The following is a 142,463-nucleotide window of genomic DNA, read 5'->3' on the forward strand; positions in this document are numbered from 1 at the left end:
GGTCTGATTAACTGAAGTGTTTCCTTGGCTTAAGACATTCTTGGGACTGTCTTAAATCATGAAGCATGGCTCTGATTTAAGAAGGGTTTTGAACTGGCTTAATGCAGTTTAATTATAGTTTTAAGACTGTACAACCTTGCTTAACACAATTTAAAGACTGACTTAAGCCAGATAAAACTTTAGCAAAACATGATGTTGGCGCCTCAACTATAGGTGTTATTTGCACCTTTGTTAATAGTACTTGTCTTGCCGTGTGCAGATGATGAAATAAAGAGATGGGAATTGGGGATGCATCAAACAGAATTGCATTTGCAAACTGTGCGAATCGCATTTTTCGGCCGTTTGCGAATGCAATTGACTAATTTGGAATGCATCATGCATTTCGCAATTTTAGGAATCGCAACCATGTTGCGATTTCTAAAATTGCGATTGCATTTAAGAAATCGCAATTAGAGATTTCTTAAATGCAATGCATGATTATTTTTAAATTGCGAATTCGCACTTTGGAAGGGGTAAAATAGCATGAAATTGAACTTCATGCTAATGTACCGAAAACTATCAAATATGCACAAATTGCATTTTTGAAAGTTTAAATTTACACACACACTTGCCCTTGGGGCATGTGTGTGTGTAAATTGCATTTAAAGTTACATTTCAGGGGTGCAGGGAGGGGTTCTTTGGACCCCCCTGCACCCTTGAAATTGCATTCACATTTTGCGAATTGCAATTTGAAATTAGCAAAATGTGATTGCCTTCCCATTCATTCCTATGGGCCTTTTGGCCCATAGGAATCAATGGGAAGGGTTTTCCTTAATTGTGATTCGCAAATTGTGAATCACAATTAAGGAAAAATACTGAATCGCAAAAATAAATGTGAATCATTTATGTATTGCCGTTTGCGATTTCTAAATTGCGATTTCTTAATTTTCGCAATTTAGGAATCGCAAACGGCAACAATGATGCATCTACCCATTAGTTCTTTGACTACAAGCCTCTGCTGTGTGTCCTCAACATGCTGGACATTATTTATTTATTGTTCCCTGCGCTTGATCCTAACTTAACACAGTATTAAAAGAGTATTTAGCCAAGAAAAAGTATCCCTGATTTATGAACTGTTTTGAACTGACTGAAGACAACATTAAAACATTCTTAATGCATTTTAAAATGTTCTTGTGTGACTTAATACATCCATAGGAGAAAGCCAAGACAAAACGTAGAAAATATAGTCTCAAACCAGGGGATGGTATTAGTGAATAAGACACATATGTCTTTCCTTTAGATAGTCTTAGGACTTTTTTAAACCAGGAAATAACTCCAGTAAAAAAGGCCTATTTTTTCTTCATTTACCACTGCTTTAAACAAGGAAATGACTTTAGCACGTTAGGCGCGCTGAGTTTGTTCTACTTGGTCTTACCAGTGCTGTATGACCCTTGAAGGCCCACTCCACACAAAAGAACCCCCATCCATGCATACCCTGCGGGGCTACTTCGGTGCCACACACTGCGCTGCTGGGTTTTACTAACAGCCATAACATAAGCACAAAAGATGAAACCCAGGCAGTGGCAGATAATCTCATTACTCAAACCTGCCCGTGGGCATGTTAAAGAGGACTTGTCACCCCCATAACATTCAACAACAAGCGTGGCAAACTCCCCAGGCTGCCGGGCGCTCGAGGGTGGCACGGCTCCAGCTGATATCACGTCCTGGAGGCAGGATGGGATGGGGTGGGTGGGGCGGAGTGAAGGGAAAGCTTCCCAGCCACATTTTAGTTGGAATAACTGCTAAACGCCACATTACTAGAAAAAAAGTGGTCGGTGTAAGGGCAGAGAGTCAGAGAGAAGAGAAGAGATCGGGCAGATCAAATCAGTAAATTCTGAACTAGGGACAGAGCATAAGAAAAATAGACCAGCAAAAACAGGAACGAAAGACAGGCCAAAGCAGGGTCAAGGAGTGGATCATGAAACAAAAGGCGAGTTTTTTATGTAGCGCTTTTCGGAGGTAAGGATGAAGGGTAGTCGAGATTAGATGTCTTGTCCCGGATCACTTCGTATGGTCACAGGGGATTAGAACTCCGTTTGGGTATAACGCCTGTTGTTTAATCGCCTGGAATACGCCTCAGAAAAGGGCGATGGCAGGTAGTGCCAATGTCATGCCATGGTGCCGGGCAGCGTGTTAAGGGCACTCACCAGGTTCACTGCCCGGCACCGCGGAGGTGTTCGCCCAGCACTGAGTAGGGAGCCCTGGGCCCGCCAGCGAGGAAACGGCAGAGGAAACAGCAAAGCACAACAGGAAAAGGGAAAAAGAGCGGCTCGTGGGCTGACGAGACGAGGGGCGTTCAGAACCTGCGCCGCTGGAGGACAGTATGGGGCCACGCTACCCCCATCGGACCCCGGGCTACGTAAGTTATTGTACATGATATGCTGTTTTATATCACACGTTTGTATACAGAGACCGCACTTAAATATATATTTTGCATTCTGAGGATTACGTCTGGGAAAATGTGTTGCTTTGTAGAGGCCACAAAAATCCAGGGTATTGAGCTAAATTCCAGAGGCCGCATCTCGAGTACTATGCAGAGACGTTTTAAGGCATGGCCAAAGTGGCGGTTGCCCAGGTCTCCTAACTGCCAGGGGCCTGGCTGGTAAAATATTTTGGATATGCAGATGAATCTCTCACGCGCCCTCTCTCTCTCTCTTTCGCTCACTTCCTCCATCTCCTCTCGTCCTGTCTCCACTGTCAGCCTCTGTCTACCCGTCCCCTGACTCACCGCTCTCTACTTTCCACCTACCGCTCTTTCTGTCCCTCACCTACCTCTCATTCTGTCACCTCTCTCCCTACATTGCTCACCCTTTTTGCCTCTCTCTGCTTCTCTGTCTTCCGCACTTTCAACCTTCATGCAACCCATCTCGTGCTGTCTTCCCTGCCTCTTTTTCTACCTCCCCCTTCTCTTTCTACCTCGCCTTTCTCTACTTCACCCCTCCTAACCTCACAAATCATTACATACCCTTTACACCAACTCTCTCAGACTCACCACTCATGAGGGCTTGAATTAGCTGAACATTAGTAATACGGGTGTAATGCTGTTCCGAACAGGGGGCCTGAACCGATAGATGTCTTGGCCAGGGCTCCACAAATCCTTAAAATGGCGCTGGGAGTATGGCCACAAGAGGAGCACAGCCCGGGGGTGGATGCGTGGACGTCCAGCAGATTAACAGGGAGAGCCGGGTCGAGCCATGGATCGGCTCGAAGAGCCCATGCACGAGCTAAGCCTTCAAAACATTTGGCATATATATCACGTAATAAATATCATGTGATAAAATGTATTCACATTAAAAATATTTTTTTTGTTTGACATTCGGAAGTGGTTCACCTTAGTACATGAGATTCTATGATTGTTTTGTGAGCCTTTGATTAAAAGTAATAGTTTTAAAAAAAAGAGCTTAGAAACATTCATGACCCCCCTCCTCCCTCCACCACGATGATAATGAACTAAGAGGCAAATCAGTTGTTACACTTGCCCTATATGTAGTCTAGATTATTATTATACATGGAACAGAATTCCAGACTATTAAATCAAACATAATAGTTTTTTTAACAGTGCACACCCTGAACTCAAATATTAGAAGGTGCTCATCACATGAGATAATGATGAAAAACGAGGTTCAATGAAATAAAATATTTGCCTAGGATCACACAATTTGGTCATGCAGGAGAACTGGCATTGATCCCAGGTTTTCTGGCTTCACAGTGTGCAATTCAGCCACTAAAGGAATATCTCTTTCTCTCTCATTTTTTTACATCAAAGTCACTGATATATGTCTTTAATTCTGTGTCCCTGAGATAAGGGCATATGTGATAGTAGACCCCACATGAAAGCTTGGCTCGTTTTGGGCTCAAAGGTCCAAGAGGACCTCGAGTTGAGCCAGAGCCCAGCAGCTGACTCAAGCAAAGCTCTAGCCTTCAGCAGCTTGCCACCTTTAATTTTATGTCTTGGGGTGTTTGTACAGCACACTGATGATAAAGCTTCCTAGCGCTACAAGGCCATATTAGGGTAAACAAGATCACAAAACATAGAGCCAGGGTTTTTACAGTCGGACATAGCTGTTTTCCTTTGCAGATCACGAGTTCCAGTCCTAGCAATATCGACACAACCTTACATCCATGATCCTTTAGAGGTCGGTATACCAAGTACCATTACATTGTGCGACAGCTGACAGAAATCACGATTATTACAGTTCCTAGAATGCCAGACATAAAAACTATATATGAAAACAACCATTTTGTTATTGTTGCGGTCGGTTCAGTTCTGAAGGCCACCTCTGTGGTCCTGTGGCTGTAACCTGAGTGCTGTCTTCAGTTATGGAAGCTACCTTTTTTGAAATGACAAAGACTGGCTGGAAACAGTCCAGGAACTGGCGATTAAAATTGTGCAGTGGTTAAACCACACACCACGAGAAGAAACGGAGGAATATGGTTTATGATTAAGAAAGTCCAAATTCTAAAGGAAGTTAGCACAATGGAAGACATACGCATTTTACAGCAAGGGCACAACAGAGACTAGAGGACAGAATATAAGATTAAATAGCGTGGTTCGGGATTAACATGAGAAGTCATGATAGGAGACTTGAGTGAGTGGCCACTGAAGGACATTAGAGGTTACAATATGAGGCTTGGGAGATTGGCCATTGGGAAACATTAGAGGTCCTGACATCAGACATGGGGATGTGGATGGGGTCACTGAGTATCATTGGAGCTCATAATATCAGACTTGGGAGTGTGGCCTATGAGTAATGTTTGAGGTCTCGATATGAGACTTCAAGGAGTGAACATTGATTAACATTTTGAGGTTGTGATATGAGACTTTAGGGAGCGGCCGTAATGTTAGCAGTTAGGTTGTGAGTTGAGGTAGTGACCATTGATTAACATAGGAAGTTGCAAGACCAGGCTTGAGGGAGGGGCCTTTGAGCAACATTAAAAGTCATGATATAAGAGTGCCATTAAGTGGCATCAGTGGCCCTGATGCTAGTCGTAAGGGATTAGCTATTGAGTAACATTAGCGATTATGATGTCAGATTTGAGGTAGTGTCTAGTGAATAATGTTAAGAGGGCAGGCATTGGAGGTAATTACGTGGCAGTTAAAAGGGTTATAGATCATGATGTGGCCTTTGAGTACCATTTTTGGTCACAATATGAGACATGAATGAGTAGTCTATCAGTATGATTAGAGGGTATGAGATCAGACTGAATAGAGGTCATTGGAGTTAATATTAGAATTCATGAGATAAGACTGAAAGGACAGACCCGGAAGCACCATAAGAGATCAAAGTATGAAACTAGAGGGATGCAGGACCAACATTAGAGATCATAAAACAAAATTGAAGGCTGAGGAGTAACAATAACAATCACATCCTGAGACTGGAGATGTGAGTCTCACAAGAAACAGCGACCGCTCTATGCGACTGAAGGGGTGAGACTCAGGAGTAACATTAAGCACACCATGTGAGTAAAGAGTGACATTTGATGTCTTGTTTTGAGTGTGGAGGGGTTTTAGGAATAACAACAGAGGTTGCAGTGAGACACTGGATTGGTGAGGTTTAGGAATAACATTAGCCGTCATGCTTTGAGCCTGGTTGGCCTCTTTTTAACTACCTCCTGCTCGCCCTGACCCCTCTTTGCCACTCTCTTGCTCGACCTTTCTGTTCTGTCCTCGTTCTGTTAGGAACTCGATATCTGTGTATTAGCTTTTTTCACTAAAGTAATAATTACCTATATTACTCTCTACACCTATTTGTGTACCTCTCTCCTTCCCAACTCCCATGTTTCGATTCTCTTGCTTTCTCTCTGTCCTTTTCTCTTTCTTTCTTTCAGTTCCTGGTCTCGTCCTTTTTTTCGCTACCCTTCAATTTCATTCCATCTCTCATTCTCTTCCTTCCTCTCTATATTTCTTGTTCCATTGCTCTCTCTCCCCTCCATTCTCTGGCTCTGTCTCGCTCTTTCCCCCCATCTTCCCTCCCTTTTGTTTGCTCTTTCTGCCTTCTATCTGTCTCACTCACTCCCTTGCTCTCATTTCATTTCAATAATGCTCTTTTGGCATTGTATGGCATGGCTGTGTTAGTGTCCCCAAAACTTTACAAACTCACGCATATTCAGTAAAGCTAAATGTGAGTTTTTGGAGAATCACAGTTGTGCAAGCTGACTTTTGGATCCTCTGAAGGCTTACTTTTTGAAGTTCAGGATCCCGTGAAGGGTTTCCCCATAGCAGGAGTTCTTTGTTTCCTCACAATTATGGCAGTTTATGAGGGATTTGAGGAGTTGAAGTTTCTGTGAGACTTGGGTGCTATTTTTGACAGATGTTGCCTTGTTCTACATGTGCTGTCCTTTTTCGACCTCCAGACAGTGATCACTTGCTCTGGGTTTCGCTATCAGTGGAATTTATGGGCGAGCCTCCGTTGTGTTTTGTGATAAGTAGTGTGTGATAGGATTTTTCAGTAGATTGTTATTGTTGTTTCTTTCCTAATTCCAATCGACAGGTATTGAATGATAGTTTTTGTACAACGCCAATGCTTGTTTTGTAGAACAGGAGGCACGTGTTTTCTGTTGGTCGGGATTTATACTAGGGGCCAGAGATCGCAAGTGATGCAGTAACTCCCTTATGGCCTTAAATTCCCATTTCCAGCAGAGACAGGAGTACAAAGGGCGTGATTGTGCACGCCTTGCATTAGCCATTGCGGTAAATGCTGGGTACACTTGCACCTTCCAAAAGCAGGTGGCATTTAAGCCTAGTTTAAGTTTAAAAAGTTTAAGTTTAAGTTTAAGTTCGGGCATTTATATAGCGCACTACTCACCCAGAGGGTCTCAAGGCGCTAGAGGGAGGGGTTCACTATTTGTCGAATAGCCAGGTTTTCAGTTCTTTCCTGAAGGAAATGTGGTTCTGAGTAAGGCGAAGGTGGGTGGGGAGTGAGTTCCAGGTCTTGGCAGCCAGGAAGGAGAATGATCTGCCACCCATGGTGGATTTACGGATGCGCGGGACTGCGGCGAGGGCTTGATTGGATGATCTTAGTTGGCGGGTGGGAATGTAGAAGGACAGTCGGGTGTTGAGGCATTCGGGTCCCTGATTATAAAGGGCCTTGTGTGCGTGGGTAAGAAGGCGGAAAGTAATTCTCTTGTTGACGGGAAGCCAGTGGAGGTTTTTTAGGTGTCCGGTGATGTGCTCTTGGCGCGGGATGTCTAATATGAGTCTCGCTGACGCGTTTTGGATACGCTGGAGCTTTTTCTGCAATTTTGTTGTAATTCCGGCGTAAAGTGTGTTGCCATAGTCTAGTCGACTCGTGACCAGTGCATGGGTGACCGTCTTTCTTGTCTTGAGGGGGATCCAGCGGAAGATTTTTTTGAGAATGCGAAGGACGTTGAAGCAAGAGGACGATACGGCGTTGACTTGTCTGGACATTGAGAGAGAGGAGTCTAGCATGAAGCCAAGGTTACGTGCATGGTCTGTGGGTGTGGGTGCTGATCCCAAAGCGGAAGGCCACCAAGAGTCGTCCCAAGCTGAGGGGGAGGATCCTAGAATGAGCACCTCCGTTTTGTCTGAGTTGAGTTTTAGGCGGCTCTGTTTCATCCATTCGGCTACTTCTTTCATACCTTCGTGAAGATTGGTTTTGGCGGTGTTGGGGTCTTTGGTGAGGGAAAGGATTAGCTGGGTGTCGTCGGCGTAGGAGATGATGTTGAGGTTGTGTTGACGTGCGATGGAGGCGAGAGGACTCATGTAGACGTTGAAGAGGGTGGGACTGAGTGAGGAACCTTGAGGTACGCCGCAGATGACTTCGGTGGGCTCTGAGTAGAAAGGGGGGAGTCGGACTTTTTGTGTTCTCCCGGCTAGGAACGAGATGATCCAGTCCAAGCCTTTTCCTTGTATGCCGATGTTGTTGAGGCGTTGTATGAGGGTGCTGTGACAGACAGTGTGGAAGGCGGCGGAGAGGTCGAGTAGGATGAGGGCAACTGTTTCTTCGTTGTCTAGGAGTGCTCGGATGTCGTCGGTCGCCGCAATGAGGGCGGTTTCGGTGCTGTGTTTGGCTCGAAAGCCGTTCTGTGAGGGATCCAAGGAGTTGTTGGATTCAAGGAAGGCGGCGAGTTGGCTGTTGACGGCTTTCTCGATGACTTTGGCCGGGAAAGGGAGGAGGGATATGGGTCGGTAGTTTTTCAGTTCTGAGGGGTCTGCTGTGGGTTTTTTCAGAAGGGCGCTGAGTTCGGCGTGTTTCCAGATTTCTGGAAAGGTGGCAGAGTTGAAAGAGCAGTTGATGACATCGCGGAGTTGGGGAGCAATGATGGAGTCAGCTTTGTTGAAGATGTAGTGGGGACAGGGGTCAGAGGGCGAGCCGGAGTGGATTGAGTTCATGAGGCGAATGGTGTCTTCAATGGTGATTGGGTTCCAGGAGCTGAGGTTGTTAGTTGGAGGGGTGGGATCTGAAGGGGGTGGGGCGGGTTGGTCACTGGGAGTATTCTTGAAGCTGTTGTGGATGTCAGCAATTTTGTTGTAGAAGAAGGAGGATAGCGCATCGCAGAGGTCTTGGGAGTTAGTGATGTCGTTGGATGCTGCGGAAGGGTTGGTGAATTCTTTTACGATATTGAAGAGTTCCTTGCTGTTATGAGAATTGTTGTCGAGACGGTCCTTGAATGCTGATTTCTTGGCGGATCGAATCAGTTGGTGGTGTTTGCGGGTGGCTGTCTTGAGGGAGGCCATATTGTCGGGGGTTGGTTCTTTTCTCCAATTCTTCTCCAGGGTGCGGCATGTCTTCTTGGATTTTTTAAGGTCATCATTGAACCAGGGAGCCTTTTTGCTGGATGATTTCAACTGGTGTTTTTTCAGGGGTGCTAGTTCGTCCGCACTGTGGGTAATCCATTGCCTGAGGTTGGAGGCCGCTTGGTCTGGGTCCATTGCTAGGGTGGGAGGGTTTTGGTTGAGTGATGTGAGGAGTTGGTCGGTGGTAATTTTATTCCATTTTCTCCGGGGAATGGGTTGTGGGCGGTTGTTGGAAAGGGTGGTTTTGTAGTTGAAGTGAACACAGCTGTGGTCCGTCCAGTGGAGAGCTGTAGTGCGATCGAAGGAGATGTGCTTGCTGGAGGTGAAGATAGGGTCGAGCGTGTGTCCGGCTGTGTGAGTGGGGGAGTCAACAAGTTGTTTGAGTCCGAGATTGGACAGGTTGTCCAGAAGGGTGGTGGTGTTGTTGTCGAGTGTGTTTTCAAGGTGGTAGTTGAGGTCTCCTAGAAGAATGTAGTTCTCGGAAGCGAGGGCGTGCGGGCTGATGAAGTCTGTGATGTCGTCGCTGAATTGTGATCGGGTGCCTGGAGGCCTGTAGATGAGGGTGCCTCTAAGGGTGGTCCTGGGGTCGGTGTGGATCTGAAAGTGGAGGTGTTCGGCGGTTGCAAGATTGTCGTCGGAGCTGGTTGTGATTTTGATGGTGTTTCTGTGGACGATGGCGATGCCTCCTCCAGTTGTTTTATTGGTGCGGTCTTTTCGAATGATCTTGTAGGTGTCCGGTATGGCTATGGCGATGTCGGGGGCAGAAGATGCATTCATCCATGTTTCAGTAAGGAAGGCGATGTCAGGTGACGCAGTGTCGATTAGGTCCCAGAGTTCAGTTGCATGTCTGTGGACCGAGCGGGTGTTGAGCAGGATGCAGTTCAAGTTGTTGGGTTCGGGGCTGTGTGTGGAGGAAGTGTGTTTGGTGAGGGTCCTGGAGCAGTTGAACTTACAGGAGAGGCAGGAGAATGGGCCGTGGGTACGTCCTGGGGTAGCTTCGCAGCAAAGTGGGGTGCGTCCGGCGTTGAGGGCGAGGAGAGTAGAGGCATCATAAGTTATTCTGGGGGGTTGGGAGCGGCATAGAGCAGGGGGACGGGCGCTGGGCGCGGTCCAGGCGCAGACGGGCGTAGACGGGCTTACCTTTGGCGCACCTTCGGCGCGACTGGGGCGCGATCGCTGCGCGTGAACGCTGCGCGCGGGAACATCTGTCATATGCGGATGGTGGACGGGGAGGGGCGAGGGAGGGTCAGCTGGGAGGCGGGAGCGTGGTGGGGGGTCGGGCAGGGACACGACAACAAACAAGCAAACAAAATGGCTGCAAGCCAAACGCGAAAGAGGGTCGGGGCACACAAAGTTATAAAAGCGACGGAAATGCTAGTGGCACCGGCAGAGTCAGGCGCGAGTTGAAGCTACAGTTAAAATCACAGTTAAAAGCAATGCAGATCATTTCAAAGCGCACTTATTAAATATAGCGCGAATATGCTAATATGCGGGGCGATCAGGCGCTGGGAGTATTGCTAGGGAATTACGAGCAGGCACACAGCAAGATCAGCACAATCGGAAGTAAAGCGCTACAATACCACACCACGAGCGCTGGGAGCAGAGAGGAGCGACCGTCGCTGAAGGGATCAGGAAGGTCACAGCGTTTCTGATGGAGAGCGGATCTACAACACTCTGTGGGAGGGAGGGTCAGCTGGGAGGCGGGAGCGTGGTGGAGGATCGGGCAGGGACACGACAACAAACAAGCAAACAAAATGGCTGCAAGCCAAACGCGAAAGAGGGTCGGGGCACACAAAGTTATAAAAGCGACGGAAATGCTAGTGGCACCGGCAGAGTCAGGCGCGAGTTGAAGCTACAGTTAAAATCACAGTTAAAAGCAATGCAGATCGTTTCAAAGCGCACTTATTAAATATAGCGCGAATATGCTAATATGCGGGGCGATCAGGCGCTGGGAGTATTGCTAGGGAATTACGAGCAGGCACACAGCAAGATCAGCACAATCGGAAGTAAAGCGCTACAATACCACACCACGAGCGCTGGGAGCAGAGAGGAGCGACCGTCGCTGAAGGGATCAGGAAGGTCACAGCATTTCTGATGGAGAGCGGATCTACAACACTCTGTGGGAGGGAGGGTCAGCTGGGAGGCGGGAGCGTGGTGGGGGGTCGGGCAGGGACACGACAACAAACAAGCAAACAAAATGGCTGCAAGCCAAACGCGAAAGAGGGTCGGGGCACACAAAGTTATAAAAGCGACGGAAATGCTAGTGGCACCGGCAGAGTCAGGCGCGAGTTGAAGCTACAGTTAAAATCACAGTTAAAAGCAATGCAGATCGTTTCAAAGCGCACTTATTAAATATAGCGCGAATATGCTAATATGCGGGGCGATCAGGCGCTGGGAGTATTGCTAGGGAATTACGAGCAGGCACACAGCAAGATCAGCACAATCGGAAGTAAAGCGCTACAATACCACACCACGAGCGCTGGGAGCAGAGAGGAGCGACCGTCGCTGAAGGGATCAGGAAGGTCAGGAAGCCTAGAAAATGGGCAGGTGGTAATGAAACATGAGGGAACATGTTACCCAACATGTTATTCCTCATTAATAGGCCATAAACTAATCATTGCAGGTAATAGTCGGTTGATGCTGTAGGGGAACGGTAATTACGGGTGGAAAATGACCTCCCCACCACTACCGTCCAACTTGTGATCTGCCCTTTGGTGTAACAGCTGGTGTTTGTTTTTGGGGTCCTAGGCTTCACTGCCCAGAGGAGGGTTAGATTGACAGCTCTTTGCGATAGTTTCATCCATTGCTTCACAGCTTGGCCTTTATATCTTCTTTTGGAAGCATAGAAAGGCTGATGCGAAGTTTCCAGTGTGCTGAATGTTATTCCCCGACTGTTGTATTTGCTTCTTAGTCTTCCTCTTAACCATGTGCTTGTTTTAATTGGCTCTTACCTTTTTTCTCCTGAAAGATTATGACTTTGTTGTTCGTTTTCATCATTTTCAGGCACCAGAATTCACAGTTAGTTTTGTTTCTGTTGAGGCGCCTTTACAGGCTTTGTTTGCCCTATTGAGGATCTGTGTTCCTCAGGGGAATACTGCAGGGGCCGCTGATTCTCCTAAAGTAACTGACAAGTCATTCGTGCACTTATTGAATACTTAATTTTCTATGATGTACTTTTTATGATTATCAAAACGATTAATCGAATAAAAGATTTTGAACTGAACTGAACTGAACTGAACTGAACTGAATAGGATGGGTCTCCCCTTGTTCCTATGTGAAGGAGTCTGATTTTGTGATATTTTGCACGCTTATTGTTTGGAAGTCAATCCCTTTGTTTAAATGATTGCATGCCATTTTGAGTTCTTTAACTTTTGGGAAAATCAAGCATTCACATATTTCCCATTAGGTAATCTGTGAATATAATCTTAAGTGAATTTAATGATACTATGTGGGGGATTGTCCTGCTATCGGTGACACATCCTATATGCCCACTGTGTATGATCGCTTTGGTGTAACATGTGCTTGTTTTAATTTAAATTAGGGTAGGATGGCATTGAGGAATGTCCCAAGATCCTGCATCCCGGATTTTATGTTCATTGAAAAACATGTGCTGTCCATGGTCTGTACGTACTTTAAACCTGCCTGCCTGTCTCCTTGCCTGCCTGCCTGTCTCCTTGCCTGCCTTCCTTCCTTCCTCCTTCTTCCAGCCTGGCTAATGAGGGGTGATACCCCAAAACCGTCCCAGGATGTTTGTTTCCATTCCATGGAGGACCTGGCCTGGCAGAACGGGCGGGACTAATCCCCTGGTGATGGATTTAACCTAGATCTGCTTTAAGGGGTGAATGCTTGATTTGTTCAGCATCCCGCCCATCATCTGTTCTTTTCCCATAGCTGTTCAACGTGCTGTTGGATCCCAATATTTTATTTGTTATTTTATTTACTTGGAGCTTGCATGCAATCTTTATCTTTTGAGTTTGGCTTTAGGAATAGCTTGTATCCGATCAGGGGAACATTTCACTTATATTTGCGAATGCAGTAGTTTTCAAAAAGTATTCAGATTTACATATAGCATGGTGAGTCATAAGGTATGGCAGTGGTTTACCTATGAGCAGACAGGAACTGAGAGGTTCATGTTTGGGTGGATACAGAATGCGCAATAATATAGATGACACAGTGACATCATACACAGAAATGAGGTACGATGCAACCAGCAAACTATACTCTGCGTTGTAGAGTCAGTAGTGAGGTTACATGGAGGCACTCGCCAGGTGGCATTCACCAGGAGTGGATGCCGTGTGGCTGTTCGTGGCGCATGCATATTAGGTTGTTTGGTATACAGCGGATGTTCAGTTCCTTTTAGAACACCATAATGGAGGGCACAAACCAGACTGCGGAGGAAGGGGTGGAAGATGCAGGCATTGATCTCAGTTGTGAGGCTTCTTGACAATATCATCAACCACCTGGAGGCAGCCTGCCCCTATGCTGCAAAGGGGTTTGGGGTAGACAACTAGGCGTGGAGCAGTTCATGCCGGTCTTTGGGTAGCTGTGGCGGGCATGCCAACGCTTACTCGATTACCTTGATTGGGAAGGCCAGACTGGTAATAGGTAGGAGATTACTTAAGAGTACCCATTCTAAGGTAGGTTTTATAGCATTTGAAAGACGAGTTTGACCTTCATGTAGCTGGGGAAGGTTTCCAGGCCCCTGAGGAGTTGTGGACAGTATGCAGCAGAGATGGAGCAGTTTGATAGTGATAGATCTCTTTAATACATCTGGCAGGTGTCGTTGTCATCTTCTGTATTAGATGACCAGTGAGTGCTGCTGAGTAGAGAAAATGTCAAAGTCCTGTGCTCCTGATGGCATGGCTCGGGCTGTAAATAGGTTATGGAGAGAGAGGAAGGCTCTCAATATTTCTCCTAGGATCATGTTCATTTCATTCACAAAAGCATGGTTGAGGTTTGTTGATATTTCAATGGAGTGTAGGATGAGTGGATGGATAAGTTATTGTACGGCTTTGCCAGTGCACATATTCGGTTGGGGCCTTCATTCATTTGATAGACGTCGGGTACAAACATTCCTAATACAATTACGTCTCTGAGGGCATTTTTCAGGTGTATATAGAGCAACAAGATATAGCTGATTTGTATTCCGATGAGATGGCAGGCAGTGCACCTATAATTGACGAAGCACTATAGTGGCGAGGCAGTGGCAAGATTGCAAGAAGTTGTTGGAATTTGAGGGTAGTTGAGGATCTGCTGTTGGACTGCACTGGGAAGGCACAGATATGTAGAGGCAGTAGAGCATCTATGGTGAAAGGTAGTATGGGCTCAAAGGTAGTTTAGGAGCAGTTGTGAGAGAGTGTTGGAAAGTTGGGCTTATAGTTGTGGCTATCTATCTAAAAGTACACTTATACAGCCAAGAATTCAACCAAAGGAGCCTCTTAACAGTATAGAACATTGACTGGTATACCGCCAAAAGAGGGTAAAGAAAATCTAATGGTCAAAAGTGAGGCTTAACCCATCCTTCCAAACTTGATATGATTACAGTCAGTCTCAGTGTAAATGAGATATGGGGAGTGGAGCAGACGTGGTGGGGGTCAGTCGGGGAGTTGGATTGCATCCGAGGCAAGGGGTGGTGGAGGATTAACAAGTGTGGTAGTGGGTCAGTGCGGTGGCAAAAAAAGTGAACGCTGAGGTAGTGAGTTATAGTTGAATGATGTGGTTGTAAAAGACAGACAAGGTTGCGATACAGCATTGCATAAAGGGGACGTTTCCATAATATCCAAATATCATTTCCTCACTCAACTGTTCTTTATTGAACCATGTGACTAAGATCTGACAAGAACCACTGCAGGACTTAACACCCTAGTCTCCAGTAGAAGACCGGATTCTTACAACAGCAACCCTGCCTCTGATGTAGGGCAGGATTGGTCCCAACAACATTGATCTTACAAACACTCCACAGTGCTGATTTCAAACACTCCTCTGGTGCAGAGGTAGTCCCCCAATATTGACAGACATTCATCTGGTGAAGGTCAGAGCCCCACAATTGTCAACTGCTCCTCTGGTGAAGGCCTAATCGCGAGAACACCTAACCGAAACACTCTGTGGCGCAGGCCTTACCCCACGGCTGTGATCTCAGGAACACTCCTCTGGTGCAACCAGGCCCCTGAATTCATAACCAGCGCTTGGGGCAGAGCTGATATTCACAACATTGATTACAAACAAACCCTCTCTTGCAGGTTAGATTCCCACAGCTCTGATCTCATATACGTATCTCTGTGGCAGGGCGGATCACCACAACACTGAGCTAGCTAAGCACCCATCTTGGGAAGGGGAGACTCCATTATCCGAGCTCTGCTGCCAGGGGATTGCCCAATGCTGGTACTCGTTTCTCGCTACACGGAGTTCACACACAGGGGTGTATTGTTGGAACATCTTTGGTAATATGTAACCCAAGTGTCTGTCTTTAAAGTGAATTCATGGGAACCTTCGTATTGCTGTTTATTGCCTTCAACAACGTATGTCCTCATTCTGTGTACAATATGGCTCCGTAAGGGGTCTGCATCAGCTGCTTGTCTTTATATCCTACGCCCCCTCAAGGCAACCATATATTGCCTGTTCATTGTGCGGGCTGGGTTTACCCAAAAGTGAATGGAGGTCAAAGAGAGAAGCATCCTCGCCCCCAGGGCTTCAGGACAGAAGAGCCAATTACGTACACACTCCATAACCAATTACTTCAGGATAACTCCTTAAGTCTAAGGTGGTCGTGACAACTAACAGCCTCAAATATGCGTCTCACGAAGGAATCATCTTTGCAGGCTCGCATGTTCTGTTTGGGCTTTCTTCTTTTTTTTTTTTTTACACAAAACTACATTGAGAATCGACGTAAGATATGCAGACCTGGCACCCGTGGTGACGAGGCGGTTGGGAGACACAGCTGCACAGGGTCAGACCGGCCCGAAGGGCAATTCTGACAATTCAGTGGGTGGCCGGTTTCCGGCAGCGGGTGCGCCTGTATTGTAGTCTGAAGGACCGGTTTGCACGGTTGATTCCACTGATATTACCTCAAACATTCCCCGCAGCAATCACAAATGCATACCGTCTCCCATATCCTCCAAACAACGCCCACAACGTGTCTTTACAACTTCTAGCTGCCCGATCTGCGAAATGTGGGCTCCTCTGAATTCAAATTTTAATTTGATTCGTCTGTTCCTGTCCAACCCTGTTAAGGCGCCTAGACAGGTGTATGGGATGAAAAGGGCGGGGCGTCTGTGACAGGAAGATCAGACTGGGGCAGAAACGGGCACGTCAGTCTCACCTCATAAAAGCGTAAGGGCTGGGGCAGTGTCAGGCCCGTGCCTGCCCACATCCTCTTGATAGTCCGTGGTCAGAACTGGGTTACAATAGATGACGTTTCACGCGAGTGTCCCAAGGTCAGTCACACAAACCAGAGCCTCAAAGGCCGGTAGGGCTAGTCCAGAGATTCACAGACCAGTGCCCCTGAAAGGCTTGTAAGACTAGGACAGAGTCAGTCACGAACTAGTGCCTCTGAAAGGCTAGTAAGACAAGGACAGAGTCCTCCACAGACCAGTGCCTGGAGAGTCTGGAAGGCATAGGTCAGACTCAGTCACAGACCGGGGCCCTTGAAAGACCAGTAAGGCTAGGTGAGAGTAACCGCACTGGTCAGACTAGGACTGAGTCAAAACCAGTGCCTTTAAGAGGCCAGTAGGGCTAGGTCAGAGGCAACCATATGGCAGGTTTAACTCTGAAAATCCAGTAGTGATGGAGTGGAGTCTGTACTATGACCCATGATAGCCATGTGGAAAGTGTTATTTTTTACATATTTTACATGAAGGAAGGACCCTTAATTTTGTCAGTAAAAAGAGTGTGGGGGGAGGGGGGGCTGGACATTATCAATAATATGCAAGAATCCTCTTCTTGACTCATACCCCATATGAGTAAACCGCCCTCACGTATTTTAGAAGCACATGCTTCAAATACAGGGAAAGTTTCCAATAACCTGGAGTATTCAGAATACCTTCTCTCTTAACCTGTTCTTTGCAATGAAGAAGTCTAGTAAAGAGTGTATGAAATGCAGGGTTTCTTCGTACATGAAAAGCATAGACATTTCTAATTCACTCCTGGAGCTTCTTGGTTTTGGGAGGGCTAGTAAAAGAAATTAAATGAACATAGAGGAGGGAAATCGGCGGGCCTTGAAAGGGTCAGACAGGGACAAAAAAATAGGCCCAGCATTAAATAAAAGTGGCCCCCATCTACGAAGCAGATAGCTAAAAAAAAAAGTGGTAATATCAGGAAAATCAACAGTAAACACCGTCCCACCCAGCCATACAACTGGTCCCTATGCTGATCCGTCAGACCAGCCCATCGGGCACTACCTGGTTGCCCTTTAGGCCAGTCCGCAGGCGCGGAGGCCAGTGAAGGGGGGGGGCAGGGTGTTTGGAAGTGGAACAGAGCCGGAGGCCGCCAAATCCCTGCCAGGGGCCGCCACGCAAATATGTATCCATCCTCAGAGGATTATTACATTAAAGATATATATTGGCGTGGCAGCCCCTGGGGTTTGGCGGAACTGTGCAGGTGCACAGCTTGCACATGCCTAAGGCCGCCCCTGGTCAGGGGAGTGTTTCAGTTAGAGGAAGGTTTGAGTGCATGTGAATGGCATGGTAAGGGAAATTTGTGGGGTACAGAAAGGATGGTATTATGGATTCGAGAGAATCCGCTGTGGGCCGTCTTTGTCGGACATATTCTCGAAGCACGTGTGTCAGCAGCTTATCAAGGACTGCACATACGTCGCTTCACGTACAGTGTACCTAGGATACTAATATTTACCCTGCGGGATAATCTTTTTATGAAATCTGTGTGAACTACTCGACGGCCCTTCATGCTTTGTGACATCTTTATTCCCACCTTGGAATATCTGCACTAGTATCTGTACCATTACATTGGCCATATTCTCTTTATTCAACTTGACCGCACTACTGAAAGACTAACCGCCCATTACAATTGCCCTGACGAAGCTCCCGTGGTTGGGGAGCGAAACGCGTTGGCTGTCTTGTGCACTTTGAGAATAAGAAAATAAAAAGAAAAATATATTTTTGAACAAACTTTGGTTCCGTTGATTGACTTTGAACTTGGTGCTGCCTCCATTTAAAAAAAAAAATTTTTTGTCTGGAATTCCAGTGGGACCGAACCACAGCAGGTCCTGGAGGTTGACAGCACAACTATATAAAATACTTTAAGGGACTTTGGAAATCTGAGGTGCTTGCCGGCTGATCCGCTGTGGGACATCTTTCTTTGGTATTATGGATTAGGTGGCGCAAAAAAGGCTAGAATTGAAGATATTGGAGCTCTCAATTTTCATAGCTCCCTGCATAAGTATGTCATGGGACCTGTAGTCCAGTATATCCCATTATTAAATCAGTACCTAAAGTCCCAAAATGAAAAGCAGAAAAACTGAAACAGATGACATACTCATATTTGGATTTGTGAAACAAGAGCTCTGACGTGTGAAAGGATTTTGTAAGAAAGAAAAGTACGAGAGAAGATACAGAGATGAGAGTCAGGAAGAGTGAGTATCTGTGTGTCTGGTGAACTATTCAAAAGTGAGAGGGAGGAAGATGGAGAGAAATGAGAATTCCCAATGAAATGTGTGCGTTTGGAGACTGAGAGAAAAAGGGTCTTGGAAATAGAAAACGGGAGCGGAGGTGGTGAGAAATGGAATGTGTTAAGAACACACGTTTAAGAAGAAATAGGAGGATACATGAGAGAAAGAGACAAGGAGAGGAGTTCTTGAAAAAGAGAGAACAATGTGATACACAAGAGAGAATTGTTCTATTTTTTGGAAAGCGAATATTAGGTGGATTCCTAGGCAGTCACCAGGAGAGAGTAATAGTCAGCAGCAAATGTGGAACCACTGGGAGAGTCAGTGGTACGGAAAGATGTGCCTCCACCCTTGGTGGTGAAAAAATCCTTGCACTGGTCCAAAAAGTGGTCAGGGGTAGAAGAAGGACATAAGAGAAAACAATAGAGGGGGTAGGTGAGTGATAGAGGGTGAGGAAAATGAAAAGAGTTACCAAACTATATGTAAAAGGTTGGTTGAGAGAAAAGAAGACAAGCACAGGTAGAAGTGTGAATACACACCCATCATGGTGTATATTAAAAGTTAAGGTTAAGAGAAGAGAATAGGGTGAAAATACAAATGAAAGTGAAACAAGAGCACTAGTTACACATTCACTCACTCACTCGTGACCTATACACTCATCTCAGTGGATTAAGCGCCTGCTCTAGAGACCTGTGTGTAAGGTACATGCATCTCATACCTTAATTGGACATGCTCTATGAGTGAGGAAGCTTACACTACTGCACTACATACCATCACAGTACCAGCTGGCGGTGACACTGAGTGGAGACCCGGAAGTGGAGGCCCCCAGATTCCGAGCTGGACTTGTGGCAGTAGCTAGTTGGCTACGTACCAATTGTTTACAATTGAATGCCACTAAAACTGAAGTGTTGGTTTTAGGGAAACATGCTGAGCTATGGGGAGACCAGTGGTGGCCTCCAGAGCTGGGCATGACTCCCATTCCAGCGTCCGAAGTGAAAAACTTAGGGATCTGGCTGGATCCTGCGCTCACTTTTACAGGTCATATGAAGAAGGTTGCAGCCACTTGTTACGGTATTTTGCGAGGCATAAGGCCGGTTCTTAAATACTTCGACCCTCCCACCCGGCAGCTCGTGGTCCAAGCCTCGGTTTTATCTTGGCTGGATTACGGAAGTGCGTTGATGTTAGGGGTTAATCAGGCTGAGGCATCCAGGCTTCAGAGGGTACAAAACGCCGCGGGCCATTGTTGGACTTCCCAGACATTGCTCTGTTTCCGGCACTATCTCTGCCCTTCACTGGTTACCGGTCAGACAGAGGATTAAGTTTAAAGCGCTCTGTCTGGCTTTTAAAATTATGAAACTTTCCTCGCCGCCGGCTCTTGTTAACCTGCTCATTCCCTACATTCCTCCGAGATCTTTAAGATCGGAGGCTCTGCATCTGGCGGTCTGCCCCCGTTTCAAACTCAGCAGAATGGGTGGCCGCTCTTACCGGGTGCTTGCCGCGGGACTGTGGAACTCGCTCCCGGTGTACATCCGAGCTCTGAATGACCTGTCCACCTTCAGGCGTGCTATTAAAACTTTTTTGTTTCCTGTCTCCCACTGAGTAGCCGCTCCCCCCTGCGTGTTATGTTATAGTACCTGTCTGAGCGCCTGGACGCCCCTTTGCTGGGGCAGCAGTGCGCTATAAAAATATAATTAACATATCATAACATAACATCTCCTGCACAGCTACAAGGCTGGATTCAGATGGCACTGCAGCACAGAGACAGCTGCCTTACAAATTGTGGGCAATGTCCTCCTGACCACACATGAAGATGACCCCTACATACTGATATTTCTGAATACATCAGCTGCTTTTTGACCCCATCATCCATTCAACCCTCTTCCTTACCACAAAGTCCCAAGAGGATTTATTAGCAGCGTCCTTCAATTTCTTTCCTCCTACCTTTTCAAACAGCACCATTTTGCTTACTAAGGCACATCCAGGTCCCACAAGATCATAGTCACCTGTGGAGTCCTGCTGGGTTCCTTACTGTTACGTATCCTCTTCAGTGGGTACATGAACTCCATTGGAGCTCTACTCTTGGATCACAGCATCAGAAAATTCACTAATATGCATATATTATACAACTCTACCTTTTCCCCCCCAGGCACCCTGTGCCTCAAATACTACCTCCACTGCATCCGAACTGAGATGTCCAGTACCTACCCGAAACTTACCCGTCAGTGTCTTTTGCACTGAATATGGTTAATTCAATAGAGTAGGTAAGTATTTATCCAAATCTCTTCTCTGAGCAATACAACAGTTATAAATGTATTCACTAGAAAAGTCCATGTATTAGAAATAGAGTATTGCCTGAATTATGTAGACCATTATAGTGCCTAGACTAATGAAGTAAAGAGATTGCTTACTTTTAATTGGATGTATTTTAGTATAAAATTGAAATAGTAATTTTGTGTTTTGCATATTTACATGTATGAAATGATGTTTTATATTGTATCTTATGTGGAATTCCTCGGAATTCTAAATCATAATAAAATAAACTGAGTATTGCCGTAAAGATTACTACAGTCTTTGAATGTGTTACTTCAACAGTCTTAAAGGGTTCATATTCATATATGTCTGGTCTCTCTTCCCTTATCCGTTCAATCAGACCCAGATATTTCTCTTTATTTAATTTTTTTTCAAAGTTGGCAGGGAATTCTTTCACCTGAAACATAGATGGTTCCCAGTGGAACTCCACTGGTTCCTCTTGGTGGCCTGCACCATCTTCAAAACCAGCTGCTTTATCTACTATAGCCTTGTAGTCCACTGCCGAGGGCTATACCAGTTGGTAAAGGCGCTGAACAGGAGTTATAGGTCTGAGCTGCAGGTTAGAGCCCTGTAACAAGGGAGAGGGCCTTTAACAACTGCTCTAGCCCGAGGTAGAAGGGCTATAAGGCTATTAGAATGTTACACGCACTAAGGGTTGAATGTTCTAAACTAAAAAGGAAGAATAATGAAGACAAACATTGAAAACTTGCAACTCTGGCATTATACTAGCCATTATAAGCTCAGGACTACTCCATTGTCTTTAAAGGAGCTCTCAACATTCCAATGTTCTAATATGCCATCACAACCTGCACCCCTGGATATTTGGTTGACAACCATCACTCAGCTGTGATACCACCAATTGGAGACGAAGTGTGAAAAAGAAAAAAAGGAAACTAAACTTATCCATCTATGCACTCATGATCTGCAAGAACCCCACGTAATCCATCAGAATCACTCCACCCCATGTTCAAACTCAGGAAGGAGTTGAAAATACCAACTTTTTAAACAATAGCACAACATCACGATTCATTAACTTTCCACAAACCAGCTATCGCTCAAATCAGTAGATTGTATCCTTGCCTTTGACCCTGTAAGGTGTCCTGCTTTCTTGGCTAGGTTTGTGCTATTCAAATACCACATGCAGCCATATATATTGCCACTGGGCTGAATCTGTTCTGCAGGGAAGGGACGCTTGCATGCGGCTGCTTTCTGTGTGAGAGAGAAGCTAGTTTTGCTGTTGCCAAGCTGTACTGGTTCAGCAGGTAAACAAGGTTTTCACTGCTGCTTCCAGTGAGGGACAGAAGCTCTGTTACCCAAGCTCTGCCTGTTCTGTGGGAGAGGAAGCTTGCACTGATGATGCTCGACTGTACATGTTCTATGCAGATCATTTCCAATTATATTATCCCATCAATACATGTTCAAGAAGAGCATGCATTGTTGATGCTCCAGTTGGACGTAGTCTAAACTGTTGATGCGCCAGGTGTGCCCAGTCTATGAGTGGGGGAAGCTTGCTCTTTTGCTAGGTGGCTTGTACCTGTTCTGTGAGTGTGGCAGAATCTTGCGCAGCCCCTAATGCTGTTGCAGCCTGCGCTTACCTATCCTTAGTGTCAGTAAAAGTTGCACTAATAATGCCCAACCAGTTCACTATACAAAGCCAAAATGGCTGACACAGGCAAGCCTGTTTTAACACAATTATATTAACAAAAGCGTGAACGCTCACAGGATAAGTGAGTCAAGCTTTCTTTTGATTTTGCATCTGAAACACACTGTTTTTGAATGGGACTACACCTAAAAAATATAAACTCACCTGCCAAGTGTCACATGTCATGCATGTCTCCTTCAGCCAATTCTGACTTTTTAGCCAACATCACTTTGCATGATGACAGTGTTAAAAGCAAAGCTCTAGCACAAGAATACAACATGATGACATGGTGTTTGATGAGAAGGGAGAACGTATTAATAATATCACATGTTATTGAGCCACATGGTAGCGCTGAGAAGCAAAATACAATTCATTTATTTTCTGCTTTTATCCCCTGTAAGAATATAAGCGTTAAAACGGTCATTTTGGATGGCCTTTAACGCCTAATGGAAGCATCCCACTGCTAATGGCTAACATTAACACTCTTCTAACAACAAAGGAAGATGCAAAAATGACTTTTTCACCCCGACCAATGAAAGTCTACATAGCGTTTGGATATTCGAAATGGGACCACCTGCACCTATCACTCTTCATGGGATGAGCAGTTTATATCACCAGGAGTTAAAGTATTTGCAGAGATATTGGATAAGGAAAAAAACAATGTTCTTGCTCTCTTTTTCCATAACAGCACCTGCAACACCTGTGTGAAGGGCCCTACATTGAACTAGTCCAACACGTGTTTCAGGTGCTGGCACGCAGGGGCCACCTGTGATGCTGGCATCTCTGAATTTCTCTTTTAAAGCTCTTCTATCACGTCTGCCATTTATTAGTGCTGTAAATTACAAATGTTACTATTCCCCATTTAATGGCACTCAATCTACCGACCTTCCGAAGAATGGAAGGCTGAATTAACCTCGCCATAATTGGAATTGTGAGATGCGGAGTACTCAGGGCTCGAGTCGGGGTACCACGCGGGTGGACGGGGTCCCCCCACTTATTTTACCGGGGGGACGCCGTCCCCCCTGCCAAACAGCTGGACTTCACTCTTTGGCCTCTCTGGGACGAGGAGCTCAGCACCTTTCGTGACGTCACTTCCTGTTGTGACGTCACTTCCAGTGACAGCGTTTCCCCACTTCTTTTTTTACGACTTGTGCCCTGGGAGTACTGCATTGATCAGCTGCTAGTGTTAATCCAATGAGCCATCATGCTAGCTTGAAATGCAGAGCTGAAACTGTCACCACAGAGAACTTCCACTTTATGGCACAATGCCCCCTTCATTAGGTAGGCCCAATCTAGTAGTCAATCTACAAACAACCCTAAAAATAAGGGTTCACAAGGCTGTATCACGCTTTGAAGAAATCCTTTTATTAAAATGCATGTCATATAAGAGACTAACAAGTGTTTCACGACATACATCTCGCTTCTTCAGGGCCGAGGTGATATCAACATCAGTAATGTAGATTTAATATAGCATTCTATAAGTGTGACATTTTCCCAGCACACTAGTATACACAAGTATAATTGCCTAATGCCAGCTCACATCCATCCACGGTGTCAAGAATAGGGATTTCTTCCACTTTTGATCACCCTTGGCTGTCGACAAGCAAAATGCTCACTTTATCCCTGCAGCCATTTACCCCACGATACTAATAAGAGTCCATTTTAAGTCTTGATATACTGAACTCTACATAATTAACTACTAAATATGCTGGTTTGACCGACCTGGAAGAGCGGCTTTATTTTTAGATGGCAAGTTGTTAAACTTCTGGTCAGTGGTGTCGACTGTAATATTTATACTGTGGTATATAAATAAATAATACCGGATCTATTTTTGAATGAATGAATGAATAACAGATAGCTCAATAAATAAGAGTCAAAATTCGAGGTAGTAGGAGTTTTGCAGGTTTATTACAGCATAAGGACAGGAACAGGACAACCTGCACGGAATAGGATGGCAAGCCTGGCAGCGCTGCCGTGGTCAGGGTCTAGAATGGCTCACCAACAGGATCGGGACTGGGAACACTTTTTAATAACAATACATGAGCATATATACATAACGCCAACACATAGCATTACATTGCAATGGGCGTAGCAGTGGGTGGAGCAAGAGGCATGACGCGAAACAGTCGCGAAAGATAAGGGCTTAAAGAGGGTGTAACTGGGTGTGCACATAGACATGTGATGCAAATGTAACAGAATATGTCATGAATGGGCGGAAACATTGGAGGGGGCTACCTAAGGAGCCGGGACCTCTAACCTGATGGTGCGCGCAAACTGGCAATGACGTGTTACTAGGAAAAGCTGGGGGCTATGAACTCTGTGCTAGGAGCAGAGACTAAAGTCTGGAGGGTCGGAGCGACATGTACCTAAACCCTATCTGGTATCTAATGTTTAGGGAACATGTTGATATAAACTAGAAGTCATGAGGGGAAAAGCTAACAGACTCTAAGGCTAGAGCATGCATTTATTCTACATGTAGTGCGTGATGAAGAATATTAAATGACCATTAAATACAGTATTTCTCTTAACATGGGGCCGAATAGGCTAGACAATGACGGAAACTATTGATGCAGTTCAGTAGCTTGGGAATGCAGAGAAGGAGAACTAAACTGATAGCTGGAATCATAACATAGTCTTGGCAGACTCAGAGGCAGAGCCAAGCTGCACCGGGCACTGCGAGGCAGGAAGTAAGTGAAAGGTCGAGGATACAGGTGGGGGCTGGATCGCTCCTCAGCGAGGGTTCAGGAGACAGGAGCTGAATCTGATGTCCGGGCCCTGTTGAGGCCTAGAAACGGGGACTTTCAATGAATTAACGTGCACACTGAGAAACGTGGCAACATAACTTTACATAGGCCTGACACTCATATTACTCACGAGAACTGGGAAATGACATACCAGAGGTGGACACAACTATAATTGCGTCTTGAATCGGACATGGGGAATAACATATGCATATTGATCATGCACACATAACATATGATGGATGACACGTAGGGACATAGAACATGACAAAATTTACTTTTCCACATTCCCTCCTTGTCACTACGTTTCCATCAGGAAACATCAATATTCATGATACCATCTATCATTTCATACAGTACCATTTGTTCATCTCGAATTGTCTTGGAACGAGATTTAGAACGGGGCTTGGGACTAGGAATACAAGAGGTAGCACACATGCCGCAAATCGCAGGGCCACATTGTATACAGAGGCAGCAGCTGAATATGATCGCTACTGCGATACCTAGAAAGGACAAGACTTTCCATCCCCAGGCGGAAATTATATTCCAGAACCAACCGGACCATGTCCAGGTGCCTGGATCTTGGTGTAACAGATGGGCAATTTTATGAAGTCTGGTTATAGCTGAATAAACAGACGGCGCGTTATTTGGAATGAAAATGCAGCAACTGGATCCGATGAGTCTACAGGCCCCGCCCCTATCGGCCAGTATGACGTCAAGGACGAGACGATTCTGGAGCACAACAATTCTCATAAAGGATTGCTCTTCGGTTAAGTTACCTAGAGCGGAGGCAGTCTCATCTACTACAGCTTCAAGGGTTCTTGTTAACCTACGGATTAGCTTACTATTTACAACTGTACCTAAATAAGGGAAAACACCTTTATCAATATCAATGAATTGCTCTGCAGCAGTTTCAGTATAGTCGACAATCGGGAGATTTCTCTTGTGTCTAGTATGTAATAGGTAGGAATTCCTATGGTAGTCAGGTGGGGCTAAAAAAACAGGTGGCAGTAGGAAGGCAATGTAACAGGTTCCCTCCCAATCGAGGGGCAGACGAACATATGCAGTTTGACCACAAACAAAATAAGAATGACGTGAAGCTTTAAAAATAGATTTCCCACTGTCACTATACTTGACAATAGTAGTACAATCACTATGTCCTACATGTACAGAACCATAATTACGAACACATAATTCGCCTTTGACTGGTAGTACTGAAATAGCAGGTGAGTCTGGAGAAGTATCAGACTGAACATTCAGGACCATAAAATTCGACGAATAGTTACCTAAATTGTACACTTCATTTTCTAGATCTAAACCTGTTCTGTGGGGGAGACCTTGCTTGTCTGGGAAACATGTGCTGTTAAGAAAAAACATATCTGTTGAGGATGACGTTAACGTGGACCATGCTCCACACGAACCATTATGGGAAAAAGGATAAGGAAAGAGTGGCAGAACTCCCTTTGACGTCTGGAAAGGGGGGAGTCGACCACACACCCAACAATTAGTGGCATTGCTGGTCTGGTGTGAATAATGCAACATGCGGATAAAAGTATTGTTACGCATAGCGAGGCGGTATGAATATTCATGAGGAGGCAGATCACTAAACGTGTGCTCTACTGTAACATTAGAATGCTTATTTACATGAGGAACTGGAAAACACAGGTAAAATGCGTAACTAGTGCAGGAAGTCAAAAGGCTGAGAAATAATATGAAACTTAGAAAAACGATACATCGGATTGAGTTTTGACTAATTCTCTCACTATGGGGGTCTATTTTATACATGTCAGAAACAGTCTAACCGTTTCACCTAGGGGAGGACTTATACAATCAAACTGGCTGACTTATTTTACTAGACCGTAGCTTTTGCTTATACTCCTGCTGCGGAGTTTTCTCTAACAGGGGAGGGGTTGTGTCAATGTCATTTGCGGGACAGTCCTTAGGAACAATGTTTTGACAAGTTTTTAAATCCTGGGAAATGTTCTTGGAGACCGGCTTTAATCCGTAGAATTTCTTGACGTGCGAAAGGTGTACCCAGCCGCGGCGTCCTTCCAATTTCACGGCTGTACGGGTGGTGAGGAGGACCTGACGGGGCTCCTTCCAACGTGTCTCCAGCGGACTTGATCTGTCGAAGTTACGTACGAGGACCATTGAACCTGGAACGATTTCATGCGGGGCCACCTCGGTATTGTCTGGAAATGCGGCGGCAACCTGTGAACGACATGAGTTGAGGGCAGACATCAAGGAAGCTAGGTAATCTGTCAGCATATTACATGAAACATCAGTAATACTTCGGGGTCTAGGAGTACCCCACATGTTAGGGGGGCGGCCGAATACGACCTCATACGGGGACAGACCTGATCTGGAATGTGCGACCATGCGCATATAAAACAAAGCAACTGGCAGAGCTACTAGCCAGTCCACACCTTTCTCTTTACATATTTTGGCACTTCGGATTTTCAGAGTCTGATTATGTCTCTCGACCAGACCAGCTGCTTCAGGATGGCGTACACAATGAAACTTCCACTGGTACCCTAACAACAAGGAAACGTGCTTCATGAGTTCAGATGAGAAGGGCTGACCGTTATCAGAATATACGACTCTAGGGAGTCCATATCGAGGGAAAAATTCACGAACCAACTGCTTGGCAGTGGTCGCGGCTGTGTAATCTGGGACTGGATATGTTTCTGTCCATCTGGACAAAGCGCATACAACTACAAGAACATACTTGAAACCTCGACATCGCTCCATCTGAATATAATCCATCTGGAGGACCTCAAAAGGGTGGTCAGGAGGCTGGAATCCCCCTTGTTCCACCGGGACACTTTTACCTGGATTGAACTGACAACATATCATACAGGTACGGACTTTCTGCTTGGCTGCAGCTCGTAAATGCTTGTTGAACCAAATGTTCTGGATACTGTCTAACATTGCTTTTTCTCCTAAATGTGCTGGACTATGTGCGGTATTAATGATGACTTGAACCATAGAGTCGGGGAGAAACCATGTGGTTCTTCCCTTCGTCACCCATCCTTGATCTGTCTGGACCCCTCCTTGTTCAGACCATTTCTTGATTTCATCGGGAGTAGCATGTAACTGGATATCTATGACATCCTGGGTGGGGTCCTTAACTGTCATACATGTAGTCGGATCTGGAGTTTGTGTCTGTGTCGGATTAACTTGAATGTCTGGAGTCTGTGCTGTAAGCTTGGCTGTGCGATCTGCTAGATCATTACCTTGGGAAATAATGTCAGTAACTTTCGTATGTGCTTTGCATTTCATAATAGCAATGGATGTCGGTAAATGTATTGCATCTAACAGAGCTTGGATAAGGAAACCATGCTGAATTTTGGTTCCATGAGAAGTCATGAAACCTCTCTCCTGCCAGAGCACTCCAAAGTCGTGAACGACTCCAAATGCGTAGCGTGAATCTGTGTAAATATTAACTTTCTTTTCCTTGGCGTGTATACAGGCTTGTGTCAGAGCAACTAGCTCTGCTGCTTGAGCGGACAGAGTGTCAATGCGGTGTGTCTTAATAACTTCAGTGTCAGTAGTCACTGCATACGCGGCAACTAAATCTCCTGTACTAGTTCTCATACATGACCCATCCACATAAAGTGTCAGGTCGGGATCTAGTAACGGAATGTCTGTCAGGTCTTGTCTTGGCTTTGTCGTAATGTTGACTACTTCCACACAATTGTGTGCGGCAGAATTTGAACTAGCTGATGGCAACAGTGTAGCAGGGTTCAGGACGTTGCAGCGTCTGATTTCTATGTGTGGCTGAAACAGTGTCAATTCATAACCCGTTAAACGTGCAATTGTCAAGTGCTGAGTTTGTGTTCTATTTAAAAGAACTTCCACGGAGTGTGGAACTTGTACTGTCAGGGAGTGTCCTAAAACTATGGAATCACTTTGTCTGATAGCTAGTGCTGTGGCTGCAACTGACTTGAGGCACGCGGGCAAAGCCTGGGCGACTGGATCTAATGTGCTAGAAAAATAAGCACACGGCTTGTACTGTCCTGCTTGATCTTGTGTGAGAACAGATAATGCTGTACCTTCGCGTTCAGTGACGAAAAGTGTAAAAGGCTTACTGTAGTTCGGTGTAGCTAGAACTGGAGCTTGACATAAAGCTTTCTTTAACTCGTTGAAACTAAGTGTATGTTCAGATGTCCAAGGGAGGACAGTCGGTGCGGCTGCCTCCTGTGTCGTTAACTGTATCAGTGGTTTGGCTAGAAACGCATACTGAGGAATCCATTGTCTACAATAAGAAGTGAGGCCGATAAAGGCACGTACCTCCTTCTGGGTCCTGGGCTGAGGAAGACTCGCTATCAACTGGATGCGGTCTGGTGTCAACTGCCTACCCCTCTTGGACAGTAAGTGTCCTAAGTAAACCACTTGCTGGACACAGAATTGAAGCTTCGAAGGGGACACCTTGTGCCCCATCTCGGCTAGGTAATACAGAACCGTCAGTGACGCTCGCTCGCAGTCACGTTCAGAACGGGCTGTGATCAATAGATCATCAACATACTGGAGCAGGGCAGTGTCAGTTGGCATGTGAATATTGTCTAGTTGTCTCTTAAGTGCTTGACTGTAAATACTAGGGCTTTCTGTGAAACCTTGAGGAGCTCGTGTAAACATATAGCTCCTTCCATTTAAACAAAATCCGAAAAGAAACTGGCTGTCTGGATGGATGGGAACACTAAAAAATGCATTCTTAAGATCGATTACTGTAAACAACATGGCTTCGGAATCAATGGCTGTCAATAGGGAAGAGATATCTGGGACAACTGGGTACTGAGGAATAATACATTTGTTAAGTTCTCGTAAATCAATCACTAATCGATATACCGGGGGTGCATTTGGATCAGTACGTTTCATGACTGGAATGATCGGAGAGTTACATACATTGGAGTCAGTTTCTACAACTACTCCTTGAGCCATGAGCTCGTCTATAATTTTGGATAAGGCTGCTACAGCCTCAGGTGGCAATCTATACTGCCTGATTCGTGGTAACACTACACCTGGTTTGAGAGTCACACGATGGGGTGTGATTTGCATATAACCTACATCAGTTGGACCTTGCGCCCATAAATGCTGTGGAACATTAGACAGTCTTGAATCAAAATCTCGTAATACATAGTGACCCTTAAAGTCACGTAGGAACAAACGTATTCCCTCGGGGGAACAACATATAACTGCACCTAACTCTTTCAATGTCTTAATGCCTAACAGATTTTCTGGACATGACTTAGTAAGTAACAGATCAGTAGTGCGGGACAATGGACCTACTTCTAGAGTGACTGGCTTTGAAATCTCATTTACGATAGGCTTTCCTGAAAATCCAAGGGAAACATTTCTAGAGCCTGAGAGCGGAGCCCCTGGAACTTCGGCGTGACTAATTGTGGTCCTACTTGCCCCTGTATCAATCAAAAACTTTCTGTCTTTCCCTAATACTTGACTGTGAACATAGGGACCCTCTTGATCTACAGGTATCTCGATGAGAGGCAAGCCTACCTCCCTCTCTAGGCTGTTTCATGAATACTGCTGATACTCTGGATACTCAGACTGTGCATACTGGTACATCTGCGATGTAACATGCTGTGTTGCAGCAATAGGCTGCGGTGCTGTAACTGTCTGTGGTGCATTCTGTGACTGAGGAGTCTGTGAAACTAGTTCTTGTCTAGGCGGACGTGGTCTTTCTTTAGTCTTACCAGTAGCTATGTTATGTTTCAGAACTGTACACTCGTTTATGAAATGACCTGGCTGTTTACAATAATTGCAGTTCCCTTTAACGGGTGCTGCAGGATGACTGGCTTGATTCGGACCCCTCTTCTGACTGTCGTGAGGAACAGATTGTGCAACTAGCACTTTCATTTTCGTGTCTTTCATACGTTTTCTTTCGTGTTCTTGTTCTTCTCTGATTCTATTCTGGTGATACTGGAGCATCTGGAGCATCTGAGACGGAGTATTAGCTTGCCAGGTACTTTCGACTTTCAGAACTCGGTTTTTAATTGGTGGACTTGAATTCTCGACTAATTTAGTAACGAAAAGGTGAGGGTACGACTCACTACTTGTCTTGAGACCACTGTTGATACTAAAGCACTTTTCAAACCTAGAATAAAAATCACTAATATCTTCATCTTGTTTCTGTTTACAGGCTGAGATTGCATCCCAGTCTTCCTTTTTCGTTGTTAATAATCTGGGTAAAACTTGAATCAATAATTCTGGTAATTCTTTACATTTCTCTCCTAGACCAGTACCTGGTACACGTATCTTATCTTCTGCTTCTAGGACTGCCCAATCTATCTTTTTCTCTCCCACCTCCCATTCTTTCTCTTTGAGCTTTTCATACACCCCGGCGGGCAACAGAACCTTTAACATTTTAATTATATCCGGGTATGTGTATTCTCCCATACGGAGCATGTCTTTTAATTCTCTATGGTACCCTGCTGGATCTTTGTCATGACAGGGAATTAATTTCTTCATCTCTAGAAGTTCCATCTTTGTGATCGGAGTGTATACAAACACTCGCTGCATTTCGCCACCCGCTCCTCTGACTGGGTGGACTTCTCGTAACGGATTCTGTCTGTCTATGTAGAATGATTTACTTTCTGGGGGTGAGACATGAACGAAATGCGGGTTCAAGAACATTCTATATTTATGGCGTTGTTCTAGAATGACACTAATTAAATCGGTACCTAGACCTCTCCATCTGTACTGGAGTAACTCGTTCAGGATATCATGTAACGGGCCTGGATCAGAATGTTGACCCTCATACAGAGTAATGAGGTGCTGAATCATATACATACCCACCAGTCGCTGCTCGGCTGGGGGCATTTTCAGAAACATTTGTGCCACTATTTCGTCTGGAAAAGTGGTAGAATCAGTAATCCATCGGACTGCTGACCGAACTATTTCTTGTTCATGCATAGTACTTAACTCACTATAACCGATTCGTGATTTCAGAATGTGATCGGTAGCTTGGAATACTTGTTCTAGGGAACCTCGTTCTGGTGCTGAATGATGGGAAATTGGCTTGTGTTCTAGACGTAAATGGCGATCTGGAAATCTAGGTTTTCCTACATACGCTATTCTGGCGGTATTCTCATCGTCTTCCTCTTCAGGATCAGAGGTACTTTCTTTCTCGCTTACTTGTGCTGCTTTACGCTGTTCGTGTATCTTTATTATCTCTCTACGGATTTTCTTGTACATACTTTCCATGGCACCAATGGTATTGTGCTTTCCTTCGGCTATATTATCACTCCACTTTGTTAGAGTTTTCATTTCTTCCGGGTCTTTAGACGGATGATCCTGTTCTCTTATTAGACAGTTAATTAAGAACTTTAATATCATGCGCTGAATCTCGGCTTTCCTTTGAGACATGGCATCACTAATACTTTGTGGGTCATCCCCTGTACGGATGAAACGATATATCCTGTCTAGATCTTCTTTCATATTCGGCAGGGTGACTAGATACTCGGTCACTCTCCTTACGCGTACGGAATATAAAACCATATTAAACTCGCCTGGAACTGGGTCATAGACACATTCGCCAAGGGTTTGCCTGATCTCTGCAACAGACTTATTACTTTTAGGAGTACGCTGTGATGCTTGAGCATGTAATTCGAGTGCTGATAAACGCTTGTATGGCGGCGGGGTTTGAGGAAGACCTCCTCCTGCGGCCCCTAAACTAGAGTCATCAACTGATGCTTTTCGTCCTGGCAGGGTGGGTAATTGTAACGTGGGCTGGACTTGTATGACGGGCTGACCCGGGGGGGCTGTTAAGGGCACCCCGGTGTCTGGGGGAGTAGGAATTACCTGATTTACAGGGACTGGCGGAGCGCGGACAGGATTTACATATTCAGGGACTGTGTCGTCCAAATAGGACGAGATGAAAATATCAGCTGCGGTCGGTTTGTGACGTAGCTTGGTCGGAACTAACGGTGGCGGGAAATTACTGGATGCCTCCGGGGTCGCTCTTGGCAAGCCCTCGGCAAGAAGAGGATACATACCCTTAATGAGGGCATTCCTCTGTCTGTCTGATTGCTCAGTTCTAACTCGTTCACCTATCTCGATTAATTCTCTTTCTTGGGCTCGTTCTTGGGATTCTCTACTTAGTTCTGACTTTCTGATTTCTTTTTCGGTTCTTTTATGAGCTTCTTTGCGCCATAGCTCGATGGCATCTTTCTGTGATTGTCTGGCTTTCTTTTTCCATAATGCCTCCTCTACTCTCATGATGCACTCGGTATCCCACGTACCTGATACGGGCCATCTATACTTTTCTTCTAGCTCCTTTGTATACTCTACCCATAAATCTAAATATAATATGGCGCTTATGCCATGTTTCTGATACATAAAGTGACCTGGACTGTCCCTAGGCGGGACGGGAACTGCTGCTTCCAGCAGACCCTTTCTAGTCTTTAACTGACGTAATTTTGAGAAGAGCGGCATGACTGGACTATAATCTGGACATAATACAATACACAATAAACACGATACTTATTCCCCATTCATACCACGACATCAAAAAACATGAAGGACATGTAAAATAACAGTTCGAACAGAATACTACCTGGAAATACTGCGAACAGAACACTTGAAATTTCTCGAGAACAGAACTGACTAGAACAGAAACTAGATGCACTGCTGAAACAGTACGAAACTTACCGGTCTCTTAAAGAGACACGTCAGGACCCGTATCCACCGAAGTGAACACTTCGTTTGTGGGACTGTGTACCACCAACCCACAGACCAGAGTCAATTAAATTGACCCTGTCTAGATACCACCCCAGTAACGGTACTCACCGGGCAGCAAGAACGGAAGGCCTCGGACTGGACTGCACTGCTACGACGATGACGACGAACTTCGGACTTCAGTTACGGGTGGACCTCCGGATACCTCGGACCTTGTACTCTTGGCTTGGGCTCTGGTCGGGACTCGCCGCGTTCCTCCACCGTCTCGTTTGGATGCTGGACCGCCTCCTCCGTCTTCTCCGTGGGCCTGAGGGATACTTGAGCAGAAATATCTGCCACTGCGCAGAAGAGTTCCGTCACGACTGCAGAGGGTCAGGGGGTCGGCGTGGCTTCACCGACGCGTGGGGAAAGGGCAAGTCCCTATTCGGGCGCCATTATGTGGTATATAAATAAATAATACCGGATCTATTTTTGAATGAATGAATGAATAACAGATAGCTCAATAAATAAGAGTCAAAATTCGAGGTAGTAGGAGTTTTGCAGGTTTATTACAGCATAAGGACAGGAACAGGACAACCTGCACGGAATAGGATGGCAAGCCTGGCAGCGCTGCCGTGGTCAGGGTCTAGAATGGCTCACCAACAGGATCGGGACTGGGAACACTTTTTAATAACAATACATGAGCATATATACATAACGCCAACACATAGCATTACATTGCAATGGGCGTAGCAGTGGGTGGAGCAAGAGGCATGACGCGAAACAGTCGCGAAAGATAAGGGCTTAAAGAGGGTGTAACTGGGTGTGCACATAGACATGTGATGCAAATGTAACAGAATATGTCATGAATGGGCGGAAACATTGGAGGGGGCTACCTAAGGAGCCGGGACCTCTAACCTGATGGTGCGCGCAAACTGGCAATGACGTGTTACTAGGAAAAGCTGGGGGCTATGAACTCTGTGCTAGGAGCAGAGACTAAAGTCTGGAGGGTCGGAGCGACATGTACCTAAACCCTATCTGGTATCTAATGTTTAGGGAACATGTTGATATAAACTAGAAGTCATGAGGGGAAAAGCTAACAGACTCTAAGGCTAGAGCATGCATTTATTCTACATGTAGTGCGTGATGAAGAATATTAAATGACCATTAAATACAGTATTTCTCTTAACATGGGGCCGAATAGGCTAGACAATGACGGAAACTATTGATGCAGTTCAGTAGCTTGGGAATGCAGAGAAGGAGAACTAAACTGATAGCTGGAATCATAACATAGTCTTGGCAGACTCAGAGGCAGAGCCAAGCTGCACCGGGCACTGCGAGGCAGGAAGTAAGTGAAAGGTCGAGGATACAGGTGGGGGCTGGATCGCTCCTCAGCGAGGGTTCAGGAGACAGGAGCTGAATCTGATGTCCGGGCCCTGTTGAGGCCTAGAAACGGGGACTTTCAATGAATTAACGTGCACACTGAGAAACGTGGCAACATAACTTTACATAGGCCTGACACTCATATTACTCACGAGAACTGGGAAATGACATACCAGAGGTGGACACAACTATAATTGCGTCTTGAATCGGACATGGGGAATAACATATGCATATTGATCATGCACACATAACATATGATGGATGACACGTAGGGACATAGAACATGACAAAATTTACTTTTCCACAATACCTGGACTGATTTTTCAGTAATGTCACAGGAACACCATAGAGTGCTTGAGCAAGGGCCGTTTCCTTGCAAAGGGGAGACTTGCATAAACACCTTGCTGTAATAATTCTGAACAAATCTATAAAAGGTAACTGCACCGATTATTCGACGTCATGATAGAATGTAAATCACATGTTTGTACTTTGTGAAGGTGCCAGTCAGTCAGTCAGAATAACTTCATTTCACCAACATAATAAAGGCATACAAGTATGCTACCTATAATAAAGAAAAAAATAAGAGATAAAAACATTCCACATCATTACAGTACAATACATTTTAAAATACAATAGTTATACAAATTACAAAAGTTCATATTTGATTAAGGGCACATTGCAATAGATTGATTCAGCAGATTGAGCGTCTCTTTTTTAGAGCAGTTAAAAGAAAGAATGCCACAGATAAACAAGTAAAGGGGTCAGACAATACCTGCAAATAGTAAAAGGCCGCACAACATTGTTTAAAATTCATTTTTCGCATAATGGGGATAATAAAACATTTCCTTTCATTACGATAATGTTTACAAAAAAGCAAAAAATGCATATCATTCTTTATTGACTGGTTGTCACAAGTACACAATGGGAGATCAGCAGCAACATAGACATTGCCAGGGATACCCAACATTAAAGGAATATAATTTAAACGGAATCTCACCAGGATATACCTATGCTGTAGGTTAGTAACAAAAGTTAGGTACGTTGATTTTTTTACCATTTGGGAGATATTCGGTACTGTTAGATATATTTTAACTGTTGACAGCTTGACATTTTGAATCTCCCTTCCAGTCTTTATATTACATAGTAGCTGAGCTTTGTGAAGGTGCATATGTTAACAGGATTTAAGATGGCAATAATGACTAAACCTGCATTGTTTTTTTTGTCCTCAATCCCCTTACATTTTCCTATTTTGCCTAATTAGTATTTGCTCCAAATGTATCACCTTGTTCTTGCCCGCTCTTCCTTTCTCACTCCCTTATCCTCTCCCTTCTACTCTAGCTTCACAATGTTTGGTAATGGCATCAGTGTCCTCATGATTTTGCTGATTCCGCCCATCTTCATGAGCTCGAAAGTGAGTGTGAGCCACAGGGAAGCTGCTTCAGTTGAGAACGACAACAACATACCGCCTCCGCCTTCCTCCCTCTCGCCAGCGGTTCTTCAATCCATCCAGACAATCCTTCTTAGACGCTTGGGTCTGAGCGGTCCCCCGGAACAGAAACCTGGATTTGTGGTCCATCCATACCTATTGGACTTGTACAGTTTTCACTCCGGAGAGAGACGCCTCCACCTGGATTCCAAATACCGCTTTCCACTGAAGCATGCAGGGAAATCCAACACTGTGCGGGCATTCCACCATCTTGGTAAGGTCATTTTAACTGTGTTTGTCTTTGCATGATCATTTAAACAACAGTGACTCAGTAGTTATGACTGAAAAAGCATTTTTGATTACTAATCATGTTGGCCTCATTTGAAGAGACTGCAGGAAACATTTTATTTAAAACATGTACTTGAATTTCAAAGTGATGCTTACAACCTTCTATGGTCTCTGAGTCACTGGATCAAGTACTAACCCTTCAACACTTCACTCTCACTGGTAGCGCTGGTCGAGCAGTCCAAGGCTGTACAGGGAAAGGTAGGTGCAAAGTATGCTAGACTCACAGATCAAAATACCCACAGTGTCTCCAACAAGGTGATTGTCCAGTCTAATATGGGTTTTACCTATACATTAGGGTGGACTCTGTCCTCACTATATACACACCGGGGACAGCAAAAGTGTAGTCTGTTGCAGAACAATATTTTATGCTAACCTGCCTAGTTGACACACCTATAAGAGGAACCATTACTTATGACGGAAGTGTGGTTTCTAATACCACTGCTACCATTGTAAAGTTTCAGTACTATTGTAGTATAAAAGCAGTATTTACAATGAAGTCAAAACATGTCACATTATACAGATACACAGTCTACTTTTAAGGCAAGTGCTCTAGTGCTGAACCTGGCTGTATTCCATTCCTGCAGGTCTCCTTTCCTCACCCTTCAATCCATTCTTATTCGGCGCTGCAGGGTGAAACTTTGGAAATGACCCCAGATGTGCATTAAAGTCTTGCTTTGGCCTTAAAAGTCAGCTCTCAGGCGAAACCCCACCTAGCTAGCAGCAGTCTCTACTAGGGGCCTGGAGCCCTGCTTCAGTCTCACCTGATCACGAGCTCCAAGGTGTTTCCAGGAGCTGAGGCTCTTCTTATCTCCACACTACCACAATGAGCAGTATGTACATCGTTCTCCTGATTACAGAGGGGGCATCACTTATGAGGCTATCACAGATGGCAGCGGCCTCTGGGTGCAGCAGCTCCTATCTCACAGTCCTTCCAAGTAATTGGATGAAGTAGCAGCTTTCTGCATGGCTCCTTCTCATCTTCTTTCCGATTCCATCCACGGGTTGTGGGGACTCCTCCAATATGGCGACTGCTGCAACGCTCCCATTACCCCTCTTCTGACATCTGAGAGTCACAGTTATGAGTAGTAGTCCCTATCTGGTTGAATCCTCTGAGTAAAGACCTGTACAGTCTTCTGTGGTCCCCTACTAGCACACAGAAAGTCACAGACACAGGCCTGTTCACATTCCTGATTCTACTGAACACAAAAACAGGTATTCAGCCACCACTGTGCTCATGTCACTCAAGTCCAGGAAAGGACAGTACCCCTCTATCTTCATGAGGGAAGTGCTAGGAGCGGCAATCCTGGCCTAACCTGACCACATTACCATGAGACTAGACTGAGTCATGGGGCACATACATGATCCTTTTTCGCCCATGACCAAAAAATCAATACAAGGGATCCAGATATTGATGCAGCTGGGGCACTCATGCAGGGGACTTTTCCAATTCACCGTCATTAGTAAAACCTACTCATTCTCCAGCACAAAAAATGTGCAACAAAAAGCTGTCGAGTCAAGGGACCGAGCCGGAGTAGTCACCATCATTAACATGTTTTCGGTCTACCCACCTTTATTTCAGGCAGACGGACCATGAGTTTGGTGGAGAGGGTCCTCCATCACCATTGCAATGGAGTACCCTTTCCTCCAAATTCTAAGTCAGCCCCATAGACAAATAGTTACTTAGAAAGGCTGTTCGTGACTGACATTGTGAGCAACAATCATTGAGACTGCAAGTGAGATATGGTCTAGGCATTTCCTTGGGCTTTCATAGTTCTGGTGTTGTTATGAAACAATTCAATTGTATTGAATTTTGAAGAAAAATTCTCTTGTCTAGATCCAGATGCTGGAGAGACCCTGTTTATTTGGGTGACTAAGCCCTGTGTTAAACACAGAACTAACTATTTCCTACATAAACACTTCCTCTGCCTAGCCCAACACACATCCCATTTGCCCTCTGCAGTGACAATGTTTTCTTATTAGGAGATTTGCTGGTCTAAGGCTTGAGAAGGTATCTGCGATCCAACCTCTCAATTTAACTCAAACCAGTTTCCTTGGCTTTCCATTAGCCCTGTCTCTCTCAGCGGATGAAGAGTTGTTATCTGTGATGGATATCTTGCCATTCTGCAGGTGTGAAGACCCACCCTATCTCCTTCTGCTAACTCCTCTGCCCAGGTCAGTTATCTAGCAGTAGCTGATATATTTCACAAGAGGTCGACCACCACCATGGAGAGCAGTCACTTTTTGAATAGTTTCATAACTGATTGATCTGTGCAGCACCCATGGTTCGGATCTGGTAGTAATACATTCTCTCTCTTTCGGGTATACTGAGTGCACTTTTGACTTGTTCAAAACGTCTAATGCCTTTTGCACCAGAGAAAACATCTACGTGTTAGCAGCTCATTTCCCTCCAACTTCCATATTGCTGATTATATAGAGCTGAGGGAATGCTTGGTTTCCATGTATGGGTGTGATCTGAGAGGGAAAAGTTATCCGACCATTTTGCCTTGCAATCTTGTTCAAAACTACTAGTGTAGTTCTTGTCCCTGGTGAATTTTATATCTCCCACATTCAGCGCTTCGTAGGGAGCTAAGGTACTCTCCAAATATGGGTGCAAGCGATGAATTGGTCAATGAAGCGCCAGGGCTTCACTGCCTAGTCCCTCTCTTTACTGGCAGATTAGGCGAACGGGAACCATTCATCTGTACTGTCGCATTTGAGGATTGGTAGCTGCAATTAATCCATGTTCTAAATTTTGCCCCAATTCTAAATGTGGTTAATTCCTGATTGACAAAGTGCCAGCGGACATGATTGAGTGCCTTTGCAGCATTCTTATAGAAGAGCAATGCACTCCTACATGATCTGTTGATCTTGTCTATTATGTGTTGTGGTCTTTTGATGTTGTCAATACAGTTTCTATTTTTGTATACAACCTGATTGATCAGGGCCCACCAGGCCAAGAATAAGTGGTTTGCCAGAATCCCACTAAAGATTTTGCCATCCACATTGATCAAAGAGATGGGCCTGTATGAAGCTCTAAAACAGGGATCCTCTCCCGGTGTCCTTATGACCAAGCTAGAGACCTCCAACATGGATTTAGTGTAGGTGCCTGTCTCAGCGAAGGTATTATAAAGTTTGGTCAGGACAAGGGTTAAGTCGCAACAGAAACGTTTATAAAAGAGTGGTGTAAATCCATCTGGCTCTATTGCTTCACTTATTTTCAGATAGATTGCTAGATATCACCTCTTTAATTGTTATAATGTTAGTTATATAGTGTGTCCGTATAAAGTGTGTCCGGGTATCTGTACTGCTTGGTATAACTGAGCATAGAAGTCACAGTATGCTTGAGCTATGCCTGTGTCATGTTCTTAGATATCCCCTTTGTCGTCTTTAACTTCTGCGACTGTGTTTTGTGCAATCCTGACTCTTACCTGGCAGGCCAGGAGTTGACCTGCTGTGTTCCCCTGCATAGTATCTCTGTTTAGTAGGGAGAAGCACATATTCTCCTCTAGCTGTGTCTAACAACTTGACTTGCGATCTTGCAGCTAAAAGATTTTGCCATATCTTCTTAGAGCCTGTTTGTTTATGTAGAAGTTCTAGTTCTTTCAATTGTTTGGTTAGGTCCTCTCTTTTGTCCCTTCTAGTCTTGTTTATTCTTGCGGCTAGGGCAATACAGACCTCCTTTGCTCTACTCTTTAACGCTTCCCAAAATGTCCACTGTCCTCACTCTGTGTTATGTATTCTTGTATTATTTCCTGTTCTTTGATTTTGTACTATTGGGTGCAAATTAAGGAGTCTTGGCGTCTCCAAGTATTTTGTGGCCGCGTTATTTGAGTGCATGAAATGTTTAGACATACTGGTGCATGGTCTGAGATTGAGACCTCACCTATCTCAGATGTCATGGGCTTATGTACAAAAGAGGCAGTTACTACAAAATGGACCAGGCATATGCATTTGTGCTATGTTCTGCAGAATAATAGTTGTAATCCTTCAAATCCCTCAAGTACAGCTGCGGATCCACAAATGTCTATGAAACCGAGAGAATGCAACCAATCGCTCCCTGTCTGATTGTTCTCCCTTGACCTGACTGTGAGGCAGAGACATCAATTGTGTTATGCATCACCTAATTATGGTTTCCCCCAATGATGTGCATAGGTTTTCCAGAATGGTGCAGGGCAGGCATGTCTCCTGACCATCATTAGGCCTGTATATATTAGCCAATGTAAAACTGTGGGGGCCACAATTTAATCTAAGCACTAATACTCTGCCTTGTCTTCCCATATTAATGCTGTCACCTTCCCCTTAAAGGAGCTAGACAGCAGTATTACAATGTCCCCTTTCTTAAATTGGTTGGATGACAAGTGCTGCCTTGGGAACCAATGTGATCTAAGGGATAGCCATCTGTCCCCAGTAGTTGGGTTTCTTTGGTTAAGGCGATGTCACATTTCATCTCATTCAACAGAGAGAGAACTGCTGTGGTTTCTCTGGGACATCAGGCCTTGCACATTAAGACTGACAATGTTTAACGATTTAGCCATTCATTTTGGTAGGGTGATATGATCTCTAGTGATTTGTGTATCCCCTTTGTTGCTTCTCTCTGGTAATATGCTTGTTTGAGTAAACCTATCAGGTAGATGGATTGGTAAACAACAAAATAACCATCTTGGAAACAGTCTGAAATGAACTTACCATACTTATCTTTGTTACTACCCCCACTTGGACATTTCTTACAGTCTCTTCGGACCCTCTTCTCCTGGCTCATGATTGGTGTGACCCTCCTTGCTCTACTTCAACTCCCACACTCAAACTGGGCCCTAGTTCCAGGGCTGCAGCTGAGCTCCTGTAGCATTACCTAACAGTCTATGGCCCTTTGCCAATCACGGCTGATTGATGGGTGAACTGTTTGAAGGTGTATGTGAAGCCCTTGGGTCCTCTCTCAGGTTCTGCATGAGTGCCTGCCGCTCCTGTGCTATCTCTGTGGCACTGGGTATTGTTCTCCTTCCTGGATGTTGGACTGTGGTCCAGTGTCATGTGTCCACGGTACCACCTGGCCAAGGTTATTGTATTGCTCCGGTTCTTCTAGTTTTAGAATTCACTTGGCTTTGGAGAGAGATCTGAGCTGGAATGTGCATCTCTCCCATTGGAAGATTACATGGAAAGAGTGTCCCCGTTTGTATAGGATTGGGTTATCTTGCAGATTTGTTATGGTGATGTTAGTGGCTTCCATGTCCACTACCATTCCTGACCCAGCTCACTGATAACAATTTGGGCTGCAAAGCAGTCCGCAATTAAGAGGTGGATTTTCTTCTGACTTGTTCAGCATTCTTGTATTGGACTTCTCCCTGGTGCCATTCTCCTACTCATGTTTGATTCCACCAGGTTGGGTTTCTTAAAGAGATGGTTTCCTCCTCTCTGGAAGGAAGTAATCCAATCATTTGGCTGCCAGGTTGCTCCCAGATTCCTTTTTGCACATCAGTCTTCCTTCTCTTCTCAGTTTCTGGGTTCTCCCTTAGGTAGATCCTCCATTTGTGACATTGGTTCAGTTCTATTGACATGTTTATGGAGTCACTTTTCATAAGATTTGGTAATATGGTTCAATTAGGTTTAGTTCTTGCTGGTCCATGTTCTTTCTCTGAAGTTCCCATGGTGGGAATGTTCTTCTTCTGTAGCTTTGGTTTCCTCAACTGTCTCTTTTGGTAGGTCATATCGGTATTCAATTCTGTATTCCCCTCAATTGAGGACTGGGGCTTCTTTCTCTACCAGGCGAAGGACTTGCTCCGTGGTAGGTTCCTTGGTTTGTCTTCCTCCTGTTTTCTGGGACTTTTGCCAGACCATCATTCAAACTCTCTTGACCAGGCGTTTTTCAGGCTGTCAAGCTTGCGCCATCTCTAACTTTCATCTCTCATGTTTTGTGACTGATATTCTTGACTTATGGATGGAGTCTTGGTTGGCTTTTAGGCTATTCCCTTGTAGGTGTCCTCCTCTGAAAGGACACATTCTTGTGTCCTTTCATTTCAGAATGACTGGAGTCAAGTTGTCAGCTTGGTACATCCACACATACATAAAGACTGGAAGGAGGATGATGCAAGGTGGCAAAATTCTGCTTACTTATTGCAATCTTCATTATTCCAAGTACTAGTCTTTTTCGGCCCAAATGTTGTTACCTCCTTACCTTCCTTCTGGAATCATCCTATGTGTTTGGTATTGTGACATTTTTGGGGTGCTTGGCATTGGTATCTGCTATGTAGAGCTTTTGGGTGTAGGATTGTGCCATCTTATAGGTAGAGAGTGAGGGACAAAGGTATAGAATGGGAAGAAGAGATGTATATTTCAGGGATATGAGTATTCCTAGTTATGAAATAGAGGGTTATCTATCTCAGGGTGACAACTTGCCTCTTAAACGTTAGAACTGGGTTGCGGAATGGCAAGACTTGGAGTCACATATCACAGAATACCCTTCTCTCTAAACTCTAAAGTAGCCCCTTAGTTTCTACCTTGCCTCTTGTGCAACAGAAAAATAATTCATAATCATTAATATTCTGCCATTCTTATTATTAGCAATCCAAATGCCACTTGTTAAATGCCACTTTTGCCTTAATGCATAATCATATATACATCTTTAGAGTAAATAGTGTCTTGATGCAAAAATACATAAAGCTAAATGTTTGAATAGTTTAAATTTAGTTTTTCAACACAATTATATTTCCTTAATACTTCTCTTTATTCACAAGATGTTCTCCAACAAACTCTCAATGAAACGACCGTTCTCCAAAAGACAAATTGTGGATCCATGTAGCAAAGACCTGGCCGCATCAACTTTGAAGAACATTTGCCTAGCAAGGACGCTATGAATCAGTGATCCAAGATGGTTGCTGCAATCTCCAAACAATCTGAAGTATCGGGGATTCCTTGGAAATGTAATTTGTTGTTGTGCACCATCATGTATTGTGTTTGTCAGAGACACAACACCTTTTGTCAGATAGTGCCAATACGCTCTGCATTCAACCAATCTTCTGTTCCAAAAAATGAAATCAGAGCAAGCTAGTTTGGAGAATTCCGCCTCCTTGCCCACTGAGCCATAATCGGTAAGCCATAACTCCTAACATGTTTTCCAACTCTGAACAGTGATACCGGCTGCTCACTTCTTTTAGTTTGCCCACAATAGTTTTTAATTTACTGTTCCAAACTGGGATCAGACATTTTGAAATGGTAAATTAAACAAAAAATTGCAAAATGCCCACCATCAGTAAGCATGCACACATACTGGCAGCCATCTTGGAATACTTTTCTTTAAGATAAATATCATTTTAATACTTTGGAATGGTGTTTATCATAAACTAAAAGAAAAACATTACAAATGGCTGACACTGCATGCACATCCATCCTCAAACACAGGTTGATGCAAATCCATGTCTACGATTCTTTGCACATATGAATTTGTGTTAAAATTGATGGGTGGATGCACCCCATGCACTAGCCATGGAATGACCCCTTGATGCAAAGTTACACAAGGCAGCGCATTGTGCTGTGTCACACTACTTTTGGGTACAAACCAAAGCATGTCCTGATGCATGGTGATTTGTGAATAGAAACCTGGATTTTGCCTCTGGTCTGCCTTCAAAATGTAACGCAAGCCTGATACAAAATCTTTGTCAATCTGGGCCTTGATTAGTTTTATCCCAGAATAGTTCTCTGTATACACCAAGGGGTAGATGTATCAAGCTTTTTTCTTGTCGCAAACGCTGCGATTCGCAAAATAGCAGCGTTTGCGACAAGAAAAACGGGAAATGAGATGTATCATGCAAAAAGTTTGCAATATTAAGGAATCGCAAATTTTGCGATTCCTTAACATTGCGCAAGCATTTAAGAAATCGCAAATTGCGATTTCTTAAACGCTATGTATGAAACATTTCATTTTAGCGAATTTTGGCTAAGAAATCGCAAATTACCACCAACTTGTAGGGCATGTATGTGCGCCATATGCGCACACATGTCAATTTCAGGGGTGCAGCAGGGTGTCCTTAAGACACCCTTGGAATTATTCTCAATTTGCGATTAGCAAATTGCGAATCACAAATTGAGAATAATTTCACATTCATTCCTATGGGCCTACTGGCCCATAGAAATGAATGGGAAATTATTCCTTAATTGCGATTTAGGAATTTTAAGAAATCGCTAAAAAATAGCGAATTTCTACATACATCCCAATTTGCAATTCCCAAATAGCGATTCCTTAAAAATCGCTATTTGGGAATCGCAAATGATGGGGATGATACATCTGCCCCCAAGTCTTTGATGATAGCACGTTGACTTCCAAACTTTTGCAACAAGAGTCTAGCTGCAGGAACTAAGGGCCTGATTTAGAGGTTGGCAGGCAAGTTACTCCATCACAAACATGAAATATATCCTATCCACCTCATTAAAAGAGCATTATATTCTATGGCACTTAAAAGAAGGTAGATGGAATATCTTTCATGTGTAAGACAGTGTAAGCCTTTCGCCACACTCTAAATCAGTCAATATGTATTTTGATTGCCTAACAAAGAACACTCTGAAACACATGGAACCACTGCCAGTCTCTAGAGAGTTTTGTGTTGCTCTGGGACATGTAGCCTGTCTTGACTCCAATTGTGCATGACTCAAGCATGTAGGAAATTTAGAGTAGCATGTCTTTGAGCCTTCTTAGTGTAAACAGTTGAGAGTAGGCCATGGATAATGGCACCTATTAATTATTAGAACTAATTCAGAGGTATTAGAGGTATTAATTAGATCCTCTCTATGTTTTGATTTAACCTCAGCAGCTGTTTATTTTAGTTTTTAGGGTTCCTACATGCCACAGTGTCTCTGACACACACAGTACCCATGATGATCCTTTGTAAGTAACACATAGGGATAAAATATCAGCAATAAACAAACTCAGACTACTCGAGATTTAATAGCCCAAATCTCTGATAATAAATTCCTGATAGCCAATTGTGTTATTTTTAACAATATCATTTATTCACCTTCACTTTCTCAAGTTTGATACATCTGAGCACTCCACCGTCACATAGTTCTTGTCTTTATCACTTTATTTTGAGTTATTTTTCTTCAAATATTATAATAATTGTAATTGTATCTATATAGCACTTACTACACTTGATGAGGCGTGGAAGATCTTTTCGGGGAGTAGCACAATGATATGTTCACAGTGGGTCCCTTCTATCTTTTTCTATAGCACTTCTACACATATTTAAATTCCATCTTCAGGCACAGTTTATTTGACCTCTAAAAAAGAACTGTTCTATAAATGACCACGAATAAACCACTGTTCTATTTGCAGGTAGAAAGAAATATGGCAGCATTTGAATGTGCCCCATGTGTGGATGCTTTAGCTCGAATGACATATGCATATTGTCTTTGCACTTTGATACTAGGGTACTGCATCTACCAGAGGTTCATGCTTTAACCATGTCAGTATACAGACAGTATAAAATGTGTCTTATATGGAGTGAACTTGAAGTGAGTTACAGTTCTTTAGAAGAAAGGTGATTAGAAAGTCAAAGAAAACGGAGATAAAGGGTGACTGTGCAAAACTGTGATAAAGTTTGTCATTTAATGCACTTTGCATTAACCTGATTGGCTACACACTTGTACCTAATCAGTGGTGGCTGGTGACATTTAAAAGTTGTGAGGCATAAAAGTTGGGTATGAGTTTTATGTAACGAACAACGCGATCAAGCCCAGTGGACAAACGTGGGATCCATGGTGGGTCCTCCGCCCGAGAAAAATTTGAAAAAAGATTGGATAATAGTGCATTTTAATGGAAATGAATTTAGTGATAAAGCAAGGCTTATAAATCAATGGGAACGTATAGTCTTGAAATATTAAACACATAAAAAACTGCCCCTTATCTTAGTGTATTAATATGTTTAACAGTTACTGTAATGTGCATTTTACAGCGCAACAACTTCAGCCCTTTAAAGTGTGTGTTTGCCCAGTGTCTTGCATTGCATGCGGCATCAACTTTGGAAGTAAATGCACTAACCAGGCTTCAGAAAGCACCCACAGCTGCAGGCTGCAATCAGCGATATAGAAATATGTGCAGCCAGGTCTTTAAAAGGGACGAAAAAAGTAGGGGGTCTTGAGAAGGGAACAAGTAAAATAAATGTCTGATTCCCATAGTGTGCCATCAAACCAGTATTTTGGTTTCTCACTAAGGTGTAATCACATCCAGATAAATAACACAACTGGCATACACCTAAAACTCTCAGTACGATTGGCTTTGTCAATGGTTGTTAGCTTTTCAAGATAAGTATGTAACAGGGATTTGTTATAACAAAGGAAATGTTTCAATTCTGAAATGGTGAGTCTGTGAATTAAATAGTTTTGAGGCCTGTGGAAGGTGTTTTGGCCTTCAGTTATGTGCGCTTTATCTTAGATATGCATGCCCTTTTCCTCTGAACCTCTTGTCCATCTGTACATCTTCAACCACCTCTTCAGCACCCTCTTTTTAGTCTTCCCTAAATGCACTTCCACTCATCACCCTCAATTCACCACTTCCAAACATATACTGCGCTCACTTACATTTAAGCAATTTATTTTCTTTTGCAGTGTAAATATTTTGACATCTGTGTACCCTTTTCAAACACGTTTACACAGAATTTCAATTGCAACCAGAATACATAGCCATTGTTCTGTGTGCTCTGCAGAGAGGCCATCCCAATCAATCAATCAATCAATCACTGACACTTATAGAGCGCGCTACATACCCATAGGGTCTCAAGGCGCTTAGGGGAGGGGGGGGGGTGCCGCTACTGCTCGAACAGCCAGGTCTTCAGCTTCTTCCTGAAGGAGAGGTGGTCTTGGGTCAGGCGCAGGTCGGTCGGGAGGGAGTTCCAGGTCTTGGCGGCCAGGTAGGAGAAGGACCTTCCTCCTGTGGTTGCTCTTCGGATGCGGGGGACGGCGGCGAGGGCGTGGTTGGCTGAGCGGAGGTGGCGTTTGGGAGCGTAGAAGTTGATCCGGCTGTTGAGGTAGCCCGGGCCTTGGTCGTGTAGGGCTTTGTGTGCGTGGGTGAGGAGGCGGAAGGTGATTCTTTTGTTGACGGGGAGCCAGTGAAGGTCTCTCAGATGTCCGGAGATGTGGCTGTGTCGTGGGATGTCGAGGATGAGTCTGGCTGAGGCGTTCTGGATCCACTGGAGTCTCTTCTGAAGCTTGGCGGTGGTACCGGCGTAGAGGGCGTTGCCGTAGTCCAGTCGGCTAGTGACGAGGGCCTGGGTGACGGTCTTCCTGGTCTCGGTGGGGATCCACCAGAAGATCTTCCGTAGCATGCGTAGGATGTTGAAGCACGCTGAGGAGACGGCGTTGACTTGCCTGGTCATGGAGAGGGAGGAGTCCAGGATGAAGCCCAGGTTGCGTGCATGGTCTGTCGGTTTGGGTGCGGTGCCCAGGGCGGGAGGCCACCAGGAGTCGTCCCAGGCGGAGGGTGAAGAGCCCAGGATGAGGACCTCCGTCTTGTCCGAGTTCAGTTTCAGGCGGCTGGTCGTCATCCACTCGGCTACCTCTTTCATCCCTTCGTGTAGGTTGGCTCTGGCGGTGGCGGGGTCGTTGGTCAGGGAGAGGATCAGCTGGGTGTCGTCGGCGTAGGAGATTATGCTGAGGTTGTGTTGGCGTGCGATGGCCGCGAGGGGGCTCATGTAGACGTTGAAGAGGGTGGGGCTCAGAGAGGATCCTTGAGGGACGCCGCAGATGACTTCGGAGGCCTCTGACTTGTACGGTGGTAGGCGGACTCTCTGTGTTCTTCCGTCGAGGAAGGAGATGATCCATTCCAGCGCTTTGTCCTGGATTCCGACGTTGCTGAGGCGCTGTACTAGGGTGCAGTGGCAGACCGTGTCGAATGCCGCGGAGAGGTCTAGGAGGATGAGGGCCGCTGTTTCTCCGTTGTCCATCAGGGCTCGGATGTCATCGGTGGCGGCGATGAGGGCGGTCTCGGTGCTGTGATTGGCTCGGAAGCCGGACTGTGAGGGGTCGAGGGATCCATTCGTCTCGAGGAAGGCGGCCAGCTGCTTGTTGACGGTCTTCTCGATGACTTTGGCTGGGAACGGGAGGAGCGAGATGGGGCGGTAGTTCTTGAGTTCGGTGGGGTCCGCTGTTGGTTTCTTGAGTAGAGCGCTGAGTTCGGCGTGCTTCCAGCTCTCAGGGAAGGTGGCGGTGTTGAAGGATGTGTTGATGATGTCTCGCAGGTGGGGTGCGATGACAGCGTCGGCCTTGTTGAAGACGTGGTGAGGGCAGGGGTCGGTCGGTGATCCGGAGTGGATGGAGTTCATCGTGCGGATGGTGTCTTCGGTGCTGATCGGGGTCCAGGCGTGGAGGGTGATGGTGGGGGAGGTTGTTCGGTCATGGTGTGCGTTGGTTGTTTGTTGAAGCTGTTGTGTATGTCCGCGATCTTGTTGTGGAAGTAAGAAGCGAGGGAGTCGCAGAGGTCTTGCGATGGGGTGATGTCGTTGGTTCCTGCGCTGGGGTTGGATAGCTCTTTCATGATGTTGAAGAGTTCCTTGCTGTTGTGCGCGTTGTTGTCCAGCCGGTCCTTGAATGCAGTTTTCTTGGCGGCGCGGATCAGCTGGTGGTGCTTCCGAGTGGCCAGTTTGAGGGTGGTCCTGTTGTCCGGTGTAGGTTCCCTTCTCCAGACTTTCTCAAGGGCTCGGCAGTTCTTCTTGGAGCTCTTGAGTTCGTCGGTGAACCATGGGGCTTTCTTGCTGCCGGGTCTGCTGGGCGGGGTTCTCAGCGGGGCGAGCTCGTCCGCGCAGATGCTGATCCACTTCGTGAGGTTGTCGGCGGCCTGGCTGGGGTTCGCTGAGCTGGCAGGAGGGTGCTGGCTCAGGGAGGTGGCGAGCTGGTCTGCTGTGATCTTGTTCCAGCTTCTGCGGGCGGCCTGTTGCTGGTGGTGGTGAGTCGTTGTTCTCCTGAAGGTGAAGTGGACGCAGCTGTGGTCCGTCCAGTGGAGGGACCTTGCTTTGGCTTCAGCCTCAGCGCCAGAGCAGCTTTCTATCAAAGTTCCTCATAAACACTAGGAATGGCTCAATGCAAGAGTAATAAGATAAACGGAAAAAAACCAGAAACACAACATGAAGAGCTCATACTCTTGGGGAATGCAAGATTCAGTAAAGTATGCGAAATAAGAGAGGAACTAAATTTCTGAAATGCATTGCCTTAACGTTATTAACACTCAATCCAAGTTTTTGGCATTAATGTTAAAGGCATGAAGATAGGGCCAGTTTTAACGCCAGACAGCAGATAACTGTCTTTACTGTAAGCATATATAACTGTAAGCACCTATTTCTCACTTTGTGCTTGACTCGGATATTTAGATCAACTTTGCGAGGGAAAAAAAGTCCTGCTCATCTTTTGGATCAATTTTGCAGGGGAACAAATACAGCAGTATTACTTCTAAAGGGCCAGCGATGTGCAGCCAGGGTTCTCAGCACAATATACAGAACACAAGATTCACTTTTTAACACTTACCAGTACCGAGGACAAAGCACCAGATCACATATTTGTACATCTATTCCTACGTGTGATGAATGGGAAAGGGTGGGATCTATGCCTGTTAATGACAGATGTCTGGATTCGTGCGGAGATGGAGACTTCAACTACCAAAACTGTGAAGCTGAAACATCACTGGCCTACAGTGGATATTAGTAAGCGTTCCCCATCTAGGGTTCATCCCCTTCAGCACTGCCAAGTGCCCTCTTGAATGGGGGTTCTTTGTTCACAATAAATCCCAAAGACATCCAATTTTTGAATGTTATGTTTTTAAATTCATCAAATCAGTGGTATTCCTGTCTGTGACACCACCTTATTCAGAAAAATCATTCATTCTTTTTTGTTAATCAATAATGACATTCATTCTCATGTCATCCCATCCCGTCCCAATGCATTTTGGGTTTAGGGAAGCCCTTCATCAGGGGAAAATGTTCTGAAAATCAATTACATATACATGAGGAAATAACGAAGAAATATATCACTAAATTTCAACTAGAATACAACAAATATTTCCTGAAGCGACTGTACAAAAACATACTCATTCTTGACACCTTCTTAAAGAGCAATACGTCCTGTTATCATGCTTAAAATCAATGCAATATTAGAAAGATCACAGTGTCACCGTGAAATAGTCAAAAGAACAAGCAAGAACCGTACTTGAAAACCACGTGTCCCAAGTAACCCTCATCTCAAACATAAGAATCAAATGAAAATAATATAAACGTTGTAGTGCTCAAACTCAGCATGTTTGCAGTCAAGTGCCAACACAACTCTCATAGTTGAAATCAGTCACGAACATAACATGTTGTGCCTAGGACAACTGCATGCAATGTGTCTTGTGCAATCGAAATAGTCACTGTAATTAACCATCAATGTGCAAGCGCATGTTTTACTAGCTCTGTAGTGGTTACAACACAATCAACAAAGTGATCCAAAGAACGTTCCGTGTGAAGTAAGCTGTGAAAAAAACTTGGAGAAAACACCAACAATGAAAAACTCTACTTACTTCAGATGCCGCTCGTGAGCACACTGCCTTGCTTAACCACATTCCATGCTTATGATGAGCCCAGCTCATCATGAGGCACAGTGGAGCTGTGCTCATGACGAGCTGGGCCCGTCATAACAGGCGCGGCACTGCCACGCGCAATTGATTCCCCGCCTGTGTGGGAGAATCAATCAGTGGGCAGAGTCGTGACGAGCCCAGCTCGTCATGAGCACAGCTCCATTGTGTCTCATGACGAGCTGGACTCGTCACAAGTACCACTGCGTCGCTGCCCCACCCCTCCCCCACCAAGCCGTGGGGGAATCACAAATTTGCTAGCATTCGCAACAAGAATTTGCAATTCTATTAAGGACACGGAGGCGAGGATTATGCTTCTCAATCTTTATTGAAGCTCACAGCAGCCAATGAAAATGCTTGCTTTTCATTAATAAAACGTTAAACAACTACACATCCCTTCATGCTTAGCACCTAGGCACGCCCCCTTAGTCCATAAGAGGCCTCTGCCTGCCGCCATCTTCCTCTTTCTTTAAGGCGAACAGCTCCAACAACAACTTGGATAACTTGGTAACTCCTCCAACGTGGAAGAACATAAACTTTTCAGGCGTAATATCCTGGCAGTCGTCGACGTTCAGTCATTTTTCTTATCTAACCTGCAATAAAGGATATGAGACCGTAACCACCATAACCACTGGGTGGGCAAGCATTTACACATAACATGCCAGGTGGGATAATCCTCGCCTCCGTGTCCTTAATAGAATTGCAAATTCTTGTCGCGAATGCTAGCAAATTTGTGATTCTATTGCAGGACCGGAGGCTTCGGATTATGCTTGTTTAACGCTTATTAAATACAACAGAGGTAATATCCCCCACCGGCTTATAATAATACATTTTAAAAGTCGATTCTGACGACCAATCTGCGCTACGCATGATATCTTGTATACTGGAACCCAACATAAATGACTTTGATGCCATGGCTCCCCTGACTGAATGAGCACCAAAAATGGTGACGTCAACACCAGCTTCCTTCATGACATAACGAAGCCATCTGGTAATGGTGGCAGCTGCCACCGCTTTAAAGGGCTTTTGTATGGCAATCAATAGTTGAGAACAGCCCTGCGGCCTATTAGCCGCTGTACCTTCCTCATAAGTTTTCAAACATTAAACAACACATAACTTGTCATTCTCTTGAAAAGCATTATATGAAATATGACGAGATAATGTCTTGGTGCGTCCTGAAATGGAAAAAGAAACTCCTTCCGGAGTAAATACTCTACCTGTAACCTCCAGCGCCCGCACGTCCGATGACCTCCTGCATGCCGAGAGGCAGAGTAACATGGCTAACTTAGCTGACAACTGCTTCCTGGATAAAAGATGGTTTGCCGGCCATTTGTCAAATAACTCCAAGACCAAAGACACATCCCACAACCCGGTGTACTTGGGCTTCGGTGGGTTAGCCACCCTAATTCCCTTAAGCAATTTGCACACCACTGGGTGCATGCCTATCGGTTTTCCATCTAGCTGAGCATGGCCAGCTGATATGGCTGACCTAAAATTATTGACCGATCTATAAGCCAAACCCTCGGAAGCCTTATCCGATAGGAAATTCAGCACGTGGGGTAAATCTGCCCCCACGGGATCCAGATGTCGTTCCATGCACCAATCCACCCAGTTCTTCCAGGCTGAGGAGTATCTTTTCCGTGTGGATGGTGCCCAGGCCTGCTTGATGAAAGCGCAAGTCCTGCTCGAAACACCTGGCAATTGCCACTGTTCCCTGAAAGCCTCCAGGCCATCAGTTGCAGTCAGCCATTATCAAGGGATGCCGTTCCTGATGGGGGCCCAGCAATAGCGTCTCCGATTCCGGGAGGAGCCTGGGGAGATCGCAGCTCCACTGCATGAGTTTGGGGAACCATGACTGTGACGTCCACCAAGGGGTCACCATGACTACTTCCGCCCTCTGCCTGATCACTTGAGACATCGCTCTGGGGATCAGCAGGAAGGGGGGAAAGGCATACTGCATCCCCTCCGACCAATCCTGGAGAAATGCATCCGTTGCTTGCGCCATCGGATCCGGTCTCCAGCTGAACAATTTGGCTATCTGATACGTTAATCTGGAGGCAAATAAGTCCGTCTTGAACGGACCCCAAATTCTCTGCAGCCATTGAAACACCTTCGGGAGCAACTTCCAGTCACTGTAGTCCCTGAGGTATCTCGAGTTCCAGTCCGCCACCTGGTTGGACTGACCCAGTAGATATTCCGCAATTATCAATATCTGATTCTCTAGACAGTAATGCCAAAAGTCCTTGGCTATTTGCACAAGCATTGACGACCTCGTCCCGCCCAACTTGTTGATGTACCTCACTGCTGACACATTGTCCAAACGCAGGAGGATACAACAAGATGTCTGCCTCGGGGACAACGTCCGCACCGCAAACGACCCCGCGAGCAGCTCTAGACAATTTATGTGAAGCGAAAGCTCCTCCGGAGACCATCTGCTACCTGTGGAGATGTCTCCACAACGAGCTCCCCAGCCCCAACGGCTGGCGTCCGACTCTATTGTTATCTCTGGAAGAGAGCCGAAGATAGCTCGACCGTTCCAGGCGTCTACATGACCTAGCCACCATTGCAGTTCGGTTCTCACCTCTTGTGTGAGAGGTATGCTGTCCGAATACGACAGTCCCTTCTGTAGGTGTCTGATCTTCAACTGTTGCAGAGCCCTGTAATGCAAAGGGCCCGGGAATATCGCTTGTACTGATGACGCCAATACTCCTACCACTCTGGCAATCGCCCTGAGTGAAACTGTCTGACTGTTCAACAGTCTCCTGATTTCCTTCTTCGGGTCCTTCAGCTTGCCCTTCGGGAGGCATAGTTGCGCTGTCATGGAGTCGATTGTGAAACCCAGGAAATCTATCACTTGAGTGGGTACCATGATTGATATACTGGTGTTGATTCCAAAGCCCAGGTTTTGAAGCAACGTTGTCGTCAGAGTGAGGTGTCGCAAGAGTGTCTGCTGACACTGATCCACTATCAGGATGTCGTCCAGATAGATTATGAGGCGTATACCTCGTTCTCTGAGGTATGCCACCACTGGTTTCATCACCTTGGTGAAGCACCGAGGAGCCAAGGAGAGCCCGAAAGGCAGAACCAAATATTCGTACCATCGGTTTTTCCTCCGGAATTGGAGATATCTGTGATGCGGGGGAAAAATTGGTACAGAAAGATAAGCGTCCTTCAGGTCCAGCCGGACCATCCAGTCTCCTACCTGCAGTAGATCTGTCAAAAGATGGATGCCCTCCATCTTGAAGTGATTGTATGTTAGAAACTGGTTGAAACCTCTGAGGTTCAGAACCAATCTGTTTCCGCCTCCCTTCTTCTGTATAACAAAGATATTGCTGCAGAAACCGCGAGGACCTTGGTGGACCAGTGCTATCGCGTGTTTCTGCAGCAACTCGGTGATCTCTTCATCTATAAAACTGAGATCTTGTTGGGAAAAATGGAGATCTGTAGGAAGCCCCGATTGAACAGGACGAGAATAGAACTCCAAGTGAAAACCTTGAACTGTTTGTAACACCCATGCGTCCTGTGTAAGCTCCTGCCACTGCGCTAGGCAGTGTTGAGTCCGTCCCCCCAAAGGAAGAAGATAAACCTCTGCTACTCTCACCTGAGTTCTGCTGGTGTTTGAAGGTCCCCCTGTTGTTATTTGATTGATAACGGCTCCTGTCGAACCTCCTGCGGGAGGTGTAGAAGGTTCCACCACGGGTGGAGTCGTACTCGTTCCTGCCCCTGCCGAAGTCGCCTCTTTGGGAACCTTGTGGACCTCCACGGCCTGACGAGCGGCCCCCGCCTCGTCCGGCCCTGTTAAAAACTCTCTGGCTGAGAGCTCTCTTAATGCCTGACTGAGCCTTGTCCAGCGCCGTAAAGGTCCCCACATATTTGGAGACGTCCTTGACAAATTTGTCCCCAAATAATTGACCCGCTGCTAGGGGTCCCGGCTCAGCATCCGCTAGCTCGGTCAAATTACTATCCATTTTCATGAGTAGCGATTTCCTCCTTTCTGATGAAATGGCACAATTTGCGTTGCCCAGCAAGCAGATGGCTTGCTGGGTCCAACCAGCCAGCACGTCCGGGTCCACAGGAGAGGAACCCTCTTTGGCCGCCAGAGCCATCTCCAGGATTTTGGCCAAAGGTCCAATTGCGTCCAACATTTTGTCTTGGCATCCTGACCATGCCCTATCCAAACCTCGTTTGGGGTCCTTCGAGAACTTCCTCAAGAAGGTCAAAAGACTTGCGTCAATTTCTGGTGTCTCCGCTACTTTGTCCGGGTGTCCGGGCGAGGGCATTCCGACTTAAGACGATTCCTCACTTCCCTGGGGAAGTTCCGCCTGAGGTTGTCGTGGATATATGCCGCCACCGCCGGAGGTGGCACCCAGTCTTGTGATCTGGGGTGCATGATGTCAGATGGATCGAAGGTAAAAGGTGTATTTACCTTAGGAATATTGACCTGTGCCGTCTTCGCCATCTTTGGAGGAGGATGCCCCTCTGAGGTATCCGTGTCTGTGTCTGTGGTAGTGTTCGTGTCAGTGTCCATATCTGCATGGACCCTACGTTTTGACTTGGCCTTGCTGCCAGAATAGGAATGTTCCGCCGTGTCTGGTAGGGTAGCTAGGGCCTGTGCATGAGGCCATGTGGCAGCGTCAACCGACGGTTGACCGGAAGTGGATGCGTCCGCTTTCTTCTTTTGTGGCTTATCATAGCCATGCCTCTTGGCAAAGCCCTCCAATTGTTTTCTGATTGGGCGAAGGGCTGTAGCTAGGGCTTGCTGCACTGTCTGTGGGACTGTAGTCTCCATAGTCCTATTGACGGACGACTGTACAGATGTGTCCAAAGCGTTGACTAAATTGTCCTCAAGGACAGCTTCTTGCCGTCCATCATACACCTCCCCCTCCGCATACTCTTCATTGTACTGCTCCCACTCCGACATTGCAGGGGTGGTTGGTTTAAACTGCACCTCAATGAAGTTATTCACTGAAAACTGTCCAGCCACCAGGAGGTTCAGGGGGGGGGGGGTCAGCCCCTTAAGCACACCCAATTTAACAAGTTCAAACCCCCTCAGCAAAGCTGTAGTCACAGGGGTCAAAGACCCAGGCCAAAATCAATATACACAGAGCGTGTGCGCACTACAAACACTGGCCACAATATTTTACAACCTTTCCAGGTGTGTCACTAGAGCAGAGGGACCACCGGTATGTTTGTGCATCAAAAACGCTATGACTGTCAGTTGGGGATTCGCGCCGTGACGTGCAGCCCAAACGCGACTGAAAACCTACTAAAAGGTAGCCCAATTTCAGCGCGTTTAGGCGCACGCTGTGGCCGAGAGCCACCCGGACCCTACTCGCGTCATCGGCCTATCAGGGATGCCGTATGCGCATGCGCGAGACGCGCTCTACTGGGGGAACAGCCGGGACAATGGTAGAAGGCTCACCGTGTGTAGCGCGGCGCCCGTCTGCTCCCGGTCAGCGACCGTTGCTACCTGGCGCCGCTAGGCGCTCTCAAAAGCCACCGAGGAATGAAACAAATCGCTAGGCGCCGCGACGCTAGCGTTCGTGCACAACACCCCCTGATACTCCGATTGACCCCGCAAACAGGTAAACTCGATGAACAATATTTTGCTCAGTACAAATCTTGTCTAATCAGCAATATTACTCAATAAATTTAGCATTGTACTAAATAATCTTTAGCATAAGCCACACTCAATTAACATCTGCCAACAGCAGAGGGAGGAAACAACGTGCACTTAACTCTTGCTGTGAGCAGCAAAGAAAGAGGAAGATGGCGGCAGGCAGAGGCCTCTTATGGACTAAGGGGGCGTGCCTAGGTGCTAGGCATGAAGGGATGTGTAGTTGTTTAACGTTTTATTAATGAAAAGCAAGCATTTTCATTGGCTGCTGTGAGCTTCAATAAAGATTGAGAAGCATAATCTGAAGCCTCCGGTCCTGCAATAGAATTGCCCCCGCGGCGGAGGGGCTAACAAAAGTGAACTGGAAAATCGGAAAAGTCAATTTAAATAAAGTTCATGGAACATCCCCTTTTCAAGTGCAGACCAGTGTCATGATTGCCAGCTCCGCTGTTTGATTCAAGATGGCCGCCCAGTACTGCGCATGCGCGAGGAAGGTCAGGCAGCCATAAAAGCCTGACTTCCCCTTGACTAAGCGCTTCGCGTTTTAGTGTTCGCTTCTCCCGCGTCACTTCCGCTTCGCCGAGTCACCATCTCTCTATTTTGCTTCGGGATATCCTCGTTCCTGGCTTCCCGGTTTGTTGTTACTTGTGGGGTTCATTTTTCCCCGTAAGCGTTACTGGCTCTCTCGAGCTCCCTCCTAAGTTTCTGGAGCCTTGCTGTTGGGGAGCGCTGGGTTGTTAAACGCTTTGCTTTGGCCAAATTCCCTCCTTATTTTCCCCACCCTCCAGCCTCGCTACTCTCTCTGTGGTCTTGCGGGCTGGCCGGGCTGTCCTCTCTTGGTTCCACTTGCCGGCCGGACACTCTGTTCCGTCGGCCAGCCAGACTAGAGCTGGGGTGGCTCCGTTGGCCCTCCTGAGGCATCTTGGGAGTTGTAGTCTCCACTCCCTTTAACGTCCCTTTCCTCGTATTTGTCCTCCTCAATTATTATTATTTTGCTTCACTGGACTCGAGGAAACATCGGGTTTCGGCAATCATTGCAGCGGCATCCTATCTGAAGAACAGGTACAGGCGCATAACAACTGCTCTAATTCATTTACAGCTTTCTGCCCGCTGATTGAGGTTACCATTGCACTGGTTAGTGGAGGAATATCCTAAACTCCTTGTCCCTGATGGTGTTCTAGGGTAAGCTCTGTGCATACTGGTGATTATCCCTCTATACATAGATATATAGCTGGTACTGAAAGTTCTTTACATTTACAGGGCAAGATTAGTTGCACCTTCATTGAAGACCAGAGCCACTAGCAAAGAAGATACAGCCACTTTCTACAAAGAGTATCCTCGTAGGTAGGAATAACAAGACCAGTGAATATTATTGAGTCTTCCTTTTGTGTTTGAATGCCATTTGTGATGTGATGTTCCTTTATTTTAGAGTCTGTGTACTGCCAGCCTGACGACCTCCTATCCAGTCCAAGGAGCCTTCCCCTTTCTTTCCTTGTTTTGTTCCCTCCTTTCCCTCCATAACACCCCTGTGCTCTAGGGTTTTATAGACACGGGAGGTGTAGGGGGGAAGGGCTTGGGCTTGTCATCAGTTCCGGGCACTCCTGCAGAAACATCACCTGGATCCTTACAACCAGCCAGTATCTAAAGTCCGGCGGTGGCCATCTTAGAGCATGTTGCAAAAAGATATTTGAAAACAGGTGGGGAAGATAACCTTGCCAGATATGAGGTTGAAAGTGGTAGAACTGGCTATTCAAAGTGTAAAAACAGAAAAATCATGAATAAAAATCCAGAAAATGCTGGAGTTCAAACGCTAACCAACCAGTGCCAAAGGACCAGCGGCGGCCATCTTGAAGTATGTCACAAAAATATGAGAATCATGGAAAAACAAAAGCTGGTGAGAGACATCACTTAACCAGATGTAAGGCTGTTGGTTATAGAACTAGCTATTCCAAGTGTAAGCAGAAAAATAAAAGTGAAACACAAAAGAATGGTTAAATAAAAATAATCATGTGAACAAGATACCCTGCTTAATAAGAGCCAACATGTGAACGAGATACCCAGAAGTGGTGCAAAAGATGCAAGTGATCATTTAGGGGCATATGTATCAAAATCCCTAGTTGCGAATCTCAAAATGCAAATTTTTGCGATTCTCATTTTGAGATTCCCAATTCGCGATGTAAATAAAAAATCACTAACGAATTGCGATTTCTTAAAAATCGCTAAAAATTCTCAAAAACTCGCTTTGCGATTCCTTAATTGCGAAATTCGCAAATTAAGAAATCGCAAAAAATGGGAATCTGCAATACAGGTGCAGCCTGATGACATCACACCCAGGAAGTGGGAGTGACTTGCTGCACCTGATTGCCTGAGCCACAGTCAGAGGCTGTTTAGAGAGTGAGAGGAGTGAGCACAGCAGAGGAACATCTACAATTGAGTCCCAGAAACAACATGAGGGCAAGGAGGGGGGAAAAAGGAAGAGGAAGCACAAATTTAGTGACAAGGAGCAGGAGGTGCTCATTGAGGAGATGGTGTGCATCCATGAGCTTCTCTTTGGAAAGAAGGCACTCCGGGTACCTGAGTCCAGGAAAAGGAAGATCTGGCTGGACATCCAGCAAAAAGTTAATGCGGTCGGTGTGATCCATCGCATGGTGGAAGAATTAGGAAAAAGATGGGACAACATGCGGCAAAGGTCGAAGGAGAGGGTGGCAGCCAGGCTGAAGGAGGCCAACAAGACCGGGGAGGAGCATCCACAGCAACAGACCCAACACCCCATGAGGAGCTGGTGGAGTCAAACCTCCTGCCTGAGAACATCAGTGGTGTGCCTGACATAGACAGCTCCGACCCTGCAACCAGCAGCCAAGGTAAGATGCATGCAAAATATAGCCACACATATCCCCATCCCATGCACACAGTCAGGAATGCACCAAACCCAAAAAACACATGTCACTCCGGTCCACTTCTTACAGCACACCCATCAATGCATCATGGGAGACGTAGTCAGATGCATGATAGTGTGTCCATGAGACATAGCAAATTAAATGCAACATGTGATTCAGTGAAAAGGGGAAAAGAGAGTGTCAGAAGTTAGTCAATACAAATTGTAGAAACTTTATTGAGTGCAAAATGCAGACATTGTCACAAACTCATGAATTCCCCTTTACATCCGCAGCACAATCCAGGACACTGGAAGACAGTGCAGAGGGTGAGGATTTTGGAAATCCTGAGGACCAGGCTCATGACGGGGACTCATGCGACGACAGAGAGCCCACACCAATCACACGCAGGAAGCGCATAATTGTGCCCCCACTGCCTACATTGGAGGCCACAAGGGAGGAGAATGAACAAGCAGAGACAAGGCAGGGTGTCTCACACATGCATGGACAGAACACCCCCCAACTGAGGGAGCCAGGAACTAAAACACGCAGGTGAAGGGCCAGGACCAGCACTGCCACAGTAGAAGATCCCACAGTCTTCGCAGGTCTGGAGAACAGCATGCTGCAGGTACAGCGCCTGCAACCAAAATCATTGAGGTCAATAAATAGGCAGCTCTGCAAATTAAACAAAAATCAGCACTACATGGGGAAGGGCATCATGGCCATGGCAGGTGCCATATGTGACCTGTGTGTGACATTGAACCGTGACCAAGTATCCAGGGACAGGGCTGCCCAACATGCTAACGCCAGTCTGCACAGCCACATCACAGCTACCACCACAAGCAGCAACTTGACCCGTCGCAGCATAAGCATGCAAGTAGAAATGTCACACTGCTGCCACGACATTCGCAAGAGGCCTGGGGCTGGTCACCAGTGCTTTAGAACAGATGCAGATGGCAAACACAGGTGTCACAGCACTCATGGTCTCAGGGGAGAGTGAGGAGACATCGAGCAGGAGTAGCTACACACCAACATTGCCAGATACAAGAAGGCGGAGTGGCAGACAGAGTGCAGCACCTAGGTACCCAACGGAGGGCACTCAGCCAGGAGAACAGCCAGCAGCAGTCCGTCACCAAAGGAGGTGAACTGTACACTAAAAGAGTCGCGCCAATGGGTGATGTAACCCATCCCTACAAAGTCCACTGAATTTTAGGACTACCTGCACTGTGGACATAACATGTGCTGTGGATAGCAACAGTCATTGTGTTTGTCAGACTGTGTGACACACTTTCATAATGCCGTTTAAGGTATGAATAAACACAGAACTGATTAAAATAATTATGTTGCCGCATGTCATCCTTACTCACCTAGAAGTAGTTTTGTGTGATCTCAGCTCATCTCTGATGTTCGGCAGCTGCCCCAACTCAATATGCTGGTCTGCCAGGGGGACCTGGGCCATCATCGTCCGATGTATCTATCAGTAACGTCAATTGGGGTGCCTTTTTTCATTGCCATGTGGTGGAGCATTGCACAGCTTGCCACGATTTTGCAGCAGGTCTCAGGGCTGTATTAGAGTTCTCCTCTGCTTTTATGCAGGCACCTCTTTAGGATCTCAAATGTACACTCTATGACACAGCACGTAGATCTGTGTGCCCTGTTGAATCTCCTCTCCCTTGCATTGGCTGGATCCAGATACGGGGTCAGGATGAAGTCCCGCACTGCATAGGCACTGTCACCTGCAAGGATAGAAACAATAGGTGAGTCACTGCCGCCACCCCCCTCACAAGATGTACTGTATGGATGGATGTGTGCCATACATTTACCTAGCAGGTAGCCCTCACCAAATTCGCCAGCACTCAGACGTCTGTGTATCCCACTGTGTCTAAAGATGAAAGAGTCGTGAGTACTGCCTGGGTATTTAGCTACAATGTCATTGATGATGTTCTTGGCATTGCACACAACCTGTATATTCAGGGATTGGTAGCATTTACGGTTTCGGAAGACATATTCATTTGTTGATGGGGGTTGAGGGCCACATGGGTCCCATCTATGCAGCCAATAACGTGGGGAAAACGTGCAATCTGGTAGAAGTCCAGTTTGGTTTGCTGAAATGCCTGTTGCTGTGCTGGGGAAGTATATGTGATGTTGTAGCCTCTGTAGCATTGCATCTAAGAAGGCATGGAAGAAGCGCAACAGGGCACTCTGTGAGACCCCGCCAGCCGCTGCTATCACCCCTTAAAAACTCCCTGAGGCCAGGAGGTGCAGGGAACACAGGACCTGCACATGGGTGGGAATTGTTTGGGTCCTGCGTGTTGGGTGTTCCAGATGGGGATTCAGCTCCTTAATCAGGTCTAAAATGGTCTTTGGGTCCAGCCTGTACTTCTCATGGATCTCCTCTTCAGTCTGCTGGAACAGAGTGACGTGCAGTCTGAAGATCCGTTCTTGTCGCATTCTCCTCTGTGCTACTGCCCGAATTTGCAGCCTCCTTGCTATTACATAGAGTGCTGCCATTGTGGGAGAACCTGATGCATTGTGGGCTGGCTTAAGTAGCATGCTCCTGGTTACCACCTGCATGTACTTGGTGGTAATTGCAATTTGCTAATTTGCGAATTTTCATTTTTTCACAATTTGCGATTTTTTCATACATTTCATTGAGATTTCTAAAACTGCGATTTCTCATTTAGCGATTTTCGCCAGCTGAGAAGTCGCAGTTTGAGAATTTGCACAGTAATTTGCAGAATTATTGCTTCGCACATTAAGGAATCGCAAAATTAGCGATTCCTTAATATTGCGATGCGAAGATGTCTCATACATCGTGTTTAGCGTTTTTTTACTCGCAAACGCTGTTTTTTTGCGATTCGCAGCATTTGCGAGTAAAAAATCTTTCATACATATGCCCCTTAGTGCTCTGAGAAAGGTGAAGATGTGAAACAGGAAACAGTTCATGACAAGAGAATGAATGTCATTATTGATGAACAAGAAAGAAATAATTATTTTTCTGAATATGTGGTGTTACATGTTACAGACAGGAATACCACTGATTTGATGAATTAGAAAACTAACCTTAAAAAATTGGATGACTTTGGGATTTATTGTGAATAAAGAACCCTCATTCAAGAGGGGCACTTGGCAGTGCTGAAGGGGACAAGCCCCAGATGGGGATCACTTCCTTACATTCATTTTACACTCAATGATCAGAGAGTGTACCCTTCTGCATGCTCTAAATTGAGTAACATTGGATATTGTATTTGAATGGTTACGTGACCCCGCATACCAGTGACTACAGTAGATATTACCATAGACATCAATGGCAATAAAGGTCTTTGCAAAGGTGAGCCCTGAGGCATGCTTCACAGTGCAGAAAGTTGATGTACTGGCTTCCTTCAGTCTCCTGCTTCAGAGCGAGGCAGGGCAGGCAGCTTGGGACAGACAGCCCGGGCATAAATACATAGATTTGTTTAGAGACACAATTGTAGCTTTAAATACATCGATCTATTTAATATTTGAGTAGGAATGTGTAAGAATTTCAAAGGGCTGCTGACCCAGAGGCCTAATGGAGAAACCGCCCTGTACCTGATACAAGTGATGGATATAAGGCCATCCTGCATTTTGTGTTTTACCTGAGGGTTAATGCTGCAGTCTTAATCCAGAGCGTCCTGTCTCTGTAACCTTTGTAATAGCCCGTCTCTTTCAAGCCTTATGAATGCAGGAGATCGTCTATAGGTTTGGGACGGTGTTTTCGTCCCCCCTACCTCGCCATGCTTATATGGGGATCCATAAGATTTTGTTACACCACTCACTTCCAGGGGGCTCCGTCTGGGAAACTTTCCATCAACTATGGACCAACCAACTTGGCTACACGACGGACCCAAAATCTGTAGACTATGTGGGAGCAGCAAGGAGGACTTTACTCATCTAGTTTGTATCTGCCCGAATTTAGCCCAAGCACGAGCAGTCTTCTTAAAAAGGGCAATGAACGAACGAGGCATAAGTACGTGTAGATCGGCGATTATGTCAACTTTGAATCCAACAGATACCCGTTTGAACTGTTTACTATTAAAGTTCCTCATGGCTCACGCTCAAGCGTTAAAACATAACCAGGCACCCGGTCCACATAAGGTCAACAAAACTGCGGTAGTGCAGTGAGAGGGCTCTTTTGAACTGAATAAATATCAGACATCTTGGAACTATAAATAAAATGGATTGCTTAATTGTTTTTAACAACAAATTTTAGCACTAGACTTAGAATGAATTAATAGAGAATTTATCCATATAAAAGGAAATTTTAAATGAGTAGTTGATTTTATAAAATTGTATTGTTATGGTTTTAATTAACTGAAACAATAAAACTTTTTCATTTCACTCACTTCCAGTGCACATTCAAGCATGCATGTAAAGCAGGTGTTGGGCATGGAAAAACATCCAAATGAAATTGTCCATGACGCACGCTGTTCTTTGTTTTTAAAATTTAGCTTGGGCATATTTGCTACCAGAGTATAGGTTGCCAAGTTTGCTGCTATTTTTGGGCTGAATGCTGCACCTGTGAGTTTAGAGCGTGGGTGACACTAATGCACCTTATGATATTTGGCACAAAAACAAAGCACCTTTGATCTAAATGGTTTGTTCCACTATTCCAGCAGTTTTCAATTGTAACTTGCACTAACGCACTTGCACTTTGCTATAGCATGGACAATCCTACAATCTACATGGCAGTGGCCAGTTATATTCTGGCTGCCTGGACAGTCAGGAAAAGACACTTGACAACCCAGACTTAAGCTAGTGTTCCATTATGCTTACTTTTCACTGCCATAAGCATAGGTCCATTGTTCCGCAGATTGTCAACTAACCAATGGAAATATTGTCTTTGATATGATAAGGCTTTTCTAAGGCACAGCACATTATGGACATCGATTCACCAAAATGCAGGGGTAGCTACAGTGACATCACATGTACTTCGACCTCAGTGATGTCACAGGAAGAGACATCATATGGCGTTTAATGTCTTCCCAGCGGTGATTTCATATGACCTTTGACCTTGGTGATGTCACAGGAAGTACATCACTAAAGGAATACATTCTACAGTTAGTGCAACATTAATAAAATAGACATACCATTCATACCTTTATCATATCATCCCATTTCTCTTCCATTACCCATCTCTACTTCTCACAGTTCTGCCTCAGGACCCCTCTCACCTCCATATCTGATATCTACTTATCACCTTCCTTCCCCATCTTTCTCTAACCTTCTACTTTTGATGTCCTACTCATCACTTTAATAGTTTTTCTACATCACCCTGTGATGTGTTCTCTCCTAGTTCACCTCGTAACCACACTATAAACAACCCCCACTCTTATTCTCACAGTTCTATTACGTGTTCCCTCCCACTAACAATTCTCATTACTATTGCTAACAATTTCCCATCATATTTCCCTTGTATTCTCTCACCTCTGTGTCAGACAGGTTGGCTCTCTTCTTCCTCCTTTCTTTGTCCACCCTTCGCTCTAATTTGGGTTCAGAATGTGCCTCCTACTTCCAACTTTATCACTCTAATTTGCTCCGATTTCTCTCTCCATATTTCACGTTCACCTACATCTTTCCCATTTTCCCTCCCAACTCCACCTCTCTCATTATTACCACCATTTCCTGCACTGTTAGACCAGCTGTCATGGGTTCTCTCAGTTCGCTCCCATACAATCTTCACCCTTATCTTCGATAACTAATTGTAGGTCTTTCTTGATTCGCCCTCTCTCTAATCGTCTGCTATCCCTCCCTCACCATCCCACTTACCTAAAACATTCTGATTCTTGTATGACTTAACAACGCATGCATTTACGACACCTCTTTACCATGCATCCATTTCCATGCAATACCTTTACCAAGCATTGCCTTTGTAATGCAAGCCTTTACCATACATATGCCATTACCATGCATGCTGTTACCACAGAAGTTAAGTGGTTAGAGCCTCTGCACAACTTCTCACACCTCAGTGATTTATTAACACTAAAAGTCCCTGATTATGGGTTGAGTAGAGCAGATTTCCTGTATGGGATGTGCCCCACACAATCGTGAGTAGGCTGTTGGTCCTACACCTGGATTTAACACGTTCTGGGACATCAGAACTAATTTTAGCAGATGGAAAATCCTACTGGTAAAATCACATTAGCAAATGACTGAATTGCAGCCTGGACCTATTTAGCAGCCCAGCCTCACTCTCAGGCAAATTGGGGCGGAAGCATGTAATGGTCTCCCGCAAGCCAACGTCTTCCTTTTCCACTCCCACCCATCCCATCACCTTGTCACCCCAAACTGAAGCACCTAAACATATTTACCAACTGCTCAGAGCAGGTGTTAAATGTGTGTGTTACACCACTCAGAATAGGAAATACTGTGCAGAAGTCTGCCCTGTAATTCACACAATTATTCTCCATTCCAAGGGGTTTAACTCAGAATTGCATGGTACTGGTGAGGTGTTACCGCAGGATAGTGGAATTTACGGGTGCAGAGTTTGCGCCCTAACAGTACCAAGCAACTCAGAGTTGGAGATACAGGGTCATAAATATGTCATTGAAATGTCACACAAATACACAATCAAGCTAACAGATCACTTGGCAGCAAGGCTGTACTGGCTGAGCCAGGCATTGGGCATTTCACTGGGAGGCTGGAAGGGTGGGATGCCGGCTTTGTAACTGGGGGCTGATTTTGTAGGGATGTATGTCCCTACAACGCATGCTTTTACAACGCATGCCATTGCAACGCAGGTTTTACAACGCAAGTTGTTACAACGACTTGCGTTGGGGGGCGCTGGATAGTGAATAGTTTAATTTACTATTCCAACTCCAGTCCCCGTGGATAGTAGGGAAGGTGTTGGATAGTAATTAAACTATTCCCTATCCTAGAGCGCCCTCCAGCGCAATTCGTTGTAATAACTTGCGTTGTAAAAGTTGCGTCGTAATGGTAGTGTGTTGTAAAAGGTGCGTTGTAAAGGAGGTTTCCCATTTTGTAGCAGTGCAGCAGTTGTAAAAGCACCGCTGCTGAGTTCCTTGAACATTTAGCAGTTTTCAGGCAACAATAAAAGTGTCAGGTTAACTCTGATGATTAATGTACTAGCTGGAGAGAGATCCAGTTGTCCAGTGGCAGTTTGGACTCATCTAAGGTAGCGCAGAGGGTTAATATGCCTGCTGTAGGAACATGTACCATGCATTTCACAGAACAGTATAATATTTGCATAGCTCGGTAGCTTAGTGCTTTTGTCACAGAGAGCCCCCTGTTACTGTGCAGTTCGTAAGTTACAATTGTAATCGTGCACAGTGAGCTATGAACTGCCATCAAAGAGCTGCATGCAAGCTGAATGGCACAGGTTAGAAAGTTATGCTAAAACGGGTCTGTTTGAGTAGAAATACATTCTTATTATTAAAGCCAACCCTAACCACTGTGTTTTTTTCTGAAACCTGAGTTTGTGCTACCGAGGACCAAGCACTCCTAAAAAATGCCTCCCAGTGTGGATGACATGTGAATCCTACCCCTAATCGTCCCCTTTCTGTTATGTTTACGCTTACTGAGCTTCTGATTTACTCCCCTCCCCGCCCCGCCCACCTGCTACCTTCAGAGAAGCCCTTGCCAATGCCATCACCTCATTGGCCCTTCAGGCAGCCAGCTTTAACATCATGGGGGATCTGAATCTCCACTTAGAGTTGCAGGAGGCTCCGGATATTCGTGTCTTCTTGAGTGATATGGCAGCGTGCCAGTTAGATCCACACACATAGCTGGCCATCTTCTGGTCCCAATCTTTTCAAATCTTCAGTCCTTGGAGGTACTGCCACCCCTCCCTATGCCTTGGACAGATCACTTCCTTATCCAGATGCGGCTGTCGCTAGTGGGCCCTAAATTACAGCCTCACTGCATTTCCTCACTCAAGCGCCCCTGGCATAAACTGGATCAGGCTGCCTTTCTGGCCACCTTAGGCACCCAGCGCCCAGAGAGGTCTGCCAATATGGACGAGGCTCTGTTGCACTTTTAGGGGTGGATTACCCAAGCTTTGGACACATACATCCCGCTTAAACTTACTTACCCTAAAAGCACACGGGTCAACATTTGGTTTAAGGAATCCTTGACCCTAGCTAGGAAAAATTGCAAGGTCTTAGAGCGAGCCTGGAGGCGATCCTATGACCCTCTGGCTAAAACAGAGTACAGGAATGCGATTAAGGTTTACCATAAATTAGTCCGCAAGACTAGGGCTGCACACTATACCAACCTGATAACCTCAAGCAATAACCTGACTAAAACCATCTTCTCTCTTCTAAAGGACCTGGTAAAGCCCTCTGCTGCCACAGACAGCATCATATCTTCTAGTCTGCAATGTGAAGCACTGGCCAAATTCTTTTTGGAGAAGGTAGAACGTATCTACAGCAGCTTCCACCCAGGGTACATCCCTCGGGGCACAGGTCAGAACGTGTCAGCAAGTTCTGAGTCTCGTGAGCTCGCAGTGCTCCCCCCTGTTCCCCATCTCCTGCCTCAATGCCTGGAGCGAATTAATCTATCCCTATCCTTGGCGGTGGTCCCTAAGCCTTGGAAGCACGCCAAGGTGGTGCTCCTATTGAAAAAACATCACTAGATGTATCCATGCAAGAATACTTCCGTCCTATCTGGCTGCTTCCATTTCTGTTCAAAATCTCGGATTCGTATGTCATTTCCATACTAACTTCCTATCTGGACGCCAACTCAATGCTTGACATTTCTCAAAATGGATTCCGACCTCGGCATAGCACCGAGTCCGATTTGCTGGCAGTCATAGAACAACTACGGACCTCCTTGGATGCCGGCAGAACCACAGCATTAATCTTGCTGGATTTGAGTGCGGCCTTCGACGCGGTCTCCCATGAGATCGCGCTCCTACGTCTGGAGGAAATCGGTGTCAATGGCAAAACCCTTTCATGGTTCTCATCCTTCCTTTACGATCGGACCTTCCAGGTTTCGCCGCCTCCCTTTCACTCTCGCACTCACCCACTGTGCTGTGGGGGGCCTCAGGGGTCAGCATTAAGCCCTACTTTATTCAATATCTATGTGAGGCCGCTGGCTCTGCTGGCCAAAACCCAGGGCATCTCCCTTGTGTCATATGCAGATGACACCCAGCTGGTGTTTGCCTTCTCCAACAACCCTAGCTAGGATATGGCGAAATTTAGACAGGATCTGACAGCGATCTCGGAGTGGATGGCTGCTAACTACTTGCAACTTAATTCGTCCAAATCCGAGATCCTTCTGGTAGGTAGAGATTACCATCTGTGGGGCAATGAGTTGTGGCATCCTGCTCTTGGAGCTCCCCCATACCGAAACCAGTGGTGAAGAACATAGGTATAATAATGGACAGTGATCTCACCTTTGAGATCCATACCAAATCAGTGGCAGGGAATTGTTATGGATTGTTGCGGGGCCTAAAACCTATACTAGGTCTCTTTGAATCCAAGATTCGGCAACTGATCATCCAATCTTCTATCATTGCCAGACAAGATTACTGCAATGTGCTTCTTCTGGGAGCCAACAAATCCGCTATAAAAAGGCTGCAGCACGTTCAGAATGCAGCTGCTTGCGCAATATTTGCCCTCTCCAAACATTGTCATGTCTCCAGCCTCCTCTGTCGCCTTCACTGGCTCCCCCTTGAACAGAGAGTGTGCTTTAAAACACTGTACATCACCAACAAAATCCTGTTGGGTACCGGCCCCAGAATCATGAGTGATTTATGTTCCTATTATGCTCCCACAAGCGTGCTGTGCTCGGCAGATTTGCTCCTGGCCAGAGTCCATCGGATACAGAGGGCCAGAGCGAGCGGTTGATCTTTCCGTTTTTTGGCTCTCGCCCTCTGAAACTCCCTCCTCACCCACATCCGCAGCACCCCTGATCACCTTACCTTTAGAAGGCTGGTGAAGACCTGGCTATTCACCCAATGTTTACCTCTCCTCTGTTCTGTCGTCTCGCCCGGTGTTCATCTTAGTGCTGGGATGCCCTGTTGCTGGGGCAGCCATGCGCTCTGCAAATACCTTAACATAACATAACATGTAAAATTTTGCATACACTGATTTACACTCATATGATTCATTGTCTCTGTATGTGTGTGTGTAAAGTTTTCCAACACAGTGATATGAGAGACGCTATAAAACAAAGGGAATACTTGGAAGCGATGGCTATGGAAAAATGAGGGATACTGTTGGAGGGTGATAGTGAGGGAATCATTGAAGTGCCCAAAAAAAGATTGTTGAATCCTGATGCACTGTAAGGTCATCATTTACTATATTTTATAATCTAATACAACTGACTATATGCTGAAGAATGTGGATATATTATATAGTAAAATGCACCACGTTTGACATTTGTTCCCCAATAAAACACCCTTGTAGTGGTCAGGGTCTCTGGCTATGTACCGTATGGGGGCTGGTCTGACAAAATTTGCCAGGGCTGCTTTGGGTTCCCAGTCCAGCCCTGCTTGGTATATATGTAATGCTGTTGAATGAACAAATTCACACATTCGTTTGCATATAAGAATCAAATTAAACAAAAAGTCAAATTAAACCTCTTACTGGGACTGCCATTCTGTGATTCCTGGCAGGTTGCAAAATTGCTTCGTTCTGTAAAAGTGTAGGTAACATACCAGAAAGAAAGCTGGAGTCCTGCAACACTGGGAATTAACCGCAGGCGGAGTTCGCGGAGTTCACAGAGTTCGCGGAGTTGCACTACGCGAAGTGCAAACAAAACTCTGCCGCACTACGCGGAGCTCCCCCAGCGGCGATATGGTAGAAAAATCCTGTTAGCAGTAATTGCACAGTGCCAGATACTTGTCCGCACTGTGCAATCATTGCGAGAACAGCACCATGCACAGCGCTAGCTTACCTTTTCTGCCGCTTGAGTAGATTTTTACTCCAGTGGCAGCTTTCTCAACTCAGACGGGCAGTTTCTCAACACGAGCGGTTACGAGCATACGTGACCACTCGCAATGAGAAACCTGACCCCTGCGTTGGGAAATCTCGCCAGGAGATTTATTTTCTAAGCTTGCGTTCGCCAAATTGATGTTATCAATCGTGAACGAGGAAAGATCTTGCTGGGAGGTGGATTTTCCTCGCTCGAGCTCACCAACTTGAATTTGGTGAAAGTGATCGAGTAAAAAAACTCCGCTGTGCAAAGCAGAGTTTATTGGAACTCCACAAGCTCCTTATAACGCGGAGTGTGGGAAACTCTGCAAACTCCGCGAGCGGAGCAGAGTTCACCGCCTAGGGTTAGAAGCAATACGGGCCAATCTAGAAGCATACCAAAATCCACAGCCTGCAGGCCAAGCAGACTCGTGCTTGGTGAAGACTGGATGCCCCAAAAGGTGTTGCTAAGCAACAATGTAGCTGTTCCTACAAGTTGAAACATTTAAATGTTTTAATTTTGCTCTGTGTACAACTGCCTTCAGAAGCGGCTTCTATAAAGAGTGAGGAATTAAAATGCTTATTCCTCGATTCCTGTTGCTTTCTTTGCAGCCTTTGAGGCCAGGGATCGCAAATGAAGTGCTGGGATTGCAAGGGGGCAAGCTAGGGGGTTGCAACTATGACCACTGGTGGACCCTAAAGGACGACCATGCTGAACGTGTAGTGTGAATTATGGAAACTGGTGACTTTAAATAATGAGAGGGCTTCTGTTTGATTTTAAAGATTTTTTTAATGACAATCTGTGAACAAGGGCGGACGCCCGAAACGCATCAGATTTTGTGGCTCCAAAAATAAATATTTTGTGCCAGAAGCATTGGTATTCGTGTTGTCCTTTGGTTTGCCGTGAGGAGGTGCCGAGACAGCGTATATAAATTTATGTATTTATTACTGTACAAATTAGTTTGTTGTACAATGGAATATTTATGCTAGCATGCCATACAGGTGACTAACGAAACATATTTTGATGTTTGTTTCTTGCCTCTTTTCCCACATCACCTTCAGTAGCAACTGAGGATCTTTTAAAATGGGTGCATGCACTTTTGTGCCCTGTGGTGCAGAGAGTGATACCTTTTTCCTCCTGTGGGCATCGTAGAAGGGGTGCTTTGAAAACAGGGAGCCAAATAGCAGTCTTGCATTTTAAAACATCATTTTCTATAAATGTGGTCATGTGTCATATGTTATGAAAGGGCACTGATGACAAATTCCACTACATTGAAGATTTAACAAGTATACCTCTCAGCAGGAGAATTAGAAGGTGTTCAACCCAAGCAAATGGTTGAGAACCTGTTACCAAAAAGAAATGGTTCTATCATGATGCATTTTTCAGAACAATTTCGCTGCGAAGCAGGACCTGATTGGAGTCCTCTGTTGGCGATCAAAGTGCAAGTGTTTTGCTGCCATTGGCGTCCGAGCACTGATGTAGAATTCTGCTTGAGAGGGCCAGGATGTGATTTTAGATCCAACTTTAATTAGACTCTTTGAGTGACAAGGGAAAAAGAGTTGGAGTTGCACCTCAACTAACTAATGAGTGAGGCACCTAAGACAGGCTTCCCTATTTCCTGCTCCTGTTCTTATGCCCTTGCTTTCCCTCTTTTGCTCCCCCTCAGAGCTTCAAAAAGACTCTGGTGGTATAAGCACAATAAAAGCAACAATTATATGTGAAAAGACGTAAATGGAAAAACCTGGTAAGCCTTATTTGCTGTCACCATCTACTATCCATGTTATAGCTATATATCTAATTGCTTTTTTTTTTATTTCACAGAAAGTCTCTCCTTCAATGAGGAACAGAAAGAAGAAAATTACCAGTGTTTTCATTTCAATATATCCTCCATCCCTCAAGATGAGGAGCTGAAGGGCTTGGAGCTCCGATTCTACAGTCGAAAATTGAAAATCCAGGAGCACAGCAGTTTGCAGCGAATTAATTTGTATCATGTTACAGACGCATGTTCATCCAAAACCGAGGGAATGTTGTTAGAAAGCCGTCTGCTGTTTTTGGATCAACCAAAATGGGAGAGCTTTGATGTGACTCCTATTCTGAAATGGAGGTTATCTAGTGGAATTGACTTCCAGTTTCAGGTGGAGGTGCTAATGCCCAATGGTGGCCGCCCCCTTCATCACCAAATTGCCAACTTCAGAGTGAGGCGATCTGCTGGAGAAGATGAGACACAGTGGGCTCTAGAGAGACCTCTTCTGGTGACATATAGTCATGATGGAAGAAGTCAACCATTCACCAACAGAATTAAAAGAAGCCGTAGTCATATAGGAAGATCCCTCTGGGATCTGAACAAGAGAAATAGGATGCTCCTGAGCTCAAGAAATAAAAGAACAGGGAAAAAAAGAAAGACCAACTCATTGTGTAAGAGGCATCCCCTCTTTGTGAATTTTAAGGATGTTGGGTGGAACACATGGATTGTGGCCCCCAAGGGATACCATGCATTCTTCTGCCATGGAGAATGCCACTTCCCTTTGGCAGACCATTTTAACTCATCCAGCCATGCCATGGTACAGATGCTGGTGAACTCTGTGAACTCCTCAGTGCCAAGGCCGTGCTGTGTGCCCACGACACTCAGGTCCATCGCCCTTCTCTACTTGGACCAGGACGAGAAGTTGGTGCTGAAGAATTACCAGGACATGGTGGTGGAGGGTTGTGGGTGTCGATAGATTCCACAAAGGACCCAAATAAGCAGTGGAAGGTGGGCCTGTTGAACAATTAGGATACTCTTAGAAAAGCTAGTATTGCTGGGACAGAATAAGTCACAACTTGATAAAGCAGCAGAAAGTTGCTCATGTCAGCTAGGTTGACCATGAGAATGGCAGTAAGCAAGCTGCAAAGCAGGAAGTGTAATAAATGTAACAAGAAGAAACTAAGCACATGGAGAAACAGAGTGGAACCATGCTTGTTTTGTGGTTGCTGGTTCTCACCATAACCCAGCCTGACTCTGACTGTATTGTTTTAAATCTGTGGGGCATGAAAGCTTCCCAAAAAGGGTGGCCCAGCAATCATTGGGTTAATAATTGATGGTTTTTAAGTGGTGTTTGTCTTTAAACAATCTTAATCCATATGTTCAAAGGATTGCCATTTATGTTGCAAAGACTGGAGAAAATGTCTCCAATATACCTCATCAGTACCATTTGACTCTGCCCTCCCCTCCCGGCCCACTTGGCCCTCCTTGATCGCTGATCCTTCTCTGATGTCCAGGTGCACGCCGACTTTCACATAGTTTTCCTGAGGGCATCGTAATAACTAACACCTAATATGATTTAAAGGTACAGGGTAATACATCTAATTTATTTTAAATATATATATTTTAAAAAGATTTGACAATTGGTTGAAGATTATTTAAAAATGATGTAAAATTATTTCTTCTTTTTCAATGGAGTTATTTTCTTAAAACAAAAAAGTGAGGGCAACTCTCAGTGCTTACCGTCTTCAGAGGATGGGGTCTTTCCTCTGTATAAAAAGTGAAAAATATTTTAAAAGTCGGTATGTTCACAATTTTTTTTTAAAGAAAAGAAAACCTTGAAAATAAGATTTTTGTTCTGAGAATCATAATTTTTAAAAAATCTACGAAAAGTCATCTAATGATCATTGCTTCCAAATCAATATTATTTAAGAGACCTCCTAAGCAATAGCTTTTTCATATTTTAAAGGGGCATTTTTTTTACTGGTCTGCTCTCTCTTTTGAATGCTCAGAGAAGACCTGTGTCACATAAGGTTTAGAAAACATCAACTTTCTTAACCCGCTGCAATGTTCTCCATTTATCTACCACGAAAGGGTGGGTATATAAAAGTGGATCAATGAAGAAGACTCATCACATCAGCAGAAGAGTTACAGAGAGGTTCATAATTTCTAGATAATATTTCTAATAATAATACAATGAAATGCTTTAAAGTAATGTTAGAGTGATATACTCAATTCGAAAAGCGTAGGTAATCCAAAACTAAGGGAAGGTGGTGTGTGTCTTTTGCTCTCTATATCACCAATGACGTACCATGTACATTATCAATGTAATTTGTCATGAGGCTAGCAATGACAACACATATGATCATATGTCTAGCACCGCACTCCATCAGGACACAAAACTATTGGTATAAGAGCAATCATGCTAAAAATCACAACCTTGTCGTACAGAGTATCAGTAAAATATGTTAATAGAGCTACTATATCAGTGCAGAAGTCCATCACACTGAAATCCGTTGAAAGAATTTCAGTAACCTGCAGCTTGCTATTTTGAACCCAGTACAACGAATGTAGTGTGTCCCTACATCCTTTTTCCTGTTCAAGAAGCTATTAAATCATGTATATTAATGAACATTAATTTCTCTGGATACTTCTGCAACTAGGGTGGGGAAGTGCATAGCAAAGTATTCATTCTAACTGTAAGATTGCATTAACTTTTGAATGCCTCCTAACCTTAGATATGGATATGTCATATAGAAAAATGTGCTACAAAAATACTTCCATATATTAAAGATTTCAGCCACCTCAGTTGTCAGTTGAAGCAGCAAAAATATTAAAAATAATCTCCCTGTGCTTCTCTCTGTTCTTCTCTTTCTCTGTCTCTCTGTCATTCTTTTACAGACATTGTCAAGGAGTGTGTTGACTGGGAAAAACAATGTCCCCATGTCGAACATGTGATGATATAATATATCACACTATTTCACTTCTAAATGACACTGCACATGTGCACATGGCAAGTTCTACATTTAAGTTTCTCAAAAACAGTTAGGCAACTTATTGAATAAGACTTTTGTGAGAACACACACGCCCTAATGCCATTAAACGGTGCACTTTAGAGGGCTTGGTGATGACCATAACACCATTTGGAAAAGTATGAATGCCTCAATCTACAGCATTTATGAATGAAAAACGAATCAATCAACCTTCACCCAGCTGATAGACTTTAAAACTGTCAGGTTCATTAAGTTTTGGTCGTGTTTTGACAAAGCGTAAAGTAAGGCAAATTCAAGACAATTCGTATGGATATACCAGAAGTCTACTGGGTGAAAAGAGTAATATGAATTGTGCAGATGCTGTCGGCCCATTAATTGAAACCAAATAAAAAAATCGGACATTCCTACCTCAGCCTTATGCTTAAATTTGTTTTTATTGTTGCATCAAGAAGCACATAAGCAGGAATGCACATTGAGCTATGATAGTGCCAAGGTATTTCATTAGCTACTGTTAGAAATGGGGTTTCCGGTTGACTAAGGCTTGCGCCAAAGCCAGGCAGAAACCACCACTCTAGTCAGGGCAAGGGAGTTACACGCCAAAGATAACCCCTGCTCACCCTCTAGGTAACGTGACGCGAGCAGTAAGGCTTATCCCGGAGGCAATGTAAGTTAAGTATTTGCGCACGCACCCACCAGCAACAACATCCCAGGCCCCCCACAAAAGGAACTCCACATGAGGTATATATAAAAGTAGCCTTTGTATTATACCAAACACATTAGGTAATAAACACACACTTTACAATGTGCCATAGGCACAGGCAGAATTTACAGAGGATTATGTACATAAGATAGGACCACATGGACCACTGTCAGGAATAAGCACTTGGTAGAACTAGCACTTTGTAGGAATAATGCTTAGCACATATCACATATAATAACTGTAGCACCAAATGGCAAATGTAGCACACAACCAGTAACCACGGGCAAAAGGTAAGTACCACCTACGCAAGCCTAAACACCTTAGGCAAATATCACGCAGGGAACCATGAACTCACTAGCATCACTATACTAGGAAACCCAACCTCCTAAGCATAAACATACATTTAGAGGTATGAAGACAGGGTGCGCAAAACATACCACATACAGTACATTTCCTAACACCCAAAAGCATCAGCACATAAATCAGCATAGCACATAAATCACATTAGGGTCCAGGTTGCGCCACTGCACCAAAACCTAAACGTAGCAGCTGCCCACTACTTGCTGGGCAGCTGAGGACAAGAACAGGGCCTAAACGCTGCAGCTGGCACTAAGTGCTGCACAGCTGTGGAAGTCCAAGTTAGGGGCGAAGGAGTGCGACTCACTCCTGAGTCCAAAGAACAAGTCCCTAAAAAGGAAAGAACCTAAACGGTGCAGATGCCCACTACTTGCTGGGCAGCTGTGAACTCAAAACTGCGACTGGGGCTTTCACTAGCCCTCTGGGACAATTAGCACCAAAATGTTGGAGCCCTCTAGGCTCTGGAACAATTGCTGCACACATTGGAGCCCTCTAGGCTCTGAAAATGAACATGCCTCTCGTTCAATCAATCAATCAATCAATACATTTATAGAGCGCACTACTCACCCGTAAGGGGCTCAAGGCGATGAAGGGAGGGGGGTGCTGTTACTGCTCGAATAGCCAGGTCTTGAGGTGCTTCCTGAAGGTGAGATGGTCCTGGGTCAGTCGCAGGTGTGCGGGGAGGGAGTTCCATGTCTTGGCAGCCAGGTAGGAGAACGATCTTCCTCCGGTTGTGGTTCTGCGGATCCGTGCGACGATGGCGAGGGCGAGGCATGCGGAGCGGAGCTGGCGGGTGGGAGTGAAGAACGAGAGGCGGTTATTGAGCTATTTGGGGCCCATGTCGTGGAGCGCTTTGTGTGCATGGGTGAGGAGCCTGAACGTGATCCTCCTGCTGACGGGGAGCCAGTGTAGGTTTCTCAGGCGGGGTGTTATGTGGCTGCGGTGAGGGATGTTGAGGATGAGTCGTGCGGAGGCGTTCTGTATGCGCTGAAATCGTTTCTGAAGTTTGGCTGTGGTTCCTGCGTACAGGGTGTTCCCGTAGTCCAGTAGGCTGCTGACGAGGGCCTGGGTGACTGTCTTTCTGGTTTCCGTGGGGATCCACCGGAAGATTTTTCGGAGCATGCGCAGGGTGTTGAAGCATGAAGATGAGATGACGTTGACTTGTTTGGTCATCATGAGGGAGGAGTCCAGGATGAATCCCAGGTTGCGAGCGTGGTCCATGGGTGTCGGTGCGGTGCCCAGCGCCGTGGGCCACCAGGAGTCATCCCAGGCGGATGGGGATTGTCCAAGGATGAGGACCTCCATCTTGTCTGAGTTGAGTTTCAGATGGCTGAGCTTCATCCATTCCGCGACTTCTTTCATTCCTTCTTGGAGGTTGGTTTTGGCGGTGGCTGGGTCTTTGGTGAGGGAGAGTATCAGCTGGGTGTCGTCGGCGTAGGAGATGATGTTGAGGTTGTGATTGCGAGCGATGGCGGCGAGGGGGCTCATGTAGATATTGAAGAGGGTTGGGCTGAGCGAGGAGCTTTGGGGTACGCCGCACGTGATCTTGGTGGCCGTGGAGCGAAAGGGAGGGAGGCGGACTCTCTGGGTTCTGTCGGAGAGGAACGAGGTGATCCAGTCCAGGGCTTTTCCTTGGATCCCAGAGTTGTGGAGGCGGGTTATTACGGTGCGGTGGCAGACGGTATTAAAGGCGGCCGAGAGGTCTAGGAGGATCAGAGCGGTTGTATCCCCGTTGTCCATCAGGGTCCTGAGGTCGTCGGTGGCTGCGATGAGGGTGGTCTCGGTGCTATGGTTGGCTCGGAATCCGGACTGGGATGGCTCGAGCGAGTTGTTTGCTTCGAGGAACTCACTAGCATCACTATACTAGGAAACCCAACCTCCTAAGCGTAAACAGACATTTAGAGGTATCAAGACAGGGTGCGCTAAACATACTACACACAGTACATTTCCTAACACCCAAAAGCATAGCACATAAATCATATTAGGGTCCAGGTTGCGCCACTGCGCCAAAACCTAAACGTAGCAGCTGCCCACTACTTGCTGGGTAGCTGAGGACAAGAACAGAGCCCAAACGCTGCAGCTGGCACAAAGTGCTGCGCAGCTGTGGAAGGCCAAGGTAGGGGCGAAGGAGTGCGACTCACTCCTTAGTCCAAAGAACAAGTCCCTAGAAAGGAAAGAACCTAAACGGTGCAGCTGCCCACTACTTGCTGGGCAGCTGTGAACTCAAAACTGCGACTGGGGCTTTCACTAGCCCTCTGGGACAATTAGCGCCAAAATGTTGGAGCCCTCTAGGCTCTGGAACAATTGATGCTGCCTTCTAGGCTCTGGGAGCACTGGGGGCAAGAATGCGGGGAAGAACATGGGCTCCTCTGGGCCCGTTAAAAGCAATGTAGCCCCCGTTGGAGCCATCTGGCTCTGTAAATAGCAGTGCACTTTGGAGCCCTCTAGGCTTTAGAAGAAACACAGGGGCCTTGGAGCATTCTGGCTCCTTAAATAAATAAATGCCCCATCGTTGAGCAGCCCCACTATCAAGCGGGGGCTGCTTAAAAACACAGGTACTCCAGTGCGTGGGGCCTCAATTTGGTGCTCCCTCCTCCCGGGCAGCTCTACTCACCGGCTGGTTCTCCGGGGGCGGCGGGGGCATGCACCACGCTTCACCCGGTCCCCCATCTCGGGACTGGGACTTTGGGAGGCGGAGCCCTCGCGGCTCCGGGCTGACTCCTCGGCCGGGCCTCTCTCCCCCATGGCGGTCCCTTCTGGGCCCCACTAGCAGCAAGCCCCCTCCTATTAGGACCCAAGTAGGGACTCCAGGTATCCAGGCATCCAGGGGCTGGGCAGGGCCCCCGCAGCAGCACGCCCCTGGTAGATTCAAGTCAGGAAACAAGAACATTTAACATGAGGTCACAGCCTCTTTTTATACACCAAATCCCTTTGTCTCTAGGGTGCAGGGTGGGGGAAACCAGATGCAGCTGGTTCTGGAACACTTTGTTTTGCTCAGCCCCTCCCCCTATTCACAGGACAGGCTAGGGTCATCAGTCGCACCACAGGGGGCGGAGCCAGCATTGTGGAGGGAAAGCCCAGCCCTATTCAGGTCCCAGGTGCAGCCCCTCACTGCCATCAACATGCAGATCTCCCCATTCACCACCGGGGCAGACCCATACTGACTTCTGGAGCCAGGCACACCAGCCAGCTCCAGCCAATCACAAGCCAGACAGTCAATTCACATTTACTTCACGGGCAGGCCAACTTCTAGAAGTGGCACTTCCACACTAGACACATTAAAGCCGCACACATCATCGCGCAGCGTTTAATCACAAGAGTCCACACATACCAAACTCAACCTTGCACTCCCCACGCATCAGGAATTACCATGGACACACACAATCCCCATGCATTCCAATGGGAGGGCAGGCCAATCTCACACACGCACTCAGAGAGAGCACGCACTTTACACTGCGCCACAGTGCTAAAGTGCGCAAAGACCAGAAAAAATTATACATATGTAACATTAAAAGGCAAAAAGTTCAGGGGTGAACCTGCCAGAAGGGCCAAGTCCAACACAACCCCCTTCCAGCCAAAACGCAGGGCAGACCAATCACCACTGTGATGGACTTCCCTGCTTTGGGCGATAGAACATGGCGCGGGCCCGCACTGCATGGACCCCCTCCGGTTCTACGCCACGTTGTTCCACAAAACAAGCACACACAAAAAAAATTCAGGCCCAACCAGGCTACCCCACTGATACTCCTTAGTTGTCCACGACTAGGACCAGGCCCTTGGCCACCCAGATACCACTGGTCCTTGCCCATCCACAGGGTGGGGGGTGGTAACCTCTGGCATACAATAGCCATTCTCCACTCTCTTTCTCAGTGTAGTTCCAAACTACCACTGATCCTTCAACCTAGGGTCCGCACCCTCAGGCTGACCAGAGGCCCTACCCTACCTCTACTTCTTGGGTTGCGCACTCTCCCAGGAGAAGCACCCTCCAGAACACAACTCTCCCACCAGTTCGGGACCTTACTCCCTCAGCAGCAGTGACGGCGGTCAGACTAGCACAAGATGGTGTAGCAAGGCGTTGCACGTCGCATTGCCCTGCCAGTCGCGGCGCAGGCTGCGGCTCGCGACCAGCGTTGAGATGGAGTCGGCGAGCGGTAGAGGCTGCGCGGCTCGAGGCGGACGTTGCTCAGTGCACTGCCTACAGGACACCAGGGTGGTCATGACGGTGAGGTCTTAACTGGTCTACCACCTGGGATCCAAATTCACCGGATGCACAGGGGTCAGATTCCCTCTGACCCCCTTCCAGAGTTCCGCACCCTCCCAACTGGAGTGGTACCCCTAGAAGACAAACCGGCCGGGACACTGGCTACAGTTGCCCTGCCGTCCAGGACAGGCAAACACCTGAACCTGGCTCCCCAACCTAGGGACGCTACCCTTTGGTTAGATGCCTGGCGCACCAGGACTTCTACAAGTTGAAAATAAAGTCTATGACTATCTCTTCTCCTTCAGCAGCAAGGCAACCACAGAAGGCCAATCCCCCAGGTCAGGGACAGTACTCCTCCATACAGCTTACCCAGTTCCTTCTCTTCAGGCAGAAGTTTCTTCTTGTAACTTCAGGACACTACTTACAGTTGCCCTTACATCCAGATCCGGAACCACCGGCTACTGGCTCCCCAACCGAGGGACGTACCCTTTGGTCAGATGCTTGGCGGACCAGGACTTCCTTGAGGGTGACACATAACTAATGTGTTGTTTAGCAAGTCTGCCTGTCACTCAGGACAGAAATGGCATCACCATGGCCACTCCCCGGCGACACAGCCCTTACGGCTGGCTCCTGACCCACTGGTTTTTCCACTGGGGGGTATCCCCCTCGCACCCCTCCATCTGGACTTCTGCACCCTCCCAACTGGAGCGGTACTGCCAGACACCAGAACTACTGGAACCCTGCTTACAGATGTTCCACGTTCTCCAAACACTCTGGGAGATCCTCCTCAAATGTCCTATTGGTACAGCCTAGGCCCACAACCTGATGTTCCTTTAAGAAACAATCCAGGCCCTGAGACTGGGTTTTGGGCACCTGGAGACACGCAGTCCCACCCACTTCTTCTCCTCTAAAACAGGACGTGAGCCCCTACACCGGGACCTAGCTGGGCTACTCTGAACCTCTTCCACCACACTGGGCTGGAAGACACATCAGCCACTCCTTTTGGAATCACTCTACCTCTATGTCTCCCTCTTCCCAGAACCTTACCAACTCTAACATACTGTATCTAAACAGACTACAGAAATCAAAAGCAGGCTCCATTTTGGCGGACGTTCTTGAGAAAAGTTTAACACAAGGAACCTAAGTGTCTGACCTAAAACAGTAGTCCACACTAAAGTATTCAGCAAGCTCCCCATCCCAGAGAACTCACACCATTTGTATTCAGCAAGCTCCTTATTTCAGAGAACTCACACCCAATTATTCAGCAAACTCCTTATTTCAGAGAACTCACACACAATTATTCAGCGAGTTCCTTATTTCAGAGAACTCGCACCCAATTATTCAGAAAGCTCCCTATCTCAGAGAACTCACACCACTTGTCCAGTGCAACACAACATTCATCCACACCTCCCCCCGATCGGTGAGACAGTTTCTACCGCCCCTGATTTCTCAACCTGACCACATGTGTCACAGGTACCATTACTCCGGGAACGGGACGGGGAACACATGTACCGGACACACTTTTGCTGCCACCACTGGATCCCACCCTTCCTGGTGAATTCAGAAAACTCATACTGCACTTAGGGGATGATCTACCCTCCCGAGCTAGTGACACCTAACTCACAGTGCACAAGAAACACATTTCCAAAGAAATTACATTTTTAGAACCAACTTAAAAACAATAATCCCCTTCTATGTAACTATCTAACATGCAGAGTTTTGTAGTGGGGCCAGTTGTCGCTGTGGTACTGTGCAACCACAAGTCCGGATCCTTCCGCTACCACCAATGTTAGAAATGGGGTTTCCGGTTGGCTAAGGCTTGCGCCAAAGCCAGGCAGAAACCACCACTCTAGTCAGGGCAAGGGAGTTACACGCCAAAGATAACCCCTGCTCACCCTCTAGGTAACATGACACGAGCAATAAGGCTTATCCCGGAGGCAATGTAAGTTACGTATTTGCACACGCACCCACCAGCAACAACATCCCAGGCCCCCCACAAAAGGAACTCCACACAAGGTATATATAAAAGTAGACTTTGTATTATACCAAACACATTAGATAATAAACACACACTTTACAATGTGCCATAGGCACGGGTGGAATTTACAGGGGATTATGGATATAAGACAGGGCCACATGGACCACTGTCAGGAATAAGCACTTGGTAGAACTAGCACTTTGTAGGAATAATGCTTAGCACATATCACATATAATAACTGTAGCACCAAATAGCAAATGTAGCACACAACCAGTAACCACTGGCAAAAGGTAAGTACCACCTACGCAACCCTAAACACCTTAGGCAAATATCACGCAGGGAACCATAAACTCACTAGCATCACTATACTAGGAAACCCAACCTCCTAAGCATAAACATACATTTAGAGGTATCAAGACAGGGTACGCAAAACATACTACACACAGTACATTTCCTAACACCCAAAGCATCAGCACATAAATCAGCATAGCACATAAATCACATTAGGGTCCAGGTTGCTCCACTGCGCCAAAACCTAAACGTAGCAGCTGCCCACTACTGCTGGGCAGCTGAGGACAAGAACAGGGCCTAAACGCTGCAGCTGGCACTAAGTGCTGCACAGCTGTGGAAGGCCAAGGTAGGGGCGAAGGAGTGCGACTCACTTCTGAGTCCAAAGAACAAGTCACTAAAAAGGAAAGAACCTAAACGGTGCAGATGCCCACTACTTGCTGGGCAGCTGTGAACTCAAAACTGCGACTGGGGCATTCACTAGACCTCTGGGACAATTAGCCCCAAAACGTTGGAGCCCTCTAGGCTCTGGAACAGTTGCTGCACACATTGGAGCCCTCTAGGCTCTGAAAATGAACATGCCTCTCGTTAGAGCCTTCTAGGCTCTGGGAGCACTGGGGGCAAAAATGCGGGGGAAAACCTGGGCCCCTCTGGGCCCGTTGAAAGCAATGTAGCCCCCGTTGGAGCCATCTGGCTCTGTAAATAACTGCGCACTTTGGAGCCCTTTAGTCTCTAGAAGAAACACAGGGGCCTTGGAGCACTCTGGCTCCTTAAATAAATAAATGCCCCGTCGTTGAGCAGCCCCACTGTCAAGTGGGGGCTGCTTAAAAACACAGGTACTCCAGTGCGTGGGGCCTCAATTTGGTGGTCCCTCCTCCCCCGCCCTTCTCCCGGGCAGCTCTACTCACCGGCTCCTTCTCCGGGGGTGGCGGGGGGCATGCACCACGCTTCACCCGGTCCCCCATCTCGGGACCGGGACTTTGGGAGGCGGAGCCCTCACGGCTCCGGGCTGACTCCTCGGCCGGGGCTCCCTCATCCACATGGGTGCCCCGCAACACTGGTGCTGCGCTCTGCTGGTGGCCCCGGGGCTCTCCCTAATTCACGGGAGCCCCGGGCCACCGGAGGCCATGACTCGGCCAGCTTCTCTTCCTGTCTCGGCGGCGGGCAGCCAATCGCGGCGCGGCAGCGGACAGGACTTCCTGGAAGCAAGCGGAAGTCCCGCCCCGCTCCACGCACCCGTTCTCCTGACTTCCAGTCTTCGGCCCGGCCGCGGTGGTGACTGCTTGGGGGCCAAAACGAGGGGTATGCTCCCTCGGTGAATAAAATAAAAGTAGAAGCGGGGTGGGCACCCGCTAAGGTACCTATAAACGGGGTGGGCACCTGTATAATTTTATCTAATAATTCGTAGACACAGGGTGGGCACCTGCGCACAGGGCATAATTAAATAAGCGGGCAAAATGGCAATACAGTGCCCCAGTCTCTAAAGGGACTGACACCCAGCCCCAAAGGACAAAAACAGAGCAAAAATAGTCCTAGGGCATCAGGGAGGGCAATGTAGGGCCCAGCGGCCAGCACACAGGGCGCTCCAGCAAGGAGACTGCCCCCATGGCAGTCCCTCCTGGGCCCCACTAGCAGCAAGCCCCCTCCTATTGTGGAAAAGTAAATTTTGCCATGATTCTGTGTCCCTACGCCTCATCCATCATATGTTATGTGTGCATGACCAATATGCATATGTTATTCCCCATGTCCGATTAATGACGCAATTACAGTTGTGTCCACCTCTAGTATGCTATTTTCCAGTCCTCGTGAATACTACGAATATCAGGCCTATGTAAGTTATGTTGCCACGTTCCTCAGTGTGCACGTTATTCCATTATAAAGTCCCCGTTTCTAGGCCTCAAAAGGGCCCGGACATCAGATTCAGCTCCTGTCTCCTGAAAAGCCTCGCTAAGGAGCGATACAGCCCCCACCTGTATCCTCGACCTTTCACTTACTTCCTGCCTCGCAGTGCCCGGTGCAGCTTGGCTCTGCCTCCGAGTCTGCCAAAAGTATGTTATAGTTCCAGTTATCAGTTCAGTCCTCCTTCTCTGCATTCCTAAGCTACTGAACTGCATCAATAGTTTCCGTCATTGTCTAGCCTTCTCGTCTCCATGTTAGAGAAATACTGCATTTACTGGTCATTTAATATTCCTCATCACGCATTTCATGTAGAATAATGCATGGTCCAGTCTTAGAATCAAGTTAGCTTTTCCCCTCATGACTTCTAGTTTATATCAACATGTTCCCTAAACATCAGATACCAGATAGGGTTTAGGTACATGTCGCTCCGACCCTCCAGACTCTAGTCTCTGCTCCTAGCACAGAGTTCATAGCCCCCAGCTTCTCCTAGTAACACGTCATTGCCAGTTTTCGCGCACCACCAGGTTAGAGGTCCCGGCTCCTTAGGTAGCCCCCTCCAATGTTTCCGCCCCATTCATGACATATTCTGTTACGTTTGCACCACATGTCTATGTATACGCCCAGTTACACCTACTTTTACTATTATCTTTCGCGACTGCTACGCGTCACGCCTTCTGCTCCACCCACTGCTACGCCTACTGCAATGTAATGCTATGTGTTTGCGCTATGTATATAAGTTGATGTATTGTTATTAAAAGTTAGCGCGCTCATCCCAGACCTAGCCCCAGCAGCTGCTGGGCCCCTGTTCCTATGCAGGTTGTCCTGATCCTGTCCTTATGCTGTAATAAACCTGCAAAAGCTCCTACTACCTCGAATCTTGACTCTTATTTATTGAGCTATCTGTTATGCTATATGCCTAGTCAAAAATAGGGTATTATTTATTTATTTACCACATAATGGCGCCCGAATAGGGACTTGCCCTTTCCCCACGCGTCGGTGAAGCCACGCCGACCCCTGACCCTCTGCAGCCGTGACGGAACCATACCGGCCACGTGCAGATATTTCTGCTTCAAGTATCCCTCAGGCCCACGGAGGAGACGGAGGAGGCGGTCCAGCATCCGAACGAGACGGTGGAGGAACGCGGCGAGTCCCGACCAGAGCCCAAGCCAAGAGTCCAAGGTCCGAGGTATCCGGAGGCCCACCCGTAACTGAAGTCCGAAGTTCGTCGTCCGTCGTCGTAGCAGTCCAGTCCAGTCCGAGGCCTTCCGCTCTTGCTGCCCGGTGAGTACCGTTGCTGGGGTAGTATCTAGACAGGGTCACTTTAATTGACTCTGGTCTGTGGGTTGGTGGTACACAGTCCCACAAACGAAGTGTCCACTTCGGTGGATGCGGGTTCTGACGTGTCTCTTTATGAGACCGGTAAATGTCGTACTGTTACAGCAGTGCATCCAGTAATTCTAGTCTGTTCCGTTCTCGAGAAATTCTGTTCTGTTTCTGTTCTCAGTATTTCAGGTAATATTCTGTTCGAACTGTTATTTATGATGTTTTTCATGTATTTTAATGTTGTGGTATGAGTGCGACGTGATTTCGTGTTTTTATTGTATATTGTATTGTGTCTAGATTACAGTTCAGTCATGCCCATATTTTCCAAGTTACGTCAGTTAAAAACTAGAAAGGGTTTATTGGAAGAAGCAGTTCCTGTCCCGCCCAGGGACAGTCCAGGTCATTTTATGTATCAGAAACATGGCATAAGCGCCATATTATATCTAGATTTATGGGTAGAGTATACCAAACAGTTAGACGAAAAGTATAGATGGCCCGTATCGGGTACATGGGATGCCGAATGTATCATGCGAGTAGAAGAAGCATTATGGAAAAAGAAAGCCAGACAGTCACAGAAGGATGCCATCGAGTTATGGCGTAAAGAAGCTCATAAAAGAACGGAAAAGGAAGTCAGAAAGTCAGAGTTAAGTAGAGAATCCCAAGAACGAGTCCAAGAAAGAGAATTAATCGAGATAGGTGAACGAGTCAAAGCCGAACAGTCAGACAGACAGAGGCATGCCCTTATTAGGGGCATGTATCCTCTTCTTGCCGAGGGCTTGCCAAAAGCGACCCCAGAGGCATCCAGTAATTTCCCGCCACCATTAGTTCCGACCAAGCTACGTCACAAACCGACCGCAGCTGATATTTTTATTTCGTCCTATTTGGACGACACAGTCCCCGAATATGCAAATCCTGTTCGCGCTCCGCCAGTCCCTGTAAATCAGGTAATTCATGCTCCTCCAGCCACCGGGGTGCCCTTAACAGCACCCCCGGTCCAGCCCGCCATACAAGTCCAGCCCACGTTACAATTACCGACCCTGCCAGCACGAAAAGCATCAGTTGATGATTCTGGTTTAGGGGCCGCGGGAGGAGGTCTTCCTCAAACCCCGCCGCCACACAAGCGTTTAACATTACTTGAATTACATGCTCAAGCGTTACAGCGTACGCCCAAACATCAGTCTGTCACAGAAATCAGGCAAACCCTTACCGAATGTGTCTATGATCCAGTTCCAGGCGAATATAATATGGTTTTATATTCCTTACGTGTAAGGAGAGTGACCGAGTATCTAGTCACCTTGCCGAATATGAAAGAAGATCTAGACAGAATATATCGTTTCATCCGTACAGGGGATGATCCACAAAGTATTAGTGATGCCATGTCTCAAAGGAAAGCTGAGATTCAGCGTATGATATTAAAGTTCTTAATTAATTGTCTAATAAGAGAACAAGATACCCCGTCTACAGATCCAGTCGAAATGAAAACTCTGACGAAGTGGAGTGATAATATAGCCGAAGGAAAGCACAATACCATTAGTGCCATGGAAAGTATGTACAAGAAAATCCGTAAAGAGATAATAAAGATACACGAACAGCGTAAAGCAGCACAAGTAAGCGAGAAAGAAAGTATCTCTGATCCTGAAGAGGAAGACGAGAATCCCGTCAGAATAGCGTATGTAGGAAAATCTAGATTTCCAGATCGCCATTTAGGTCTAGAATGCAAGTCTATTTTCCATCATCAAGCACCAGAACAAGGTTCTCTAGAACAAGTATTTCAAACTACCGATCACATTCTGAAATCACGAATCGGTTATAGCGAATTAAGTACCATGCATGAACAAGAACTAGCCCGATCAGCAGTCCGATGGATTACTGATTCTACCACTTTTCCAGACGAAATAGTGGCACAAATGTTTCTGAAATTGCCCCCAGCCGAGCAACGACTGGTGGGTATGTATATGATCCAGTACCTCATTACTCTGTATGAGGGTCAACACTCTGATCCAGGCCCGTTACACGATATCCTGAACGAGTTACTCCAGTATAAATGGAGAGGTCTAGGTACTGATTTAATTAGTGTCATTCTAGAACAGCGCCACAAATATAGAACGTTCCTGAACCCGCATTTTGTTCATGTCTCACCCCCAGAAAGTAAATCATTCTACATAGACAGACAGAATCCGTTACGAGAAGTCCACCCAGTCCAAGGGGCGGGTGGCGAAATGCAACGAGTGTTTGTATACACTCCGATTTCAAAGATGGAACTTCTTGAAATGAAGAAATTAATTCCCTGTCATGACAAAGATCCAGCAGGGTTCCATAGAGAATTAAAAGACATGCTCCGTATGGGAGAATACACTTACCCAGATATCATTAAAATGTTAAAGGTCCTGTTACCCGCAGGGGTGTATGAAAAGTTAAAGGAAAAGGAATGGGAGGTGGGAGAGAAAAAGATCGATTGGACAGTTCTAGAAGCTGAAGACAAGGCACGAGTACCAGGTACCGGTCTTGGAGATAAATGTAAAGAATTACCAGAATTATTGATTCAAGTTTTACCCAGATTATTGACAACTAGAAAAGAAGATTGGGATGCAATCTCAGCCTGTAAACAGAAACAAGATGAAGATATTAGTGATTTTTATTCTAGATTTGAAAAATGTTTTAGTATTAACAGTGGTCTCAAGACAAGTAGTGAGTCATACCCTCACCTTTTCGTTACCAAATTAGTCGAGAATTCAAGTCCACAAATTAAAAATCGAGTTTTGAAAGTCGAAAGCACCTGGCAAGCAAATACTCCGTCCCAGATGCTCCAGATGCTCCAGTATCACCAGAATAGAATCAGGGAAGAGCAAGAACACGAAAGAAAACGTATGAAAGACACGAAAATGAAAGTGCTAGTTGCACAATCTGTTCCTCAAGACAGTCAGAAGAGGGGTCCGAATCAAGCCAGTCATCCTGCAGCTCCCGTTAAAGGGAATTGCAATTATTGTAAACAGCCAGGTCATTTTATAAATGAGTGTGCAGTTCTGAAACACAACATAGCTACTGGTAAGACTAAAGAAAGACCACGTCCGCCTAGACAAGAACAAGTTTCACAGACTCCTCAGCCACAGAATGCACAACAGACAGTTACAGTACCGCAGCCTATTGCTGCAACACAGCACGTTACATCGCAGATGTACCAGTATGCTCAGACAGAGTATCCAGAGTATCAGCCATATTCATGAAACAGCCTAGAGAGGGAGGTAGGCTTGCCTCTCATCGAGATACCTGTAGATCAGGAAGGTCCCTATGTTCACAGTCAAGTATTAGGGAAAGACAGAAAGTTTTTGATCGATACAGGGGCAAGTAGGACCACAATTAGTCATGCCGAAGTTCCAGGGGCTCCGCTCTCAGGCTCAAGAAATGTTTCCCTTGGATTTTCAGGAAAGCCAATAGTTAACGAGATTTCCAAGCCAGTTACTCTAGAAGTAGGTCCATTGTCCCGCACTACTGATCTGTTACTTACTAAGTCATGTCCAGAAAATCTGTTAGGCATTAAAACACTGAAAGAGTTAGGTGCAGTCATATGCTGTTCCCCAGAGGGAATACGATTGTTCCTACGTGACTTTAAGGGTCACTATGTGTTACGAGATTTTGATTCCAGATTGTCTAATGTTCCGCAGCATTTATGGGCGCAAGGTCCAACTGATGTAGGTTACATGCAAATCACACCCCATCGTGTGACTCTCAAGCCAGGTGTAGTGTTACCACGAATCAGACAGTACAGATTGCCACCCGAGGCTGTAGCAGCCTTATCCAAAATTATTGGCGAGCTCATGGCTCAAGGAGTAGTTGTAGAAACTGACTCCAATGTATGTAATTCTCCGATCATTCCAGTCATGAAACGTACTGATCCAAATGCACCCCCAGTATATCGATTAGTGATTGATTTACGAGAGCTTAATAAATGTATTATTCCGCAGTACCCAGTTGTCCCAGACATCTCTTCCCTATTAACAGCCATTGATTCCGAAGCCATGTTCTTCACTGTTATTGACCTCAAGAATGCATTTTTTAGTGTTCCAATTCATCCAGACAGCCAGTTTCTTTTCGGATTTTGTTTAAATGGAAGGAGCTATATGTTCACACGCGCTCCTCAAGGTTTCACAGAAAGTCCTAGTATTTACAGTCAAGCACTTAAGAGACAACTAGACAACATTCACATGCCAACTGACACTGCCCTGCTCCAGTATGTCGATGATCTACTGATCACAGCCCGTTCTGAACGTGCTTGCGAGCGAGCATCACTTACAGTCTTGTATTTTCTAGCCGAGATGGGGCACAAGGTGTCCCCTTCGAAGCTTCAATTCTGTGTCCAGCAAGTGGTCTACTTAGGACACTTGCTGTCCAAGAGGGGTAGGCAGTTGACACCCGACCGTATCCAGTTAATAGCGAGTCTTCCCCAGCCCAGAACCCAGAAGGAGGTACGTGCCTTTATCGGCCTTACTTCTTATTGTAGACAATGGATTCCCCAGTATGCATTTCTAGCCAAGCCACTGATACAGTTAACGACACAGGAGGCAGCCGTATCGACTGTCCTCCCTTGGACATCTGAACATACACTTAGTTTCAACGAGTTAAAGAAAGCCCTATGCCAAGCTCCAGTTCTAGCTACACCGAACTACAGTAAGCCTTTTACACTTTTCGTTACTGAACGTGAAGGTACAGCATTATCTGTTCTTACACAAGATCAAGCAGGACAATACAAGCCCTGTGCTTATTTTTCGAGCACATTAGATCCAGTCGCCCAGGCGTTGCCTGCGTGCCTCAAGTCAGTTGCAGCCACAGCACTAGCTATCAGACAAAGTGATTCCATAGTTTTAGGACACTCCCTGACAGTACAAGTCCCACATTCCGTGGAAGTTCTTTTAAACCGAACACAAACTCAGCACTTGACAATTGCACGTTTAACAGGTTATGAATTGACACTGTTCCAGCCACACATAGAAATTAGACGCTGCAACGTCCTGAATCCTGCTACACTGTTACCATCAGTTAGTTCAAATCCTGACCCACATGATTGTGTGGAAGTAGTTAATATTACGACAAAGCCAAGACAAGACCTGACAGACATTCCGTTACCAGATCCTGACCTGACACTTTATGTGGATGGTTCATGTATGAGAACTAGTACAGGAGAACTAGTCGCCGCGTATGCAGTGACTACTGACACTGAAGTTATTGAAACCCACCGTATTGATACACTGTCTGCTCAAGCAGCAGAGCTAGTCGCTCTGACACAAGCCTGTATACACGCCAAGAACCTGAAAGTTAATGTTTACACAGATTCACGTTACGCATTCGGAGTTGTACACGACTTCGGAGTGCTCTGGCAGGAGAGAGGTTTTATGACTTCTCATGGAACCAAGATTCAGCATGGTCTCCTTATTCAAGCCCTGTTAGATGCCATACATTTACCGACATCCGTTGCTATCATGAAATGTAAAGCACATACGAAAGTTACTGACATTATTTCCCAAGGTAATGATCTAGCAGACCGCACAGCCAAGCTTACAGCACAGACTCCAGACAGTCCAGTTAACCTGACACATACTCCAGATCCGACTACATGCATGACAGTTAAGGACCCTACACAAGACGTCATAGATATACAGTTACATGCTACTTCCGAAGAAATCAAGAAATGGTCTGAACAAGGAGGGGTCCAGACAGATCAAGGATGGTTAACGAAGGGTAGAGCCACATGGTTTCTCCCCGACTCTATGGTTCAAGTCATTATCAATACCGCACATAGTCCAGCACATTTAGGAGAAAAAGCTATGTTAGACAGTATCCAGAACATTTGGTTCAATAAGCATTTACGAGCTGCAGCCAAGCAGAAAGTCCGTACCTGTATGATATGTTGTCAGTTTAATCCAGGTAAAAGTGTCCCGGTGGAACAAGGTGGTTTCCAGCCCCCTGACCACCCTTTTGAGGTCCTCCAGATGGATTATATTCAAATGGAGCGATGTCGAGGTTTCAAGTATGTCCTTGTAGTTGTATGCGCTTTGTCCAGATGGACAGAAGCATATCCAGTCCCAGATTACACAGCCGCGACCACTGCCAAGCAGTTGGTTCGTGAATTTTTCCCTAGATATGGACTCCCTAGAGTCGTATATTCTGATAACGGTCAGCCATTCTCCTCAGAGTTAATGAAGCACGTTTCCCTGTTGTTAGGGTACCAGTGGAAGTTCCATTGTGTACGCCATCCTGAAGCAGCCGGTCTAGTCGAGAGACATAATCAGACCCTGAAAATCCGTATTGCAAAAGTCTGTAAAGAAAAAGGTGTGGACTGGCTAGTAGCTCTGCCAGTCGCTTTGTTTTATATGCGCATGGTTGCACATTCCAGATCAGGTCTGTCCCCGTATGAGGTCGTATTCGGCCGCCCCCCTAACATGTGGGGTACTCCTAGACCCCGAAGTATTACCGATGTTTCATGTAATATGCTGACAGATTACCTAGCTTCCTTGATGTCTGCCCTCAACTCATGTCGTTCACAGGTTGCTGCCGCCTTTCCAGACAATACCGAGGTGGCACCGCATGAAATCGTTCCAGGTTCCCTTGTGATGGTCCGAAATTTTGACAGATCAAGTCCGCTGGAGCCTCGTTGGAAAGAGCCACGTCAGGTCCTCTTGACCACCCGTACTGCCGTCAAGCTGGAAGGCAGGAAGGGGTGGGTCCACCTTTCTCATGTAAAACTTTTCAATGGATTGAAACCCGTTTCTAAAAACATTTCCAAGGATTCCCAAGATTTTAAAGACTGCCAAGACATTGTTTTAAAGGACTGTCCCGCAAAAGACATTGTTACAACCCCTTCCCTGTTAGAGAAAACTCCGCAACAGGAGTATAAGTTAAAGCTCAGGTCTAGTAAAATAAGTCAGTCAGTTTGATTGTATAAGTCCTCCCCTAGGTGAAACGGTTAGATTGTTTCTGACATGTATAAAATAGACCCCCATAGTGAGAGAGTCAGTCAAAGTTCAATCAGATGTATCGTTTTTCTAAGTTTCATATTATTCATCAGCATTATGATTTCCTGCACCAGCTATGCGTTCTATCTGTATTTTCCAGTTCCTCATGTAAATAAGTCTGCTAATGCTACAATAGAGCACACGTTTAGTGATCTGCCTCCTCACGAATATTCTTACCGCCTCGCTATGCGTAACAACACATTTATCCGTATGTTACATTACTCACACCAGACCAGCAATGCCACTAATTGTTGGGTGTGTGGTCGACTCCCCCCTTTCCAGACATCAAAGGGAGTTCTGCCACTGTTTCCTTATCCATTCACACATAATGGTTCGTGTGGAGCATGGTCCACGTTAACGTCATCCGCAACAGATATGTCTTTTCTTAACAGTACATGTTTCCCAGACAAGCAAGGTCTCCCCCACAGAACAGGTTTAGATCTAGAAAATGAAGTATATAATTTAGGTAATTATTCGTCGAATTTCATGGTCCTGAATGTTCAGTCTGATACTACTCCAGACTTACCTGCTATTTCAGTACTACCAGTCAAAGGTGAATTATGTGTCCGCAATTATGGTTCTGTACACGTAGGACATAGTGAATGTACTACTGTTATCAAGTATAGTGACAGTGGGAAATCTATTTTTAAAGCCTCACGTCATTCTTATTTTATTTGTGGTCAAACTGCATATGTTCGTCTGCCCCTCGATTGGGAGGGAACCTGTTACATTGCCTTCCTACTGCCACCTGTTTTCCTAGCCCCACCTGACTACCATAGGAATTCCTTCCTAGTACATATTAGACACAAGAGAAATCTCCCGATTGTCGATTATACTGAAACCGCCGCAGAACAATTCATTGATATAGATAAAGGTGTTTTCCCTTATTTAGGTACAGTTGTAAATAGTAAGCTAATCCGTAGGTTAACAAGAACCCTTGAAGCTGTAGTAGATGAGACTGCCTCCGCTCTAGGTAACTTAACTGAAGAGCAATCCTTTATGAGAATTGTCGTTTTACAGAATCGTCTCGTCCTTGACGTCATACTGGCCGATAGGGGCGGGGCCTGTAGAGTCCTCGGATCTAGTTGTTGCATTTTCATTCCAAATAACGCGCCGTCTGTTTATTCAGCTATAACCAGACTCCATAAAATTGCCCATCTGTTACATCAAGATCCAGGCACCTGGACATGGTCCGGTTGGTTCTGGAATATAATTTCCGCATGGGGATGGAAAGTCCTGTCCTTTCTAAGTATAGCAGTAGCGATCATATTTAGCTGCTGCCTCTGTATACAATGTGGCCCTGCGATTTGCGGCATTTGTGCTACCTCTTGTATTCCTAGTCCCAAGCCCCGTTCTAAATCCCGTTCCAAGATAATTCGAGACGAGCAAATGGTACTGTATGAAATGATAGACGGTATCATGAATATTGATGTTTCCTGATGGAAACGTAGTGACAAGGAGGGAATGTGGAAAAGTAAATTTTGCCATGATTCTGTGTCCCTACGCCTCATCCATCATATGTTATGTGTGCATGACCAATATGCATATGTTATTCCCCATGTCCGATTAATGACGCAATTACAGTTGTGTCCACCTCTAGTATGCTATTTTCCAGTCCTCGTGAATACTACGAATATCAGGCCTATGTAAGTTATGTTGCCACGTTCCTCAGTGTGCACGTTATTCCATTATAAAGTCCCCGTTTCTAGGCCTCAAAAGGGCCCGGACATCAGATTCAGCTCCTGTCTCCTGAAAAGCCTCGCTAAGGAGCGATACAGCCCCCACCTGTATCCTCGACCTTTCACTTACTTCCTGCCTCGCAGTGCCCGGTGCAGCTTGGCTCTGCCTCCGAGTCTGCCAAAAGTATGTTATAGTTCCAGTTATCAGTTCAGTCCTCCTTCTCTGCATTCCTAAGCTACTGAACTGCATCAATAGTTTCCGTCATTGTCTAGCCTTCTCGTCTCCATGTTAGAGAAATACTGCATTTACTGGTCATTTAATATTCCTCATCACGCATTTCATGTAGAATAATGCATGGTCCAGTCTTAGAATCAAGTTAGCTTTTCCCCTCATGACTTCTAGTTTATATCAACATGTTCCCTAAACATCAGATACCAGATAGGGTTTAGGTACATGTCGCTCCGACCCTCCAGACTCTAGTCTCTGCTCCTAGCACAGAGTTCATAGCCCCCAGCTTCTCCTAGTAACACGTCATTGCCAGTTTTCGCGCACCACCAGGTTAGAGGTCCCGGCTCCTTAGGTAGCCCCCTCCAATGTTTCCGCCCCATTCATGACATATTCTGTTACGTTTGCACCACATGTCTATGTATACGCCCAGTTACACCTACTTTTACTATTATCTTTCGCGACTGCTACGCGTCACGCCTTCTGCTCCACCCACTGCTACGCCTACTGCAATGTAATGCTATGTGTTTGCGCTATGTATATAAGTTGATGTATTGTTATTAAAAGTTAGCGCGCTCATCCCAGACCTAGCCCCAGCAGCTGCTGGGCCCCTGTTCCTATGCAGGTTGTCCTGATCCTGTCCTTATGCTGTAATAAACCTGCAAAAGCTCCTACTACCTCGAATCTTGACTCTTATTTATTGAGCTATCTGTTATGCTATATGCCTAGTCAAAAATAGGGTATTATTTATTTATTTACCACACTATTAGGACCAAAGTAGGAACTCCAGGTATCCAGGCTTTCAGGGGCTGTGCAGGGCCCAGGGAGGCAAGCCTTCCCCTGGGCCCCTGCAGCAGCACACCCCTGGTAGATTCAAGTCAGGAAACAAGAACATTTAACATGAGGTCACAGCCTCTTTTTATACACCAAGGGCCAGATGTAGGTCGGCAAATACCGGTCGGTAACGGCCGATTTCGGCCGTTACCGACCGGTATTTGCAAATGGAGATGTAGGGGGCATGTTATTTACAGAATCGGTATATTTACCGATTCGGTAAATTTCCGATTCTGTAAAATACCTAATCGGTAAATTTACCGAATCGGTAAATACAGATGTAGGTGGCACTGAAAACAGTGCCACAGGCCATTACCGATTCGTTATTTACCATGTAATACTATTATATGGTAAATAACGAATTCCTGTGTACATTTCACATCTGTGCATGTACACCTGTGCCATGTGGCACACAGACATGCCCTAAGGGCATGTGTGTGTGTCACATGGCACACAAGCCAGAAACAGGGGTGCAACAGGGTGTCCCCCTTGTAAAATCGGTAATTTTACAGATTCGGTAATTACCGAATCGGTATTTGCTATTGAATCCTATGGGCTTCAAGGCCCGTAGGAATCAATGGCAAATACTGATTCGGTACACCAGCCAGCTCCAGCCAATCACAAGCCAGACAGTCAATTCACATTTACTGTACAGGCAGGCCAACTTCTAGAAGTGGCACTTCCACACTAGACACATTAAAGCTGCACACATCATCGCGCAGCATTTAATCACACGAGTCCGCACATACCAAACTCAACCTTTCACTCCCCATGCAACAGGAATTACCATGGACACACACAATCCCCATGCATTCCTATGGGAGGGCAGGCCAATCTCACACACGCACTCGGAGAGCGCACGCACTTTACACTGCGCCACAGTGCTAAAGTGCGCAAAGACCTGAAATCATTATACTGATGTAATATTAAAAGGCAAAAAGTTCAGGGGTGAACCTGCCAGAAGGGCCAAGTCCAACAGCTACATTTTAATAAACTCCCCCCACTCCTCCTTCCCCTACACCCTCCCATCCCCGGGTGCCCATCTAGTCCCCAACTATTAGAAAGGTCATATCTTGGCGGCTAACCATACAAAGGAACTTTGGGGATGTATACTACGATGGAGCAGTCAAGCGAAGCACCTTAAAAAATCTTGGGCAGGTTAGCTCCGTAAATTCCTGGTAGAGGAGCGTGATAAACGGTTGCCATACCTCTCGGTACGAGTCCCCTTGTTGGATAACTATTAAAGAAAGCCTCTTCATCCCCAAGAGGTGCCAAATCTGATGCAGCCAATTTCGCCGGAACAGCACTTTATCTGTTCCCCAATGGGATGAAATGGATTGGTGCGCTGCTCCCAATGCCGGAGCTATATGTCGACCCTTCTGGGGTTTGAGTGGGTATGCAAACGAGTTGGGTATTCCCACCACAATGTAAGAGGGAAATCTGAGTAGTTGGGTATTGAAATGAGTGTCGATGTCAGATAAGATCTCATTCCAGAACTGCTTACGTTTAGGGTATTCCCACAGGATGTGCACCAGCGTTCCAGGGGAGTCACACTGCCTCTAACATCTATCACTATGGGCTGGATTTCCTCCATGTAAGCGGGCTGGAGTTAAATGCCAGTATGTGGCAATTTTTGTTGCAGACTCTACGCTGGAAATGTTGGAGTCTGTGCGTCGTGCCAGATAGTAAACATCCTGCCACTCGCCAGGCGACAATTCCTGCCCAGTTCCAATTCCCACCGGAATTGTGAGGGGCTTTGACCCAGACTCTCCACCCAACAACATCCCATGCAATATGGTAATAAGGCACCTATCTGAGTCCTTGCTGAAAAGCCACCTCTCAAATTTTGTCAGATGCCATTGTGCTGCCTCCCTTATCGCCAGCTGCATCAACCTATGCCTAATATGTGTGTACTGGTACCGTTCTCCCTCCGGAATCACAAACTCAGCACGCAAGGCCTCAAATGGGATGGGACCCTCTGTGTCATTTATGTGGCATATGGATCGACATCCTGCCCTGTGCTAGGCACTGAACGAAGTGCCGTCAAAGCCTGGGGTGAAGTCTCTGTTCCCCACCACCGGGTGTAGGGGGAGGGAAACGATGTGAAGTCCCTATGAGTCGCCACAGAATCCTAGACCTTCAAGGTAGATGTGGTGATCAAGGACAAGTAAAGATTCACTGGGTGATGAACCAGAATCTTCCATAAAGCTGTTCCCGCTAGTGCCCTATCCATAAATACCCACACCCTTTTGAACTCGGGGCGAGACAACTCTACCAAATATTAGAGCTGCGAAGCCTGGAAATATTGTAATAGGCATGGGACCCCCAGACCACATTCCACCGGTGGACTCCAGCTGTGCTCGCGCTTCAGCCGAGATCACTTACTGGCAGACACAAAGCGCTGTAGATAGTCCTGTAGGGTCTGAAGCGTTCCTGACGGAGGCTGTAGGGGTAGTGTCTGCAAAATGTATACAATCTTGGGTAGGATCGTCATCTTGAGACCCTTCCCAGCCATGAAAGGGGTATAGTTGCCACTGAGCAATTTGTCCTTCACCCTCTTGATCAGGTCTTGCTAATTAAGGGTTATATCTCCAGCGATAATCGGGCGAGTTGGATACTCAGATAAGAGATACATTCTGAAGCCCACTGGATCAAGTGATCCTGGGTTAAGTAATTCCTTGTGGTGGGTGAGACTTTGAGATCTCGGACCTGTGATTTAGAAAGGATTATGTGAAATCCCGACACCGCTCCAAAGTGTCGCACCTCCTCCAGGAAGCCTGGAAGTGTCTCCCTAGGTTTGTCCAGAGAGACAACTTCATCCGCATAAAGTGTTATGAGATGCTCCTCACCCCCAAAACATACTTACATGGTATTTGGGTTGTCCCTGACCCTCTGGGTGAACGGCTATATATAGAGTATGAATAGCAAGAGGGACAAGGGGCATCCCTGCCGCATGCCACAACATATGGGATATTGGGGATAGTTTTCATCATTGACCCTGCCGGAGGCCTTTGCTACCCCGTAGCCACTAAGAATATTGGCTCAGAACCATTTCCTATAAGCCAAAATGTGCCATCGGCTCAGCAAAGTAGGGCCACTGCTCCAAAATGTCGTACCTCCTCCAGGAAGCCTGGAAGTGTCTCCCTAGGGTTGTCCAAAGAGACAATGTCATCTGCATAAAGTGTTATGAGATGCTCCTCACCCCCGAAACATACTTCCATGGTATTTGGGTTGTCCCTGACCCTCTGGATGAACGGCTATATATAGAGTATGAATAGCAAGAGGGACAAGGGGCATCCCTACCGCATGCCACAACGTATGGGATATTGGGCTTAGTTTTCATCATTGACCCTGATGGAGGCCTTTGCTACCCCGTAGCCACTAAGAATCCCGGCTCAGAACCATTTCCTCTAAGCCAAAATTTGCCATCAGCTCAGCTAAGTAGGGCCAATGAACACAGTCAAATGCCTTCTCTGTGTCGATACAGAACAGCATGAAATCACGCCGGGAACAGATGGCTTTGTCTATAAGGTGTCAAATTTGTTTAGTGTTGTCAGTACTGTGCCTATTGAGGATAAACCACACCTGGTCAGGACCCACCAACCCAGGCAATAAAGGTGTGAGGCGAGCCGCCAGTACTCCCGTAAACAGCTTCTTGACCACGTTTGAGAGGGAAATGTGTCGATAGGACCCGCACTGTCTATTGTGCTGACATGGTGTCCGCTACCACCCTGTGTATGAACTGTTCCTGTCCCTCATTGAGAGCGTACATGGATCCTATGATCAAGGAGTGTTATCCGAAATGAATGCAACACACCAAAAGGCGGCCTTTGATTTCTGCTATTTGTAACCCCACTTTCTCTAGGAAGAAGCGTGAGAAAAGTATCGCTACACGAGGTGCCGTACGCCCTAGGGAAGGGAAGAATTGTTTGGGGAAATCCATAGATTTGAATCTCTGCAAGTCCCTTGCCTGGAGATAAGTCTCCTGCAGCAAGCAAACATCAGTTTAAGTATGTTCTAGGTAAGAAAGGATAAGAAAGGATAGCCCGCCTCGGATTATTGAGCCCTGTGACATTGAGGGTCAGAACCCTCAGACTATTCAGCGAAGTTGCCATTCTAAATGACATTCACGTGGGTGACCTGTTCCGCAGCCCCCTAACTATCCTATTACACTCCAGCCAGATAAATGACCCATCTACTCCATGTGTAGAAATTCTATAAAGACTAAGACTTCGTAGTGGACACCCCAGAACAAGCACTCCAACAAAAACTGTAAACAACCAATGTCCCTGGAACTAGGAGGGGACTAAATAATCCGACCTCAGTGCAGCGAAAAAATGTCCAGTAGGGGACTGTGGCCATCTCCTGGAAATGAAGCAGAAAAACCGCTGCACTCAGTGAGAGTCAAAAGTAACCAAATGGTAATGTAAGGTAAACAGGTTTGGGAATTTGGGATGTTCATCTCCTGTCCATGAGGCGCTAGAGCGATGGAAAACCTTACGCAGTGTAAAGAGTGATCTCGAATTCTCCCTGTGCGAAAGATCGCAGTATCAATAGTAATCAAGTGATCAAAAATTGTAGTTCATTAAAGAAACAATTTATTTTAAACTGATTTCCATTTCATATTCCATCATATGTTGGGTCTATCAAAGTACTTGGAGTTTGAGTCAAACTTAAATTGTATCCAGGGTGGTGGAAAATTGTTCCAAACAGTTATTTAATGCGGTAACTTAGTAACAGATGCATCCCCGATGCATTTCGAGCAGCAGCTCTTCTTCAGGGGGAATTTTCTATGGGGGAAACAAAACGGTAGCTGTAGTTTCGATCGCTGTTGCGGGAGCTGTTAAATATCTACAAAGTGAAATGTGGTCGTAAAGAACCATGCACAGTGAAAAGTGAAAAGTAAGTCAACGGGCCATGTCCGCGGGTGTGAAACAATAAAATGGTGTGCAATTCATGCTTTTAAAACAGATTAAAAAAACAATGGTAGGCGGCCATCTTTAGTGGGGTAAAATGAGCTCACAAGGTGACGGCAGACGGAGCGAACAAAGGGACTGAGAGCGAAACCAAACAAAAGCGCAGATACGCAGGGCCAAATCCCTCGCTTTGGGTATACCAGCGAACGTTAGACCCTGGAGAAGGCTCTAGACCCGAACCCACACCAACAAACCGGAAATAAGCGGAAAAGACGGCGGCGGCCATCTTAAGTGGGGCACACGGCGGCACAAGTACACAGGGGGAGACCGCAAAGAAGGAAGGGGCACTTCGCATAAACTAGGCCACACCACGGTGCCTATCTTTGCAACCAAAGTGAATAAAACTAATAGGCAAGGACCAGGGGGCACACGAGCGCCACTGCCGAATTTCGTCATCATCACCGGAGGCCATCTTAGGAGAGGCCAAGACGAAGAACAGAGCTATAAGGAACCAGGAGCCAGGAAGCAGAAGGCGAATCGCAAATACAGCACAACAAGCACAAAAGGAAGTACGCTTGGAGAGGGCATACCCGAAGAAGCAGCATTCCGAACAAACAACCAAGCACCAAGCAAGTAAGCCGGCGGTGGTCATAAAAGACAAAGCACCAAGCTACAAACAACAAACAAAACAAACGATAAAAGGGCGTGTGGCAAGTCATCCACATACACCCAGCGGCGGCAAACACACAGCCATTCCCAAAACCAACAAGTAGGGTGCCAGGCATATCAGCCTCTCTCCCACCCAACACAGCTGCGAGCAGCAGAAGTCCTGGCGTCCGGGAAAACAAGAACAAGGACAGTGAGGTGGCCAAGCAGGTTCGCCTTTGGGGGCAGCAAAAAAGACAAAGATATAAGACCTACAAACACCAGCCCACAACAAGGAAGCCAACAGGTAGACCAACAAAAGAAGGACAGGCTATCCATCTACCTGGAAAGAAGAGGTTTTGACAGGATGCAGGGCAGAGAAGACAAAGTGGTCAGCGACAACAAAAAAATAAGGAAAGACCTGGTAGACTCGCCAATCAAAACAAAGACCAACCACAATACTGATGCAGCAATGGACATGCTCAAAAAAATAACGGAAGCCAACGACCTGGCCAAGGCCACCAAGAACTCTATGGATAACGTCCAGCTAGAACTCACCGCAATACGTGCAGACCAGAACAGAATCGCCAGCAGAGTAGGAGAGGCGGAGAGAAGAATAAGCGACATAGAGGACAAAGCAGTCACCACAGACAGAGACGTACGCTATATCTCCAAGATATCTAGTGACATGCAGAGGATGCTCGCGGAACAGGAGGACAGAAACAGAAAAGGGAACATTAGGATCCTGGGTGTGCCAGAAGATGAGGAAGAGGCCGCAGGGTCGTGTGCAGCATTGCTTGAAACCCTAATCCCAAAACTGACAGGCCTCAATTTCGAAAGAGCTTTCGAGATAGATAAGGCATACAGGGTACCGGCCATGAAGCAGCAGCACAGGAAAGGACCAAGAACAATCATCTGCAAGCCCCTACGAGCAAATCACACCGACGCCATTTTCACCTTTGCGAGGAAAGGCCAAACACTCAAATGGAATGGTCAAAAAATAATTATCACCCAAGACTTCTCGAAAGGAACGGTAGAAACCAGGAAAGGCTTCCTGGCACTGAGAGACACACTGAAGAAAGCCAAGATCACGTGCAGCTTTGCAGGGCCAGCAAAAATGAAGATAACTGACAGAAGAGGCACGCGCACTTTCGACGACCCTGCCGAGCTACGCAGATACCTCCATGGACCGGAGCCGGAGGAGATGGAACAAACTAGCCCAGGCACAGCAAAAAGAAGGGCATCATCAGATGGCCCGGAAACTGGGGAACACGCGGAAGCAGGGCGTCGATGAGAGACTCAGACACAAACCCGAATACCCGAACAACGTCTACCTCAATACGTCAAGCGCAGGGGCGCTATGGACAATCACAAACAAATACCTACCTCAAGACCAGCAGAAGCAACACACCAGCGATCTGATCAGCACCAAACCTTCCTGCAGCAGCGCAAGGGCACAACGCTCTTAACAACATATCCACCTTAACGAACACTGTACTCTGAACTATCTTATTATCCTTTGAACTCTGAACTAGAGACTACTACCTACAGTATTATGCAACTCTTAGGATGGAACCACTGATGGGCAGGCCCCAGTGATCTGTAAAGAATATCCTTTTAACTAACGCACAGCGCATAAGGGGGCGGGGGGACCCAAGAACCCGGGGGAGCGGGGGGCGGAGGACTGTTGCTGTTGCAGGTCTACAATACGTTGACGGAGGGGCGGGGGGTGGGGGGGTGGGGGGGGGAAAGGGCCGGGGGGGAGGCCATGCAGCACAGACAATCACATACGTGTGGAGTTACCTATTCTCTTTTTCCTTCTTTTTCTTGTCCCGACACACATCCCCAATCCCAGCCACACCCGGGGGGGGGGCTCGACTACTCGAGATGGGAGGGAGCATCTGCGGTCCCACACCGGGAGCGATGCACCAACCTAAGCACCAGCTCAGAAAGCAGCGATATACCCACAGAACCATGACCACACCCGCCACACAGGGCCTAGCACAAATAGCCGCAGACATCAAGATCGTATCCCTGAACGTCAAAGGCCTCAACCACCCCGTCAAGAGACCGAAGACATTAGAATATTTAAATAAGCTAAAAGCAGACATATACGTCCTCCAAGAGACCAGAGTCTCCACAGAGGACGCAAACCGGCTCAAGGCAAACTGGATAAGCGAGGTAGTATGCTCACCAGCCGTGAATAAGAAGGGGGGAGTGATCACTATCATTAACAAGAGAGCAAAGTTTAGGGTCCACAAACACCAAGCTGACACAAAAGGCAGAAGGCTACTCTCACATGCATCAAAAGAGGGGAGGAGACAATGCACATAGCAAACATCTATGGACCGAACGCTACAGACAAAAAATTCTGGGAAGAGATAGAAAGCGAGCTCAGCAACATTCCACTGGGGGAACTGTTAATCACAGCTGGAGACATGAACCTAGCTATGGACAACGCCACAGACAGACACCCACACAGACCGAGCCATACAACACAAAAACAGAACATACTCAAAAACATATGCGCCAAAATTGCACTGTCAGACCCGTGGAGACTACAACACCCCAGCGCCAGAGAATACACTTTCTACTCGAACCCACACAACTCATATAGCAGAATAGACTATATTCTCATGTCAGCCACACACACACACACCTGACAGACACAACAGAAATAGGCCCCATAACAATTTCAGATCACGCTCACATCTCCCTCTCGATATGCGGGAAACACAATGGAACACCAAGCCGTAGCTGGCGCCTCAACAGCGACATACTAGAAAACCCTACAAACGTCACCGAAATAGAAGAGGCTATTAAAGAATACCTAACATTTAACGACACAAAAGACACCGAAGTCACCACCCTGTGGGAAGCACTTAAAGCCACAATAAGGGGGAAACTCCTGAGCATCAAGGCAAGGATGAACAGAGGCAGGAACAAAAAAATTATAGAACTGGAAGGGCAGATAAAAGAACTAGAAAGGAACCACACCGCAAATTTGTCAGATAGGAATACTCTAACGACACTCACAGAGAAGAAGTACGAACTGAACAGGATACTAAGTGAGAGAGCATCCACATGGATTAACAAATACAGATCTATAAACCTATGCTCAGCAAACAAAGCAGGAAGGGCTCTAGCAGGGTACCTAAAAGCCAAACAAAGGCAGCACTCGGTCGCAGCAATTACGGACAAAAATAACAAAATACACACGGTAAACAAGCAAATCCTTGAAACGTTCAGGGGTTTCTACAAGGAACTGTACACAGCAGACTCATCACTAGGAGCGGACGGTGGGGCAAGCCTGCTAGACAAACTAGACCTGCCCAAACTTAGCAACGAACAGAGAGAGGCGCTAGAGCAAAAAATAACCAGTGCGGAAGTAGGTATGGCAATAGACTCTCTGAAAGCAAACAAAGCCCCAGGGCCGGACGGATTCACGGCGCCATTCTATAAACAGTTCCAACCACTGCTAAGAGATACAATGGTTAGAGTATTCCAGACATGCGCGGAGAGGGGTAGCATGACCAACTCAATGGCAGAGGCAAAAATTATTGTCATCCCCAAAGAGGGAAAGGACCCTCAGTTCCCGCAAAACTACAGGTCAATCTCTCTAATAAACGTTGACTGTAAAATCTACGCTAAGGTTATGGCTGCAAGGCTAAACACATATCTCCCCCTTCTCATACACAAATCGCAAGTGGGATACCTGAAAAACAGACTCTCACAAGATAACACCAGATTACTCTGTCACCTAATAAACTGCACCGCAAACAGCATGGAGAAGGCAGTCATGATTGCGCTTGACGCGGAAAAGGCCTTCGACAGAGTCTCGTGGCCATTCCTCGACCAATGTATGCGCAAATTCGTGCTAAGGGAGAAATATAGAGGCATGATCATGTCACTATACAAGAACCCCCGTGCACGAGTGGTGGTCAACGCATCCACGTCGGAAACATTCACCCTAGGCAGAGGGACTAGGTAGGGAGACTAGGTAGGGATGTCCACTATCACCGGGACTATTCCTGCTAGCCTTAGAGCCGCTCCTCCACATGATCAGGATTAACCCGCGTATAACAGGAGTGCGAGTAGAAGGACAGGCCTTCAAGCTGGCGGCGTACGCCGACGACATCCTGATCACCACCTGCAACCCAGAAGAATCAATAGAAGCCCTGGTACAAACAATCGAGGAGTACGCACATGTCTCAGGATATAAACTTAACCGGGACAAATCCGAATGCAAGCCTATGAACTGCCATACAACGAGGACAGTCCTAGGAACGTCTGGATTGGCGTGGCAAACAAAACCCCTGAAATATCTGGGCCTCCTCTTCGGAAGGGACCTCAGATCTACCTTAGACCACAACGAGGAGGCAATGCTGAAAAAGATCAAGACCAAGCTAGAGACATGGGGCCCCAAATTCATTAGCTGGTGGGGCAGAATCGAGACGGTCAAGATGATGGTCACACCGATGCTAAATTACTTGCTGAGCATGCTGCCACTCACCCTAACCACAGACTTTCACAAGCATATAGATAAAGCAATCAACACATTCCTCTGGGATGGAAAAAAGGCCAGAATCAGCTTAGCAAAGCTCAGACTAAAGAAAGAACAAGGAGGACTAAACCTCACAAACTACAAGGCCTTCCAAATGGCATGCCTTGCCAAACAGGGAATACACTGGGTCGCCCCTACACCAGAGTACGTGCCGCTCTGGCTCGACCTGGAAAGGGGCATCCTGGGGGGGTCAGACCCAATCATGGCACTAACGGCCAACAGACACCCAGAAGCAAAAAACGCGATACTCCGTAACACAAAAACGGCACTACTAAGAATAGACAGAGAACTATAAGTCAGCATCAAAGGTTCCAAATGGGAATCAATATGGCACAACCCCAAAGTAACGTACAAAGGGAAGACTCTAGACAACAAAGAGTGGTACAGCAGAGGCATCACGGTGCTGGCCCAACTAGAGGTGGGAAGCAACCCACTCACTTTCGAAGCACTGCAGCAGACGCACAAATTACCAAGCAAAGAATTCTATGAATTCCTCAGAATCAAAGCGGCCATCACCAAAGCAAACCTCTCGAAACACAAACCCACCATCATACAGTACTCACAGAATCTAAACAAGACAGGCCACCAAACAGCACAGATTTACAAACTCATCACACCACGCACCACTACTCTAAACAACAAAACAATAGCTTTCTGGGAAGGGGAAACACAGAGACCACTAAACAAAGAGGAGAGGGCCAGACTATGGACATCGGCATCCAAGAACAAGATAACCCCACAACTAGCACAAACAAAATACTGGATACTACACAGGCTACACTGGACACCAGCGAAGCTAGAAACAGTGGGTGCGAGCGAAAGCGGCACCTGCTGGAACTGCCACAAAGAAAGGGGAGACCTAGCTCACATGCTATACAATTGCACCAAAGTCAAAACCTTCTGGAACAAAGTCTACAACCTCATAGACACGATCACAGGTTGCCAAACACAACGTGGCCTAGCAGGCATAGGCATGGCCTTCCAGGCCCCCCAGCTTGATTCCAAGGAAAACCGCGAACTAGTCGATGTTCTGCTGACAGCAGCCGTTAAAACAATCCTGGGGAACTGGAAAAACACTAGCAAAGCCACTTTCAAACGCTGGTTCAACTGGGTAACATTCCTACGGGGGCAGACAACATCACAGCCAACCACCAGGCGGCGAACCTTGGGCTACTCAGAGGATCCGTTCCTTCAGCGAGAGATTATGCACGCAGGTCAGTATGTCTGCCGATCATGTCTCTCCGGGACCCCGGTGGCCCACCCTGCGGGTCCTGTCCAGGTGAATTGTGGAGGCCGGCGTATCCCTGGGTGTACAGACTGGAAAGAATCGTCCCAGTTCTGCAGCTTTAAGAAAATTAAGGTTCTTGCTTGCCAATATCACTTCCTCTTTAAGTATCAGACTTTCCCTGCTCTCTTTTTGGCCTGCTGCTGGTTGGACCAAACTGACCACATATTTTGATAACGTGTTAGCCCTTTAGGGCTCCCTTTCATAAAGCAATTGAAAAAATACTTGGAACTATGCTAGTTTGTCTTTCTCAGAAGTTTGTCTTTCCTTTCGAGAGCCTCCATTTTGCTTCAGTTACATGTGACACTATCTGTTTAGTTCTAGAATTTCAAGCCAGCAGATTTTCAGCGCAACTACCACATTATATCTGTTTGATTTTAGCAGTGACTATTCTGTCTTTTTCGGTGGGAGTGTATTAATGTGGTCCATCAGATTTACAATATTTCACTCCAGTTTTTGGGGGTTTAAGTGTCTTGAGTGTCTGAAACACAGTCCACTCCCCTCCAAGTATGCTCAGTGAACTGTCTTTTTTTCCATAACTAAGTACATGTCCTTGTCTAGTAAAATGCCCACTTCTGCAAATATCTGTGAATGGTGCTCAGAAGATTGTTGGTTGATCTGAGCTGGGTAAAACATAGACATCAGCATTAACATCTTGTTATTGGTGCCCCTGCTAGCTCTTCCTCATATCATTGGTTTCAATAACATGTTATGTTATAAGAATTTATAGAGTGCACTGATACCTAAAACGATGCATCCTGGCACCAAGACAGATATAGCTGAACCTAGAGAGAAGACAAATAGAACTACAGGAATAGCTAGGTATTGAGCTTCTATCTAAATAGTACGAAGTTTGGCTCTAACCTGATTGAAATGGGTAGTTCATTCCATGACTTTGGAAAAAGAAAGGAGAATGTGTGACCTACAAACCTACTAGATTTTATCCATCGAACCATTAAGAAGGTCACTGCTAAATGTAGACAGTGACCCAGGTGGTAAGGACCAAAGATGGTTTGGACCCTTGCCATTCACAGTTCGAAGGACCAAATAGAAAGACTCAAAAACTATTGTCTTCTTTATAGGTATCCAAAGTAGTGACTTCAATGCAGAGGTTGTATGTGCTGTCCTAGGAAGATTCAGGGCGAACCTTGACACAGCATTATAAAACACTGATGCTGGAACATCAAACCTGTTGTACAATGAAGGTATAGTGAGTTTTCCTAATCAAGTTACGTTATAATTAAGAAGTGAATCACAGTTTTACTGGTTTCTAATGGGACTAACGTAAATATTTTATATACAATTCTCATGATTACATAGCAGGCACCTACAACTTTATGGACTTATGAGAAGATTGCTAAGCCATTGCAATCATGATCTCCAGAGTAGGAAATAGACCTAACACAGTAGGGCACCAGTCCACAAACTTTTTTGTTTACCAAATATATGGACTTCTGTTGTACCCGAGTTCATTTAAAATCAACTAGAGTGCATTCAAATTGCCACTGCACTCATGCATGACCGCCTGGACCTCCTTCAGATCGGTTGCTCCCCCACGCTCCTGCTGACTTGCAGCTGCCACGCTCTGTCGCTTTAGCGGTATCGTTATTTCTGTAACATTTACAACTTTGTTTGGCTGATCCTCACAGCCCTGTAGCGCTTTGCTCGGTATCGTTATTTCTGTAACATTTACAACTTTGTTTGGCTGATCCTCGCAGTCCTGTAGCGCTTTGCTCGCGTAGCACCGCACTAATTTATTTAATTAATTGCGCGACCTAGCTGAGGCTAGTAGAATTAATATCGCTACACTGAGGCTGGTGTGCTTACTTTTCATTAACCTGCACACTCAGCGCTGTTGAACATTTGCTGCCCCTGTCTCTGTTTGCCTTTGACCCTCCATTTTGTTGTTTGTTTCCCCTGGTCCGCCCCTCCTCCCGCCACCGCCTCCCAGCTGCTGCCCCTCCCACCCACGATTTCTAACCTTCCTCTCCCCCGAGCAGACTGTGACCGCCTGGACCTACTTCAGATCGGTTGCTCCCCCACGCTCCTGCTGACTTGCAGCTGCCACGCTCTGTCGCTTTAGCGGTATCGTTATTTCTGTAACATTTACAACTTTGTTTGGCTGATCCTCGCAGCCCTGTAGCGCTTTGCTCGGTATCGTTATTTCTGTAACATTTACAACTTTGTTTGGCTGATCCTCGCAGCCCTGTAGCGCTTTGCTCGCGTAGCACCGCACTAATTTATTTAATTAATTGCACGACCTAGCTGAGGCTAGTAGAATTAATATCTCTACACTGAGGCTGGTGTGCTTACTTTTCATTAACCTGCACACTCAGCGCTGTTGAACATTTGCTGCCCCTGTCTCTGTTTGCCTTTGACCCTCCATTTTGTTGTTTGTTTCCCCTGGTCCGCCCCTCCTCCCGCCACCGCCTCCCAGCTGCTGCCCCTCCCACCCACGATTTCTAACCTTCCTCTCCCCCGAGCAGACTGTGACCGCCTGAACCTCCTTCAGATCGGTTGCTCCCCCACGCTCCTTCTGACTTGCAGCTGCCACGCTCTGTCGCTTTAGCGGTATCGTTATTTCTGTAACATTTACAACTTTGTTTGGCTGATCCTCGCAGCCCTGTAGCGCTTTGCTCGGTATCGTTATTTCTGTAACATTTACAACTTTGTTTGGCTGATCCTCGCAGCCCTGTAGCGCTTTGCTCGGTATCGTTATTTCTGTAACATTTACAACTTTGTTTGGCTGATCCTCGCAGCCCTGTAGCGCTTTGCTCGCGTAGCACCGCACTAATTTATTTAATTAATTGCGCGACCTAGCTGAGGCTAGTAGAATTAATATCGCTACACTGAGGCTGGTGTGCTTACTTTTCATTAACCTGCACACTCAGCGCTGTTGAACATTTGCTGCCCCTGTCTCTGTTTGCCTTTGACCCTCCATTTTGTTGTTTGTTTCCCCTGGTCCGCCCCTCCTCCCGCCACCGCCTCCCAGCTGCTGCCCCTCCCACGCTCCGCCCCCTACACCATCCATTTATGACCAATGTCCCAACGCGCAGCGTCCACGCGCTGCGGCCGCGCCGAAGGTGCGCCAAAGGTAAGCCCGTCTATGCCCGTCCGCGCCTGGACCGCGCCCAGCGCCCGTCCCCCTGCCCTATGCCGCTCCCAACCCCCCAGAGTAACCTATGATGCCGCTACTCTCCTCGCCCTCAACGCCGGACGCACCCCACTTTGCTGCGATGCTACCCCAGGACGTACCCACGGCCCATTCTCCTGCCTCTCCTGTAAGTTCAACTGCGTCAGGACCCTCACCAAACACACTTCCTCCACACACAGCTCCGAACCCAACGACTTGAAATGCATCCTACTGAACACCCGCTCGGTCCACAGACATGCAACCGAACTCTGGGACCTAATCGACACTGCATCACCTGACATCGCCTTCCTTACTGAAACATGGATGAATGCATCTTCTGCCCCCGACATCGCCATAGCCATACCGGACACTTACAAGATCATTCGAAAAGACCGCACCAATAAAAAAACTGGAGGAGGCATCGCCATCGTCCATAGAAACACCATCAAAATTACAACCAGCTCTGACGTCAATCTTGCAACCGCCGAACACCTCCACTTTCAGATCCACACCGACCCCAGGACCACACTTAGAGGAACACTCATTTACAGGCCCCCAGGCACCCGATCTCAATTCAGTGACGACATCACTGACTTCGTCAGCCCGCACGCCCTCGCCTCCGCGAACTACATTCTTCTAGGAGACCTCAACTACCACCTTGACAACATTCACGACAACAACACCACCACCCTTCTGGACAACCTGTCCAATCTCGGACTCAAACAACTTGTCGACACCCCCACTCACATAGCCGGACACACGCTCGACCCTATCTTCACCTCCAGCAAGCACATCTCCTTCGATCACACTACAGCCCTCCACTGGACGGATCATAGCTGTGTTCACTTCAGCTACAAAACAACCCTGACCCACAACCGTCTACAACCCATTCCCCGAAGAAAATGGAACAAAATCTCCACCGAACAACTCCTCACATCACTCAGCCAAAACACTCCCACCCTGGCTACGGACCCAGACCTAGCGGCCACCAACCTCAGGCAATGGATTACCCACAGTGCGGACGAACTAGCACCCCTGAAAAAACACCAGTCGAAATCATCCAGCAAAAAAGCTCCCTGGTTCAATGATGACCTTAAAAAATCCAAGAAGACATGCCGCACCCTGGAGAAGAATTGGAGAAAAGAACCAACTTCAGACAACATGGACTCCCTCAAGACAGCCACCCGCAAACACCACCAACTGATCCGATCCGCCAAGAAATCAGCACTTAAGAACCGTCTCGACAACAACTCTCATAACAGCAAGGAACTCTTCAATATCGTCAAAGAATTCACCAACCCTCCCGCAGCATCCAACGACATCACTAACTCCCAAGACCTCTGCGATGCGCTATCCTCCTTCTTCTACAACAAAATTGCCGACATCCACAACAGCTTCAAGAATACTCCCAATGACCAACTCACCCCACCCACTTCAAATCCCACCCCTCCAACTAACTACCTCAACTCCTGGAACCCAATCACCATTGAAGACACCATTCGCCTCATGAACTCAATCCACTCTGGCTCACCCTCTGACCCCTGCCCCCACTTCATCTTCAACAAAGCTGACTCCATCATCGCCCCCCAACTCCGCGATGTCATCAACTGCTCCTTCGACTCCGCCACCTTTCCAGAAATATGGAAACACGCCGAACTCAGCGCCCTTCTGAAAAAACCAACAGCAGACCCCTCAGATCTGAAAAACTACCGACCCATCTCCCTACTCCCTTTCCCGGCCAAAGTCATCGAGAAAGCCGTCAATAGCCAACTAGCAGCCTTCCTTGAATCCAACAACTCCCTGGATCCCTCACAGAACGGCTTTCGAGCCAAACACAGCACCGAAACCGCCCTCATTGCGGCGACGGACGACATCCGAGCACTCCTGGACAACGGGAAAACAGTGGCCCTCATTCTACTCGACCTCTCCGCCGCCTTCGACACTGTCTGTCACAACACCCTCATACAACGCCTCAACAACATCGGCATACAAGGAAAAGCCTTGGACTGGATCATCTCATTCCTAGCCGGGAGAACACAGAGAGTCCGACTCCCCCCATTCTACTCAGAGCCCACCGAAGTCATCTGCGGCGTACCTCAAGGCTCCTCACTCAGTCCCACCCTCTTCAACGTCTACATGAGTCCCCTCGCCTCCATCGCACGTCAACACAACCTCAACATCATCTCCTACGCCGACGACACCCAGCTAATCGTTTCCCTCACCAAAGACCCCGACACCGCCAAAAACAACCTTCACGAAGGTATGAAAGAAGTAGCCGAATGGATGAAACAGAGCCGCTTAAAACTCAACTCAGACAAAACGGAGGTGCTCATCCTGGGATCCTCCCCCTCAGCTTGGGACGACTCCTGGTGGCCTTCCGCTTTGGGATCTGCGCCCACACCCACAGACCATGCTCGTAACCTTGGCTTCATTCTAGACTCCTCCCTCTCAATGTCCAGACAAGTCAACGCCGTATCGTCCTCCTGCTTCAACGTCCTTCGCATTCTCAAAAAGATCTTCCGCTGGATCCCCCTCGAAACAAGAAAGACTGTCACCCATGCACTGGTCACGAGTCGACTGGACTATGGCAACACACTCTACGCCGGAATTACAACAAAATTGCAGAAAAAACTCCAGCGCATCCAAAACGCATCAGCGAGACTCATACTAGACATCCCACGCCAAGAGCACATCACCGGTCACTTAAAAAACCTCCACTGGCTTCCCGTCAACAAAAGAATTACTTTCCGCCTTCTTACCCACGCACACAAGGCCCTTTATAATCTAGGACCCGAATGCCTCAACACCCGACTGTCCTTCTACTATCCCACCCGCCAACTAAGATCATCCAATCAAGCCCTCGCCGCAGTCCCGCGCGTCCGAAAAACCACCATGGGTGGCAGATCCTTCTCCTTCCTGGCTGCCAAGACCTGGAACTCACTCCCCACCCACCTCCGCCTTACTCAGAATCACATCTCCTTCAGAAAAGAACTGAAAACATGGCTATTCGATAAAAAGTAAACCCCTCCCTCCAGCGCCTTGAGACCCTATGGGTGAGTAGTGCGCTTTATAAATACATGAACTTGAACTTGAACTTATGCATAATCTAAAATTGTCCTGAATGTTGTCAAGGTTATGTGAAATTGTCACAAAGTAATTGGTAAATCATACTATTTCTAGACTATAGGTACGAACTAGCTTACCTAGAGGAATCATGTAAATGTTAAGAATCATCAGGCTAAGAGAGGATTGTTGAGGAACTCTCTGGTTCAATAAACTCCCTGGTTCAATATGACCAACTCTGATTTATATGGACAAAGAGATACTGTCTTAGATCTTTCCGTCGGGAAGGATGCCATCCCTATAAAGGCATTCTGACTGATTCCTATTTCATAAAGACATTCAATTAAAATGGAGTTTGACACAGTATTGAATGCTGCAGAGAGGTCTAAGAGGACCAATATCGTCGATCCTCCTTTATCAAGGGTCTTTCATACAATGTCAGTCACTGCTACCAAAGCCACGCCCATACCAGGGTCAGCATGGAAATCCAATTGTGAAATGTCCAATAATCTATTTCTATCCAGATAGTTTTGAAGTGATGGCTTTTTCTAATATTTTAGATGGAACCGGCCAAAAGAAATAGATTTGAGTTTATAGGTGATACCTCCTGAATTCCCATCTGCAAATCACTGTTTGACAATTCACTGATCATTGTTCCCTTTTCTGTTGATTCCTAGTCGGAATACCTGTTCTTTCCTTGATTTCTTTTCTCCTCCCCTCTGCTTGTTTCACAATATTACTCTGCTGTATGGACCCTATTCTGTATCTTATTACTTCCTGTAAAAAAGATGATGAACCCACACGGTTGTGCTGCTTTTTTCCGTGTCATGTCATGCTTGGGCCTATCTCATTAATTGATGAAAAGACAGAGCTACTTGCTCCACCTGTTATTTCCTCTCTCAGTTCTGATGATTTCTTCTCTGCATGCTGTATCGTCATCATTGTGAATGAGGATTTATGTAAATTGTCCTCCCGCTCCCGAAGCTAGTCGGGATCGAAATCATCAAAATTGGGGAAGGTTAGAATTCTCAAACCCCATGGCACCTTCTTGTTATCGTAATTATTTCTCAGGGTGACCCCCTCCCACCACATAGACAAGTCCTGTTTCTTCAGTCTCTCCAGTTTAATGAATTTGCTATGCAAACTCTCCTTACTTGGTATATTGCTCCGAGCAACTTTCTCCATAGATACAAATGACTCATGTAAGTCCTCATCCGTTTCTTCTCGGTTGTCATACAATGATACCGTGCTAATTCCCCTCATTAAACATACGTGTTTCCCACCTCCCTGGTTCAGCCACCTCACATCCAAACTTCAGAAATAATGCAAAACGGAGAGGCAACATCGAAAGTAATACAGTTAATTAACTCCAAGGAAAAGAAGTCCATGAATCCTATTGAGCTCGTAGTGAAAAAGGAAGTCCATGAATCCTATTGAGCTCGTAGTGAAAAAGGATTATTTATTGTTCTGATTCTTCACATAAAGCAAAGCCAAAGCATTTCGCTCCCAGATCATGAGCTCATCAGGACTGCAATTTGCAAGATCATATACACAACTAAAAACAAAGATTTGACTATAAGATAAAATTGCAATAAGTGCCAACATACTACAATATTTACATCATAAATACCCAACCCGAGTGGACGAGAAAGACTGACCAATAAAAACTGAAACAATCTAAAAACAAGCATTGGTAAACGCATTAGGTTTCGACTATCTGATTAATAATAATTGTTTTTGTTGAAATATGTAGTTTTGTGAGCAGTTGTACGATATAAGTTACTGAAACTCTGTTAAAATGTTATGACTTGTTGATTGAGAAAGACAATATATTGTGCTGTTCCCAAGGGAAGTCTCAAACTCTCCTTTGGATTCTACATGCACCAGATCACACATTGTGCCAACTTCATTATGAGATTTTTTATTGGTGGCCTTGCACATGAAATTTCTTTTGATGCTAATCTTTTAACTTAAGACACCCATAAAGCCTTGGCATAGAGATGACAGCTAGTGCAGACGTTGGTAATCTGAAGTTACGTATGGTTTAAGATCATCACATACAACATAAAGGCCCCAGTTCATGATGTGTGCAGGTGAGTCACGTATGAGCAAGAAATCAACATCTGCCTCCCTCAGAGAAAGCAGCTTTATTATGCCTTTAAAATTGACAGCTGCAACTGCTAGTGGGCAGTGCAGTGAACTACTGCACTGCCCACTAGCGAATGTGCATACATCTGGCACTTGTGCAAATAGAGTTTACTTCATTGCTTGAAAAGCTATACACTTGGATTTGACCTTTTGCCAACCAATGTTCTGTAGTGAAAGAAACCTCAAAATGTATAGTTATACTTAAAAAACGCACGTGGAGTGCTAGATAAAAAAAATCAGAGAGGTGTTTACCTCTAATGTGCACAAGGAACCAAGGAGCCGATTGGTTAAAACACTTGCGTCCCAATGCCTGAACGTTCTGTAATGCTAAACCGCCGCAAATGCCGCGAGATTCTAAACAAGCAACAACACACAAAAAGCAACGACACTCGCAGGATGCCGGCACATAGAACCTGGTAAAAGCAACCGTACAGTCAAACCAGCTCTTTATATACTACAACTCCCATGAGAAAATCCATTGACATCAGTGCTTAGTTTGAGCCTGTGGTTTCCGGTGCACAGCTCCAGCACTTAATTGTCAGCATTGGCACTTATGACAGCCCGCACATGGTGGCACTGTCAGTTATTACTAATACCTATGACCCAGACCGTTTTTATAGGTTTGGGGCCTAGAATTGCCACAGGAATAAGAGATTGAGGATTAGTAGCATGTTGGTGCTGTCATTGTCAGCACTGGTAGAGGCAACAGGTGGTGCAAACTGCAGTGGTCCCCTGACGAGGGCCCACCACTTATTTTTTTACAAATTAAGCACTAGTTGAAACTACACACAGGACTGAAGCTGAAGCGACAATATTATGCTGTGTCCTTAGAGATAGACAAAGGATTACACTGAGAAAGAGCATTAGATATGGACTGGGATCATATGGACTTGAGGCAGCCATCTTTTGGGGGGCAAGATTGGCAAATAGCATAACCTTTGAAGGAAGTGACCTGAAATGGGCCACCTGGGTCACTCGCGGCCATCTCTCAGCCTTCCCAAAAAGGAAGAGTCAGAACGACAGTGGAGAATACAATCTAACACCTTTACTAGTGAGTACACTACAGTGGAGCCCGGTCTGACAAGCCTCATGGGATGCTGTCGAGGTACTGACTTGAGAAAACTTGGTAACACAAAATAGGCCTTCCAACACCTCTCAAGCCCCCCCAGATGGAAAAATACTGCTTGAGCAAAATCTGAACAAAAAAGGCACAGAGGGATGAGCTACCAACTGCGAAATAGGTACACGTTATCAAGCTCCCAAGGCCATCTTACTCAGTCTCAGCTGTCCCCAGTGTGGGAGCATAACTATGTCCAGGGATAAGCATGCAATGCTGAATAATCTATTCTCTTTGTGCATCTGGGTGCCAATCTTGGCTAAGATAAGAGGGCTTTCTTAACAGCAGCTTCTGCTGAGGCAAGCAGAGAGCGGGGGCACAGAGGCCGGGCTTTGCTTACAGCCTAACATGGCGGCTACAGATAGGAAAATGGCATCTCGGATGCTAACTTTAGCCTGCACAATGTAAGACAAAGGCTGGCCACACACATTTGCAATAGTGAACAATACAAAATAGTGACATGGATGCTAACATAAATCAGTATACGTCATGGGGGACAGGACAATGGCACATTTGATTCTAACAGACCCTCCATTTAGCATTCATTGATACCTATCAGGTTAGGGTCTTTACAGTTCTAATGGAGGGGAAAAATGAAGCTATATACACAACAGTTAACCACTTAGGTAATCATCAGCAATGCAAGACACATATCAATATTCAAAAATGCCCTCATCAATGGACATCAATGGGGGCGTGGCTAGCAGCCAGAGAAGATGGTCGCAGCCTAGCGAGGCTCCCGACCCCTCCGCCCGGTAATCCTGAAAATACATCCTGTACCTGGCCTGGTATCCCCGTGAAACTCCGGGCGATCCCAGGCAACATGTCAGCGCCTGCTCCGGTTTGCTCGGCGCATCGGTAGCTGCACTGCGGGACGCTCGCTCGGAGGAGAGAGAGCGAGTGTCCGGAGCGCAAGATGGCGGCACCCGCACAGCCGACGGAGAACTGAAGGCTGCACCTCTGGCCCTGACGCCCGACTGCGGCGGACCGACCGAAGCACGGAGGCCCTAAGGAGAGCGGGACCGGCTGCTGAGAGCCCCATCTTCTCCTACCGACGAAACTGGGGCCGCACTCCGCGATCTAGTACTCCCGGCGAAGATCCCCCCTGCCTGGGAGGCAACAAATCGACCCCCCGGCTTCCCGGGCCCTATTATTACTGGGAGTGCTGAAGGGTGCTCCGGGACCTTTCCGGCGATCCGGCCGGGCTGAGGTGGCAGTGCCGAGCTTCCGGCAACGAGGTCTGTGGTGCCGGACGACCCCGGCGCCTCCTGGGACCAACCCCACTACGAGACGGCGGCCTTGGTGGGGGCAGCCATCTTACTCCCGCCGCCCATAGGGGAGGACATCCACGGGCTGAGGCCTGGGGTGCTGTGAGGCCCGCCTACCCCCTATGGTGTCTACTGCTGCCCGCTCCGTCTGGGGAGGGGGCACTCCTCGGCCACATCGGTGCCAGTAATTGGGGAAGCCCTGAGAGTCCTGGCTGGTAGCACTGGCACGACGCACGCGGCGCAGGAGGGCCGCCGCGGACGCTGGACGGAGCTCTTCCCGCCCGGGCGCTGCTGGGCGAGCCCGACCTGAGGAGGCGACTGGGGCTTACGGAGCGGCCGAGGAGGACGGAGGCTTCGGCCTGTGCCTGCCCTGGCTGCTGATCGATCACCGCAACTGCGAGAGATCGGGGCTGGGACATGTTCTCCTGAGTTCTGGACCGCCATCGCTGTTGCCGGGCCGGGGCCGCCCTGCGGACGTGCTGGTGGCGGGACTGTGGGGTGGCCGCCTCCACCGGACGCCAGGTGCATACCAGGAGAAGGTGCGGGGACACAACCCCCCCACGAATGCTGAACGGCGCTAGCTCAGACGAGTGAGATCCCTTGAGACCCGAACCTTCCAGAGTGTGGCTGCACCTGATCCTGGAGGGACCGACCAACCTGACTTACCTGACTGCCAGACTGAGAGGCGCTGGTGCATGTGTGGACGAGCCCCGCGAGTAGTTACCGCCGGTCTCTGACAAGGGCGCATGGAGTCGTTTTGAGGCAGCGAGAGTTAGGACGCTGGCAACAGACCCTGCGGGTAAGTCGTACTGACTTCCCCTACCACCCACCGTTTGAAAAGCTCAAACGTGCCGTCCATCGATCGAATTCCATTTTCTAAAAAATGCTGTTTTGGTCCACCTCCTAGGTAAACAAAGTCCCCGCCATCAGTAACATCTGATATAAGGACAAGGATTTGGAGAAACACAACACGTCATTTAAAGTAAGAGCAGATTCAGATGAGCTCATGCCGCCCCACAACCCCCACAATGTGCGTCCTATGGTACACTGACATGTGCCTTTTTCCACACAGAATCACCGCCCGGAGACAGCCACGCTGTATGTGAGTACATGGGTTTGAACAAATGGGATTGTGGTTGTGAACCATTAATGAAGGGAATTGTGTTGTTGATACCGGAATTTGACTTGTCGTTTCAGAACCTACACTTACAGAATTGTGAGCACTAGAAAGAGGTAGGAAATAGCTGGGTGTTTCTTGGTGTTTTTAGTGACAGAGGTTGCCCCTAGACTGACACAGCCTGTTTTTCCATTCACAGCTACGTGGTCCTGATGAGAATTCCCTTGACAGACAGGGATTTCGAAACGCGTAGACCTACTTGTATATAGCTTTAGGAGTACTATTGTGAAAATCAAAAATACCTGGAATCTAAAAATGTTCCCAATGCTATCCTGTGATTTAATGTTTGTAAATATTGTGTAATAACTGATGTATAGCTTGTTTTTCTTTTTCCTTTTCCTTTGCGCAGCGTGTATTCCTGACTGTATGAATGAAAAACATTTTTAGAGATGAGTGAGTGTTGATTGATGTAAGCAATGTACATAAAAAATGTGTGAATCCTTGTTCAAAATGTGATATGGTTTATTAAATTTGAAAAAATAAATGATTAACTCAGGACCGAAAAAGTAGTCAAATGACTTTCTGTTTAAATCAGGTAGTCTGTATGTAAAAATAGTTTACCCTGAAGAAATTGGCAATACTGGTGTTTGTCTTGGTTGTTCTATTAAGGAGGCTTGTCCTTATTGCCCGTGAGCCCAGACCTAGTTTTGGTTACGGTGCATGTGTGGGGGCGCGAGCTTGTACTCACTGGCACCTGGAGGGGCCTGGTTCGCACACAACGACGCAAGATGGGGAAGCCCAAAGGTCCAAAGGGCGAGGGAGGCCCTAGCTCGGAAGTGCCTGACGAGACTTCGCCACCCTCGACGGACCTGCAACAGATGCAGAATCGTATCCTGGAGGCCATTGCTGCCACAAAAGACGCTCTTCACCAGGATATAGCGCAAGTGGCGACGGGTCTGGGCCTGCTGCGCGCAGACCACGGGAAACTGTCGGATAGGGTTAAGACAACGGAGGTCGCTCTGAAGGACCTGGTGCCTGCACACAAATCCATGGAGGGTCGGCTAGCTGAGGCGCTTGACCGCATACAGACCCTGGAACGGCGGGCGGAGGATGCTGAAAACCGCAGCAGGCGCAACAACGTGCGCCTGGTGGGCCTTCCGGAACAAAAAGAGGGCCCCGATATCGTGGAATACCTAACCGACTGGCTGAGGACAGTGGTGGCGCCGGAGGGGCTTTCACCATTCTTCACGATTGAAAGGGCGCATCGAGTTCCAGCCAGACTACCTGCTCCGGGACTACCTCCTCGCCCAGTGGTAGTGAAACTACTACACTACAAGGACAGGGACTGGCTGCTGCAGAGAGCGAGAGAGGTGGGTCCCTTTCAGGTGGACAATAGCAGAGTGACGCTGTTTCCGGATTATACATTCGAGACTCGGAAACCACACGCCTCTTTCTTATCCATTAAAAGAGAACTGAGAACGGAGGGCCTAAAGTACTCGCTCCTCTTCCCAGCCAGGCTACGTGTGGTGGTGGATGAGAAGTCACTGTTCTTCCCTACTTCAGCAGAGGCGTGGGCTTGGTGAGATACCTATAAAGCTGGCACGGACGGAGCGCGGATGAGAACGGAGGAAGCACGACACCAACTGCCGGTGAGGCGATCGCGGAGGGTCCGGAGACGTCAGCAGAAAACCGGTAAACCGACGCTCTCCCAGACGGAAGATGAGCGGAGAGCCACTCTACAGGCAGTACTAGACTTATCGTCCACAGCTTTGACTCACCCGGGACGTGTCTCGGGTTCGGAGGATCAAGCAACGGGCTCCAAAACTGAACTATCGGAACTTGGCAGCACGAAGGGCCCGGAGGTTATGCCACAAACTTCGGGAGAGATTATTGAAGGCTGAACAGCGGAACATTGCCCCTATGCTGACTTTCGGCTCCTGGAGCTTGCCGGAGCTGCCACTGGAGCGGGCAACATCTTTACTGTGATATCGTGAGTTACGAAACGCATTGCGGGGCGGGGGGATGGGGGCTATGTTTCCGGCCTTTAAAGCCAGTTCACGCTCATTAGGGCCCTTAAGGCCTCCGTAGTGCAAACTGCGGATTAGGTGGGTAGTAGAGCACGGTTGCTCTCACACGGTTTGGATGGGAGCGGCTTTTGAGAAGTTAGGTCCTGTTCTGGGGGGGGGGCCTGAGGAAGTTGGGGAAATCCGAGGCACAGTTGAGGGTGGGGGGAGGGGATAGTTCTTCAGGGGAAGGGGATATGTTCCACCACGAGCGCCTGGAGCCGTTGCGAAGCTGCGATGTATCGAACACTATGGTACAATGGCTAATGTAGGAATGTTAAAATGTGTGACTTGGAATGTGAGGGGGCTCCACACCATGGCACGGCGACACAAGGTTCATTCATACCTGGTTCGTAGAGGGGTCCATATCGCACTGCTACAGGAAACACACTTGACGAAAAAGGAGGGAATAGCGCTGCAGCGTAGGTGGAGGGGACACCTGTTTAATACCATGTACTCGGCCTTTGCCAGGGGGGTACTAATTTGGATAAGGGCCGGTATACCTTTTCAGGCGATCAGACAGATAGTGGATCCAGAGGGGAGATTTGTAGCCGTGGAGGGGAAGCTCAGGGGCCGACACATAGTCCTTTGCAGCGTATACGCACCTAATGTGGATCAGGCAGCATACTTTGCAAAACTGTCGAGGGAATTGGCTAGTTACCTTGCGGGTCCTATCTTGATGGGAGGGGACTTTAATTCGGTGGCAGATATAGCTCTGGACAGGTCACACCCACCACTACATGCTTCCCCGAGGCGCAGATTAGCGAAGTGTAGATCGGAGCAGTGGGGGCTTGCCGATGCTTGGCACAACACTTGATGGAGCGGGATTACTCGTTCCACTCCAGCCTTCATGACCTCCACGTCCGGATTGACACCTTTCTGTGTTCTCCGCTGTGTGCTCCCTGCGGTGGCCCGCACCGAATACCTAGCACCCACGCTATCAGATCATAACCCCCTGCTGTTGTCACTCGACTGGATGACCGAAATATCCCGTGTCCCGACGTGGCAACAGAGGCCGGACACGTTGGACGACCCGCCGTTCCGAGAGGCGCTGAGGGAAAGGATTGGCCAATACTACGTGGAAAACGAAGGCTCCACTGACTCCAGGGCGACGGAGTGGGATGCCTTCAAGATAGTAGTCAGGGGTCATTGCATAGGAAAGTACGCTGGGGCCCGTAAAACCTTACAGGATGACCTGGATAGGGCGGAACGTGCATTACGCGAGGCTGAGCTGGCACGCCCTAATCGGCCCGAGCTACAGGAGAGCATCTGCGAGGCGTGGGATGCGCTGGCGGTTGAAATTGAGCGACTCCGCAGTTATGATTATAAGGCTTACCTAACAAAAACGCATGCTGAGGGGGATAAAGCCGGAACATTGCTGGCTTGGCTGGTCGACCCCGCCAGGCGTAGTCATCCGATCCTGGCCATTTCAGAGGGAAAGGGCCGCATGAGTACCACGCAACCGGAGATACTTGATAGCTTCAGGTCCTACTATGAAACACTGTACAAAAGTGCGCTGGGCGACAGGGGAGAGGACATAGAAGCGTTCTTGGATGGCCTGACTTTACCGCACCTGGACCAGGCGCAAGCGGATGCCTTGGGTGGCCCGATAGCTCTGGCTGAAATCAGGGGGGCAGTGAAACACATGGCCCGCAATAAGACCCCGGGACTAAACGGACTGCCAATAGAGTTCTATGAGCGATACATAGAACTGGCCCCGCGGCTCCAAACGGTCTAAAACGAAGCCAAGGACAAGGGACGGCTGCCACACTCTATGCGCGAAGCCCTGATGATTCCCCTATTGAAACCGAAAAGGGAGAGCACCAGCACGGCGTCGTACCGACCGCTGTCGATGCTGACAACTGACTATAAAATTCTAAGCACTGTACTGGCGACCAGGCTACTACAACACATCCAGGACCTGGTCCACAGGGACCAATCTGGGTTCATACCCACACGTAATACCACTCATAACATCCGCAGGCTAACCCGTCTGGTGAACGACCCGTCACCGGAGGCTAGGGCGCCCCTGGTGCTGGCAGTTGATATAGAAAAGGCCTTTGATAGTTTGGAGTAGGGGTACTTGTACAGGGTGCTGCGGCGCTTTGGTCTCGGAGAGGGCTACATAGAGTGGACGAAAGTGCTGTATGCGGCAGGGAAAGCGAGAGTGAGGGTAGGCACCCTAATATCGAACCAATATGACGTGTGCCGCGGTACTAGACAGGGGTGCGCACTATCCCCGCTGCTGTTTGCCCTAGCAGTGGAGCCTCTCGCGGCGATGGCTAGGATGGGCGGATACTACGGAGGACTGGAACACAGTGGAATTCGCCACTTTATCTCGCTGTACACGGACGATCTCCTCCTCTTCTTGGAAGATGCCGATGAGGCTGTGGAGGGGGCGGAGAGACTTCTTGCGCGCTTCGGCGAGCTCTCCGGCCTGAGGGTCAACTGGGCCAAGACCTGCCTGTTTCCCCTTCGGAAGGGCGAATTACAGCCCTCTACCCGCCCACTGCTTAGATGGGAGCCTACCTGTTTAGAGTATCTGGGAGTCTACGTGTACCATGATGCCGTGAACATGCTGGAGGGCAATGTGGGCCGTTTCCTCCGTGCCCTGAAAGATAATATGTCCTTCTGGACTACTCTCCCGCTCTCGGCGGCTGGCCGCATTTCTCTTTTAAAGATGATAGCCTTACCCAGATTGCTGTATTATTTCCGGACACTACCTGTATGGGTGCCGAGTGCGATATGTAGACAGTTGAAGTCGATGGTGATTTCCTTTCTGTGGGGCACGGGTAGACGCAGAATAGCGCTGGCCATGCTGACCCGCCCAAAAAAAGAGGGAGGCCTGGCGGTCCCCGACTTTGAAATCTACTACCTGGCGGCCCAGCTGAGACCTTTACGCAGGAGATTGCGAGGGTGTACCGTGGCCCGGAGCAGGAGAGAGACGGTGGCACCCCTCGGCATGTGCTTGCCTATATCGCCCTGCAGCAACGCCTGGCAGTCAGAGACTTATCCGTGGAGGAAGGACCTCTCCGTCTTTGTTGGAACCGGTTGCACAGACGAGCGGGTGTTAAACATCCATACGCGCCCGAGATCCCACTGGGCATGGGGACAGCACTCCCACATGGTGGGGATTGGTCGCACCTGCAGCACTGGGAGGAAGCGGGACTGCAGATGGTGGGGGACTTATACGAAGATGGGGCACTGGCCCCACACCAAACTCTGCAGGAGCGCTACGACCTGCCGAGGGGGGACTACCTACTGCACGTGGCAGTAGTGCGCACCATCCAAGCACACTGGGGCGAGGGGCTAGTGGAACCGACAACATCGCTGGCATGCCAGTATACTATGATGTCCGCGGGTACCTACAAAGCGGTCACATGCCTCTACTCTAGAATACTAAACGAAACCCTACAACCTCTGACTGGGCTGAAAGCCAAGTGGGAACTAGACCTGCAAAAGGAGATCCCAGATACCACGTGGGCACAGCTAGTGAGGCGTGCTAGAAAGAGTACGAGGAACGCACAATTCCAACTGATCCATTTCTATATCCTCCACAGGGCCTACCTTACCCCACGCAAAATAAGGGAGTACTTTGGAGCGGAGGAGGCGGCCTGCCCGCGCTGCAACAGAATAGGAGCGGATCTGACCCACATGCTCAGGGACTGCCCTCATCTACAGACTTACTGTGAGGAGATAGGCGACACCCTGAATGAGGTAGCAGGTAGAGACCTCCGCTACGATATTGCAGTCAGTATATTGCACTGGTTCCCAAATACGCCCAAGAATAAGACATCGAGCAAATTTATTGACATGGGCCTCCTCTTAGCCAAAAGGGAAGTGACCAAGGGATGGAAGTCGAAAACGGGCCCCACGTATCGGAAGTGGCTGAATGAGTTTTTGAAATGGTCGGCGAGTGAGAGCACAGTCAGGAACCAACTGGCACGCCGAAAAGGAGACGAGAGGGCTCAGGAGGCGGCAATGGAGTGGGAAATCTTAGTGCAAGCCCTGCGAGATAGCTCAGTTGAGGAAGAGGTAGAAGAGGAGGAGGCGCCGGATGACGCGACCAGCACACCCACAGCGATAGCGCCCTCACCAGGCACACACACCTAAATAAACGTTTGTATCTCCTGCTGGTCACTGTGTAAACACATAGGCGCAACTGGGGACATTTGGGGGGGGAGGGAGTTGGGGAAGTTGGGGGGGGGGAACCTGGTTAAGGTGGTGCATAAGAAGCGACCCTATCGTGAGACACCGGGGGGGGGATGAAAACTCAAATGCAGACAGCGGACCTCCTCTTACGACGCACACGCGACTACCGGATGTAAATATTTTCTTGCTCATGCGTATTGCCGCCCGGCCTCCGGGATGTGGGCTGAATGGCTGTGTTTGAAGGATGGATGTACAGACAAGGGGACGGGGATACTACGCTGATGACATGATACCTGTTTATGATGCTATGCCTTTGGTTCTGCAATAAAAAAGGTTTTACAAAAAAAAAATCAATGGACATCAAATCTTGAACAGCTTGTACCATCATGAAGGAGGGCTTAGATTTTTGCTCTTGAACTCCGGGCTTAGGTGTTAACATTTGCATGCAACAAGTACAACAGGCAGGAAGGCAATTGATGCACAGACAATGGGTGAATACAACACCTGCAATAACTATTAAGAATAAGAGTATTTTCCAGCCCCATGTTGCTATAAGACCCCAAAACCCCCCGGACAGAGACCATGTGCATTCTCCTGGTGGATGTCAGATGCTAGTCTGTGTAACTTTTGTATTGCCGCATAGAGATTTGGAGCGCTGTCCGGTATGTACACACAGCAACTACTACCGATGACGCAACAGGTCCCACCCGATCAGCAAGGATGACGTCTAACACCATCCGGTTTTGAAAGGTAACGAGTCTTGTAGCCTGAAGCTCAGCTGTAATGTTAGTCAGTATGCCTGCTTGCCTGCTGTGGTGTTGATAACTCCTTCTACAACCCTCATGAGTCCCCTGCGTCTGCCCCGCATATGAGGCTCCTGGTGTGACCTGCACCCCCGATGGAAATTGAGACGGACACTTAGTTTTATAGTAGCACAGTTCTTTATTGTTGTGTGTTTTTGTTGTTGTTTTCCTTGTCTTTTTTCATTATCTTCAATACAGATTAGATATTTAATAACAATATAATGGATAATGCAGTTACGATTGTGCTCAGGATATCGCTTATACATGTGAACTGCATATTGTAATTCATTGTCACTACTTCATACTACCTATTCATACGATTTATTTATGTAAATAGGTACCCTGAAGGTATAACTATTATGAATCTATTATTAGTCATCTTCTCTTTTCTTCATTTGATGTTTTCGTATGAAGCAACAAACTAATGTATACACAAATGTAATTTAATATATCTTTTCCACAAAATTGCAAAACATAATAAAAATCTGTATTAAAAAAAACCCTTGTGAGTCTGCATATACTAGGGTATACTAGGGCTATTATACATGGGGCCCCAAAATGGCAAAATACCCTTCATGGTTCTGTAAATTGCTACAAGGTGGTGTCGGTTTGATCTATATCGTTCATGGTGAGAACCCTTCGTACTCCAGACATATACACACTCCTGCATCGTAATCTGTGGTCTCTATGATAGTTGGATGGTGCAATATACACAGGGGGCAAGAGAAAGGACACATTGCACACACCAGACCACCCCCAAGGAAGCCATACGTAATCCTGGCGTCCACAAACAAAGTGCACATTGTGTGGCAGAAGCAGTGGTGGACTACTAGTGGTGTTCAAATCATAAGTGTAGTTGCAAGTACTCTCTCCTACTGGAACCTTTCCAAAACCTTGTACACAGTAACTAGTTGTATTAATTACCGGAACTGGCATTGCCTTATCTTGAGTAATATTATGTAATTGAAAGAACCTGAAATATTCAGTGACGTTAAAGTCCTGGAAATCTATCATCTCATCCTGGAGCCATGGTACATTTTTATTCCTTTCATACACATTCATGCAGGCATCAGGATGTAGAGTATCAACAGTCCCATCCCTCCCCGGGGTAAATCCTCGGTGAGTTGCTATATAACTCCATACAGCCTCATAGTCAAGGTATGTCATATTCATTGCATCTGCATGCTAATGGATATACACCATGGTGAACAACTGGAACCAGCCTTCACAGCTGGCCAAATAAGAGAGGGGCAGTGACAGTAACAGGTCATTTTTATGCATCACTGAGGGAAGTAAGCCACAAACCCAACAATTGGTGACATTGGTGGTATGGTGGGCCTGATGGAGCATCCGCCAGGAGACATTGTCCACATAAGTCTGCCTGTGCCTTTTCTTATCCTAGCACCATTACCAAAGCAACGAAAACTACCATTAGGAACACTATCTTAGTCTTGGTGGCCAACTCGACCAAGTTGGGCTATGTTGGTCAACCTGGGGTGCTGCTAAAGGCTGTTCTTCTTTCATAACGATACGACCAAAGGGGTACATTTTTATATATCAGACTACCAGAGGAAAGCCCGTGCTATGGAGCCAGGGATATGAAAGAGGGGGGAAAAAAAGAACACACAATTCGGTGCCTGTAGACTCGTATTGTTCATCAGCAATGGTGCTACCGAACACTTCGCAGTGGGGTTGCATGGTCACAACCCTTTCTGTCTCTTTGCTCAGGATAGGGCAGTTTCCCTCTTGGGAAACCACCTCCCACTTATCCTGTCCAGTCTCAGACCATGCACCAGTCTCTCTCTCCCTAATCTATCGCTGGTACCACAGACAAGGTACATGGACCCTATTCTTCATCCTAAAGTCCATCCCTACTAACCTGACCGTCCCATGGGTGCACTGTCCCTTAGCCGGGGATGCATATTAGTGTCATTCTCCACTTCCGTCTGCGCCCAGGTCAATTGGGAATCAGAAAAAGGAACAAAGCGAGGCACCTGCTCTGTCTTGTGGTCCCCTATCCCTTCATGAACCCTCTTGTCGTATAGGTGGGGCAGTGGGACTCACCGGCAGAGGGATGAGTGAATCCAGTGTTTCCAGCAGTCCACTTTTACTGCCGTCCGTGTGACGAGCAGGACCAGCGGGGGCCCCTTCCACCTCGGCTCCAAACACTCTCGCCTCTGGTACTTCCGCACCAAGACAAAGTCACCGGGCTGGATGCAGTGCCCAGGCCCCTCAGGTGCTGGCAGGAGTGCCGCAAGTATCTGTTGGTGGATAGAACGCACATTTTTAGTTAACTCGCACAAGTAATCTACAAGCAATGGGTATTCAATTTCAGAAAAGTGGCATGGGACGCCCTACAAATTTGCGGGCACCCAAAAACAACTTCATACGGGGATAATCCTATTCTAGAATGGTCTGTCACTCTCGTGGATATTAGGGCAAGTGGTAGCGCCTGGCCATTGCAATCCTGTGCGCTCCCTAATCTTTGCCAGCTTCAACTTGCGAGTACCATTGTACTTCTTAAGCAAACCGACCGACTGGGGGTGATTCGCCGCATGAAACTTCTGCTTAATGTGCACACCAGCTGAATAACCTTTGCATTGAAGTGACTCCCGGTGTCACTCTAAATCAAATGGGGCAAGCCAAAGCGCAGGGAAAACTCCTTCCAAAGGGCCTTTGTTGTTGCTATGACTGTGTTCTCTTTAGTGGGGCAACCCTCAATCCATTTACTAAATGCACAAACAACCCCCAGCACATATTTGAAGTTGTTAACTTGTTCCATTTTGATGTAGTCCATCTGGAGAACCTCGAAAGGGAAAGAAGGGGGTGCAAAATTACCAGGCAGTGTTAAAGTACCTTTCCCATGATTGTGCATCAGTCAAACCATGCCGTGCTTAACAAGATGGGCAGCTACTTTAGGGATATTGTCATTTCGCCATACGGAATCCAATAATTTGCCAATCCGTTTTGCGCTAATGTGAGCTGGGCCATGTGCCATTGTAACTACAGGGAATACATATGCATCTGGTAACATCAATCTTTGCTTTTCCGATTTATCGGTCCAGCACCCCTCCTCGTTTAAGCATCCCGTACTCTCCTGCCACATCGCCAGCTCCTCAACTGTTGCCTCACTCTGTATTTATTTCACATTCTCCAGTGTGTCATCAAACATCCCATTGTCAGGCACCCATCTAACTGGCCTCGCCACAAACAATCTCTTCATCTTGGACCTGACTGTCTCTTTAGCTGTCTGGTCTGCAAACGCATTTCCCCTCCCCACATCATCAGTAATCGCTTTATGGGCCCTAGACTTCACTATCGCCAATGTTTTGGGAAGCGCCAGGGCTGACAAAAGCCTATGTATCAGAGGGCCATACTGTATCTTTGTGCCGTATGAAGTCAGGAATCCCCTCTCCGCCCAGAGCCACCCAAAATGATGGGCTACTCTGAACGTATGTTGGCTGTCAGTATAAATATTGACAGCCAATCCCTCACTTAACTCCCATGCTCGCAAAAGGGCAACCAGCTCTGCAGCCTGAGCTGATTTGTAGGGAACACAGGATGTCTCAACTACGGTGTGCAGGGTAGTAATAGCATCCGCTGCAGTGTTGGTGTCATCTGACAATTTGAAATAAGAGCCATCAACATATAGTTCCCCTTGTGGGTCAAATAAGGGAACGTAAGTCAGGTCTACCCGCCCCTTTGTCTTCTCTTCTGTCCGAAATAAACAATCATGGACATCCGTATCCTCATTTTCCGATGGGAGGGGTAGTAACGTGGCTGGGTTCAGACTGGCACATCTTTTAATTGTGATGTGTGGAGCAAACAGAGTCAATTCATAACTAGTCAGATGAGCACTGGTAAGTGCTGCATCTTTGTCTTATTCAAAAGTGTGCCCACAACGTGGGATACCAGTACTGTGAGGTCAGTGTTAAGGACAAGCCCCACCGATTGGGTGGGCTATGGCGACAGTGTCAAGAAGGGCAGAGAAATAAACACACAGCCTCTGCTTACCTCCAAAGGCTTGTGTTAACACAGAAAGCACACAAGCAGCCATTATGTGTACGTACAACACGAAAGGCTTCTGGTAGTTTGGCGTACCAAGCACAGGTGCAGAGCAAAGAGCAACTTTTAGTTGCTCAAAAGCTTGCTGAAATTCAAGCTTCCAGGGTAAAGGTTCATGCACATCTTTCGTTGTTAGACAGAGTAAAGGCTTTGTTAGTAAAGAATAACCAGGCATCCAATGACAGCAATACGAGGTGATGCCTATGAAGGCACGCAAATCCCTTCTGAGTCTTGGGGATGGGCATCTTGACAATAGCATCAACTCACTCAGGAGTTAGCCTCCTTCCCTCCTTCAACAGTAGGTGACCTCCTGTCGACAATATTGAAACTTTGAAAGGGACACTTTATGTCTATGCTGTGACAAATGTAGCAACAATTTAACTGTGGCATCTTTGCAACCCTCTTCAGTATCGAAGGCCACCAATTGGTCGTCCACATATTGCAATAATATGTTACCTGAGGGAAGGGAGAGGGAATCCAGCTGACATTTCAGGGCTTTCAGTATATCCTTGAGGAGCTCAACAGAATTGGAAGCTGCTGCCGGCCAATCTATAACCAAAAAGGTGCCAGCTATGCGGGTGGATGGGGATGCTAAGAAAGCATTTTTCAGGTCAATCACAGAAAAGAATTTGGCTGTGGAAGGAATCATTGTTAAAAGAGCAGTAATGTCAGGCACCACCGGAAACTGAGGGACCACTATTTTGTTAACCTCCCGTAAATCAATCACAAAGTGATAGACATCATGTTGAGCATTAGGGGAATCCAATGGCGTCTTTTTAAGGATGAGGAGAATAGGGCTATTACACACATTTGCAACTGTCTCCTCACCCACCCCCAATTTAATCAAATCCTGTATAATCTGTCACGATTCGCTCCCTGTGTTCTCGAGTCCACCACCAGGCGGCTGAACTGTGGGAATCTCCAGTGTTCTTGTCAGGTTCAGGATGTATCCAGACAGAAGTCCAATACCTCAGGAGTGGAGCTGCTGCCTCAACTTTCCCTAGGAGTACCGCCACCACTGTATTCTAAGAACTAAGCAGGGTGAACAGGTAACCCCAGAAAAAGAAGAGACCAAGTCAGAGGTCAATCCGCTGGAGGAATGTTCAAGAGGAAGGGGCGGCTATAGCTGTAGTGAAAAAAAAAGAGAGAACAACACAACGTTACTATGTACCTCCCAACGTAACCCCATAAGAATAACAAGGTGTGTGTGATGTCCCACACTTACCCGTAAAACACAAGAATCAGGACTTCAGCAACGGTGACTCAATATAGGCAACTTGGTCTCCAAATAAAGTAACTGTAATTCCAAAAAATAAATGTAATATCTTCCACACTCAATCCGGCATAGGAGGACAACAAGCGAAAAGGAACCAACCCAATAAAGCCAGTCCTTAGGTTCACGAATGCTGGAAAAGTTTGTAAATAAAGTTTTGATCTCCAAAGTTTCAAAATCCTCTGTTCAGCGTCAGATACATACAAAGAAGGAGCAGCGTCTAACTTGCGCTGCACGAATAAAGCAGCAGACAGCGAGCTGAGATGGAATAGCGTCTCTCACATGATGTTCGGGGAGAAAGGATTGTTAGTGTCAATAAAGATGCCCGATTGCTCACAGCTGCCAACAAACAAAGAAAACAGGATCGCGTCTGCCCGTTATAGTCACGGGGACGCTAGGAAAGTCACTGGTGAGAGTTTGCACAAAATGTACCAAATCAGTAAATGGTCGAGCGGAGCGTCTCCAATAAGCAGAATCCCATGGAGGAATCCGCTATTACAGGAAGCCCGAGCGGGCAAACACGAAGCACTTTCGAACAGCGCACTGAAAAGCACACCAGTCTCCGAAAAAGGTGGGGTCAGCGAACTCCTCGAAACCGAGGGGGAAGGTAGGAACATCCAGAAAAAGGGGAGCGTGACACGATGGGTGTCCACCAGGCAGGCAGGAACAGAAAGGAAAGCCAAGCGCCGACATTACTGCGCTAGGTGGTTAAGTTACTCCCTCCATGGTCATGTGACCTGTTGCAGGGCAGTATGGGACAACACACCGCTCCTCCCCATGTAAGGAATTATGGGACTTGTAGTGCAGGTAGCTATTCCCTCCTAGAAGACCTAACAGTTCTAATATGCTTCCTGACACTCCCCTGCATGCATATCTTGATTTCCAGCCATTTGGACACTATTTGGGAATTGACATCCATTCCCAATCCATGCCGGGTTTTGTGAAAGCCAGCCTGCTTAGACTTAAAGCCAGCCTACCCATGTCTGAAACTCCATTACCCAGAATTCCCTGTTCACTGCTTTGTCTCCACCCCTGCAGGCCAAGGATGGGTGGAGGAATTCAGCTCACCTGTGGCTGGCTGCTGCTAGCCTGCTCACACCAGCTGCATGTGATTACTGTGAGCTCTTTTAAGCCCCAGCTCCCTTCAGGCAAAGGTTGGTCATTGTAGCTGTTAACCGGTGAGACCAATCCTTGTTTCCAGAGTTCCCTCACCTTTTGCTATTCTTGTTTCCAGTGTTTCCTGAGCTTTAATTATGCCTTGTTCCTGACCTGCTGCTGTTTTCCCTGTGCCTGAATTAGCACTGCCTGCAGTGCTACCCTGACCCCCATAGCCTTAGTATTCCTTGATCCTGAACTGCAACAGTTTCCCTTCTCCTGAATTAGCACTGCTTGCAGTGCTACCTTGTTTCCTGAGTTCCTGAGCTATAGCTATTCCCTGTACCTGAATTAACACTGCCTGCAGTGCTACCTTGTTTCCTGAGTTCCTGAGCTATAGTTATTCTTTGTTCCTGGGCTTAGCTATTTCTTGTTCCTGATTTGCACTGCTTGCAGTGCTCTCTTGACTCCTTGTTTCCTGAGCTGTAGCTATGTCCTGTTTCCTTGAACCAGTATTGCCTGCAGTGCTACCTTGACTCCTGAGCTCTAGTAATTTCCCTGTTCCTGAACTAGCACTGCCTGCAGTGCTACCTTGACCCCCGAAGCTTTGGTAGTTCCCTGTTCCTGAACCAGCACTGTCTGCAGTGCTGCCTTGACTCCTGAGCCTTAGCTCACTTCTTGTTCCTGCCCCAGCACTGCCTTCTATGCTACTTTGTTTTCTTGATTCCTTAACCTGCACTATTCTAGTATACCCTTTGAGCCTCCCCTTCTGTATATCCATTTCCAGTCCCTGCCTTGCTTCCCATTTCCTTGGTTCCAGTTCTAGTTTGCTGCCTTTCTATTCTGCTGTCTTACTTCTGTTACCTTTTATGTTTGTCACCTGCTTTCTGCCAAGTGTGCCCTGTCATTTCCTTCCTTTCCTGTTAAGCACTCCTCCTTGCTAGCTCCTTGTCTATTGTGCTTGTGTTTAGTTCGACCCCTTTGCTGTTACTGCCTTGCGCGTTCCTGTTTGATCGCCAGGATCCGTGGGCTCAGCTGACTACCTAGGTGGTGTTTCTTGTTCACTGTGAGTTTTGTCTTTGAGTTACATTTATAACATCACTATAGGTATAAGCTCCACAGAGCCTGCCTTTGCATGCATATCCTACATGTGGGTATTTGCAGTCAGTATCTGTAACAGCAATTGCGGGTAAGAAACTTACTGAGCTTCAGTATTACCATGTGGAGCTCCTGAGTGCTTTACCCCACACCCCCCTTTATTGTTAATGTTGTATTATATATATGTCTTGCACGTCCGTCCTGGGTGTAGTTAGTCTGAATGCTAAATTGCCTTGTGAGTGCCCTTCCTTTCTGAGTCTTACCCATCTTGTTCACTTGTACAGGCTTCCCCTTTGGATCCCTTTTTTCTCCTCTCACTCCCTGTATGATCCTGGGCAGCACTGTACTCCTCCTTTCTGTGTACGTCTTCTACCCAGTTCCCAGTCCTTGTCCAAGTCCCTGACTGTGTTCCCCACATAGTCCCTGACAGTCCCTGACATAATCTGCAACGAAACCTGTTCCCCGCCTTTGGTATTTTGTACTGGGGAATACGAGGTAGCACAGCGTTATCTTTAATCGTAATAGGGACTGGTGGTGTCTGCAACAACCCTACATCCGTATCTCCCGTTACCCACAATGTGGGCGGCACATCTTTAAATTCAGGAGGAAGCAGTGCATCTTTAGAAAAACACTGTTTGGAACTGACTATATCCAGTCCTTTTGTCATATGAACTCCATCTGGCACTAGACTCCTATATACATTTTATGGATAATAGGGGCCTGAAACTTAATGTTCGCTGGGAAAGAGAAAATTGCACCCACCAAAACTGTCAGATCCTCTGTCAGAATGGTACTCTTCTTTTTTTTTATTTTAAAAGGCTTTTATTGGCATCAGCACGAATAAACAGAAGCATACAAAAATATATATATATAGGTGGAGTGTACATTAGCGGTTTTTTATATCTACAGTCCATTTGTGGATGCGCGCTCTTTTCGTTTGTTCTCCCTCAGTTACGAGGAGGGAGAGAAAAAGGAAGAGAAAAAGGAAGAGAAAGAGGAGGAGGGGGGGGGGGTCGTTGTCCTTTACTGGGGTTTCTTCAGGTGGTCGTCGAGTGGGCCCCACATGTGTAGTTTGGCGTTGTGTTCTTTCGAGAAGTTGCCTGTGATGTTGTCTGCCCCTCTCAGGAAGGTGACCCAATTAATCCATGTTTTAAAGTTTGCTTTGGCTGTGTTCTTCCAGTTAGTCAGTATTATTTTAAGGGCTGCTGTGAGGAGTAGGTCTAGTAGTTCTCTCTCTTCTCTACTCTTTAGGTTCGCGGTCAGGTGTTCTGTCGCCAGGCTTACGAAGCTGATTGTTAGGTCGGCTTTGAGCATATCATTTATGAAGGTGTTGATCTGTGTCCAGAACCTCTTGACTTAAACACAGGTGAAGATGAGGTGTTCGAGTGTGCCTTCTTCTTTCTGGCAGTTCCAGCAGTTGCCCGATTCTGCGATGCCGACCTTGTGGAGCTTGGATGGTGTCCAGTAGGCCCTGTGGAGTAGCCAATACTTTGTTTGCGCTAGTTGTGGGGTGACTTTGTTTGTTGTCGCTGAGCTCCACATTTTTGCCCGTTCTATTTCATTCAGTTGCCTGCCCAGGAGCGTCTCCCACGCGTTGGTGGCTTTCTTGTTCTGCGCCAGCGTGGAGGGGCTCAGGAGCTTGTAGATCTTTGCAGTTTGGTGACCTGCTGAGTTGAGGACTTGCAGGTACTTGATGATGGCTGGCTCCCCTCTGTGTAAGTTCGCTTTCGTTATGGCTGTCTTGATCTTGAGGAAGTTGTAGAGCTCTTGGTTTGGGAGGTCGTGTAGCTGCTGTAGGCGCCAGACCGTGCGAAGATAACAGGCATCAGCGACAACACCAGACCACCATGACAGACCCAACAAAAGCTGGCCTGTCTACTGACCTGAAGATAGTATCCATGAACGTTAAAGGACTGAACCACCCGGTCAAACGAAGGAAAATATTAGAACACCTGGCCAAACTAAAGGGAGACGTCTACACGCTGCAAGAGACCAAACTCTCAGAAGAAGAGGCAAAGCAACTCAAGGCCAGATGGATAGGGGAAGTACTCTGCTCACCGGCAAAAGGGAAGAAAAGAGGAGTAATAACGATCCTGAGCAAGAGGGCCAACCTAATAACACAAACAACGGACGTAGACGAGGACGGCCGCATGCTAATAACGAGCGTCCAGAGAGGGAGCGACAGAATACACGTGGTCAACATATACGGCCCAAACTCTGAAAATAAACAATTCTGGCAGGAAGTGGACAGCAAACTATCCGGCTTGCCCCAAGAGGACCTCCTGATCATAGCCGGGGACATGAACAGGACAATGGACCAGGCAACGGACAGGCACCCAAATAGAATGGTACTCTTCTAATGCACAGGAGCAGAATGTCGCTAGTTCCCAATGCCCCGAGCACTTTCCCAGCTCCACACGTATTAGAACATGGAGCCAGCAGAAGCGCATGGGGAAAGGGGTTGGGACAGAGAAGAGACAGCCACACCTCTTCGGGTCTTCTTATCTTCTCAGCTTGATTCACTAGACCTCGTCTTCTATCTTCTCAGCTTGCTTATCTTATAGCTAGAAAAACATGTATTTATTAACAACAAACTTAACTTCCAATCTTTAATGCCGTGTTTTCTTTTTCTCAATAAGACCTACCAGCTGGGGATGTGGCCTATGCTACTCTTCTTATGTGTATGTGTGTTTTCTGATCTTCTGTCTTTGTACTGGAAACTAAATTAGATAACTGATTAGTACTAGGATAATTCCTTGTCACTAATGTATTTCTTCTTTTTTCCTTTTAGGTTCCTCACCTCACTGAGTTTCTGCAACACTTTAACTCTTCTTTGGTAAGTATTTGAAAATAGGTTGCTTCACCTTCAGTATTCCCTACTTCTTGACCAATTGTTTAAATTATATTTCTTTTTAAAGAACCTTACTCTCAGTAGTTGCTTCACTACTCGAGTTTTTCTCAATAACTAAACTTCCTGTTATTACTTGTAATTTGCTGCAGTCTTTTTGCTCGTATTCTATTGAGATATTGTTATTTCAAGGTATCTCTGCATTTAAACTCGAACACGTACTTTTAATAATGTGGACTTGTGCTGTCTCTAAATGCCTCCTTCGAAAATACGACTAAGCTTTCAGCACAGGCTCTCACTCCGGAACACTAATTACACACGCATGTGCAGCATAACTACCTCAGCCTTCCTATCACTCTGCTGCGCATGCTCAGCTCGGAACGGGCTTACTTGAATGTCAGCACTGGATACTAGAAACTGCTCCAGTAACTGGATTCTTTATCTTCTTTTCTTTTCCGCTGGAAACGCAGCGCAAATAATTAGTTTTTCCCTAACTAACTACGCGTCGGGTTTTCTCGTGTCTGGTCACTCGGGAATCTTTGGTGAAGTGCACCACTCAAAGGGCGCTTCACCTGCATCCTTCAGATTGGGCAGAAACACTAGGGCGCTAACCTTCGGTGCACACTTGTCATTCTTTGCCGCCATCTTGGTTTTCTTGAAATTCTAAATCCTCACAACCTGACTTTTACCAATACTACATTTAGTGCATATGTGTGACTGCCTGTTCCTGCCTCTAGCCTTGATGTTCCTGACAGTCCTACCTCTAGTCTTGATGTTCCTGACAAAAACATTCTCCTATTTAGGCATCATTTTAGAAGAATCGGGATCCTGGGGACCAGCTATTAGAAGCAGCACATTGAAGTTTAAAAGAGCAACAGCAGCACTAATGATATTCGCAAGGAAAATGGGGAAAAGACCACCAGAAATCCTGCTAAAAATTTATCAGGCTAAGTGTATAAGCACAGTTATTATTGGAGCAGGCGTTTGGGGAGCTTATGATACTTCATCCATTCAAAAGGTAGAACATGCTTTTTTAAGATTTATTTTAGCCATTCCTCAAAGTACTTCTGTTTTTAATTGTCATTCTGAACTGGGTATCCGCCATGTCAGCGACTTGATAAGCATGCAACCTTTATTGCTATGGCACAGAGCCTGGACCTCACCTGACCTAGTTTTAAATAGAGATATAATTAAAGATTCCATGGGCTTGGATCAGGCCGCCAAGATTCCATGGCTGAGCTATATTCGCAAGTTTACAAATGACTTGGGGAGACCAGAGTTTTATTACAAGCCAGACTCCCTAAACAACATAACGAGGAAAGATTTAAAGTTACTTTGTTGGAACCATCTAGAAACATTAAGGCTAGGAGTGGAACTAAATAAAAAAACTGTATAACAACACCAACTCACCCTGGTCTCGGCCTCAATTCAACCCTATTTGGTCTGGTGTCAGGAGGGCTATGATGGGTATATCCTGACAAGATTTAGATTTGACTATTTCTTTCGCTTAACTACATTCCCTAAAGTAAACGACTGGTCCAGAATGCTCTGTAAATGCCCGTGCGACAATCTATCAGACCAATCTACTCTGCATGTAATATATTTTTGTAAATTTTATTCAGCAGAAAGGACTAGACGGATCAAACCATTTTTAAAAAACAAGGTTCATGGCAACAATGTCGCCCGGCTCTAAAGTTCCTACAATCTTTAAATGATGAATACTGTGTTGGAATAATGACAGGTTTTTTAAAAAGTATCTTGAGGAAAAGAAAAAGTTGAATTAGTTCCTAAAACTTTTTATGAATCTATTTATTGTTCTCATCTGTAATTCACTGGATTGTTTGATTTAACAAATGAATTGTTGCTTTTATGATTTTATATTTTGTGAAATCGAATAAAGCTTTTCTACTACTACTACTACTACTACTACTACTACATCTGGAAAACATGAAATTGTGGCATGCAACCTTTTCAACAAGTCTAATCCCATAACATTTTCTCTGGAATTAGTTGTAAGTAAGAACGGCGAATCTACAGTGAAAGGGCCAATGGTTAAAGCAAGGGGTTCGGAGATGAGGCTTACAACCTGTATGCCTGAAAAGGCTACCGAGACATTGTTACAGCCAGACAGGGCTGCCCCGGGGACAAGTGAACTAGAAACAGAGTTATTCATTGCACCTGTTTCCACCAGAAACTTCTTAGCCGAACCATGCAAATTCGCTGTGACATAAGGACCATACTGATCTACAGGTATTTGAACTGGTCCCTCACCCTGTCCTTGGCTGTCCTAGTTACATCCCTGATGCCTCGTCCAGATCATAATCATCGTGATAGTACTGCTGATCTGAGAGACCCCCCGAGGATGCCCCAGCCTGGACCCCATCATGACCGCTCTCACCACGACCCCATCTACTGGAACCCCGACCTCTTGGGGCTGCAGCCTCCTGTAACAAGTCCGGACACTCACTCCGCCAGTGACCCTCCTTCCTACAATACGCACACTGGTTTGGCCCCACTGGAACGCCACTTCTGGCAATGATGCGCAACCGTTGGGCTGGACCCATGCCACGTTCTCTGCCGGACCCCCTTTCTACCTGTTGCATTAGTACCTTAGTCTTCAACTCCTTATTCTTCTTCTCCATCTTCTCCTTCTCCTCATTTTCCCTATGTTCATAGTACTGAGCCATACTCAATATCACCGAAGGGGAGGCGGTAGTCCGGGTGCTCTCAGAAGCTTGTAACTGAGCCCCGATCTCAGGAAGCAGGTTCGTAAAAAATCTATTAGCAAACAACCAGACAACGCCTTCCACCGACAAATCTGGTCCATTGAAATCCAGTAAACCCCTTCAAACCGAGTGAGAAAATCGGACACACTTTCATCTTTCTGCTGACGACATGCCCTTGACTTATCCCAATCTACTCATCTGGGCGGAATGAGAGAATGCATGTAGGTAATGATACGTCTTGGCAAAGCCATTATCTCAGCTTTAGGCTTCTCACCAGGTTTACGTTCCTGATCCCATGCCTTAATCTCATTCCAAGTGCCAACTAATTCCACAACATGGTCCTGCGTAGGCACCTGCCTTCATATATCCCCTGGTACCAACAACCCGAAAAACATATTGATATCTGCCAGCGTCATCACTGTCGATGAGGCGGCCTTCGTTAATTTTTTGTAATATGCAGTTGGATTTTTCCTAGGGTCTGGCAGCTGACTCTTGAGGGCCAACACCTCACTTCTTTTCCATTGTGTTTAAACCCATTGTTCCTGAAAACAGGCCTCTACCCATTGTTGAACAATAACATCCTGCGCATTACGCGGTTCTGGAATCTCAGGATGGAAAATAGGGTGCAACTCCCTCATAGGGAATTGGGACGCAATTGTCGGTGTTTTCTGTTGCAGCCGACCCCGATAACCAATCATTGTTGCAACATTACTATAAACATCATTAGGGGCTATGTCAGTAGCGTATACGCGGTCACGAATGTCATATATTATTTGTGGTGTTGCACCACCAAAACACTGTTCCCACAACCCTACCAATGTAGTTTACATATGCTTGAGAGCATGCTGCTGTATAAAGTGCTCAAAATCTTTCAACACACTCCACACTTTACACTGTAAATCGGACCCCCAGCCCACTGTGCAGCCTGATCAGCTACGATATTTTTCTCCTCGTCCCCTACATCTGATTGAATCAGCACCTGCCCCATTAGCTCCCGTGTCGCAGCTCAATTCCCCTCGTCCAACCAACGTACTGGTGTCCCAGCACCCAATTATACCAGGGATGAAATGTCTGCGAAATATTCAATAGATGAAGGGATGGGCACTGATGTTAGTAATGACTGCGTCGAAGGGGTGAGAGAAGGGATAGCAGACACAGCGGGAGGACTTGCAGCTACTGCACCCGCAGTTTGAGAAGCCAGGGAGGTGACAGGCGGAGCCATAATCAAAACAGCCGGGTCAGAGACAGAGGGGTCAGATGCAGAGACAGGAGGGGTAGAAGATTGAAGTGTTAGAGACAACAGGATATATCCTCTGTGGGGCATAAGGGGGTGGTGGCCAGCCTTCTAAGAGTTCATCTACAAAGGCATCACCTTCCTCTCAGGCAACATATGACTTATCACATTGCAATCGAAATTTCCTATCAGCACACTCTACACCCTTTTCTATTTTCTCTCTATCGTAGACTACTGCTTTCTGAGTTACTGTTTTCATTTTCCCTCCTTGGGCCTCCTTCTCTGCTTGCATGCGCCTTTGCCTAGCTTCCTTCTGCCAGAGCTGGAGTGAGTCAAACATCGACTGCCTACTTCTTCTGGAAAATAATTTATCCTGCAAATAGTTCAATTTCTGTTTATCAAAGGTACCTGTCAGTGACCACTGAAGCTCGGCATTGCTCCTCGTGTATTTGTGCCATAATGTACTAAACAGAATAGGGCCAATGCAGTGCTTGGTATACATGTCGAAATTCAAGGTGCCTTCCGGAGGCGCAGGTTGCCTCTCCTCCAGCCGTACTTTGGCAGAACAACAGCTGCACCCCACACACCACAATTTACTTAGACAAGGCATTGTAATATCAGACACATTCGCTGTTCACTTGAAGCAAACCACATGCCAAACAAAGGGAATCCAACAGGCAGCCTACAGACTGCACCAAAACAAGACAGTCCAAAGAATGTACCATAACAAGACAGTCCGGCGACTGCACCAGACAGTCCGAAGGCTGTACCAAAACAAGACAGTCCAGACACTGTACCAAGACAAAACAGTCTGAAGGCAGTACCAAGACAAGAAGATAGGCTCTAGCCCCAGTCCTTTTCAAGAGCAAACCAAATTCAGCAAGTGGCCTGGCAGAGCTTTCACAAACACTCTGTATCTCAAGTGACACGCAGACCCACCAAGTTCAAACAAGCTAGGAATGATCCTCAGACCATATTCAAGATTCTTCAAGATGGCGCCATACCTACCAAAAGGCAAGACAAACTCACCTGGTGCACACAGGTCGAGGCAAGTTATTCTCTACCACTGACTCTTTGAACCAAACGGTTTCGCCTTTTCAGGACTCCGCTATCATTGGTCCAAATCGATCCACCTCTCTCGCCCTTTACTACCTCCCCGCCTAAGGATCTGTCTTGTATGAAAGGCAATTGTTTATAATTCCAAGACAAACATGATTTAGGGCCATATGTATGAAAGTACCGATTTGCGATTCTCAAATTGCGATTTTTACCGAATCGCAAATTCAGAATCGCAAATCGGTATGTATGAAAGAAATCGCAAATATTTAGCTATTCCTTAAAAATCGCTATTTATTTGCGATTTCCCCAAATGCAATTCCTAAACCTGTAGGATTCGCCCATTTTGCAAATTCGCATTGAAAAATCGCACATTTTTGCGAAAAATCAGCCAATCAGGGACTCTGGTGCAGCATGATGACATCACAACCAGGAAGTGATTGACTACCCATGCTGCACCTGAGTTCCTGATTCAGATGCAGAGTGAAGGTGTGTTTGGAACAGTGCAGTGTGTACCTGGAGAAACATGGCTGAGAGAGGAGACACGCCCAGGCAGGAATCCCAGCAGCAGGAGAGTGAAAGCTCAAGGAAAAGAAAACAAAAGTTTTCTGAGTCAGAACTTGAGGCTCTGATTCATGAAATGGTGTCAAACCATGAATTAC

The 142,463-nt window shown here is 46.7% G+C and overlaps 1 protein-coding gene across 1 annotated transcript; it reads left to right on the forward strand.

Annotated features, from left to right (window-relative positions):
* The first annotated feature begins 1,980 nt into the window (after positions 1 to 1,980).
* Positions 1,981 to 74,231, forward strand: LOC144782975 (bone morphogenetic protein 2-like). Its single transcript, XM_078662194.1, has 3 exons — positions 1,981 to 2,398; positions 36,504 to 36,865; positions 72,728 to 74,231. The coding sequence occupies exons 2-3, from the start codon at positions 36,511 to 36,513 to the stop codon at positions 73,624 to 73,626; spliced, it is 1,254 nt and encodes a 417-aa protein (XP_078518320.1). The 5' UTR covers positions 1,981 to 2,398; positions 36,504 to 36,510; the 3' UTR covers positions 73,627 to 74,231.
* Positions 74,232 to 142,463: the final 68,232 nt, after the last annotated feature.

The sequence above is a fragment of the Lissotriton helveticus genome, chromosome 9, assembly GCF_964261635.1.
Source record: "Lissotriton helveticus chromosome 9, aLisHel1.1, whole genome shotgun sequence".
NCBI classification, from domain to species: Eukaryota; Metazoa; Chordata; class Amphibia; order Caudata; family Salamandridae; genus Lissotriton; species Lissotriton helveticus.

Bases quoted from the DNA above. Each gene is read 5' to 3' on its own strand.
- LOC144782975 (XM_078662194.1), top strand. From the start codon at position 36,511: ATGTTTGGTAATGGCATCAGTGTCCTCATGATTTTGCTGATTCCGCCC. The intron at 36,866-72,727 runs GTAAGGTCATTT...TTTATTTCACAG, and splicing joins GCGGGCATTCCACCATCTTG to AAAGTCTCTCCTTCAATGAG.